The sequence below is a fragment of the Malus sylvestris genome, chromosome 15 (assembly GCF_916048215.2).
Source record: "Malus sylvestris chromosome 15, drMalSylv7.2, whole genome shotgun sequence".
Lineage (NCBI taxonomy): Eukaryota > Viridiplantae > Streptophyta > Magnoliopsida > Rosales > Rosaceae > Malus > Malus sylvestris.
In genome coordinates this window covers 22863184-23007362 of record NC_062274.1, presented here as the reverse complement: position 1 = coordinate 23007362, position 144179 = coordinate 22863184, and the positions used below count along the sequence as shown (strand labels likewise).

The 144179-nt window shown below is 38.9% G+C and overlaps 9 protein-coding genes across 10 annotated transcripts; 2 read left to right on the top strand and 7 right to left on the bottom strand.

Annotated features, from left to right (window-relative positions):
- Positions 1-2691: 2691 nt before the first annotated feature.
- LOC126605845 (bifunctional protein FolD 2-like) lies at positions 2692-3620 on the bottom strand. Its single transcript, XM_050273299.1, has 2 exons — positions 3099-3620; positions 2692-2919 (listed from the first exon to the last, which is right to left on the bottom strand). Exons 1-2 carry the CDS (start codon positions 3162-3164, stop codon positions 2692-2694), a joined length of 294 nt encoding a protein of 97 aa, XP_050129256.1. The 5' UTR covers positions 3165-3620.
- Positions 3621-27114: 23494 nt separating this feature from the next.
- LOC126605844 (probable galacturonosyltransferase-like 1) lies at positions 27115-28860 on the bottom strand. The gene has a single exon (XM_050273298.1). It carries the CDS (start codon positions 28530-28532, stop codon positions 27465-27467), a length of 1068 nt encoding a protein of 355 aa, XP_050129255.1. The 5' UTR covers positions 28533-28860; the 3' UTR covers positions 27115-27464.
- A 21593-nt stretch (positions 28861-50453) lies between these two features.
- On the bottom strand, positions 50454-55721 carry LOC126605325 (uncharacterized). The gene is made up of 3 exons (XM_050272692.1): positions 55611-55721; positions 51922-52070; positions 50454-51356 (listed from the first exon to the last, which is right to left on the bottom strand). The coding sequence occupies exon 3, from the start codon at positions 51320-51322 to the stop codon at positions 50639-50641; it is 684 nt and encodes a 227-aa protein (XP_050128649.1). The 5' UTR covers positions 51323-51356; positions 51922-52070; positions 55611-55721; the 3' UTR covers positions 50454-50638.
- Positions 55722-78925: 23204 nt separating this feature from the next.
- Positions 78926-80304, top strand: LOC126606052 (elongation of fatty acids protein 3-like). The gene has a single exon (XM_050273519.1). It carries the CDS (start codon positions 79197-79199, stop codon positions 80103-80105), a length of 909 nt encoding a protein of 302 aa, XP_050129476.1. The 5' UTR covers positions 78926-79196; the 3' UTR covers positions 80106-80304.
- Positions 80305-97997: 17693 nt separating this feature from the next.
- LOC126605352 (calcium uniporter protein 2, mitochondrial-like) lies at positions 97998-100619 on the bottom strand. Its single transcript, XM_050272726.1, has 2 exons — positions 99882-100619; positions 97998-98719 (listed from the first exon to the last, which is right to left on the bottom strand). Exons 1-2 carry the CDS (start codon positions 100455-100457, stop codon positions 98222-98224), a joined length of 1074 nt encoding a protein of 357 aa, XP_050128683.1. The 5' UTR covers positions 100458-100619; the 3' UTR covers positions 97998-98221.
- Positions 100620-104163: 3544 nt separating this feature from the next.
- Positions 104164-107717, bottom strand: LOC126604175 (pentatricopeptide repeat-containing protein At2g01390). Its single transcript, XM_050271322.1, has 2 exons — positions 106261-107717; positions 104164-105589 (listed from the first exon to the last, which is right to left on the bottom strand). The coding sequence occupies exons 1-2, from the start codon at positions 107015-107017 to the stop codon at positions 104586-104588; spliced, it is 1761 nt and encodes a 586-aa protein (XP_050127279.1). The 5' UTR covers positions 107018-107717; the 3' UTR covers positions 104164-104585.
- Positions 107718-107869: 152 nt separating this feature from the next.
- Positions 107870-110509, bottom strand: LOC126604176 (UPF0496 protein At4g34320-like). 2 transcript variants are annotated; one of them, XM_050271325.1, is made up of 3 exons: positions 110263-110509; positions 108759-110123; positions 107870-108355 (listed from the first exon to the last, which is right to left on the bottom strand). In XM_050271325.1, the coding sequence occupies exon 2, from the start codon at positions 109941-109943 to the stop codon at positions 108771-108773; it is 1173 nt and encodes a 390-aa protein (XP_050127282.1). In that variant the 5' UTR covers positions 109944-110123; positions 110263-110509; the 3' UTR covers positions 107870-108355; positions 108759-108770. The 2 variants fall into 2 exon arrangements, with proteins under 2 accessions (XP_050127282.1, XP_050127281.1); XM_050271324.1 differs by having other exon boundaries at positions 108759-110509.
- Positions 110510-116676: 6167 nt separating this feature from the next.
- LOC126602815 (geranylgeranyl pyrophosphate synthase, chloroplastic-like) lies at positions 116677-117509 on the bottom strand. Its single transcript, XM_050269670.1, has 2 exons — positions 116862-117509; positions 116677-116820 (listed from the first exon to the last, which is right to left on the bottom strand). The coding sequence occupies exons 1-2, from the start codon at positions 117507-117509 to the stop codon at positions 116782-116784; spliced, it is 687 nt and encodes a 228-aa protein (XP_050125627.1). The 3' UTR covers positions 116677-116781.
- A 19707-nt stretch (positions 117510-137216) lies between these two features.
- LOC126602814 (uncharacterized) lies at positions 137217-143827 on the top strand. The gene is made up of 2 exons (XM_050269669.1): positions 137217-138879; positions 143433-143827. The coding sequence occupies exons 1-2, from the start codon at positions 137217-137219 to the stop codon at positions 143825-143827; spliced, it is 2058 nt and encodes a 685-aa protein (XP_050125626.1).
- Positions 143828-144179: the final 352 nt, after the last annotated feature.

Genomic DNA, 144179 nt, shown 5'->3' with positions numbered 1-144179 from the left:
ATCTGGTCAAGGTCAAGCTCAATAGGCTTGAGAATAAAGTCAGAGATGCGAATACAACTCGATCCGCTGCTTTTCTCCAGATATGCGGTCGATTTTCTCGAGATTTGCCGTTAAATCTAGTAGGTGGGGCACGCTCCTTCAAGTTCACAGGGCCATAAAAAAGGATAAGGGTTGAGTGGGTGGAGTCGAAGAGGGAGGGGGAAGGATGGATGTGCATAGATTGGGTAGGTGTAGAGGAGAGAAAAGAGGGGGCTTGATGAAGAAGACACCCTTTTTATTTTGTTTTTTATTTTTTATTTTTTTATTTTTTTAATGTTTCATTTTTATTTTTTTTTATTTTTAATATCCACATGGGACCTATATTGACATGTGGCGCCCAATCATTATCCATGTGGGTGCCACGTCACCAGTTAATGACCGATTTAACAACCTTGACGAATGTATGAAAGTGTCCCAAAATTATGACTTTAAGTACCACTTTGGGATAAAAAAAAAAAACTTCATGTATTAAATTTTGAAAACTAAGAAACTTCAGGGTAGTAAACTGAGATTAACCCATATATGTATGTGTGTGTGTGTGTGATATGAATAATCTTGGTATATACGTCACTGTAACCACAAGATATACACAACTAGAATAAATGAAACCTACTGCAATTCATATATTCACCTCAAATGAAATCGATTCAATCATTAGTATAAATTCATTGACAACTTTTATATTTGGTATGCAAGAAAAATACATTTAAACAACATGTGAAATTTTTCGGTCTACAATAAGGATTTAGTTAAAGGCAGTTGATGAAACACAATTCTCAAATCACCAACATTAGAAGTAGCCAACCAAGCATCCCAAGATTAAGAATTGAAGATGTCCTTTAAGATGACATTGGTGATATCGCTTCACAAGTAGAACCTGTTGGTGGGGATGGATACGAAGACGGGCTTGGACTTGCAAGTGAATCATCTAGCGAGGAAGACAAACATCAGAAGGAGACATGTTTGGACTTGCAGCTAAATCATCTAATGAGGCTTGGCTTGTACGCGACCGAATTTTTTGGTACAAGGTCATTAATCCTTTAGGGTGCGTTTGTTGCACTGGACTGTCTCAGACTGGACTAGCTGTAGGGACTAAGCTGGACTGGCTTAGACTAGACTAACTTAGTGAAGCGTTTGGTGCAGTGTCGGACTAAAAAGAAGAATAATGAAAAAAAAAGAAAAAAAATAACCGATGATATATAACAAAATATTAATGTTATTTGCTTCAATCCAACAAAAAGTAGTAGATCTACAATAAAAAAAATCGAGGAACAAAGTCTTTCCAAATAAATAAATAAATAAATGGAGGAACAAAGCTAAACATAAGCAATTCTTGGAAACGAAATTGAGTAAACAAAGAAACAATTCCAGAAAATATAACAGTTGACTCTGAGCCACTTATCCTTTACATTCCCAATTCTTGTAATTAGATTTCAACTTCTCACTACAGACTAAAACTAAGATGAGAGCTTTATATTGGAACAACAAAACCAAACCAGTTCTACTTATCCAAACTTGTTCTTTCTTGTTCTAGTTCTTCTCCAAGGTTGTTCTTTACCTAAAGTCCTTCTCCCAACGACCAACAACCGCTGCCAACGGCTGTTAATGTCAGTGGAGCAACAACTGCGGTAAGAAAAAAAGAAATTAGCAAGAAATCCCCAAGAGACATTCCATGTTAAATAGGAAAATCCCTATGAATTATATGATCACACATAATAGCATTACTTGGTTAGAGGTGAGGTGGAGCTTCCAGATTTTCTGTGTGGGTTTCAAACATGGGACTCTGATAATCAAGAGACAATTCTATGAAAGCTAGCAACCTCTTTTGCATATAGTATATCTCATTATGAAGGTTCAAACTCATTACTAGATACCTCAACAGCCTGAATAAACATGACCGCATTGCTTAAACACCTAAAACTCATCTTAATTGCAAAGGCTATGAAGAAAACATAGCAGAATAACACATACAAAATATAAAATGTTACCTGGCTAATAAAGTACTCTGCAAAGGACAAGGGTGGCTTTATTGAGCAATATCATGCTTTGCACTATCCAAAGTGTTCTTGAGCAACATTGCCACCGTCATTGGTCCAACGCCACCAGGAACAGGAGTTACCCATCCGGTTACTTTACATGCTTCCTAGAAATCTACATCTCCAACCAATCTATCGCCCGACTTTCTACTCAGGTCATCTATAGCATTTGTGCCGACAACAATGACAGCAGCACCTGGTTTTACACAACTACCCTTGATCTGAAATTTAGCAAGGAAATATAATAACAAAAATGATAGTAAACATATTTCATTGAGTTAAAACATAAACAATAATTGCCACGAGACGAAGACAAGGAAAGTACAGAACCGACGCAATGCTATCTGCACTAGCAGATGTCGGTTATTCCATTTAAGCAACGATAGAGCCTAGTGAAAGCTTATAAATTTCTAATGCATTGTCTTACAACTCCAAAGTGAACGATGGAATGTCCTTTTTCCTTCACTTGGGATGAATGGAACCAAACAACTAGTCCTATTCTTCTAACTAGAACGAAACTAAGTACTAGATTTTTTCATGGAAAGCCAAAAAATATGAGATAAGATAACACCTGCATGTCATAAGACGATGTTACGACATACCAAGGAACTATAATCTATGAATTGCCTACCATCATTGCTTGTCCTGTGTCAGCAATAATAATGTCCGCTTCGCGAATGAAACTCTCTAGATCAGGTGTGCGGGAATGGACTACGGTAAGAGTAGCATCTACTTTCAAAAGCAGCAATGAAACTGGTAATCCAACAATGTTACTTCTGCCAACAATCATTGCCTTATTTCCCTTTATGCTTATCCCACTCCGCAACATAAGTTCAAGATAGCCCTGCAAAAAAAAACCATTAAAACAAAACTATAACCTGTACATGAATGGCTTTCGCGATTTTATGTAAATATTGCTTGGACAATAAGTTCTTTCCACCATTTAATTTCCATAACTTTCTGTGCAACTAAACACAAAATAAACATGATAGAAAAAACATACAGATTAAGCAGCAAACTTACTCGAATTGATAGGCATAATCGACGAGATCGATGTTGGGAATAACAACAGGGCCTCTCGAAGGACATGCATGGAACAATTTTCTCAGAAGAAGACGATTGTCCTCTGCAGGATCAAATATTCTCCTAAAACAATATGACTGATTTGTGGATCAAATTAATACCCAGAAATCAATCAAAACCTAGAAATCCCATAAATAAATCAGAATGCAGAAATCCCACAAGTAAATCAAAACCCATAATCGATTAAACCCAGATATCGTTCAAAACCCACTAACAATTTCACAAATCTTCATAACAAAATCGAAGAAAACGAAGAAGAGGAAATGGAAGAGGAAGCCCTGAGAGACTTATGAAGACGCGGTGTTGGTCGTGGAATGGTCCGGCAAGGTTATGGAGCAGAGCGGGACGACGACAGAGATGACGGTCTTACTAGTCCACTGGTATTCGGGGGGTCTCGCTAAGACGATCTAGCGAGCCCCTTAGTTGAGGCGAGTGAAGGGTAATCCTACTAAAGCTAGTCCGGTTGTGGAATAAACAAGGGACTACAGTCTAGTCCAGTCCCACCTAATCCTGTCAAACAAACGGGCCTTAGTTTCCTCCAATATTTACACAGTAAAAGTATGTCATTCAAAGAGAAAGTGTGGAATTAGCAATAAGTGGTATGAGTACAAGCTACAAATGCAATAAGATTTATAGTGTGATCAAACTTATATAAAATAGTTAGTTTACTAAAGGTAGGACATGAAATAGATTTTAGCATATGGTTAATTAGACATGAAGTAGTTTTCTTGTATCTTACCTTTACTTTATAGAGAATTCAATTTCTCAAGAAAAGCTAACATATATGGCCTGAAATATTCAATTCTAATGTTGCAATAGAAATGGGATTGTGAGGTAAACTATCTTTCACAAAAATTTCGCAACCATCTTTCAGAAAGGATCTTATGAGATCTTTGTTTGATTGGGACAAAGATTGACCTACTTCACACAGATCAAAAGCTCTGATCTCTCTTCCACACAAATAAGGACCCAAATTTTTTAGTTCTTAAGCTCCAGACAACAAGATTTGGAGAGGAGCCAAATTTGTTTGATTGCATATCAAGTCTAGGAATAAATTTTGCAAAGTTTAGTTTCTAGGCCCAACATTCAGAGCCTTGTTGAAACAAGCCTAAAGGGGCAACCTTCCATAAACGCATCAAGCCCATGTATATAATATACTAATATTTCAGGGTTTGGGTTTGGATAATGGATGACATTAGACAGTGAATGAGAGCCTAGATTACTAATCAAGAAAGAAAAAAAAAATAGATCATCCGATTAATATAGTTCAGACCTTTGGTGGAATTTTTCATCTATCTTTAAAAGCGAAGCCTCGAGCCCAGCTTCTCACCATTTAGCTGCTTGTTCTCCTCAAGCAAACCAACATGGACGCGCTGCAGCTCATCCACTTCATTCTTCAGACTTTTGTTTATCTTCAGTGCACCTTGGAGTTCCAACACTTGGGGTTCAAGCCTATCGATGATCTTCTTGAAGTAGATCATTAGATTACTAGCATCAATAAACTCTTCATCCTTTGTGTAAGTAGCATAACGAAGCTCAGAAATGGCTCGCTCAAGATCTTGAATCTGAGGTATGTAACATCCAATTTCTTTCTCTGCACTTTCATACTTAACTTGCATCGTGTCAAGCCTAGTCTTAAAGTACGATATCTTGGAGAGCAGTCACAAGCTGTAGAGAAGTGGGGGCAAAGATATTAGATCCATTTTACAACAACGAGCTCAGACTCCAACCTCTTGGATTTCTCAGTACAGAAACAAGCTTCAGCTACCATACTTTTTGCAACTTTCTTGGTATCCTCTTGATTAAGGAGCATAGACTCGGCTGCCATAATCACTGCTTTCTGCATCATAGCAAGCAGAGCAGTCATTCTATATTCAATCATATGCTTTGCAAATGAACTTGGGCAAACAACCCATTTAACGCCATCGACAAGCTTGACACATGTGTCCATGTCTTCAAGAAGATTTAGTTTCAAGAGTGCACATATCTCAACAGCTTCCCAAGAAACAGGTTTGATGGATTTCTCACAACTACCTACTCAAGCAATCTTCTATTTCTCAGCAGGTGAATCAGTCTTAACAGCAAGTGAAGTGGGCATTGGCGTCATTTTAGCAGCAGAGTCCACCTTATCGCTCTTCATAGTAGTAAGCCTCTCCAAAGGTGAACCAGACTTAGCTCCCAACGGACGTCTTGGCATTGGGGGCACAACGGAATCTCTATGCTAGGCAATCGTATTAGTAATCGTACTAGCCACCTTTGGCATGGTAGGCGTCACTGGCTCGAATCTAGCAGCCTCATCTTTCTTCCTCTTGGAAGAAGTCAAGTCAATCACAAGCCTATCGGCAACAGGTGGACACTTACGAGCAATGAAGGAAGTCTTCGACTTCTTTTCAACCGGCATCTCTTGAGCAGGCGGGGAAGATTTCTTTTTTTCCACCTTCATTCATAGTAGATTCCACGACAGCAATTGGATGAGCTAATGCCTCCGCCTTGATCCTCTTTATCTCCTCTCTCGGGGGCATCCCATATTTCTCCTAGTGAAGAGGACTAAGCAATTAACACCATTCACAGTACTCAGCAAAGATACGCAAAGCAACATGCACCTTCTTCATATCTGGAGAAGTCTTAAGATTTAAGCCGAATTCCGAATCTACATAAGCAGATGAAGACAATCAACAAAACAGAGAACAGCTCAACAAAAGCATAAAGTAGCCTAAACACTAAGTAATCTACTTACCGGTGATGAAAATCGTTGGAACGCGTAGTTCAAGGGAATAGTTAGACTCTCACTCTCCACTTTTCTCTAAAGTCTCTTTGGCCCAGTCATGATCTCCCTTGCTCAAATGGTCGAAGAGCTTATGATGGGATCACAGCTACCTAACTCCATCAATGTGGCCTATGTTAAAGAAGTGCCGAAATTCATTGACGGTCAGATCCAAGTCAAATACTTGGCTTAGATTGAGAATCCCACCATCACACAGACAACATTTGGAGAATATTGAGCGGAGGAACACTTCATGGAGCAAAGCACTTCTTGGAAGAAACGTGGCATGAGAAAAGTAAATCCCAACATGAAGTAGTAGGGGTGAAACGTGATGGTTCTCCGAGCCCTACTACATGGCTCACGGTTGCTACCTTCCTTGACACGCTTCACACGCACCCTCGACGGAATGGCATGCCTATACGCTTCGAGGAAATCTCTGAATGAGTCATCAGAATTAATTTTGAAGTGAGCAGCCTCAAAGTAGCCCACTTTACTCAAAGACCCACCTTGGTGATACAACGATGGCACACCATCGTCACTCTTATGGCTTGAAAAAGACATGCTCAAAGAAATTCTACAAAAACGCAAGGAAGAATAATTAGATGGCTAAAAAAAACATCGGGCCCCACATCTTAAGGACAGCAGGAAAGGGAGCCCAGCTCACGTTGGCTCCCATTTTTCCTTTTTTGCCCAACACGCCAAGCGGCCCAGTGCACAAGAAGACCCAGATTTGCGTCCTAATCCAAAAGAAGGAGGCTAGCCCTCGCGCACCTCCCTCTCTCATATCTTCCACACGGGCCCAAGCCCAACGATCTAATGCTCAATGCCTTAGTGCCTCACAGTCTCAGCCCAAGTCGACAAGTCCTGACTCGAGCCGAGCCCCAGCTTGCCCTTGCTGCCCATGCCGTTGTACCTAGACTTCAGCCTACGTCGAGCCACCGCTTCACCAAGCCACTCATGGCAACAATGTTGTGGCCCCTCCAAACCACTTCTTGAAACATCCTCGACCCCTGTCGAGCCAAATTTCAAGCCCCGAGGCTTCCAAAAATTATGAAGACAAGGAAAAATTAATTGTTTTACCTTGGTGCGGTGTGAAGACGAAGAAAGCCACGAAAGGCGATCCTTTGCACGGGCAAGTGTAGAAGATTACTAGGAGATGAAGAACAAATATCCTCTAACTTTCTCTCTCTTGTAGGGTAGAATAAATTGCTCTTGAAGTTGATTTAATCATCTACCTAGAAGGATCTAATTTCCAATTAATGTGGGCGTCTACATCGAAATAAGAAACTATCTTATGTTTCCTAAAGCAAGGGAAGATTTCTACATCTACTGCCTTTTCCTGAGAGCAGCCCATCAGGTGTGGGGGCATTTGTAGAGCAAAAAATAATCAAGAAAATTATGGAGGCGACACGTGAACTTCGGTATTCCCACGCGCATGCAACAGATAATAACTGCTCAATCAAGGAAAAGTCAAAGATGATCAAAATGGTATTTATTCAAATCTCTGCCATCACTCCTTATCAAATCCTTATTCAAAAGGTAATTCCCAATTTCCTATTCAATTTAGGTTTAATTGCCAAGTTAATTGCAATATATAATTTCACATAATATCTTGCAATTATACGCACAATTTGACCATATATGGCTGGGCCCTATTCTCCAAATAGGGCCGGCCACACCCCTATAAATAGTCATGTTCTCCCATTAAAAAATTAAGTCATTTGCTATCCACAAACTTCTTAACAGATTCTTCTCATAATTCTAACTTTGGCATCGAAGATTCTTCAGCCAAAGCCAGCCCCCATTCATTGTGGGTGTGTGAGGCTTTCGGCATTAATCTTAAGTATTATTATTTTGCAGGTGCATTTTCGTCAAAGGAGAAGACGGCGGAAATTTGCATCCATACATAGTAACTCAGCTACTGGGGTCTGGTAGCTATGTGGTCAGTGTTTTCATGTTCCAAATACATATAAAAAGCTCGATTTCTACATTTTCTATTTAGATCCACAATTCGATTAAGATTTACTCAATATAAGGATTTGACTAACTACATCTGACAATTGACTTTGTAACTCATAATATACAAATATAACCCTCGGAGTTCACATTAACCTCCCATGTTAGATCGTGGGTTTTAGATGAAGAAAAACACTTTGATAAGCAGACTAAGCTTGACAATCTACAATATATTAATAAATGCACAATTATTTTACATATAAAAGTGATCCAAATTCACTAATTAAACATTTAATCCCAATAAAAGGGACGCAATTAATAATAGTCCCGTGCATGGCTGCAACTCCAAGATCCCGCAGCCGGAGAAACTGGTTCTTGGTTCTCGATCGGAGATCATTTAATTTCTCGTTCACGAGGGCCTTAGATTGCTTCAAAAATCTAGAAAATGGCGCACTCCCACCATTTTGTTTATTAATAATTATCGTGTATATGATTTTTTTTTTGGTCAAATGAGAGTTTTATTAACACAAAACACAACTTATAACATGGGCTCAACACAAACCTTAATTACAATAAAAAAAAAACCCAAAACAAAGAAAAACCAGAAAAAAGGCCCATGAAGGCTCAGAAACCAACGAGCCACCTCCAGAAACTTCCACAACCATCACTCCCCTCGGAAACAGGTCTTGCATCCGCTTCCTAACCTCCGTCCAGTAGCGCCTCCCTTGATGCCACCTCCAACCCCGCAATTGCTCAACAACCAAAGCACATCCACAAACTAGGGATAATCGGCAACCAAGTGAGCGGAGCCGATTATCGAAAGGAAGTTCGTGGATACCCACAAACAACACTGTCAGAACTGATAGACAAATCATAACTAATAGACAACCCAGAGAAAGTAGTGGTGATTGTAACACCCAAGCTAGTGAAGACACCGGAGGTCTACACACAATCTCCCGAAGAAACATGGTTGACGAACGGATCAAGGGTGAACAGAGAAGAGGTTTACATTCAGGAGAAAATGAACTGGGAAGGCCAAAGTGAAAATTGGGGAGATAGCAATAGAGGCAAGGAGAGAAGAAAGAGAAGAAAGAAGGAACACACGGCAACTAACCTCGGCCGAAGCTAGGGTCGATGCAACCGGAAAAATCCAAGATCAAAAGACTCACAATCAATGAGAAACACACTCATGACAGAGAGAAAGAACTCTCACCAAGGAGAGAAAGTGCTGTTTTTAAAGCGTTGTGCAATATGATTATACATATCTTAAAACGAACACACTACATTTGTCAAATTATGTTCAAAAATATTGCGACGATGTATTATTTATTATTTATTTTTTATTTATGCCTACTTCAAAATGTTGTGAGTTGGTGGTCACGCCAAAGTTTTGAGAGCTAGTAGCATTATTGTTCCTGTGATTTTGCTTTAGAATTTTGGAGCTTCAACTCTCTTCTATGATATCAAGACAACTTTTACAAGATCGAAGATTATGTTAAATAAATCACAACTACAGTAAACATTCATGCCATGAGTTGAATGAACAATTGAACAAGAAGCAAACATTTAGAAACCAATGAAGATGAAATCATGATCGGTCAAAGTAGTCCTTTTCTTCTCTATCAGCTGAAACCTCTATGCTCAACTAATAATAGGCTCTAGTTCAACAGTACCTTTGTATGAGAGCAAATGTCACTTTTTCTAGCCATATGATTCTCTTATTAAAATTCATATGGAAAACCAACATAATCTCATTGTTAAGTTCCAAGTGGCAAGATTATCAGTTTCAACCAATTAGGATAAGTAATCATCTTTTAATAAGACTTTTCTATACCAATGTGGATCACAAGTGCCAGTCTAAAGTACTTAGATTTATGCTAGTATTCTACCATCTTGTTTTCAATTTTTTAGGTTTCAACAAGTTAATCAATGAGCGCATGCTGATACATAATTAGTGAATTTAGCATTATTGCTATGAAAACTATTCTCTTTTTCGCATACGAGCTAGATTGTTATGCAACCCTATAAAATAAATTAATAAATCATTAGTTATTTTTATTAATTGAATAGTTTTTTAAATCACACATGAAGGCATGAACAACATATGCACTGGATCCAGTTAATCGTTAAAAAAATGTGGAAATCATTTATTGGACTGTCAACCTGTGTATATATCTAAGAGCAGCTCCAGCGTATGCTGGAGCCCGAGGGACAAGCCCGCGAACAGTGGTAGAGAGCCCGAGCAAGCAAGTCCAGCGTGTCCTAGCGAGGGAGCCCGAGTAGGCCCGAGGGAGAGGCCCGACATGAGTTACCAGCCCGAGAACCTGAAGGCAACGTGACGCAAGGCTGACGTTGCCTAGACGTTAGCCACTTTTTTATTACCGAAAAATGGCTTGCAAGGGCTAGGTTTCTTCACCGGATTTTGGAAATGGGGAAAAATAGTATGCAAGCATGTCAAACCTTAGTAATTTCCAACTAATTTTCACATGCAAAGAGGCATTTAAGTACCTAGAATTGATTCAAATTGAGCAATAGCTCCAGAACCCACAAACTTGCCAGAGTTTGCTCCGAGGAGGTGACCAAAACTAGGCAAGGTTTTAGAGAAATTGCAAGGGATTAAACCTCTGGTTTCGAACTGGAAAAACACCACAAATCTTGTCCCAAGGAACATTAAGACATAATGAAACAAGATTTGCATAGAGAACCTCACCTAGGTTCGAGTTTCAGATCTTGAAACTCTCAGCTTCAATGGTGGTTTACACCGTGATGGTCCGATGACGTATGTAATGGTATAGCTAGGATCCTTTAGTCCTAGAGATTAAGGTTTCATGGTTTTGGAGTTTGATTTGTTTAATTTTCAAAGAGGAAAGTGGGTGAGAGCTCTCGGAGCTCTAGAGAGAGTGAGAATGTCGAGAGCTTAGAGAGAGAGGAACTTCAGAAAAATGAAGATAAGTGAGAATGATGAGTGGCAAGAGAGGGAGTGACATGAGGGAGTGGAGAGTGCACAAGAAATTCCAAGCAAGTTGCAAAAAATACTATTATTTTATTTACCTATTGTCAAGGCTATTCAAGTGTAAGGGTGGAGATGCAAAAGACAATTATTGTTCATTAAGGGCAATTACTATTCACTAGGTGGATTAAATAGTGGATAGCCCAGTGGGGCCTTCCCACAGTGGAACTGCTCTAAGGTGGTCTCATTTTTAGCACTTTAAGAGCAATTCCACCGTGGGAAGGCCCCCCCCCACGCAAATACACTATACTATCCACCCAGTGAACAATAACCGCTTTTTGCATCTCCACCATTGCACTTCAATAGCTCTAGCAATAGGCAATAAAATATTAGTATTTTTTTTATTTATAAAATAATACAAAATAATTTTATTTGTAATTTTGGATAAGATTTTTAATCCTTCTCGTTGCGTCATGTGTCATTATCCGAAAAGTTATAAAATAATACAAAATAATTTTATTTGTAATTTCAAATAAGATTTTTAATCGTTCTCGTTTCACCATGTGTCATAATTTGAAAAGATAATTATTGGTGATGGATTTCGATAAGATTTTTAATCGTTCTTGTTACGCCATGTGTTATTATCGGAAAAGACAATTATTGGTGATGGATTTCCGATAAGATTTTTAATCGTTTTTGTTACGCCATGTGTCATTATCCTAAAATACAATCACTGGTGATGGATTTCCGATAAGATTATTAACCAATCACGTTGCGCCACGTGTCATAATCAGTTTACAATCTTTGAGGATAGATTTCCATCAGAATTTTAACGAATGACGGCATGCCATGTGGACGATCTACAGGCCTAACAGTTCCGGAAACCTTGATAGAAACAGGCAAGGAAGAGGTACGGAGCTCTTGGACGATTATTTTGTCCGTACCAGTGCATTTCCTTATACATACTTTAGACATCGTTTTAGAATGGAACGACATTTGTTCAACAAAATCATGATTGCTATTTGCAACCATGATTCTTACTTTGTGCAAAAGAATGATGCTTTTGGTGCTATAAGTCTCCTTCCTGAGCAAAAAATTATTGCTGCCTTGCAGATGCTTGCATATAGAGCATCAGCAGACCAAGTGGACGAGATAACGAGGATGGGGAAATCAACCATTCTTGAATCCCTGATGAGGTTTTGCGGAGCAATCAAATCTATCTACACCGTAGAGTATCTCCAGACACCTATTGAGATGGACTTGCAAATGCTTCTGAAGAAGGGCGAGATGCGAGGTTTTCCTGGGATGATTGGAAGCATCAACTGTATGCACTAGACGTGGAAAAAATGTCCAAGTGCATGGCAAAACGTTTATGGGGACAAAAAAGGATAAAAAAGTATCATTTTGGAGGCGGTGACATCTTTTGATACATGGATTTGGCACGCCTTACCCAATCCCCAGTGTTCAACGATGTCTTGCAAGGAAAGGCACCAAAAGTCACGTATTGGGTGAACAGACGTATGTATGATGGGCAATACTACCTAGCAGATGACATTTACCCAAGGTGGTCATCATTTGTCAAAACAGTGCCACGTCCGCGAAGTGCAAAGGAAAAACACTATGAAGCTGTCAAGAGGGGTGCAAGAAGGATGTGGAGCGTTGTTTTGGTATCCTCCAAGCTCGATGGACGATTGTTAAGGGTGTTGCCATAATGTTTGATGTAGAGTTGCTTCAATCCATCATGATAACGTGCATCATTCATCATAACATGATTGTGGAAGATGAGTACGATTATGATGCCGTTGATGAATATGAGCTAGACACGATCAACAATTCCATAACACAAATATATTGTGCTCATGACGCCACCGAAGAACCCGTGCAACACAAGCCATTAGAAAGGGATGGACGTTACAATGAAAGAGTCATTCAACGATATACTGCACTTCAAAGGCCATATATGCACAATGCCCAACAAATTGACTTGATAGAGCATCAGTGGGAATTGAAACAAGCTCAAGAGTTCATTTAGTGTGTTTGTTTTTATTTGGTGTGTTTATTTAATTTTATTTGGTGTGTTTTTTTAGTTCATTTAGTGAGTTTTTTATTATTTGGTATGTTTATGTAATTTTATTTGGTGTGTTGATGTCATTTGAATAAAGATTCTCTTAGTATAAATAAATTACCAAATTAAATAAATTTACTCTCACTTTAAATAAAGTACTAAATTCAATAAATTGGAAACAACATAAAGTATTCTATTCAATAAATAATAAATTACAACCCAAAGTGATTAGAAAATTATGGGCTCCGATTACAAAAAGTACTCTATTAATCATCACTTAATCAATTTGTGGTGCTAGGATGATCTTCTTTTGTCATGCTAGGACCATCTCCTCTTGCTCTCGCTTCTCTTGCACGCCTCCTTCGCACCACGTCCGCTTTCTCCGACTTCCAAAAATATTTAGAATTTGGAGACTTCCCTTCTAAAGGTGTATTCATAATGTCACAATCTCGTTGAGCCATTCTTTTTTTTCTCTAACTTGTTCCCTTTCTTGCATAAGTAACTCTCTTTCTCTCTCATTAGCTTGAAATTCTCTCTTAATAGCTGCAGCTTTTGCCTCATCTTTAGCTTTATCAGCCTCAAATTTCACCATTTCCCGCGCCAAACTCAGTTCACCTTGGCAAGCAAGTTCTTCCATATACTTTGCATAATCATTCTTGGAAGCATTCCCTTTTTTCTTTAAAGCCTTCTTACCTTGAGGCCTAATTGGATAACAGGTCGACCCTGACGCTTGTTCAGGGGGGCGTTTCGGGCACTTCTTCTGTTTCATCTTCATGAACATGCGAGTAATGATTGGGCGTAGAGTGTAGAGGGGTGTTGTTCATGAAAACTTCGGGGACCAACATGCACAGTTTTGAATTTAGGACAATCTTTGACAATATTCCAACATTCCCACTGGGTGAATGATTTGTTTTTGCTTTTGGTTTTGACATTATACCAAGCTTGTGCTTGAAGTTCCTCCACAATGCGGGAGAAGAAACAAATAAATAATATATTGTTATCTGATCTACTAAATTTTCCCCACTTTGAAGATTACCACTAGCTTGTGCTAATGCGTCTCTCCAAGTACTAAACGATTAATTTCCAACAACTGGACATCGATTCTTTGGTTCTTTTCCCACCCATTTTCTCAAGATAATTGGTATGAATAAGACTCCACATTTTTCGCAACTGCATCTCATTACCCGTAAGCGATTCATGAGTAACTTCAACCCAGCTAGTACACAACGCAACATCTTCAACAAGCGTCCAATTCGTACATGCTTCATTAGTCATTTTGTTGGAAAAAATATTGGATTAAAACTTTGAGAGAAAGATAGGAATGTGGTTGAAAGTAGTTGAGGAAATATGAAATTGTGGTGTAAGGTAGAAGATGTTGCGTTGTGTACTTTCACCTAATTAATCTATACCGTTGGATTTAAACAAATTTAAATTCCATTGTGCCACATGGCACAACGATAACATTTCTGATTTTTTAACTGTTTTTCCTTTTTTTTTTAAAGTCGAATAACGTGAACCATTGATCTCAGATCCAACGACTGAAATTAAATGAGGTTTTTAAATTTTTCTAACCGTTGGAAATCCAACGGTCCTAATAATATAGCCGTTGAAATCCAACGAACATGGGGAAGCCACGTGGCATCCCCAACGGTAACATCATAGAAAAAGCGCCACGAGCCCCAACCCTGATTTTGTGTCGGAAGACGCGCGCCCACGCGAGCTTGAAGCACACGTGCCTAATGCTTACGTTAGGTCACCTTCAGGCTCTCGGGCTGGCAATCCTTGACAAGCCTATCGCTCGGGCTTGGCTGGCATATGCTGGACCTTATCCCTCGGCCTATTTGGCCCTGTTCTATCCCCAGTCCATCGGGCCAAAGCAAAGGGTGGACTTGCTCTAAATTCTCTAGTAATTTTCAAACTAGTAAAAAACTGCTATGTAGGTATCAATTCTTCCCCAATTGTTGTTGTTGTTGTTGTTGTTTTGTTTTGTTTTTTTTTTTTTTTTTTGAAATTGCTTCAAAATTAATTTCGATGCTTTGACTCATAAATTCCACATAGCATAATTGCATATTGCATGAACAAGTATATATATTGACAAAATATATGAACACATATACAATATATATATATATATATATATATATAATATGTAATTGAAAGGAAAATATAAATATAGGGGGTTCATGTATCATGATGAATGTTTTCATGCTTCAAGGTTTTTTCAAATATCTTAATTTATTTTAAAAGAACCTGATTGGTAGAAAATAATTGAAAGCCTTTGATTTTGTAGAAGAAAGCCTCCTCCACGATCCTTCAGTTCCTTAACTTCTGGCAAGAGCGCGCTGATAACGTATTGTAGGCCTATTTGACTAAACTGTATTTGGGACAGAGAGTGATAGGGGTCGACGGCAACAGAGAGAGAAGAGAGAGATGTAATTTTGAGTTGTGTGTTGTATCACCCCATTGTGCTCTTATTTATAGTAGTAGGGAAGATTAAATTTTTACCCTATTAGGATTACAACTCTAATAGGAATTAAACTACTAAAGGGAATATACAAAGATACTCCTAGATACACTAGGATTTACACAATTACATTCCTAATTAAGTAGGACTGCAACACATATTGCATATTTAGTGACTAATATATAATAAAAGAAAATCATCATATTGCATAAGATAGGTGTCTTCTGTTGATACAATAAGGACTGGAATCGTTCATGAGAATACATAGAGAGAGGTTTACCCTATGAATAACTCGTTCAAAATGCACAGTTTTCCATTGTATCAGTTTCATATTTTGTTTTTGTAGTGTGAGAGAGAGTCTGTGCTTTCGTACATGATTTAACGATGGCTAATCTAGGATTTCTAATACTTTTATGGTTTTATAAGGACTAAGGGCCAATTTGGGAGCTGCGCTTAAAAAAAAAATTATATATATATGTTTATGATGTGGTTTAATAATAATCAACTGTGACATAAAATAGTTGAGTGTTGAATAAACTGTATTTTTAAAAGTGTTATGAATTTGAAAAGCAGTAGAAAAGGATTTGGTAAATTATATTGTAGAACTGATATAAATGTATATACTAACAAAAATGGACATGGTAGTGGGGATGGTTGCGAGGGCAGTGGTGATGATGTTGGTGGTGGCGATAGTGATGGTTATGATGATGGTGGTGGTAGTGGTGATGGCAATGACAAAAATGGAGGTATGCTGGTAGTGCCAATAGTGCAGTGTGGTGATTGGTGTGTAAAGGTAACAATGGTGGTAGAGGCATGTGACATCGGCAATATTGTTGATTGTGGTTGTGGTGGTTGATATGGTTATGGTGGTAATGGGGACGATGGCTGTGGCAACAATAGTGGTGGCAATGGTGGTCATAGCAGTTGTGATGGCTGTTGTGGAGGAGGTGGTGGTGGTGGTAGCAACAATGGCTATAGTAATGAAAGTGGTGGTGTAAGGTGAGTGTTTGTAATGGTAAATGGTGGTCACTTTGTTCTCTAAGAGGTAAAATGAGCGTGAAACGTTAAACTAATTAGGATATCGCATGGATTGAAAATTAGTGAGGGTATTACAGGAATTGAAAATATTAATTAAAGACTCAACTCCTCTTTTTATTAAAGCAACTTTTAAAAGCTCCCACATGCTGCTTTTAAAAGCTACTGTTTAGAGGGCATTGTTTTTAAAATAAGCATGATATTTCATTTTTGTCAAAAACTTTTTAATTACTCAACTTTAAAGTGAAGCAGTTGTTGGTAAAAAAAAGTAATACCAAATGGGCTATAAGAAAACTTGCTCTACATGGTGCATTCTTACCCTGGTTTGTCCTTTCCCTCCTCATTGTTCCTGTATGAGCTTGGAGAGGAAATGTTATTTCTCTACTTATTAAATAGGACTCTAGGTTAAAACGTGATCACGTTCGATTCAGTCAACTCAACTTTGAGTTTTGGTTGTTTTCTAAGTGTCCTATTTGGTTTGTAAGGGAAAAGGGAAAGATGAGTCTGTTCTCTCTCAAGCTTTTCTATTTGGTGTTAGAATCATGCGCTTCAAGTTTTGGTGCTCCAAAGCAGTTGAAAATCTTAAACAACCTTAATTTTACCTAAGCCTAAGGAACTTTTGTAACCATCCACACCACGATTCAATTGGCAAGCCCCATTACATGGCTTGGCCCACTCAAGCACGTTGCGTGATTGGTGAGATTTATTATAACAGTAATATTATAATATGGCTTGGCTTGATAAGTATAGATGATTTGCATGAGCTTGTCGCAATTTACAAATGTCTAATTTATAAACTATTATTTTATTAGCGTGCCATGATTGTAAATTTACATACCCCTCATTTCGCACTTTATGCATGAATTTAAACCCAGCTTGTGATGTATACCCAATGATTGGCTTTGGGCTTAGGGTGAAAATTTTCGGCCCTAACAATCATAAAACCCAATACATAAGACAAGATCTTGAACTCCACAATTTTCACAATACACTAAAACAAATCATAAACGATAATATGTCAATTAATCCTATGATAACATAATTAAATCGACAGTAACCCAAATTAAAATTCCTCATACTTTAATTCAATGTCAACACTATCATGCATGTTTCCATCAAGGTTAGATCCCAACAATCTATTAAAATTCCTCATACTTTAATTCAATGTCAACACTATCATGCATGTTTCCATCAAGGTTAGATCCCAACAATCTATATCACAAGGTTTACGCGCACACAAGTCTATTCATACATTTCTTGTATACACGCATCAATATAAATTAAAGTACGGCCTAAAAAATAGACAAGTATATGTACGGATAGTGTTATATAGATTTCTGTTCTCCACAAATTGTGTCAATGGTAGAAGCCACAATAAGGTCGAATGATAGTTGATCACATCAAATGCAATTTGAAAACTCACATACCAGTACACCATCCAATATATAATCCATCTCAACTTTTTTTTTTTCTTTGAACAAGCAATATTACTTACACTAAGGGAGAACGGGTGGCTTAGCCTCACAACGGGTAACAATAATGTAGTTCAAATTCGTTTTTGGTGAGAATCAAACATAATCCATCTCAATTATTTTATGTAGTTGGTTAAAACCTTAACCCCATAAGTCCTTCTAATTATATGCCATCGTTATTAATTAGTAACAATGACTAAATATTCACATATGAAAAATGATTATCCACGGGCTACACGAAATATTAATTCAAAATGTCAATTTATGAAACCTATCCGATGGAAAAGAGCTGTCAATGTATGTTATTCAAAGTTGGTGCCATTGCTATACAATAATTCCAATATCAAAGATGATTATATCAACATGAATCAACCATTCCAAACCCAATTACTCATATAACGGCAAACCTCAAAATCTTATTACATATATGCACCCAAATTGAATTTTTAATATGAGCCAAAATATATTTACATGCTCTTGATGATTAGTTTTAGTACATATTAATTGAATTCAGAAATTGATAAAAACACATATGTCGAATTGAATAGCCGCACAATAGGCAAAACCCAAAACTTGATTACTACACAAATTTGACATGCATATTACAGCAAAGCCAAGCGAGGTCATATCAAATCATCATTGACAAATGAGGCCACATCAAAATCATCACTCATAAGCGGGGTCATATCGAAACCATATATCACTCATAAGCGAGAATTCGACCCACCAACAACCAATTAATACATCAACCCAAACTCGCAGATCTTGCCCCAAATCATGGGAATAGGCCATGTGAGGCAATAGTTCTCGAGTTTTGGATGGTGAAGAAGTGTTGTGCAACACCAAGGACTGGAGAGAAAAGGGAAAAACAAAGGGAGGGTCGCGGATGAGTGGTCGAGGGAAGGGGAGATGGAAGCTGGGGAGTGGAGAGGCTTGGAAGGTGAAAGGTTAGGAAGAGGGGGGCCTTAGAAGAAGGGGGAGAGGCTGCCACCACCCCCAAGCTAAAGTAAGGGACCAGTTGCTAAGAATTGCGGAGTTAGGGTTTCTGTTTGCAGAGGGAGAGAAAGGAGACTACTTGTTATCACATTCCTGTAACTTATCTATAAACGCGATTCTACGGTACCTTTTACATAAAAGAGGGTACCAATACTCTTTGTTTTGATAAAATTACATAGTAATAGTCAAAATTTATTATTCCACGTGACATAATAATCGTGATGTTATAGAATGGTATGTTTATTACAGTATTACCAATGTTGATTGTTAAACCATGAGTGTCCTACACTATATAGCCGTAAATTATTACTTTCACTTTTGAGTCTCTACCATCGCTTCTAATGATATTAGGCCATCTCCAACCAAAGGCTAGCCAGATGGCTCATTTTAGTATTCTGGCCCTCCAAGATATTAATATTTTGATGAACAGTACAAGGCCATATTGGCCTCCATCTCCAACCGAGGGCCAAATGGTCATAGGGCTCGTTTTAGCCCTATCACACAAAATCGTCTTCAACCAAGGGCCAAAGGGACATAGGGCCAAACATAATTTATTATTTAAATCTAAAAACTACTACAACTTAAATTTAAAAAGTACAACTTATATTAATAAACTACAACTTAAAACTACAAATTAAATTTAAAAACTACAACAACTTAAATTTAATATCCATAATCAACATCATCTTCATCATCCGCCATTGTAGGAGTATAGTCAGAAGTAAACAATTGTCGTCAGATCATAATATCTTTTTTTTTTCCTATCAAAATAGGCCTTACTCATTGGAGTGTAATTCGAAGTGTTCTTTTCCATATTCTTATCATCCATCTCTTCTTGTTTTTGTTTGGCCTGTTCTTCATGCCTACGATTCCTTTCTTCCGCTATAATGGCATTTTGCTCTGCCATTAATCTCAATAAGGCCACCACTTCTTGTTGAGCAGCGTAATCATCATTTGCCTTACCCTTTTCCTTCAACCTTTGGGCCTTGTTTTGTCCCATAGCCCTAGGTATGAAACCTTCACCCGAAGACGGATTTTCTACCCTTGTTTGTTGAATGGTTGGAGATCCATCTTCATCCATATCTACAGCTGAGGATGCAGTTCCGAACACCGGCGTAAGAGATACTCTATGATAAGGTGGATCTTCAAATAACACCCACCCTTTACAAATTTCCCAACAACCTTGATGCTGAAAGGGTTTCGAGTTGCCTTCATATACAATTCCTCCGCTTGGCGTACCTAGAAAATATAATTACAAAAATTAAATGTAATATAATGAAATATTTAAAATAAATTGTGAAAATACTTACTTCATCGTAGTAATTGGCGCCGCTTTCATATCTACTTACGGCTACTAACAGTGCTTGATGCCATTTATTCAAACTTGAATGATGATGTTTCTTCCATCTTGAAGAACGACTCTCGTGGTTTCAAGTATTCGGTGGAGAGATGCCTTCATAGAACTCATAGTATTTTTTGGACACACAAGTCCAAACACCTTCACTTGTTTGAGAAATCCCCCCGCACACTATCTTCCAAAACCCATCTATAAGCCCTGCAAAGAGCTTCATCTTTTTTTCGAGTCCAAGCCCTACATTTCATTGCAGATGAGGCCATTTGAAAATTATTGAACAAATTGAAGGAAAGATTATTGGAAGATGTAAGAAAATATAATGTGAATAATTGAAATAGAATGAAGTGAGATAGTATGGAATTGTGAAAATTATGTGAGAAATGGTGTAAGAATGGCTTAGGTATTTATAGGGAAAAAAAGGGAATTTTTTAAATTCATCAAAAAAAAAAATTGTCCCAAAAGAAAAAAAAAATATTGAATCCAACGGTAAATGACGTCAGCTAGCCGTTGTATTTGAAATTTTGGCCTACCATTCATGTCGGATATAACCGACAGGAATAATGAAAATTCTGGCCCAGTTTAGGGCTGGCTGGTTGGCTAAGTTGGGCCAGCCGGTTGGCCCTTTTTTGTCCTGTAGGGCCCACAAGCCCTTTGGCATAGCTCTTCGTTGAAGACGGTTTTCGGGCTATTTTTGGCCCTCTAAACCTTTCGGTTGGTGATGGCCTTATAACACGACGTTAAAAATCACAGCTCATACTAGTTAATTTGTAGCTAATAGCACATAATATTATTATTGGTAATAACAATGTTAATTTTTATGTGGTGGACGCCATAACAGGGTGCGTGGGCATAAAAACATAGGAATAACATCCTCTCTTAAGCTAAAGATGGGGATCCTCCTGACCACGAAATCTGGGCCGTTCAAATTTAATCCAACGGCTTCAAACAGGGGGGGGCTCTCTAAAAGTTATAATAATTGCAACCGTTGGATTAAATTTGAACAGCCCGAATTTCGTGATCAGGAGGATCCCTATCCTGAGCTCAGGAGAGGGTCCTCTTCAAAAAACATATGAAAACATTGTTCGATTGAAGTGTACAATAATATTTTTAACAGGTATCGTAGACTATGTATACAAATATATTTCAATATCTAAATGAGAAGTGAGGGGTTGAAACTTGAAAGCAATCATCATGTAAGTGATTTTCACCAGAAAGAGAAAGTGTAAGCATGACCTCACCAATCTCATCTTGACCTAACAACAAATAATTAAGCAACATTTGGTTTATAGTTTAGTTCTAATTCTCCTTCAACAAATAGCATACTGAGGACTTTTTCATTCACCAAAACTTGCCACTAGTACTCTCAAATGGAACTTAATCATAGTATTAACAAGTTTGAAAGAACAATACATAACTGTACTAATTAAAATATGTTATTAATTAACTAATAATTAACATGCTGATTGCAATGAATAAAATGTTGAGCTTAATTCGTTTAGTACTTAAAATAGTGGTCAAACCCTAGAAGCAATAGCCAAGTACAAGATGTGTTCAAATAAGTCATGAAGGGTAAAGTGTTAGCGATTAAGAAAGAAAAATGTAGATTTCTCAGACAAGAAGAAGAAAAGAAACAAGGAATTTCGATCAAGGAAAATTCAGAGAATGTTACTCTACAACTTCTTCCATTTTTCAGAGAGTGTGCTCACTAAGCATGTGAGCTCACATACCAACAAAATAACCGTTGGAGGAGAGAGAGAGAGAGACGGATCCTCAAATCAATCTCAACCATCCAATTATACACTACTTAGATTAAGACACTTGTCCACTATCAAGTCCTATGAGACTTAACTAGCACATTACAATTTGATCACTCAATTTAAGCTGATGAGCTAAGACACAACACTAATCAACCTTGTAATCCTCTTTTATCAATTCATCAATTTACACATTAACACTCCCCCTAAATTGTGAACTGATCTTACTTCCAATTGTTCTCTAAGATGACAAAACTGTTCCTTGGCCAATGCCTTTGTGAATATATCCGCTACCTGATCTTTGGTTGGACAGTACACTAAGTTAATGATTCCATTTTGCAAAGCCTCCTTGATAAAATGATACCTTTGATTGATGTGCTTCGTTTTCTGGTGAAAAATGGGATTCTTGGTGATTGCAATAGCAAAGGTGCTGTCACAATTCAAAGGTGTTACCATAGTTTGTGTTTCACCAAAATCTTCCAACACAAACCTTAGCCAAGTTGCTTGTGCAGTAGCTTCTGCTGCACTGATGTACTCTGCGTCAGCTGTGGATAATGTAACACAATGTTGCTTGAGTGAGGACCAAGAAAATACTCCACTTCCAAAGGTGAATGCATATCCTGAAGTGCTTCTCATATCATCTTCGGATCCACTCTAGTCACTATCACAGAATCCAAACAACATTGCACCTTGACCTTTCTTGTACTCCAAACCATAGTCTAAGGTTCCTTGAATGTACCTCAACACCCTTTTAGCAGTTCCATAGTGCTTATTAGTTGAGCAGTGCATAAACCTTGCTAATAAGCAAGAAGCGTACATGATATCTGGCCTAGTTGCAATAAGATACAACAAACTACCAACAATTTTTCTGAACTGTGCTACATCGACAGCTCCACTATCATCATCCTTTCTCAGTTTATCACCTGGAACAAGTGGAGTACTGACAGGTTTACAATCCTGTAATCCAAATTTCTTAAGTAAAGAAGTGGCATACTTCTTTTGATGAATGAAATTGCTGCTTTCAGTTTGCATAACCCCCATTCCAAGAAAATGGTGCAACAAACCCAAATCTGTCATTTCATACTTATGCATCATATTAACCTTGAATTCTTCTATCATTTCAATGCTACTGCCAGTATAAATGATATCATTAACATAAACTGACACAATGAGTATTCCTTTACCCTTCTTCTCTTTTGTATACAAAGTTGCTTCACTATCACTCTTCTTGAAACCACACTCTTCAAAATGAGCATCAATTTCATTGTACCAAGCCCTTGGTGCTTGTTTTAATCCATAAAGAGCTTTGTGCAACTTGTACACCTTGTCTTCTTCTCATTTTACAATAAACCCATCTAGTTGATCCACATACACCTCTTCTTAGAGTACACCATTCAAGAAAATGGACTTAACATCTAGTTGAAATAACTGCCAATTGTTCTTTGCAGCTAGAGCAACCAATGTTCTTATAGTATCCAACCTTGCAACGGGTGCAAATGTCTCGTTGTAATTCAGACCAGGCTTTTGTGTATATCCCTTGGCTACCAACCTTGCTTTGTGTTTCTGCATATATCCATCTAGGTTTAGCTTTGTCTTGTATATCCACTTTACTCCAATCACTGGCTTGTCAAATGGTCTATTCATCAGGTTCCAGGTTTGATTTTTCTCTATCATATTAATTTCATCTTGCATTGCAGCCTTCCAAGCTTCATCTTGTGCAGCCTCATCAAAGCTTTCAGGTTCAACAATGCACAGATTGCAGTGTTCATATGCCTCACTTAGATTTCTCCATTTCAAAGGTGTTGAATCAAATGCTTCAGTATCCACCGGATGTATTTGTACACTTGCACCCTGATCTTTTGATCTTTCACAAGAAATAAGAGATAATATCCTGGTAGACTCTTCAACTTCACTAACATCTGTTTCTTTAAACTCAGGTGGAATTAGAGGAACACAAATTTCCCTCACTTTGTTTTCTTCCCAATCCCACTTCCTATTCTTATCAAACACTACATCTCTAGACACAATCACCTTCATTGTGGTTGGATTTAGAATTCTATATCATTTCTCACAAGCTCCATATCCAATAAAGACTCCTTTTACACTTGATGCGTCCAATTTATGTCTCAAATCTCCAGGTATTAGAGAATAGCATACAACTCCAAATACCTTGAGATGTTTAATCCCTGGTTTTCTTCCACTATAGGCTTCAAATGGTGTGACACAGTTTAATGCACTTGTAGAACATCTGTTTAATAAGTAGACTGCAGTGTTGACTGCCTCTCCCCATAGTTTGTAAGGTAGTTTTTTCTCATACAACATGCTTTTAGCCATTTCCACTATTGTTCTGTTCTTCCTTTCTGACACTCCATTTTTCTGTGGAGTATAGGACACAGTGAGTTGTCTTTCCATCCCAATTGATTCACAAAATGCATTAAATTCAGTGGAGGTGAATTCTCCACCTCTGTCACTTCTCAATTTCTTCAAAGGGTAACCACATTGCAGTTCAACCATTGCTCTAAACTTTTTGAATATCCCAAATACTTTTGATTTATTCCTCATAAAATAGATCTAACACATTCGTGAATAATCATCAATGAATGTGAGGAAGTATCTGTTCCCACTTGTGGTTGGAACCTTCATAGGTCCACAAACATCATAATGTATCAGTTCCAATGGTTCATGTGCTCTCCATGTGATCTCCTTTGAAAATAGCTCCCTATGATGTCTCCTAAGTACACAACCTTGACATACATCATTACTATCTTGGATTTCAGGCAGCTCCAATACCATTTCTTGACTCTATAATAGCTTGAGGCTCCTGAAATTTAGATGCCCAAATCTTTTGTGCCACATCTTTGCATATCCCTGCACATTTGTTCTCAATGCTAGTTCTTTGTTGGTATTGAGAATCAAAGGAAAACATTTATTTCCCTTCTGTTTCACACTAACCACCAGATTTTTAAGAGACCTGTCATTAAACACATCCACTTTATAATCTCCAAACAAGAGAAAATAACCATGTTCTGTCATCTATCCTACACTGAGCAAGTTCTGTGCAATACCAAGTACAAACATTACTTCTCTTATGTATCTTCTGCCCTTCATTGTTTCAATGATCAGTATCCCCTTTCCAGCCACTTCAACCAAGTTTCCAGTGCCTACTTGAACTTTGGCTTTCACATTTATGTCAATGTCAACAAGTAAATCTTCCCCGAATGTCATATGATTACTACATCCACTATCTATGTACCATTCATCACTTATCTTCTTCATTTCCCCTGAATGATTAGCATAAAATAGATTTCCAGTTTCATCTACCTGATTAGGAAAATTCACTTGTTGCACAGCCTTGTTTGTATTGTAGTATCTTGCAATATGACCAATTTTGCTACACTTGTGACACTTGACTTTGTTCTTAACCCAACATTCTTCATAATGTAATCTATCACAAAATTTACACTTATCTCCAGCGTTATTAGCATCATTCTTCACATGAAAACTAGCCTTATTACCCTAATCAGCCTTGTTACCCCACTGTTTCCCTTTTGGCTTAAAATTCTTCTAGTGTTTGCTATTGTTTGGTTGACTGTTAAACCTATTTGATTTCGGTGCAATATTCAAACTAGCAAATGCCTTCTCCATACTACTTTCCCTATTTTTATCAACCCTTTGTTCATAACCCTTTAAGATAGCAACAACATCATGTGCATCTATGGTGTCTAAATCCTTAGTATTCTCTATCACAGCTGCAATACTATCATAGGACTTAGGTAGACTAATTAATAACTTCTGAACAATTCTTTGATTACTCAGATCTTCACCATAGCTTTTCATTTGATTAATCAGATCAAACAGTGTAACAATATACATACAGAGAGAATCATTATCATTCATGCAAGTATATTTAAAATCTCACCTAAGACCTTGAAGTTTCACAGATCTTACTTGCTTATCACCAACAAAATCTTGTTTCAGAATGTCCCACACAACCTTTGCACTTTCCTAGGTTGCAATCCTTGGGAAAATTTGATCTGAAACGACACCTTGGATGATTCCAAGTGCTCTAGCATCCTTGACCACATTCTCACGCATCAGCTTCTTCTCCGTCTCCGTGAGCTCCTCCTCATTCTTCATTGGAGTTTCGTACCCATTTTCAACCAGATCCCATAATTCGTGTGAACGGAAAATGGTCTTCATTTTGATTAGCCAGAAATCAAAATTCTCGCCATTGAAGATTGGCGCTCTGAGTTCTCCTCCTCCAGATCCAACCATGTTAGACTCGATCACAGATATGAGCTTGAATCACTGCAATAAGCTTGTTGCTGTGAATCCGAGCTTAACCCTAACAGACACGACGCCCAAAAATTTAGACCCAACCTGGCTCTGAGGCCATGTTAGCGATTAAGAAAGAAAAATGTAGATTTCTCAGACAAGAAGAAGAAAAGAAACAAGGAATTTCGATCAAGGAAAATTCAGAGAATGTTACTCTGCAACTTCTTCCATTTTTCAGAGAGTGCTCACTAAGCATGTGAGCTCACATACCAACAAAATAATCGTTGGAGGAGAAAGAGAGATAGATCCTCAAATCAATCTCAACCATCCAATTATACACTGCTTAGGTTAAGACACTTGTCCACTATCAAGTCATATGAGACTTAACTAGCACATTACAATTTGATCACTCAATCTCAGCCTATGAGCTAAGACACAATACTAATCAACCTTGTAATCCTCTTTTATCAATTCATCAATTTACACATTAACATAAAGAACACAAGAAGGAAAAAGAAAAAGAAAACTAATGAAAAGAGTTTGGAAACTTTGAGTTTTAATCAGAAGAACAAAAAGGTGTTGTAAGTGAATAGTACCAAGAGTGACTTTTTAAAGTGAAAATGTCTTTAATGTTAAAAGTGAACAGTACTATGAATGTTTCGTTAAGACTCCCAAAAAGAAAAGAAAACAAGCAAACAAGAAGAAGATTATTTGGGAAATTGACTACCACGTGGAAGTTGGATTTAGTAACTGGGTGCTGAAGCGGACCATTGGTACTAATAATAGTTTTTAAACAGTGATTAATAGATAAGTATAATGTAAACACTAAGTACACATATACATAAAACCAATAAAGGAAAAACAAAAACAGTATCAAATTTTCTCTGATATGATTCAATTGTTTCCAATTTAACCAAAAGAAAAACACAACTGTAGGATTTAAGTCTATTAACGCCCTTGTATGATGTACAACAAAAACCTCGATCGAGCGACCAAGTCTTCAATTTACTCACCAATTATCATGAGCCACGGCACATCCAGAAAGTCCAGAAGCCTCAGTTCCGAACAGTATAGTTTTCTCACCCAATGACTACAAATTTCCATGGACTTAAAAGAAAAGAAGAAAAATGTATTTGCTTTTATTATAAAGATATTAGACTCCTGTAGTAATGATTAATGAATTTGATAATGTGACGATTATTAGTCTAATTTAATTAAGAATCAAGACTCCAGCGCGAAGGGCGTCTGTAACAGATCATATGGGGCCCACAGAGCATCCAATGGGCACGGCCGGTTGGCGTCTAGTCTCACCCACGGCTTCCCCTTCCCGCTCCAATGCAGCAAGCTCACCGGACCCGGATGCAAATCCCGACACAACCCACGAAAGTTATCTCCGCCCAGTCCGTGCTGGTTCCATCGGTGGTCCACGGCAGCGATGTTTCCGGCGAAAACCAATAGGAACGGCGGCAGGGACCCGAGCTCGTAGATCCGCATCCGCTTCTGGAGCTCCATCCACTCCACGATCCGATCCGTGTACCCGCCGGATCTCCACTTGTCCAAGTCGATGACCATGACGCCGGTGTTGAAGTAGCAAGCCTTGCGGTTCTCGAAGGTAAGGGAGAGTGTCGGGTTCGACCAAAACGACGGCGTAAAGTAGGATGTGAAGTTGGCGTTGCAGTACTCCGGGGCGGCAAGGACTTGGGTGGGTCCCAGCGGGGTCGACGCCAGCTTGGAAATGTCGTCGACGAGGATGATGTCGGAGTCCAGGTAGACGACACGGCGGACACATGTCGGTAGGATGTTGGCGAGGTAGTTGCGGGCATAGTTGAGCGGGCAGTCGAGGGCGGAGCGGATCGACGTCGAGATGAGCCCCTCAACGGCCGAGTCATCGAAGGGGTAGACTCGGAATTTCAAGTAGGGAAATGACTTGGCGATGGTTTGCTGGAGGAGTTGGGAGTTGGAGGTGGAGGAGGAGGACACGAAGTGGAAGATAACATTTTCCGGGCAGGAGGAGTGTTGGAGGACGGAGAGAATGGCAGCCATTGAGCCGCGGAGGTAGGCGGCGTCGAGGGTCATTGCCACGTGGACGGCCTCATCCGAGCACACGGCCACCTTGTGCTCGTGGTTGTTGAGGTCGTGGCAGCTGGGGGAGTTGTAGAATTTCGGTGCTTCCTTGAATCTTTGAGTGGTGGATGTGGCGAGCGCTTCCCTAAGTTGTTCAGAAGTAGTGACGGCGGCATTGGTGGTGGTCGTAAAGAGAAGGATGAAGCTGATGAAGAAAGAGAGCATGTTAAGAAAATTTGGACAATTAGGAAAGGCGGTGATAGGAAAGGGAGGAGGTGTGTGGTGGTTAGGTTTTAATTTGAGGGAGGAGAGGGTGTTTAATTTTTGACAAGGAGAGAGAGAGAGAGAGAGAGAGAGAGAGAGAGAGAGAGAGAGAGAGAGAGAGAGGGAGTTTGTGTAGAGTGTTTGGGGAGAGGACACTTCTGCGATTTCTGCGTGGCTTTGAAACCACGTTGGTTTCAAAACTGAGCTGCTGAGGAAGCAAAGTCAAGGGAAGGGGGTCGTTGTTCAAACACAAACGAAATGGAGCCAGTTTATTTCTCTTACCAGGAAAAGAATGGGATTATTCTGCTTCCTTATATGTGGTTTTTTACCAAAATTTTTGGAAACCAATATACTTGGTAATATGCCATCAAGACCCAGACCGCTACTCTACTAGCTAGGTAAGTGTACATTAATTTCGTCCAGTCACACTCAATTTCTTTCTTTTTAAAAAAAAATTCTTGAATTAAAAAAAATACTTGAACACAAAACTTCGGGTGCATAAATCAACGCTCTTAACTACTTGAGTTACAATTTACAAATCACTATCAATTTGCATAGCTTGCTAAGGAAAACTTGATATACACGTGGAAAGTAACATTTTATTAGGTTCTACTAATTCAAATATATATTTTCTCAAAAGATAATCCAACCATCAATCGTTATATCATATGATTTACAAAATATGGTCTAAAAAGATGGTCTTCCTATCATTCTTCTATTTCTATTAATTTCTTATTACTCTATCTAATTAAGTTGAATATTAAAGCACTGGAGGGAAGGAATTGAAGCAATCCCCTTTCCCTAATTGTCTAGGTTGTAAAATAAAAAGTGATTAGGACACCATAACCCTTGAGCTGGACTACTTTTTAAACAAAAAATGAGCATGAAATATTAAGATTGTTGTATTAATTGCACAAATTTCCACAAATTAAAAGTTTATTACTAGCATCATATATCGTGTAGGTGAGCTGGTGAGGTATCCCCTTCAGGGAAATCAAATCCCAACCTCATATCATCTTTATGTGTCTGCTTCTGTTCAAAGCTATACTCTGTTTTCATGTACAACTCCCAGCAAGAAGTGATTCCAAGAAGGGTGAAATGGGAACTAGAAAGTTCTGACACCAAATGCATCTAATTTGGTATAGAAGGAAATGTCCTTATAGCTTCATTCTTAATTTGGAATCTATTGTCAAATTGTAACATCTTACATCGTCCAGGGGAATGATCCTTAAATGTATATTCTCATCCCTACCTAGCACGAGGCCTTTTGGGAGCTCCCTGGCTTCGGGTTCCGTCGGAACTCCGAATTTAAGCGAGAAGGTGGCCAGAGCACTCCCATGATGGGTGACCCACTGGGAAGTTACTCGTGAGTTTCTCAAAACAAAACCGTGAGGGAATGGTAAGCCCAATGCGGACAATACCGTGCTACGGTGGTGGAACGGGCCTGAGATGTGGTGCGGGCCCGGGGCGGGATGTGACAATTTGGTATCAAAGCCAATCCTTAGGCGGAAGTGTGCCGACAAGGACGTCGGGCCCCTAAGGGGGGGTGGATTGTAACATCTCACATCGCCTATGGGAGTGATCCTTAAATGTATATTCTCATCCCTACCTAGCACGAAGCCTTTTGGGAGCTCATTGGCTTCGGATTCCGTCCGAACTCCGAAGTTAAGCGAGAAGGTGGCCAGGTCACTCCCATGATGGGTGACTCACTGGGAAGTTGCTCATTAGTTCCCAGAAACAAAATCGTGAGGGCGTGGTCGGGACCCAAAGTGGACAATATCATGTTACGGTGGTAGAGCGGGCTCGGGAAGTGATCCGTCTCGAGCCGGAATGTGACACAAATGGTACTGTTTAAATATTGGTATTGGTCATAAAACACAAAAATCACATTTTTTTTATATACATTTATGGTAGTTACTAGACGACCAGCACACACATAACATTTTTGTCCGATAACATTTCTATCATTAAAAAGTTTTCATTAAAAATTTAAATATTTCTTGTATGGACATCATTTACCAGTATTGTTTTTTGGGGCTAATTATAGAAATAGTTCTAGCAATTCATGGGGAAGTATTTTATTATTTTCAGACGAACCCGAAACTAAAGAGAAACGGATTTCACTTAAGATATCTTCCACTAATGAGAAGAAAATGAGTTAACTAAGATATAGCCATAGGACATTTTCAATACCTAAGGGACATTTGATGTTATAAAGAATACGTACTTTTAAACGAACCCTAAACTAAAGGAAATGTAAGTCGTGAACCCTTGTAACATGGGACAAGGATTGTCTGCCCTCACACTTCTTGTGCCCTCCTGTTTTGTGTGGTCACGGTTAAGCCACGTCAACATTTTATATTGTTTTTTTATAGAGATAATAAGACAAAAATTTATAGTAATATAAAATGTTGACGTGACTTAATCGTGACCACACAAACAGGAGGGCACGGCAGGGCACGGGAAGTGGGAGGGCAGACAATCCTTGTCCTGTAACATGTATGTTGACATGGATGTTGATTAGTGTCCTACCCTGCTTTTGCAGTAGCCCCGAATCCCTATTGGCTATTTCCCTAATCATATAGTACCATCTTTTTTTTTTTTTTTAACAAACGATATTATCTACACTAAGGGGAAGAAGGTGGGTTAAGCCTCACAATAGGCTAGCAATAATGTGGTTCAACTTCGCATGTGGTGAGAATCGAGCCTATAATCTCTTACTTACAAATAAAGATGAATATTATTATACGGTAGTACTAAGTGGTCATATAGTACCATCTTAAACCCTAATTATAATACAATTAAACTAAACTTGGACATGAAGTTGTTCAAGCAAGAGGGGAGCACTAACTTGAATTATGTTATGCCTTTTGTGCGGGGTACTGGAGGGAAAATACTTAGTGCGAAACCCTACATAGACAGTTCATGTGTCATATGATGGGGGCACTAGAAATTTGGGATCCGAAATTTGTGTTGATCTTTTGAGCCACCTCGTTAAATTGTACAACCTGATATTTTTGTAGCCTTACCTGACGTAAGAGAGTTGCCGAATCCTCTTTGTGAAATTTCGGGAATTCATTAATCATATACGTTCATCGTATATCGTAAGGTCAAAAATTATTTTAAATATCTTTATGTAAAATTAAATACAAACAGTATCTGATAAAAATTGACTGAACGATGTATAATAAACGGATACGATTTACAAATTTTCAATATCCTCACCAAAAGGATCCAAAGATGATTCTGTTCGTTTGAATGCGACCCAAAGGTAAAAAGGTTGGTTGTTTCTCAAAACGGATTAAAACGCATTAGAAAATGATTTGTTTCTTGTGATCCTTCTAACCCTTTTTAAATTTGTCTGGATATCTTGCATTTTAATGATCACAAATATATGTCAAGGTAATTATATATATATATATATATATATATATATATATATGATTAAGTTGTTCCCTCCTTTTTTAACATTTAAATATATTTGTCTGGAAATTTTCGACGGAAGAGGATCCTCTCCTGAGCTCAGGATGGGAATCCTTTTGACCACGAAATCCGGACCGTTCAAATTTAATCTGACGGTTGCAATTATTATAACTTTTAGATAATCCTCCTATTTGGAGCCGTTGGATTAAATTTGAACGGTCCAGATTTAGTGGTCAAGAGGATCCCCATCCTGAGCTCAGGAGAGGATCCTCTTCCATTTCCGACCTAGACCCGACCACAATCACATTTGAAACTACTAAAATGCAAGAATCAAGCTTACTGAGGTCCGAATGATTTTTTTTTTTTTGAAGTCTTGATTGGTTGATGCAATGCTTTGTCTAAAGCTTCGACTTCGTATGCCATGTTTTATTGTAGAGCAATCTATTTTTACTTGTATTTTATAAAAGTGATTTACGTAAAGACAAAAGAGAAATCAAACTTGGATCAGAATATTCTGTTTTATCTAACTTGGCTCAATCCAAATCTATCTTGCAAATAATTTTTAAAGGAATTGGATTCTCTTTTCTCCAGTCTCGTCTGCTCACACTTTTCTCTTTTTCTTTATATCTCTACAGGAAAAAGTCAACACAAGATGTCGACGTAGGTTAATCGCGACAATTCAAATAGGAGGGGACTAGAGGGGAGATAATTTGGAGGGAAATGATCCTATTCTATTTTTAAAATAAGATAATGCTTGTTTCATTCCATGGGAGACTTAACAGTGGTGGAGCCACATAGAGGCTAGACCTAAGCCTGTCCTGAACTTTTAGGAGTATATATTTAGGGGGTATGTTATCCAAACACCACTTTTTACTTCATACACACTTTCTTAATTTGTTGTCGTCTGATCGACTGAATTAAAGAAATTAAATGATAGAAATCAATAAAGAATGTGTGAGAATTGAGAAGTAAAAAATGGTGTGTGGATAATACACCCCTATATTTATTGTTTGCTAGTTCTTACAATAAAGAGTTTGTTGTGCATTTGCAAGTGGAGTTTGACAATTCCATCATTCCATGGGTTCAAAATATGTTGATGCCAGTTTAGAGCAATATCCAATTATGTTGAAAGTAAAACCTCATGGTAATAATATTCAACCATGACCTTAAATTTTTGTTCGAAATAATTAGCCGTTTGTTTTACCATATAAAAACTAGTTTCTTGATTTTGGTCAATTCATATAAAACAAGATTTATACAGTTACTTTAGAGAAATATCTAATTATGTTGAAAGTAAAACCTCATGTTAATAGTTTTAATCATGACCTTAGGTTTTTGTTCAAATCTTTTATTTATTTATTTTTTTTTATTAAAGCTTGTAAACAAGTTCTATTTTTGTGATATAATCATCTCAATACTAAATTTTTCATAAAAAAAATTAAAAGTCCCATCACTCTTCTTTGATAAATTTTTCATGCCAATGATGAAAAAGAAGCCTCTAATTTTTCTCCACTTAATTATGTTGGTGTATTTGGTTAACGAACCTTTATAATCCGAACTGTTTTTTTTTTTAATTATTATCATCCAAAGATCATATCTGCAAAAAGTCATTCAATTTAAATATCGTTTAGTCATCCATACATCTAAACCAATAAACGGTTTATCTTAAGGATAAATCAATCAACAGTTCATCATAATGATACTACTTGTTATTAAAATCGTTTTTTTTTTTTTTTCCTAGCCATTGAGGAGGGGTTTTCACAGTTGGGAGCTCTTCTGAAGTAAGAGCTAGTTAGTAAGATATATGCCAATTGTGCTGGAACCCGTCATGTGCATGTCATGTGTACTTAAGCCAAAAGAGACTAAAAAAGCAGCCTCATGCTGTATCATTAAATGGCATGTGCAACTCACATGCCCTTCAATTATAAGTGATTTGGCTTTTTTAACAGAAAAGATGGAGAAACTCCTTCCATTAATTTGAGCTTCATTGCTCAAACCACCATGAGACCAAGCATGTGCGAAAGCCACATGACAAACTCACACATGCACTTTCCAATTATTCGGGTGCATCAATCCACTCCTACGTGTACTTTTGTTGGCCATATAAAACCCTACGCTAGATTTTAAGAAACAATATATATATATATATGTGTGTGTTGGGGGGGGGGGGGATGACTAGAATTTTGCCTTAACGGGAGAAGTTTCAACACACAAACTCTCAATGCATTTCATCAAACATGTAATCCGTTTCTTTAAAGAAAAACTGACATTGAGATCAAAATATATCATGAACCCAAGATTATTGAAAGATTACAAAAGTTAATTCTCCATAACATGATATTTTACAAGTTCCACAATAGTAATCTAGACGATCAAATCAAAATTCAACCTAGTGTAGAGGTTTGAGTCGTTGGAAGGGTTTCATGCAAACGACACAACTGCTCTTGGCAGTTTTATATCTGCTCAAAAAGGGTGTCTTCAAGTCTATATTCGCTGCCTCCCCAAAGTAAAAAACACAACAAAGAAACACCCAATCTTTTCTCTATCACTCTACTATATTTTTCTTGAGAGAAGTACTTGTACGTTCGCCAGATTAAACTTCCTGGTACTGGAACTTGGATTGATAGAGTAATTCGGTGGTCAACGCCTAGAAGGACTACAAGCACCTAAGTAGAGGCGAAATTTTGTCTATAAAGGACATTGCAACAATTTGCAAGCCTCTATCACTTCATAATGTCAGTTTTCAAAACCGTTTCTTTTTCGTATTATTGGTTTCGTTCTTACTATTTGTTGACCTTAAAAACTACCAAACCTATGTGGCGCGCAGGCCAAGTAATTAGTAAGCTAACTACGTCATTCGGTTGTATGCGGGGCGTGCCAACTCGTCGGCCGAGATGTAAAATTTGTTGATGTTGCGTTGGGTGCGTGGCTGACTTCTCAATCTTGCAACTGCGACCGAGGGAGGAACACTCTCGGCCTTCGGGTTCTAGAGCCTAAAGACAAGGCTACTAGTTCTGCGAAGTTCACAAATCGTCGGTGCCGGATTCAGTCACAGTGATTATATTCGTAAGAGTATAAGCACGCTAAATCAACACCAGAGTATAGGGACACAAGTACTCAAAACAAATATACGTCTTGATCGTGAAAGTGGTTCGGCCGTCAAAATGCCGAACTCTAAAACCTACTTGCGAATAGCCAATCATAAACAACTCGGCGTTCGATATGCCGAGCCCAGTAACTCGTAACACCTCACTTCACTGAAGAGGCTAATGAGATAACCTCTGTCAATAAGGATTTGAAAACCCTTCTTGACCAAGACTTAGATAGATAACCAGTCGGTCCTGTCGCAATGCTGTTTATCCAAACTGAATGTGCTTCACGGTCGGCTGGTTCTACGACAATAGTGTTGTTTATCCAAACTGAAGATGTTCGTCGGTTGCCTTCACAGTGCTGTTTATCAAAACTGAAGATGTGTTGGCGAAAAAGGAAAACAAAAATCTCAAGGTTGCTAAGAGGTTTCGCGTAGAGCGAGGATTTGCGTAGGGCAGTTTATGTGTTGAATTGGAGGGGCTTGTTTCGATGTCTTCCCTCCCTATTTATAGCAGCCAACCGGTATTGAATCTCAATCACTCCCGGATTAGAACTCATTTCCCTGATTCAACTTTATCTCAACCAATCCTACTCCTACTAGGACTTTGAACATAACTCATTATCAAGCCGTATTCAATTCCAACATCCTGATCCTATCGAAACTCCTTCTCATGATATGACTCATCCATATCCCCAATTCCCCGATGGGATATGACCAATCTCAACTGCGAGGCCCATAAGCTAGATAACCCCCAATGACACCTATACACGGCCTCTGGGCAGAGAAGAATTCTAAACTTGGCCAACCAACACTGGGCCAAGAACAATTCTAAACTCGACCTAAAACAATATTTTTGGGCCCAAACATTGCCCTCTCGCTTCTGAGGTCGCCAACCTATACTCCTTAGTTCGAGCCTCGACCTTGAAGAAGTGAAACCGACTCTTGTGAACTACCACCATGCGCACTTATGAGACGTAACCCTACAATCTCGATTTCCAAATCGTCCTGCCACATGTCAACCCCCTGGTTACCCTAGCAGCCTTTAATCATGATCCTTGAAAACATGCGACCGTCGAAACGTCTCTCTAGCATTAAACCCGTTGTAACATGCCATTGTGCGTCCTCAAATTGCGAAAACTTCGATCCTCTCATTTCGATTTTCTGAGCATGTACAATGATTAGTACCTCTCTCGCTTTATTTTACCCTTGATTTTGAAAATCAAACGTTCATCGATCAGCACGCCATAAAGATTCTGCGCTTCGAAGATGAGTTAAACACTACTCACCAAATTATAGGCCCATTCTTCAAAGATACGGCGCCGTCGTCCATCACCAACTTGTTCAAAAAACACTACTTGGCAGGTTTGCTGCAGGGATTCGATTGGTCAAAGTGGTGCCAGTTAAAACCCCAAGGCTCCTGGCCCTCGACCAATGCTAACTGAGTAGCATGGGTCATACGAATGGAAAAAATCTGGTAAAGAATGGAAAGGTCTTGGCATCTACGACACTATGAATAAAGAGCTCCTCATGGCAGCTCTAAGCCTCTGGTGTTCGGCCACCAACACCATCGTCCTTTCATTCGGCCCTATGACTCCTACTATCTTAGACATCTCGGCTATCATCGGGACTCCTCCTTCTGGCATCTCAGTCGACGCCACCCTTATTGGATGCCCATCCAATCTTGACCTTAAGGCGTTGTTCGACGACCGAGCCGTCGAGACCTTGAGCCAGGAAGGTCAAGAGCCTTCAAAAGACGAAGTTCAGAAATTGCACAAGAATTTTCTAAACTACAACACCCTTATCATCCATTTCGCTGGTCGGGGAGAGGCGAGTCTATAGAAGGGGGAACACGAGGCCTTCTTATTTTACTGGTATAACAAGTTCATCTGTTGTACCAAGTCGAATAAATGCTTGGTCGAGAATATGCCGGTGGCGGAAGCCCTGGCTAATAGTCACTCTTTGGCCCTCAGTCTCGCCATCCTCGCCAACCTTCTACGTTGTCTAGCAGAAACGACCATCAACAAGATCGATCAGCACTAGAATAGACCTCTCTGGGTGTTCCAACTCTGGCCGTAGGTTTATTTATCCACATTTTGACCAGAAGTCTCCGGCCTCCAATCTACTGTAGTGCTCGGCCTTCAATTGGCCTCTCGATCAATGCCCCATCACCAAGCCTAAGAAGTCTTTAAATACCTCTTCAGCCTGGATGTCATTTCTGATGACGAAGTTTTGATATTTCGTCGTCAAAAATACCCCCGCTCTATCAGACTTCCCACATCGATTTAGAGTGAAAGTGAATATGCCATTTTTCGTCAAAACTGGGGGTCGTTCGTGTTAACTCGCAACCTTCCCTTTGGTTGTGATGCTCGTCGAGCAAGTTGGGAAGTCTATCACCCCCATTTTTTCGCCCGACAGCTCGGCTACCTCCAAGGTTGCCCGGTGCCTTTACTTTCTTCTCGCTCCCTTCTAAACCGAGGACGCGTCTCTGGTTCCTTAGAAAGTGAGTGTAGAGACACCGAGAAAGAATTTCAGGAACGGTGTAAGAAATTTCACCTTCGACCAGCTGTTCTTGAATCTCTCAGCATCGATACCTTCGACGACTGGTAGGAAGAATATACTCATAACTTCTTTGGCTCTTCGGTCGAGGAAGTAGTCAACAAAATTTTTGGTGACCCGCCCAAGAAAACTTCTTCCCCTCAATATAAAGAGGCGCTCCAAGGTATACCCTTGTTTCTACCTTTATTCTTCAAACATTTGAACGGTTTTACTAACGATATTTCACTTTCTTAGGCGTTCGGGTACTGAAATAGGCGAACTTGGTCGTCCCGGCAGTGGTCAAGAAAAAATTGGCCTCTTACTCTAAGACAACCAAAGCCGCCGCACAAAACACACCGAGTAAATGACCTCACCCAGACGCCGAGACGGCAGGTGAAGCTCCCTGTCCCCCAAAACGTGTCAAAAAATTGGCGAAGAATTGAGCATGGGAGATTCATGTTATCTCTAGCCACACCACCAGGACATTTGCTCTGAATGTCTCTCCTCCTACTCCCGTTGTTCAGGTTTCCGCGAAGAATTGGCTTTCTTTGGCCAACCCGACAACCCAAGCTTGACCAATACCTGAAGTTCTCGAGGTCGTGGTTGAGCTAGTTGTTGTACCATCGGTCGACTCGTCTGCAGCTCCAGGGTCGACATGAGTACCTGTACTGGGGGGGAACAACCCCTTCGACTGGGAAGAATCTCCCCAGGAATTTAAAACATTCGGCGGTCATCTTAGATGAGGTATGATTATGCTGTCAAATCCCTTTACTTGTTAGGTCAAAAAGGTATTAACATTTTTTGTTTTAGGATGATGAAAATGATGAGATTCTGCCGACAAGTCGCTCTCGACCAACCCAAACTCCTTCCGTTGATCCTCCCCCTGTGGTTGAGGCAGCCGATCAGGTTAATCCTCATGTAGCCTATCGCGGAATGAGGCTTATCGTCGAACTTGAAGCGATGTCAGAAACTCCAATTCACCCGCAGGACGAAGACCTCGGCATCCTCTCAAGAAGTGACCTCGACTTTTGTAAAGCTCAATTATTTCCTCTTGTCAATTTGTTATAACAAGTTTGAACCGAGAAAATATTAAATGTCAAGTAACCAGTTATTCATTTCACCAAAAATTTTATACGCCGAAAGGTGTTATCTATATTTCCTGGCCACCTCAGTGGCCATCAAACGTAGATAACCTTCATCGGCCGCATGAATTAAGAAGCAGTCTGAAACATTGGGCTCGACCATTAAGTTCTTTAGGTTCGAGTAATGAACCCTAAGACATGGCCGAAGTTTCCTTTTGGCAGGTTTAAAACAAATCCTCCCTGCTACAATCTTTTATGATTTTTCTTGTGCCTAAACCGTTTTCGTATGCAGCCTTCAAGGGAAGTCGAGTTTGATGCTCTTCTATCAAGCACTTCAGGAGCGGCTGGTCATTCGACAGCTATGATTGAACCTGCCGAATCAACTATTCTTGTTCGGTTGCAAGAGCTTTTGTTTCTTTCAGCTTCTCAAGTCTTCGAGCGCAAAGGCCTTGATTCGGTGGGTGTATGTTTGAACAACCTCGGAGCTAATGGTCAATTGAGCGTCGAAGCTGATGGTCAATTGAGCGTCGAAGCTATCACTCAAGCGTCGTCCGTCTTGGAATGGACCCGAGAATATTTCAATATTTTCAAGAAAGCTCTTCGGGCTGACGATGACTTGAAAGTTACAACAGCTGTTCGAGACACTCTTCGTCCGAAGGTCAAAGTTTTAAAGGTGAAAAAAGAAACCCTGGCTGACCTTGATTGTCAAATTGTCGAACTTCAAAATCGAAGGTCAGCAATTGCTTCTGAGCTTGCGAATGATTTTGAGTCGGGCGGCAAATCTTGCCTGACCAAATATGCAGCGAGCGTGAAGCGAGTCGAACAACTGAAGATGGACAAGAGGAATTGGCAAGCTGAGGTCACGATGGGCGAGATGAAGTGGTTGGAGCTGAAGGCTGTTCTTGATACTCTTCTTCCTTCATCACCCTAGGATTATTATAAACTGATCAACCAACGTAGTGATCTTAATGAAATGAAATGAATTTTTATTCTCACATCTCCCATGTGACTGGATAGTATTTCTTTAAAACCCTTCCATTGATTGGCAACTTGTGAACAATGACGGTTCGATCTTTAAGATGGTATGCCCCTTTGCCGAGGACTTTATGAATAACGAATGGCCCTTCCCAATTCGACGACCATTTGCTGAACATGGGGTCTTTAATTCCGATGGGTAGTACGATTTGCCATACCAGTACTCCTTCGCCGAATGTTTTTTGTCTAACTCGTTGATTATATGCACGTTCGGCGATCTTCTTTTGAGCCACTAATAAATTATAAGCATCAAGCGGAGCTTCTTCTAAATATTCAAGCTCTTGTCTCATGACTTAACTGTACTTGACGCTGAACAAACTACTTTGTTCAATTAGTCGCAACGAGTTTATACTTAGCTCGATGGGTAAAATTACGTCGTGTCCATAAGTCAACGCATACAGAGTGGTTCCGATAGTTGTCCGTAGAGAGGTTCGATAAGCCCATAACGCTTTGTTTACCCTTAAGTGCCACATGCCTGGCCTTTCTTTTATCATCTTTTCAAGAATACCAATAAGAACCTTGTTACTTGCCTCGACCTGTCCATTCACCTGCGGGTAGTATGGCGTAGATTGCTCGAGTTGAATCTTTAGATTTGCCGTATAGTCCTTAAATCTGTCGGATGTAAAAATCATACCGTTATGTGTTATGATTGTTTTTGGCAAGCCGAATCTAGTCACAATGTTTTCTTCAAACTACAAACTTTCTTAGATGTTAGCTTGGCATATGACTTGCTTCAACCCATTTGGTGAAGTAGTCTGTTGCAACAAGTATCCACGTATTTTTGGTTGCACCAGAAGATGGTGTAATTTTACCAATAACATCCATGGCCCATCCTCGAAACGGCTATGGTTTGGTGACCGAATGTAATGATTCGGCCGATACTCTCTGTATAGGCCAATGGATTTGACACTGTATACAACATTTTGCGTACTCAATACAATCCTTCAGAATACTCGGCCAGAAATAGCCGTGTTGTCGAAGTAGCCAACGCATTTTTCGTCTAGATTGGTGGGTTCCGTAAATTGCTTGAGCAGCTTCTTGCGGGCCGAGGCACAGCAACAGTAACCCGTCCTCACCTTTTCAATACAGCTCATTCTGGTATAATACGTAGTTTGTAGCGTGCACCCTTGTCCGTTGGTCGTGTTTTTCATTTAGGTTATCAATATATCGCATAATCATCTTTCTCCATTCGTTTGGTAATGCTTCGACGGCACAAACCTCAATAATGTCCTTCCGTTCTAACAACGAAGGTAAAGACATGACCCATGTACGGATCACACAATCACGTTGGAGAATTTGCTGATTAATCAAGGCCTAATGTGCTTGTCATGACACATGTATTTCGTGGCCTAATTTGCCCTCTATGAGTTAGGCTCCAGAGGCTATTTAAGCCAATTCGTCGGCGTCAGTGTTATAAACTCGTGAAATGTGTTTGAAAGTTACGCCGTCGAAGGATTCGACCAAATAGCTGGCAACCATGTGATAAGGAGCCATAATACAACTTATGCAACGAAAAGTCCTATTGAGTTGATTAATGACAAGTTCAGAGTCACCAAGAACAAGGACACGAGTTTCCTGCAAATCGTGCAGCACGCTAGGCCGATAACAAGGGCTTCGTATTCGGCTTAATTATTCGTAAAGTCAAAATTGAGCTTGAGAGAAAAATACCAACGATTATGAGTGGGGGATTGAATAATGATCCCAACGCCAGCCGAGACGGAAGTACTGGAAACATCAAAGTACATCGTCCAGTAATTATCATGTGTTTGTATTAAGCCGATGTCGACGTCATTGCCCCCAAACTCATATGAGGAAGGGTGTTGGGCTAAAAAATCGGCTAGAGCTTGACCTTTGACAGCTTTCTGGGGTACATATTGCAAGCTGAATTCAGAAAGGGCCATCGTCCACTTGCCGATTCGGCCCTTTACGATCGGCCGAGTGAGCATGTAACGAATGACATCAGTCTGGGCGATAACCTAAGTGACTGACGAGAACATGTACTGTCTGAGTTTTCTCGCAGTGAAAAATAAGGCAAGACAGAGCTTCTCAACCGCAGAGTAATTAATCTTTGGTGGGTTGAGGTGTCGACTAAGGTAAAAAATGGCATGTTCGCGTCCGGCGTCATTATCTTGTGCCAAAAGGTAGCCGATGGATTCTTCGGCCGCCAAGATATACAGTTTAAGAGGGCGACGCCGTCGTGGTGGAACAAGGACAGGTAGAGTCGTTAGAGAGTCCTTGATCTGCGTGAATGCTGCTTGGTGCTCGGCACGTCATTTGAAGGTGTCGAAGTCCTTGAGTTTCAAAAACGTGGAAAAAACTTTTCATTTTCCTGACCAAGTTGGCAATAAATCGTTAGAGAAAGTTGATCTTGCCGAGCAACGACTGTAATTGTTTCTTAGTCGTCAGTGGTAGAGCATTAATGATTGCCCAAACCTTGTTATCGTCTACCTCAATACCATGGTAATGTACGAGGAAGTCGAAACAATTTTTGGGTATACGCCGAAAGCACATTTGGCGGGATTCTTCTTCAAATTATGCCGGCGCATGCGCATGCATGCCTAACGGATGTCATCCAAATGCGTATGCCGTCGTGCTGATTTAATGACCACATCGTCGATGTAGACTTCGACAATGGTACCAAATAAATCATGAAAAATAGTGTTCATAGGTCGTTGGTATGTTGCACCTGCATTCTTGAGGTCGAAGGGCATGATGACCCATTCATATGTGCCAAGTGCCCCGGGACACCAAAAGGCATTCTTATGGACATCAGCTTCGGCGATGAAAATCTGGTTATAACCGGCATGCCCATCCATGAAGGATATGATCTCGTGATGTGTTGCGACGTCAATTAGCAAGTTGGGAATCGACATCGGGTACTCGTATTTGGGCGTTGCCAGGTTCAGATTACGAAAATCGATACAGATGCGTAGGGCACCATTTTTTTTAACATCGGAACGATATTGGCCAGCCACTCGACGTATCGAGCAGTCCGAATAAACCCAGCTTTTAAAAGTCAAACTAGTTCGTCTTTTATGCCGAACTGTACTTCGGTCGAGAATCGACAAGGGGGCAGGCAGAAAGGCTTACAACTAGCCTTAATGCATAATTCATATTCAACAAGGGTCCGATCGAGGCCCAGCATCTCATGATAACTCCAAGCAAAACAATCTTTAAACTCGTTGAGTAATTGACAGAGTTTGATTTTCATGGTAGGGGGTAACAGTGCACTAATAAATAACGGCCGAGGGTCGTCGACCGTTCTAAGATTTATTTCCTCTAAATGGTTCTTAACTTGAGGTTGACTATCTTTGAGTTCGGCTGGTACGGCCTGAACTTTATCCAACGACAGTACCGGGCCGTTATCTTCTTTGACCAAAAATTCAATTAAGTTGATGCCCGAATATGGGTGCTTGGAAATAACATACCAATGGCCCAATAGGCATTCCATAGTGGATGAAACCGCGGCCCGACACCTCTCGCATTTGACGTCAATCATCAGTGGTCAGGATCAAGTTGGCCAAGCCGAGTCTTGCCGAATCCTGGTAGACAGTCTCGGCGCCTACCTCGATGGCTTTCTGGACTGAGATCCGAGTCAGCCGTCTATCTTCATTAAAACCCTGTAGGGTAATGTAGTCGACATGATCATCATAATAGCGGGACTGAATCATGTTAGTTTCAAATGGCTAAGTATCGACTGGGCCGAATGAGGAGTTTAATACGCGTCTCGAGTCCTTCGATGGTAGTTTCGAAGTCGCGATTGGTTTCCTTCTGCCCTTGTAACTCAGCCATGATTGTTGGGGTTGGTAGGTCATCTTCGTTCCCTACCGCCTCTTTCAGCTGCCATTTAGTGGTCGAAACAATCTGGGCCGCCTACCGTCGAGCCATGCAATATATACGTTAACATCGATGTTTATGAGATTTGGAAAGTGCGGTATACATGCCAGTAGGAGAATTGTAGCTGTACCAACATTGGATTCGCTGATGAGCTTGAGCTACTGGAATTACGTGAATAATAATCCTCGTTATAAAACAGTGCGTCGAAATCAAGGCGTCGTCAGACCGAGGTAGGGCCGTCCATCTGTTTCTTGGGGCCGAGCCTATCAAACAGTTTCTGGCGCTGGCCTTCACTAAGTTCCTTTAAAGGTGCCACCGTGGTCGTCGATTGTTGTCGTGACGTCGTCGTCTGAGTCTGAGGTAGTTTCTCTTTGGGTTCGGTTAATACAATGCGTGCCTTACAACTGCTGCACAAAACTATTAGCCCGTCATTTTCTTTTTCGTTAAAATCTGACGTGGATTCAACTATGGCCGGTCCTGAAAACTCGGTAGGTGGCGCATTGGAAAATAGGTCGATCTGGAGTTGTGGCTGGGAATGTTTCTTCAGGATGTGTTGTACTGGGGCAAACCTGGCCTTCTCTTTCCTTTTGCTCTTGGGCAAATGGGCGTCTACCATGCCAATTGTTGCCGAAGGGAATGGATCCGTGTCAACCGTCATTCGTTTTTCAGGAAACTTTAGCTTGCCTTTGTCAATCCAGCTCTGGATATCATCACAAAATACGGCACAATTATTTGTGGCATGAATTGTTTGTGGCATGCTTGGTTGAGTTATGATACTTGTAATACGTCTTTCCTTTAAGTTCTTCGGCCTTGGGAATGTTTGCCCTGGCCGAAGTTTGATGATCTTTGCTAATAACAATTGATCAAAAATTGCTTCAACCTTTGTGATATCAAAAGTGTAAACTTTCGATGTTTTCGCCATCTCTTCAGTGGCCGAGCGGGTTTTAGCATCCTTGGAATTAATTTGAGTGAATGCCTTGCAAACGTATGGTATATATATTATTATCTTAGCCGCGTCCACACTGACATATTGAGAATCCTCGCCTTCGATCGATATGTAGCTGACTGTGGGATTTTTGTAAATCGTCCCTCGGGATGGGGATTTCGAGATCTTGTCTTCTCGGAGCAAATAATCATATTGCTCGACATGCTGGGCTAATTCATACATATCCTGAAAGTTTGCCGCCAGGAATTTCTTTTTGTACTCCACGTCGAGTCCGTTCAGAGCAAGCCTAACAAATTCGACTTCAGGGAAAGGTACTCGGCACCAATTCCTAGCCGATTTAAATCTGGTAAGATAATCCATAGGTGACTCATCAGAGGCTTGAGTCATCCTAGCCAATGAAAAAACTGACATTTTCATCCTTGGCCGGTAAAACTATTCGTGAAATTTCTCGACCAACTCCTCTCAACTTTGGACAGAATTAGGTGGGAGGTTGATTAACATCTCCGCATTGCGCAGTGAAACGAGCCACATGTTCTAACAAGGATAAGGACGATTCTCCAGCAAAAGGCTGAAATTTGGAATCTTGAAACCTATAAGATATTCAAACTTTTCCACATAAGCTGGATACGGGTGGATGAATTTAGGGAACTTCGGCCCCTTTTTCATGGCCGAATCGATCATCCGCTGGACCTCAAGAATATCGATGGGTGTTGCTTCCATTCTCTGGTCGAATCCATCTAACCTACTACTTGATCCTCCCCTTTTTTCTAAGTCAATTGTTTTAGGCCAAGTAGATACTACTTCGGCCTGTAGGGAATTACCTTTAAGTGGAAGTTGTCGAACCTGATCAACAGGTTTCTCTTCGAAGACTTTACTAACTAATAGTTCAAGCAATCTGGTTTGGGTCTCACCATTGCTTTGTATCACTTCAAGTAAACGGTTTATTTTGTGACCCACTGTCTGTTCAACTTACCAAGCCTACGTGGCATGCAGGCCGAGTAATTAGTAAGCTAACTATGTCATTTGGTTGTATGCGGGGTGTGCCAACTTGTCGGCCGGCTCGGTCGAGGAGTAAAATTTGTTGATGTTACGTTGGGTGCACGGCTGACTTCTTAATATTGCGACTGCGACCGAGGAAGGAACACTTTCGGCCTTCAGGTTCTAGAGCCTGAAGACAAGGCTACTAGTTCTACAAAGTTCACAAATCGTCGGTGCCGGATTCGGATACAGTGATTATATTCGTAAGAGTATAAGCACGCCGAATCGACACCAAAGTATAGGGACACAAGTACTCAAAACAAATATACGTCTTGATCGTGAAAGTGGTTCGACCGTTAGAATGCCGAACTCTAAAACCTACGAATAGCCAATCTTAAACAACTCGGCGTTCGATGTGCCAACCCCAGTAACTCGTAACACTTCACTTTGCCGAAGAGGCTAATGAGATGACCTTTGCCGATAAGGATTCGAAAACCCTTCTCAACCGAGACTTGGATAGATAACCAATCGACCATGTTGCAGTGCTGTTTATCCAAACTGAAGGTGTTTCACGGTCGGCTGGTTCTATGGCAACAATGTTGTTTATCCAAACTGAAGATGTTCGCCCGTTGCCTTCACAGTGCTGTTTATCCAAACTGAAGATGTGTTGGCGAAAAAGGAAAACAAAAATCTCAGGGTTGTTGAGAGGTTTCGCGTAGAGCGAGGATTTGTGCAGGGCAGTTTGTGTGTTGAATTGGAAGGGCTTGTTTCGATGTCTTCCCTCCCTATTTATAGCAGCTAGCCTGTATTGAATCCCAATCACTCCCAGATTAGAACTATTTTCCCTGATTCAACTTTATCTCGGCCAATCCTACTCCTACTAGGACTTTGAACATAACTCGTTATCAGGCCGTATTCAATTCCAGCATCCTGATCCTGTCGAAACTCCTTCTCATGATAGGACTCATCCGCATCCCCAATTCCCCGATGAGATAGCCAATCTCAACTGCGCGGCCCATAAGCTAGATAACCCCCAACGACACCTATACATGGCCTCTGGGCCGAGAAGAATTCTAAACTCGGCCCACCAACATTGGGCCGAGAAGAATTCTAGACTATTATATATTGTTATAAGATTTGTATTTACTAAACATATTAGTCTGTTTTTATTGTTCTATCAGACTTAGTTATATCATTAATAAAGTTGTTACAGTTTTTGTTCTGACTACTATATTGGGTTTGTTGTCATTATAACATTTATTACCGTTATATTGATTCGTATACATTCTAATTGTGCTCCAACATTTAGTATTTAACTGAGGTAGATAAAGATGAAATTGTTATCAAACAATTTGAATTTATCTAGCTTTTAGTTCAACCGAGAGGAGTACACCTTAGATGTTGAACAAAATGGAATATAATTTATATGGTTCACATTTTGCTCATTGATTGAAGAACAAAATGCTATATGGTTCACATTTTGCTCACTGACTTGTACTCAAATTATACTTTGATTGAAAATTTGAAAGATATTGTTTTTGGAGGGGTTGCATTTGCATGTGCGAGTATTACTGTGGAGGCAGTGTCACCGACACAAATGGTGGGGCAGCCGGAGGTGGGGCGAAGGCAAAAAGGGCGGCCGAAAAAGTCAGATGAAATGGCCAATGCATCAGCCGTCCCTTGTCGCTTGAACCCCGGCTTTGTCTCTTTGTGTTTTTATTTTTTTTGGCATGGCAAATATAACAGTAGTAACTGGAAGTATCAAATTTTATAGCTTTAGGTTGTCCATGATTTACTTTTACCGTAAAAGACGGAAGCCCCAATGACTCAGTGAGATCCCAGCCGTTTATATCAGCCCAATCATCTCCTCATGGGCCCCGCTAACTCCATTTTCTAAAGGCCTGCAAAACTGGATGGTTGAGTTTTACTCTGCCCTTTGGTGAGATTACATCGCTTTAAAACAAAGGAAAACTAATGAAAAGGGCTTGAAAACTTTGAGTTTTAATGATAAGGACAAAATAAAGGGTAAAGTGAATAGTACCAGGATTGACTTTTTAGTGTAAAAATGTGGTTTTTCGTTAAAGTGAACAGTACCGGGTGCTTTTCGTTAAAGTTCCCTTAAAACAATGGTAGGAAGCGCAAGTGGTCATCTACCAAGGTAGTGAAGATGAGTGCTGTTTTTGCCCTATCGCATGGATTCGAACTTCATCGACTCTTTAATCTCACATATAATCTATTAAATTTATTGTTTGACAAAAAAATAAAAGCAATGGTAAGAACCTCATAAGGTAGTAGGTTTGGATACTAGCAGCTCGTTTGATGATAGAAAATATATACAAAAAAAAAACTAATGATAGAAAATATGTACAAAAAAAAACTAACACACTTGAAATTTTCTTATAATTTTAATTTGTAATTTTACAAAATTAAAATCTAAATTTTAAAAACTGAAAACAGATAATTATAAAACTACCCCTTGCTAACAAAGTTCTTAATAAATGGACTCTACTATTGAGTGTATCACTTGCATTATAGAGATCAATTTGTGTGTTCAAATAACATTACTAGTAGAAATGAAGTTTAAATAATAGATAGTATTATTCACACACCTATTTTTAGGTCCTACAAACTCTTTTTAATTTTTTACCATTGATCTTTTTCAATGGACACAGAACCGAGGGCAATGACGTTTTAGGATTCATATAGCCGACCCCACTTAGTGGGAAAAGACTTTGTTATTGTTGATCTTTTTCAATTGATTCAATCCGACAGTCGAAAATTGAAAGGAGTGTACGAGAAGTATAATGGTGTATGGATAGCACTACCTTAGAACTCATTTGGAAGTGCTTTTAAAATGATTGAAACCGCTTTTAGTTAAATTGATTTTGGGTTCAAAAGAAGTGCTTTTTGGAAGATGCATATATACTTCGTGCAGGAAACCCTTAATGTGCTTTTTTCAAGATTCACTTGGATTTTACCAATGATTGGTTTCAAAAATATTTTTACGAATAACGTTTTTAGTTATTTGAAAAACACATTCAAATTAACTATTAAATAATAGAACAAAACGAGCTCTTGATTATATAATCCACTTTGGAATTCTACCCATTTTATTTGCCGATTATAAGATTAGGAAGAAAAGGTTTGGAAAGTTATGACTCATGAACGAATCATGATAATGCTTACAAACATGTCTTTTAAAATTCCTACGATCATGGTTAGTGAGATTTGGACTTTTTCTTTAACTAAACTACTACTTGAGCTCAAATGATTTGGAGGAACAAGTATCTTTGACATTGGTCAACTTGTGAACAACAACGAGATTCTACCACACCAACAACACATGATTGGTCAACTTGTGAACAACAACGAGATTCTACCACACCAACAACACATGACATAAACAAAATATTGCATGAATCGTTAAAAAATCAACATAATTCAACAAATTTACGGTTCAAACATTGTTCGTATAGTAGACAATTTTCTAGAAACACACTTAAATCCAAAGGTTCATTTTGGTGCACCATCTTGGATTGAAGCATGAAAACAAACCAGACAAAGACTAACAAGTTTGAGCCTAGCAGAACAAAATTGAGTTGGGTGGGAGTCAAAGGAAAGGAAGATATATGATCAAGACAATGGGAAGTACAACACGCAATATTTAATTAGATTAGATTAGTCCTTTAGGTAGTTACACAATCACAGTACACCAATTCACCAACGTGGTTTTTTTGGGTAGATTGATGACAAGTGCTTTCACAGTTGTGCTTTGCTTTTGGCAAGGATTGCTTCACCAGAAAGTCTATGCTTTTAAAAGCATTTTGGGATTTTATTATAATCATGTTAAAACTTGCATTAAAAATTCAAGTGCCTTCTCCATAAAGCACTTCTACGAGTTAAAATACTCTTCCATTTTTTATGTTAAACGCAATTATAATTGCTTTTGGCTGTCAAAGAGCGTTTTGTAGTAATTCTAGAAATAATTTCAAATAGGCCCACAACTACTTGAGTTACAAGACATTTGCAAATACCATGTTTCTACTAAGATCATCTTTAATTCATGGGATAATGCTTAAAATATAAGCTTTAAAACCTCTCAAACCATCTCCAACCATGTGCTAAAATAAGCCCTAGGGAGAGAATATATCTCTAGGCTAGATTCCCACACGTTTAAGTCTGACTTAAATTATTCTTGACACACCAAACTGTCATATTTCAAAACTTTTTTGTTTTTTACTTATAATTTAACGGTTATGATCAAATGAGATTAAATCTAATTGTAAAAATAAAATTGACAGCTCAAAATTAAATCTAACGTATAAAATAATTGTAAAAAATTATTTAAATCAAGTTTAACTTAAACTTTATAAATACCTATCAGAATTTAAATATTTTTTAGACTAAAATGCTCATAAAAATAAATTAAGACAATCGATATAAATTTTATTTTTAAAAATAGCTACCGAAAAAAAAAAGTTAGGTAAAATCATTATTTTATCATCACATGCTAAAATTTTAAGTCATAAATATTAAAGAAGAAAAGTAATTTCTGATTTATGGTTTAAATTCTTTAACTTTATTCCCAATAATCGATGATAATCTAAAGGAAGAGCCAGAGTTTGAACAGTAAAGTCCTATTTTCCGTACAGAAAAAAGATGAGAACCAACTGAAAGTTGAATCAAGGCCTTATAATTATAAAAAATTCAGTAAAATCAACTTTTTAACTCTTTAATGATTATCAAACAGTCCCTCGTAACCATGTCCCCTGTCGTTATTTTCATATTCCGTTCATCATTGCACAAAAAACCAGACAGGAAGAAGATGATTTTTGCAAATTACGGCAGAACCAGATCACATGGTAGTTTTCATTTCAATAATTCATGCTTCTCCTCCTTCCCCATCAAAACTTCAAAATACAATAAAAAGAAAAAACTAAAATAATTTCAGAGAGTGAGTGCAAACCGTTTATTACGAAACCCTTGTGTCCGTTGCAGATGTTTATAACATTTAACACAATTGACCCCAGAAGTAGTAAACTAGGGGGAAAACTCTCAAAAAACAGAAATGCAGCTAACGTATTTACACATGTAAGAAGAGCAGCAACACTAAACAACCATGTTGGTTTCAATGTTTAACTTAAGAACCGAAAATAACCGCAACGATCACAAACACACCGAGCAACAAAAAAAGATACTTCAAAACATCACCCGGCTGCGCTTGATGAGTTTCCGGCTGAGGGAATCCGTGAGCATGGCCCCCGTGAAATGAACTAAATGACGCATAAGGGAAACCTGAAGTTGTTCCATATACAGTAGCATCAGGGAACCCGTGGTACTGAATGTTAAGCAACGACGGTATCAGACCACCAAATGCAGTCGCCAACGTGAAGTTACCAATCCTTGCAGTTGCCATTGGTACAAATCCGCCCATGAATCCAAATCCATAATTGGCAAAAGGATTGGTATCAGGAGGAGGGGCAGTTTGAGGCCTCTGCGCAGAGGGGCGATTGGGAATGTTGATCCCTGGATATGACTTTGATCTTGGGTCAGTTTGCGTCTTGCCCCTACCATAAAGAGGAACTAACTTCTCGTCGTGTACGAGGGCTTTGCAAACCGGGCACTCTTGGGAATTCGAGTGATGGTGGAGCCATCTGTAGAGGCAAGGCCAGCAAAAGAGGTGGCCGCAAAGGGTTATGATCGGGTCTTGGGCTAATTCGAAGCAAATATTGCACTCGAAGTCTCCTGCATCGTTGGCATTGTTACCCGAGCAAGACGTGCTTTGGGGCGGCACGCTTGTTGACTCCCCAAAACCACTTGCCATCTCAGTAGCCACAACAGTTCCAATACGCAAACACCTGTAATTCATGCATACTCATCACTAATTTTTTACGAATCACCGAAATCCATTAATACTGGAGACATGAATTAGATTCAGATACAGCTGAAACACACAGCTGAATTCAAATACAGAGAAAATATTCAGATTGTTGGTACAATTGGTCTAACTATCAAAACAACAATAACTAAATTAAAGAGTTACATTAGTCCATCTGCAACACACAAAAAACAGAAATCTATGCAAGGGATAAAAATTCTAAACTAAATGCTCAAAGCAGATAACAACTCCCAGAAACATTCACATATTAAATCACAACTCCCAGAAACATTCACATATTAAATCTAGAACAAAATAAGAACAGGGAAACAATTCGAAGCCAAACCGACCTCATAAACCACGCAGACCAAGACAATTAAGCACAAGGAACACAGAGATCAAAACAATTAAGCAAGTCTATCAACATATTGCACAAATTATTCAATATATTACAAAATCCCAAATCCAAATCCCTAATCAATCAACCCTAGAAAATATTCAGAAAACCAAAAAGGAATAAAAAATTAAATTAGAATTAAAACTACCTTTAGGGCGAGTGAAATTTGATTGGGAACCGTAGCCAGAGAGAGAGAGAAGAGAGAGAGAGAGGAAAAATATGCAGCGCTTCGTGGGTATAAAAAGTCTTTGTCTATTAATAGAAGCAGGCAACCGAGGAACTCTATCGTCCCTCTCCCTCCTCCTAGGCCTGGCAAACGGGTCGTGTCAGTCGTGTTCGTGTCGTTTTCGTGTAACACCTGTTATCTTAACGGGTCGTGTCGTGTCACACCCGTTATCTTAACGGGTCCTTAACAGGTCGTGTCACTTTACCCAACGGGTAAAGTGACCCGACCCGTTATGACCCGTTATGACCCGTTAAGAAAAATATATTTTTTTTCTTAAATTTGCACATACCACACATTGCCACATAAATATTACTTCAAAACATTAAAACACATTTGTCGTTTAAGTACTACATCTACACTCGAAAATAAGAGCCTAATAAAAAAATAATACATACACTACTAATTTATTACAAATTTTAAATGTGCAAGGATATGCAAAATGAAACAGTTTTTGTTTTCAAGGTTGTGAAATCTTTCTCAAAAGTTTAAACCTCAATTTACAAAATCCTCGATTTACATCGATCATCATGAAATTGCATTGGAACTTTTGCTTGATCTATTGCCTTCAAGAGTTATGTTGATGATGTTTTCAGTAAGATTTTCCACGTCATAACTATCTTCTACATAAACTAAGCATAGAAAAAACCAAACATTAAAAATCATTCAAATTATGAGAAGTTTACCAAAATAATTATGAAAAAAAATAAAACAATAGTACTATACCATACTTTTATTAAGTATAAACATAAGATTTTGTGGTATCCACTAGTGTAAATATTTTAAATTGAAGATCGAATTCAATCATTGTATTCATATAAGGTCAAGGAGTGTAGTTGTAAAAAATCATCAAAATCGGAGTTAAATTAACCGTTAAATCGTGATTTTTCGTTTATAACCATCAAAAAGTTTTGTCCCGTTACGTGCTCTCTGAATGTTTGTTTTTTGCAATTTTTGGCGTATGCGATCTCGAAATATATACAAACATGTTTGACGGTTGGATCATTGAAACTAGTTTCGTAGAATGAGTATCCCATCAAAACAATAGATTCACTAATACTTAAGAGTTTATTCATACTTTTATTAAGTATAACATAAGATTTTGTGGTTTCCACTAGTGTAAATATTTTAAATTGAAGATCGAATTCAATCATTGTATTCATATAGGGTCAAGGAGTGTAGTTGTAAATAATCATCAAAATCGGAGTTAAAATGACCGTTAAATCGTGATTTTTCGTTTATAACCGTTGAAATGTTTTGTTCCGTTACTTGATCTCTGAATGTTTGTTTTTTGCAATTTTTGGCGTATGCGATCTCGAAGTATATATAAACATGTTTGACGGTTGGATCATTGAAACTAGTTTCGTAGAATGAGTATCCCATCAAAACAATAGATTCACTAATACTTAAGAGTTTATTCATACTTTTATTAAGTATAACATAAGATTTTGTGGTATCCACTAGTGTAAATATTTTAAATTGAAGATCGAATTCAATCATTGTATTCATATAGGGTCAAGGAGTGTAGTTGTAAACAATCATCAAAATCGGAGTTAAAATGACCGTTAAATCGTGATTTTTCGTTTATAACCGTTGAAATGTTTTGTCCCGTTACTTGATCTCTGAATGTTTTTTTTTTGCAATTTTTGGCGTATGCGATCTCGAAGTATATATAAACATGTTTGACGGTTGGATCATTGAAACTAGTTTCGTAGAATGAGTATCCCATCAAAACAATAGATTCACTAATACTTAATAGTTTATTCATACTTTTATTAAGTATAATATAAGATTTTGTGGTATCCACTAGTGTAAATATTTTAAATTGAAGATCGAATTCAATCATTGTATTCATATAAGGTCAAGGAGTGTAGCTGCAAAAAATCATCAAAATCAGAGTTAAAATGACCGTTAAATCGTGATTTTTCTTTTTATAACCGTCGAAAAGTTTTGTCCCGTTAATTGATCTCTGAATTTTTGTTTTTTGTAATTTTTGACGTATGCGATCTCGAAGTATATACAAACATGTTTGACGGTTGGATCTTTGAAACTAGTTTCGTAGAATGAGTATCCCATCAAAACAATAGATTCACTAATACTTAATAGTTTATTCATACTTTTATTAAGTATAACATAAGATTTTGTGGTATCCACTAGTGTAAATATTTTAAATTGAAGATTGAATTCAATCATTGTATTCATATAGGGTCAAGGAGTGTAGTTGTAAACAATCATCAAAATCGGAGTTAAAATGACCGTTAAATCGTGATTTTTCGTTTATAACCGTTGAAATGTTTTGTCCCGTTACTTGATCTCTGAATGTTTTTGTTTTGCAATTTTTGGCGTATGCGATCTCGAAGTATATATAAACATGTTTGACGGTTGGATCATTGAAACTAGTTTCGTAGAATGAGTATCCCATCAAAACAATAGATTCACTAATACTTAATAGTTTATTCATACTTTTATTAAGTATAACATAAGATTTTGTGGTATCCACTAGTGTAAATATTTTAAATTGAAGATCGAATTCATTACTTGTATTCATATAGGATCAAGGAGTGTAGTTGTAAAAAATCATCAAAATCGGAGTTAAAATAACCGTTAAATCATGATTTTTCGTTTATAACCGTCGAAAACTTTTGTCCCATTACTTGATTTTTGAATGTTTGTTTTTTGCAATGTTTGGCGTATGCGATCTCGAAGTATATACAAACATGTTTGACGGTTGGATCATTGAAACTAGTTTTGTAGAATGAGTATCCCATCAAAACAATAGATTCACTAATACTTAAGAGTTTATTCATACTTTTATTAAGTATAACATAAGATTTTGTGGTATCCACTAGTGTAAATATTTTAAATTGAAGATCGAATTCAATCATTGTATTCATATAGGGTCAAGGAGTGTGGTTGTAAAAAATCATCAAAATCGGAGTTAAAATGACCGTTAAATCGTGATTTTTCGTTTATAACCGTCAAAAAGTTTTGTCCCGTTACTTGCTTTCTGAATGTTTGTTTTTTGCAATATTTGGCGTATGCGATCTCGAAGTATATACAAACATGTTTGACGGTTGGATCGTTGAAATTAGTTTCGTATAATTCGTATCCCATGAAGTTCAATGGTGTGTGTGTGTATATATATATATATTTATTTATTAAGTAGATTTAAATCTATTTATTTTGTATGTATAATTATTATAGTTTTTAGGGGTATAAAATTTAATATATATATATATATAATTATTAAAGTTAATATTTTGGGTATAATTATTATAGTATATATAATTATTATAATTATTATAGTTAATTTAATATATATATATATATAATTATTATAGTTCTTAGGGGTATAAAATTGTTAAATTAATATATATATATATATATATAATTATTATAGTATTTTTTTAGGGTTATAAATTATTAAATTAATATTCTGCTTATCGTGTATCGTGTTACCCACGTGTATACCCGAACAAACCCGTTATCTTAACAGGTGCTTATCGGGTTACCCGATAACGACCCGTTTCGTTATCGTGTCGACCCGAACACCTGTTAATTTCGTGTCGTGTCGTGTCGGGTTATCGGGTCGTGTCAGGAATTGCCAGGCCTACCTCCTCCCCTCTGCGTCCCTGTTTGTGTTTCCGTGTGCGCGCGGATTGTGGAAGATTCCAGCCTTTTCCCAAATTTTCCTTTTTATCTTATTCCACGCTGGCGTGCTGTTTATTTATTTATTTATTTTTTTTTAAGTATGCGTTCGTTGTATTTCCCACCAAACTGTCCGGATCTCGAACCGACGGTGATATTGCGTTCAGATCCTAATCCGACGGTTTTGCTTCGTCCTTGAGCTTTACTGATGTGATGGCGATGGGTCTTCATGAAGTTCTGGGTGTTTTGCGGGCGTACTGTTATTTACAAAGCATTCATAAAAGTCCGGCCCATACGCATTGGACCTTTTTATGTGTACAACTGATAGCACGTTTACGCTAGGGTATTCAGAATAAAAGCTTATTTGTTTTTGTTACAAAATATTTCGGTGTTTATTAAATATTGGCGAATTAAAAATTTGGTGAGACCCACACAATCTTGGAGTCCAACTAGAACATTCAGAAAAATTGGATTCTCTACAATTTGGTAGTAATAGAATTCGGAGTTATTGGGGGAATTGGAATGAATATTTCATTTCCATTATATCCTCACTTATTCCTAAAATTTCAAGATTCCTTTTGCTTTGTGCTAGGAAAAAGAGGAAGAAGCCTTAGCTATAAGGGTAGAAGATAGAGAAGCCTAAATATTATAAGAAAGCCCACAAAGAAGGACCCTTGACCTACAATAACGGAGGTTCAGCCGAATGCAAAAGAGGTGACAGAACGAGAGAGAGAGGAAGGAGAGGAATTCGAGGTTGTATTGCATCAAGCAAGGGAAATCACTTCCTAAGTGCAAGCAAACTTGAATCCTAGAGAAAGCCATATTCTTACAACCTGAAGGTTTCCTCCCAGCTTCCTTTGATCTTCCTTAGTCAATAGAAGCTCACTTAGAACCCTAACAAATCCAGATTAGCCAACCCTAAACATCATGTAACCATGCAAAGTTCTCTATCATGCTAAACCAACAAGCTTCTAGCTTCCATGTCACGCTTTGCTTAAGCAAGTCATTATTTGTCTAATCACGTTATCTTTGAGCCATTAATCTAACCAAGATACTTCCTAAGAAATGCTAATTCTTTCGAGGTATCCTAGGACTTGATATTCAAACGGACCAGTGGAGGTAAAGGGTACCCGTCAAAACCTAAGTTCAACTCGACCTAATAGTCCCCTAACATATACTGAACAAAGTTTGACTACCTTTGGATAGATCGAGAAGTTACTTAAAATTGGAGACTTAAAATTGGAGACTCCCTCGCTAGCCATGAAACTTTGAGTAAAGTGTTCTTAAGGCAGTTCCAAAGATCCTTGACAGTGTCATACCCAATCTTAAGGGTGAGAAAAGGCTTAGAAATTTCACTAGTGATGCAACAGTCAAATAGTTAGTCTAACCAAATCTATGTAGCATAGGCAGGATTAGGAACTTCAGGGGCTTTGATACCTTCAGTTGCAAGGGTCAAGAAATAGAGGAGAAGGAAGGGGATAAGAACCATCATCAATTTTTCAGAGATTATGACCAACAAGGTGGGATTTCATTTGATGAAGCCATAGAAGATAATTTTGTTCGTTATGTTTGACAAAGCAGGAAGTTTTAGGATTGGGTAACTAAGAAGATGAAGACGGCCACATGGAAGAGGACAAAGAAGAACTAATAGGGACGGTTGAGATTTTTTTTGTTTGTTTGTTTCAGCAGCGGCGCCAATTTCTTGATGAGATTCTACCACACACACAATAAGGGTTAAAAACTGACACGCCCCAATCCCGATGTCCGTGGGACATCAGGATGGTCACGTGTTGGCTGACACCTGAAGGTGACGCAAGCCATTTATGAATGCAAATGCTGAGAACATGTAACAATATGCATATAAATTTCACAGAAATAATAAGATAACAAAATAATATTCAATTGCCAACAATGAATTCATAAGGATGATGCATGACATGTTTAGAGCATATTCTAATTAGAATACAAACGGAAGGTGGAATTACAATGAATTCAAAGCCGAAAGGATAACACGATGTCAACAGTAAGGGAATGCCTCGTAGCTAGGTCTTGAGGGGGCACAAAACAAACATGAGTGGACCAAGTTGATATACATATATATATATGTTGATGCACAAAATCCGGAGGATCTTGGACCAACGTAAATCCGGCCTTGAATCATACAAACGCACAAGAACACAAAGATGTATCATGGTTCACTCTAATGTTTGGGCTACGTCCACACTGATGTTGATTCCATTTCACTGTATGTATGTATGGATTACAATATATCGGCAAAAGAGCTTTCTATGGATGCAGCCCTTACCATTTTGGTCTCTATTTGGCTGAGAGGGTATTGCCCTTTATTGTTGTGAGGCTTTTTGGATGTAAGGCTCTGTTTTCTTAATGAGGATGAGGGAGAGTCCCTTTTATAGAATAAGGGTTTTTTCCTCTCTTACATGGGTTATGGGCTCAGTAATGAGGCCCAAAGACAAGGCCTAATTTATGGTACCAACAATATATATATATATATAAGAAAACAATTATCAACATACTAACCCCCAAAGCTTTATGAAAACTAATAGCATAATAAGTGATAGGTTTATCTGAAAACCCTAGCATGCCATAAAACATCTCATAAAGCATATCTTGTATAAAATGTGCTAAATAGTGGTATCAAATAATAATATCTCCCGGCCTAATGCCTGCTTCTAAGTCTTTACGCCCGTAGTCAGAGATTATTTCTCCGCGCCTAATGCCTACTCTATGTCCCTCAGCCCGAAGCCAGAGATTATTTCTCCCGGCCCACAGCCAACACCATGTCCTCGCCCCTGGCGAAATAGTAACCACTAGATACACACAAAACATTGAACATAAACTTTCCAAACATAGGTACATAGATCTCAAAATCATCTTCATAATATAAAGTCATCCATCATCTATACTATAAAGAAGTGTCAAAACATGTTCTAAATAGTATATCGTCATCCATCAGATACCCTACAAGAACATGGGTTTTATAGAAAATATGGTATTCCAAAATAAACTCAGTATAGCATGATAATCAATTTCTCATAAAACGTTCACAAAATGTATTAAGTAAATCATGTTTTTCATGTATGCATTTCTACTATAAAATATGCATTTTAGAAGGGGTCCACTCATATATACTCCGTCTTAGTAGAGCCATATGAAATAGGAATAACGGGATCGCCGTTAGTAATTTCACCTAAGCACATAAAGCATATAATTAATAAACTATACTCAAACGATTTAATTTGGGAAAACGGACGTCAAAAACAGGTCCATGACATCGAAATTAGCCTAAGATGGGTTTTAGACGAAACCCAAAAAGTCAACGGTCAACATTGACTGGTCAATGTCAACTGTCAGTGTTGACTGTGTCAAAGTCAATGGGTCCGAATCAAAGGGTCAAACCAAGTTGAACCAATTTACAGTTGGATCTGGGTTGGGTCCAAAAGGGTTGGGCCGATTAGGGCCCTATGGGTTTAGGCCTAGGGTTTTAAGTGGGCTGGGTTTAGGGTTTAATGTTAATGGGCCGAAGGCCCAATTTAAGTAGCCTAAAGGCCTGCCCCTCACAAGGTTCTAAAAGGTTTGGAAGCCCTAGATTGCATGGACACGGGCCTAGGCTTGAAAGCCCAGCCCAAGGTTTTTGGGTTTCAAAAGAAAAGAAAATAAAAGTAAAAACTGAAAGGCTTGGGTTTTTGGGTCTAATGGCTAACAGGCCTAAGGCCCGAGTCACAATAGCCCAAAGGCCTGGTTTCATTCTCTCACCAAAAAAAGGAGGCCGGAGTCTCCCATGCTTTGGTCGACGCCAAAACTAAACCCTAGACTCCAATCTAGGTGTCAAATTGAAGAAGGAGGTGAGATGAGTAATTTGGTACCTTTTGTTCGTCATGAAAGGGACCGGAGGTGGCCGGATTCTGGGTTTTGAAAGTCGAGGGTGCGCGGGGTTCTTTGGGTGTCTCTGAGCTTGCAGAGACAAGAGGAATAAAGGAGAAAGTCCACGAGGTGATGGTGGTGGTGTTGTCGACATCGGGGTGGCAATGGTGCCTCGGCGTGGGTTCAATCGGGAGAGAGTGAGAGAGACGAGAGTGAGAGAAAGAAAGGTGAGTGAGATCTTTGAGAAAAAGAATAGTGAGCTGAGAGGGAGAGACTCGGGAAAGGAGAAGAGAGAGATATGGGATGAGTTAGGGTGGTGCCACGTGGCAACGTGGGGGAGAAGGGAAATCTAGATGGAGGGCCTGGATTAAATTGGGATAGGGGACCAAATTGCACATCTTTATAAACTTTCAAGGACAAAATGAAATTATAAATTAATAATGGGGGTGGGGTTTCACAAAAACACCTAAAATACTTGCAAAGAATCAAGATAATCGTAATATAGTCGGCTCTAACAAGTTTGTCCTTCAAATCTCAATTAATTATTTAAAAACAAAGTTTTGGAAAGATTAATTTATTACCTAAATAAGCAAAAACGAATTTAATTTAAAAAATTAGAAAAATCTGCAATATTAAAGAGAAGGAAAAGAAAACAATTTTTAGAAATTAAGTTGTAAAAGCACTAGGGTTCCGTCACTACATTAACAATCCTACGTAGTTTTCCTAATTACTTATGACTTATACATGCATATTTTGAAGGTTAGGTTTTCTTAAAACTATGATCTAATTGGACCCCTAATCTAGAACGTATATCAAACATGTAACCTGCCTGTGATATTCAGATCAAATCTAAACATGCAAGACTCATTAAGTTTTGTGAAAACCCTTGAAAAACTATGCAATCCTTAAGATGTGGTATTCTTCCTAAGTGAAAATACGCTTATTCACCATAAGAAGTCTTAGTCAATTTTAGGGACTAGCCTCCAACCAAAATTGCATCAAATTACTTGTCTAAAAATCCTAATGGTTACGAATCACCAAGACACTTAGATACTTTAAACTGGTGATTGATAATTCAAAACCTGCATGCATAATATCATTAGCAAATGAAAAGAAACTACATATTTTTGCTAAGCCTCGTGGCCTCACCCTAGCAAAAGAGATTAGTTATGCATATTCGTAATTAAATCAAAGGGAATTTCATTGAAATAGAAAAGGCTAAATAGCCAAAATGGTCCATGAGATTTGCATAACTCATCACTTTGGTCCCTAACATTTCAAATCGATAAAAGTGGTCCCTGAGATTGTCCACCATCCATCATTTTGGTCCATCCGTTAAAAACTCCGTTAAGTATCTTGGAGCTCTTGGCCAGAAGTTTGGGCAATTTTCAAAGCTTCGTAACTCAATCGTTTCTTAACCAAATTCGACCTATAATATATCAAAATGAAGATAGGAAAGTGTAAAATACGATTATACGTATTTGGAAACCCAATGGCTGCCATAGATGGCTTAAAAATAGCCTCAAAGTTGATTGGTCCGAGGGAAAACTGGAAAACTCGCCGGAAACTAGGTAAACTTTAAACGTTCATAACTTCTTCAATACTCAACGAAATCAAGTGGTTCAAAAACGAAAATCATACTTCTCAACGAAATGAAGAGAATGATATCTTTTTAGATGGCTAAATCGCAGTGGTTTGGCCAAAAAACGGCTCAAAAGTTGCTAACTAGAGATCAAGACAACCACTTTCGAGCCGTTTTCTGGAAAAAAACACAACGAGTTAGCCGTCGAAAAAGGTACCATTCTCTTTGTCTTGTCAAGAAGTATGATTTTAGTTTGAATCACTTAATTTCGTTGAGTATTGAAGAAGTTATGAACGTTTAAAGTTTACCCAGTTTCCGGCGAGTTTTCAAGTTTTCCCTCAGACCAGTCAATTTTGAGGCTATTTTTTGACCATCTCCGGCAACCATTGGGCTTCCAAATAGGTATAATCTTATTCTACAATTTACTATCTTCATTTTGATATATTATGGGTCGAATTTTATTAAGAAATGATTGAGTTACGAAGCTTTGAAATTTGCCCAAACTTTCGGCCAAGAGTTCCGGGACACTTAACAGAGTTTTTTAACGGAAGGACCAAAATGATGGATGGTGGACAATCTCAAGGACCACTTTTATCAATTTGAAATGTTATGGACCAAAGTGATGAGTTATGCAAATCTCATGGACCATTTTGGCTATTTAGCCAATAGAAAAAAATTGAAAACACCTTGAATGTAAAAGTCTAAAATCTCTAAAATTTGACCAAATTCTTCTCTAAAAAATGCATAGAGAAAACAACTAGGGCCGCCCACAATGCCTTATTTATACTACATAGAATATCAAACCCTTCCTAGAAATGGTCTTAAAATAAAAGGAAAACTAGAAAACAAAATAAATTGAAATAAACTAGGAAACATAATATTATTGTTAGCTCATTTTAAGGCTTAGCCCACTCCCCCACCCCTGAGGTAGATAATATCGTTTGTTTAAAAAAAAAAAAAAAAACACTAAGAAACATAATCTTTGTTGACAAGGAAAATCTGCCAATAGAGAAAGCAGCCACGTTTTGGAGCCTGGACAGCTCCAAATAGGCCCAAGATAACTTTTCGTGAAGCTCAAGTTGTCCCAAACACATTCACAGAAGGGCCCGTCATCAAAAGACACCTTCTTGGACACCAAAAATCCCAATTAAGCCCAAAAAACGTTACTTTAGCTGCACTGCGCATTGAACCTTTATTTCATCGCCATAAATTGACTGTGCGGTAGAAAAACCTGAAACTTTGACACGAAAAAGTTGAGAGACTCACAAACATCTTACAATTGGAATCACTCCAAAATTCGACCGTTGGATACTCTAGAGAAAATCGCATGTTATACATTGAGAATATATACCAAAGTATTAAAATTTCACCAAAATACTAACTAAAACATGCTAAGATTAAGATAAAATATATAATATAAAATTGAGTCATCAGGTGGGATGCTTGAAGTAAAAGAGGACGAAAGAACAAAGGCCAAGTACCCTAAACCTTATATGAAGGGGTGATTAAAAAGTGAATTTCTTTGACCAATGCATTTATATGGTTTGGTGATAATTTAAGGTTTTACAATTTTTTTTTGTTTTTTTTGTTTTGTTTGTTTTAACAAAGGTATTACAGAGTTTAGGTTGGTCCAAACTTCCACATCCATCTATTCTCCGATAAGTACATGGAAGATGATCCGGTCCGGATCTCTCCCATCAAAGGCCCGAGATCAAGTGATTCAGACCATTGAAATTTGATCCAACGGCTACAAATAGGGAGCCTCTCTGAAAGTTATAATAATTGTAGCCGTTATATCAAATTTCAACAGCCCAGATCACTTGATCCTAGGCCTTTGATGGGAGAGATCTGGACCAGATCTTCTTCCTAAGTACATATATTTGTTTAAACATGTTGAAACTTGGTCCAGTCCTGAGTTGCATTCCCAGAATACCATGTACATGAAAGGGATCCTCTCCAAATCCCTTCCTCCTAATCCAAGCCGTTGAAATTTGATCCAACAACTACAAACGGGGGCCCACTTTAAAAGTTATAATAATTTTAGCCGTTTGATCAAATTTCAACGGTCTGGATCCTTGGACTTGGTAGATTAGGAGAAAGGGATCCGGAGAGGATCCCTTTCCCCATGCACAAGCAGTTCAAGTTCAGTTAATACGTTATGGGTGTTTGTAAGAAGCTGTTCAATCACAAGACGCATTTAGAATGTTTGATAGCATTTGATCGACGGTACTGAAATGTAAAAACTACTACGTACCATATGTATAGGGTAACATATTTGGACATGCATGCATGATATGTATATCGAATACATAACCACACCTATATACATATGCATGCGAAAATATCATTTTTATTATACGATTCCCTCGCTCTATTTTAATAATAAAACGGAGAGCTATTATTCTAACAAAACTTGAGTCTCATAGGACAATATATAGTAAAACCATGGCACCACGCAAATGACCTAAATAATGTCTTTGAAGAACCTTCGGTTTTTGTACGTATATATAATTCGGCCTACGTAAGTACAATTGCCAAAAGTCTCATGCATTTTCTTAGTTCGTGAAAAGCAAGCATATATATGATATGGCAATATTACAGTCATGATCTGATTATGACCATCACTTATGACTAGACCCCATATATATTCAAACTTTTTGAGCGACAATTTGATCCAAACTTAGGAAAGTTGTCACTCAAGAAGTTGGTTTGTACATTAGCCAAATGCCATTATTCCCTTAATTTAAGTCTCCTTCAGGATATCTTCAGCAACTAAATTTATAGAGACACCCACGGTCCCACCTGCCAAATTTTCAAGAAACTGAAAAAACAAATGGCTGGCACACCAATATTTGTAGTCAGAAAATTCAAGGAAAAATAATGAAAATGGCTTGAAAACTTTGAGTTTTAGAGAAAAAATATGGTTTTTCCACTACAAGAAAACAGGGCTTATGTGACGACAAATATTCGTCACAAAAAATAAAAATGTGTCACATTTGATAATATGTGACGCTTTTACAGCATCACTGCGAGGGTCACCTATGACGCGTCAAGAAAAGTATAAGTGACGAATTTTAAAAGTGCCACAATTAGTATATGTGACACTGCTTTCGTCACTTAATACTGGTTTAAATTTAAGAAATTAGGAGATTGTGACAGATAAGGCGTCACAAAAGAATAAATTATGTGACCTATATAATTCGTCACGTATGAAATAGATAAGTGACACTGAAAGCGTCACATTTTTCTTCCATTTATGGTATAGCCTGGGTCACTTATGTCAAAATAAAATATCTATTTTGGAAATATATGTGACAAACCAATACATATTCCCTGTTTATAATCTGATATGACAATTCCTTGTTTATAAAAAAGAATAAATTATGTGACCTATATAATTCGTCATGTATGAAATAGATAAGTGACGCTGAAAGCGTCACATTTTTCTTCCATTTGTCGCATAGCCTGGGTCACTTATGTCAAAATAAAATATCTATTTTGGAAATATATGTGACACACCAATACATATTCCCTGTTTATAATTTGATATTACAATTCTTTGTTTATAAAAAAGAACAAATTATGTGACCTATATAATTCGTCACTTATGAAATAGATAAGTGACGCTAAAAGTGTCACATTTTTCTTCCATTTGTGGTGTAGCCTGGGTCACTTATGTCAAAATAAAATACCTTTTTTGGAAATACATATGATAGACCAATACATATTCCCTGTTTATAATCTGAAATTACAATTCCCTGTTTATAAAATAGAATTACAATTCATGTCAAATATAAGGTAATGCTTCAATTAATTGCATTCTCATTAATAAACTACTTAGGCACATATATCAAGTACATTTCATATACTCACATAAAAATCCCCAAAAAAATCTAAAACTTAGTGTTCTATCTCAGCTCAATGGCAATTCATCATGAAGGGCACCAACTCCTCTATACATGTTGGGATGCTAGCAAAAGAGAAATCTAAGACACTGAGGAGCTAACCAAAAAGTTCTACCATGTGCATGACTAAAACTACATTCATACACAAAAGTGACGTACATATTTCTCTTGAGCAATATCCTTTATCCATTGGCCGTTCTTGTCTTTGTGGAGAGCCCCCCAATTGTTAATCACAGAAAATGGTTCTCCTTTTTACTCCTCATGTTCAAAACAAAATATAACAAACATGAGCATATCAAAATTACACACTAACTTTGATATGTAATTTAATTTCATTACCTTGTGAGCATTCCTAGCATGTTGGATGAATGGCCTTGCCCCTCCCTTGTGATGATACTTTTGTTTCTTTCGATTATCAGCATTTTTCTTGGAAACATCCTACATTAGAATGCCATTATGAGGACTACTTGTAGCAACATTATAAATAAGAATAAAATGAAACACCTTGAATCCATGAGTGGTTCTAAAGTATTTATCATCACATCACACTTTTGGTCAGGTTCACGAATATATGGCATGATTTGCAATGTGTAAAAATTTGATCTCAAACTGACATGGAGTTGAAAAGTCATTGAAATTACTGAAAAGGCTCATAATATTCATGGGTCACTTTCTAAGTACGTTAAAAGAATTTAATTACCACAATGTGAATTTGAGGTAGTGGATTTCTTTTGTTTTTATTATTTTCTTTACATTTCTAAGAAGCTCATGTGTTGATCTTTTTTAATATGGTAAGAAATCATATTGTAGACTATGATTTGTAGGGAAAAAAATTAACAAAAAATAAAGAAAATGTTCTACAGAAACATACCAAAAAGCATAAATAAGAAACATGGCAAAGTGCTACAACAATATAGCATAAATAAGAAAATGTTCTACAGAAACATACCAAAAAGACTCCACTAGTGTAAATATTATCACACAGCTAGTGCCAATGACTCACTAGTCTCTCATTCCATAGTGACTTCTCAAGCAGCTTAGCTCGTCCTCTCGCAGGTGTTTCACATGATAAGTAGTGCTCATGCAACTGAAACCTAAACTGGGAGTACAACTTCTCCATCTTCTTATTCACATAAGCAAAAATCTTCGAATTGCACAGGTCTACATCAAACAATATCTAAAATCATAATAAAATATATATAGATGAGTGGTTGAAATTATTATGACTAAGTTGAAGTAAAGTCAAACTCACTAGCAATGACTCTCATAATTTTTCCTTAGCCATAGCTTAAACCTTCATCCATCTTTTGTAACACACCGGTGCATCACTTCGAACAAGAATCCCTATTTCAGAAGTGAAAAAAACTGACACACTTGCATCAATTGGTACTTGCTGCTTCAAATCAAAGATGACTGACATCTTCTTCCCATTATTAGCCTCTAAAATATCGTGGAGGCGATTCCCAGATGACTTTCCACGTGTCATTTTTTTTTCTTGCAAAAAAATCAAACTCTGTTTCTAGAAACGAAAAAGAAATATTTATAAAGTGTTGTCATGAAAAGTGTAGATTTTCTAGTTTAAAGTTTCAATGTATATTTCATGTATGTATCGTACAAGAGTGAGACCGGGTATATATGAGAAGAGAAAGGGAAAATAGATGGGAAAGGGCTGCGGCGAGCAGTTGACAAGAAAGAAGAAGGCATGTTGCCTACCTAATCTAAACCTTACACAAAGACATTACCCTAATTAGTCTCCTCCCTTAAATCAAGGGAAAGGTGATTTACATACCCTTACCCTAAAGATTACAATGAGCCTTACCCTAGAGATTTACCCTAGGGGTCACCTTGGTAGTAGACTTGAAAGTCACGAGTGGGTATTCCATATGCAGCATCACAACACAAAGACATAAGAATCATTGTACAGTTGTATATATCATGTACAACTGTACAATCAAATATAACTCATCATGACTGTTTTTGGCATATATAACTCATCTTGAGAAATAAAAGTGGCCTTAATGCATTATGTATGCCTTACAACATCTGGCCTATTCCTTTCTTTGAGACAGGTAAGAATCTATAGGGAGAAGGCAACTGGTCACGTATATGCAATGAAGAAGCTTAAGAAATCAGAGATGCTTCGGAGAGGTCAAGTATACCTTTTTTCATACCATTTTTTTAAATCTAATTTAAATTTTCTTCCCTAGGTTTCGTACAATTGGTGTTTTTTCTGTTTAGGTGGAACATGTGAAAGCTAAGAGGAATCTACTTGATCAAGTTGACAATAATTGTATCGACAAGCTCTATTGTTTGTTCCAGGATGAAGAGTACTTGTATCTAATTACGAAATATCTTCCTGGTGGGGATATGATGACTTTAGTGATGCGCAATGATACATTGACAGAAGATGAAGCTAGATTTTATATTGGGGAAACCATCCTAGCTATTGAGTCCATTCATAAACATAATTATATACATAGGTACATTGATGTTAGTTTGATTATCTAATTGTATACTTGTACATGATATATACATATGTAAATGCCATGTTATCTAATTCTTATGCCTTATCATGATGAATGATTGTACTGTTGTACACGATATATACATATGTAGATACCTTGTTTTCTAATTCAAAGGAACATTACTTTGACCAGATTTACAACATTATTACTATAATAAATATTTATAAAGTGTTGTCATTTAGAATTTTAATGCATGGGTTATTGTTTGCTAGTTCTTCAAGTGATTGTGATGGTGATGAGGTTCGTGGTGGTGGTAGTGGAGCTGGTGGTACAAATGCATCATTTGGAGGAGGAGGTGTGCGATCCCTTACCATTTTCACCCTCTTTCCTTGTTGCATTGGAGCTGATAATGCAGATAGTCGAACAACAAATACATTACCTTGGCAAGATTTGTGACAACTTTACTAAGATAAATATTTATAAAGAGTTGTCATTTAGTATTTTTATACCTGGGTTATTGTTTGCTAGTTCTTCAGGTGATGTGATGGTGATAGGGGTCTTGGTGGTGGTGGAGCTGATGGTACAGATGCATCATTTGGATGAGGTAGTGTGCAATCCCTCACTATTTTCACCCTATTTCCTCGCTGCATTAAAGGTGATAATGCAGATAGTCAAACAAAAAATACATTACTTTGGCAAGATTTGTGACAACTTTACTAAGATAAATATTTACAAAGAGTTGTCATTTAGTATTTTTATATCTGGGTTATTGTTTGCTAGTTCTTCAGGTGATTGTGATGATGATAGGGGTCATGGTGGTGGTGGAGCTGATGGTACAGGTGCATCATTTAGAGGAGGTGGTGTGTGATCCATCACCCTCCTCACCCTATTTTCTTTTTGTGTTAGAGCTACCATCTAAATAAAGAAAAGACACAAGTTAGAACACAATAACATCACAAAATAATCTTACATTATAAGCATAACATACAAACCTTTTTATTTTAGAATATTAAAATTAACGTATCATGCATGAATCTCACCAAAATCATTAATCATAATCACTATATGTATCAATTGTTTAACCATCTTCATTGTTTCCAAATAAGAAGTCCTCATCCTCCTCATCCTCCTCATCTTTCTCCCCTTCCTCCTCCTTATCTGTCTCCGCCTCCACCTCATCCATTTGTTGCCCCATTACACCAAGCATTCTTCGAATCTCTTCGTTAACATCAATTGATTTTGGATCAATGTCTTCTCTGCATAATGATATAGTACCTTTATCATTGTCATCTTGAACCGGCCGTATTGAATTATCACTTTCATGCTCATACTCATCATCATCTTCGTCATCATTATCATCATCATCTTTCTCAAGAACATCCTAAACATGCCTATGTTGAATCTTCTACATAACTTTCCAAGGATGACCCAACTTTAAATCATCAATATAAAATACTTGTTGTGCTTGTGTAGCTAACACATATTGGTCACTATCATACCACCAATTATTTACATTCACCGATGTAAGATGAAAATCTTGAATGATTTTTTTTCCTTTGGTATCCGTATTGTACCAATGACATTTGAAAAGAACCACCTTAAAACCTCTTGTAAATTGAACTTTAATGACATTAACTAAGTTGCCATAAAAGTTACACGGGTTCACCATTATGTGTCATTACCCCATTATTCTGTGTTCTGCGGTTTTGATCAACATGTGTGACCAAATATCGAATGTCGTTCACAATACACCCTGTGTATTGGATAGTGTGTCGATCAGAACCTTGGGTTAATGAAAAAATTTCTTCACTTACCAATCTAGGTTCTTGAAAATATAATGACTTGACTTGCTGCCTAAACCATTCTAGGAACAACTGTCTATGCCTCTGTTCTACATTAGCATGATTCTGTGTTTCCAAAAGTTGGATATGCTCACTACATGAATATAAAAAATATTACTTAAAATAATGGAATTACAAATATCATAAGTGAATCTTAAACTATTAAAATCACACTTTCTAAAGTCTTCAATTTTGTCACAATTGTCTAAGATATACCAATAAGCCATTTCTATATCTTTCCTCAAAAGTTCAACCATTACATTTACATGACCTCCAATTGGACGTGCTTTCTGAGCAAAAACTGAAAGGAGTGCATTGGTATCATTACCATCATTGTTTCTTTCTGGTTGGGTGAATTCCGTCTCAACATCACATAGATACATGAAGCAAAATGTTGAAGATTCGTATGCCATGTGCGCTTTCACAATAGAGTCTTCAGGTCGAGCTTTGTTGCGGACAGATTTCTTGTACGTGCCTAACAATCTAAAAGTTTAAAGTATTGTTACTATGTAGAAAAACAAACTAAATTAAACTAAAGCAAACATGATGACACATTACCTTTCTACAAGATACATCCATTGACATCCAACTGGTCCTGCTAATTTAGCTTCTCGTGGCAAATGCATGGTTAAATGAACCATGGGAACGAAGAAAGCAGGCAGGAAGATTTTTTTTCTAGTTTGTACAATATCTTCTTCCAACTTATCAAGATCAGCAACAGAAACTATCTTTGCACATCTTTGTTGAAAGAAATTTGACAACTCAACAATTGGTTCATATATCTGCCTTTTCAATTGTTTTCGAATACCCACGGAAAGTACACGTTGCATCAACACATGACAATCATGGCTCTTCAAACCCAAAACTTTTCCTTCATTTACACGCACATTTCATGAAATACTAGATGCATAACCATCATGAAATTTAATTGATTGCAACCATTGCAAAAAATCTTTACGCTTGGAAGACTTAAATACATACTGAGCTGGTAGCTTATCCAATTTATTATTTTCATTCAATTCCAATTGCAAACTTTCCATGATATTCATGTCTTTTAAATCCATCCTCGCCTTGAGTGTGTCCTTTGATTTCTCCGTATTCAACAATGTCCCAATCAAAATATTAAATATGTTCTTCTCAATGTGCATGACATCAAGATTATGCCTAATCTTCAATTTCGACCAATATTCCAACTAAAAAAAAATACTCTTCCTTGTTCAGTTTAATTCTTTAGCATTCCACTTCCTCTTCTTGTCTTTATTATCACGATGCTTACCAAACGTGCGAGGAACAATATAATCTAATTGATCAAGTATGTCCTCGCCTAAGAAATCTCTCGGACGATTTCTCATCTCTCGACGACCATTAAAGAGTGCAGTATTCTTCCGCCATGAATGATTCATTGGAAAATAGCGATGGTGTCCAATATGACAATACTTACTTCTCAGCTTGGTGTACGACCCATCCTCAACTATTGCAGCTGTTGTAGCTTTGATTCTTGAGCTATGACAATGACAAGAAAATGGTTTGAATAATCAACTAAAATATATATAAAACACTATAATCATTTAAGCATGCGTATGACTTTAACAATTACAACATCACAAACTTGTATTTTTAGCTTTTCTAGCAACTTATTTTAGTCGTCGTCTGAATGATAGGCTTGTTTGGACCAGGCGTTTAGATTATCTTATGCATTGCTTATAGCTTGGTTTTGGCTTGTAGGCTTAATATAATAGGTTTCACATTGGCTTTATATGTTTGACATTGCAAACTTGTAGGCTTTATATTTGCTTGTATGCTTCATTAGTGCTAGCAGACTTTCTTATAAAACAAGTACAATAACTTGGCATATGTGAATGTCATGAATTTCTTATGATAGCGAGTATAATTTAGCCTGTTAGCTCAATACCTCTTCTTTCTTCCTTCCAGAAGGAAAGTGAATGAGAGTGATGAAGAAGATTTAGGCTTCAAGTTTAAATGGATGATCCACCATTGGGGGTAGTGAAAGGAGGGCCCCAATTGGTAGGAAAAAAAAAACCCGCTACCCCTTGGGGTTATCTTGCACTTGGAAGAAGAAGTAGAAAAAAAGGAATAAATAGTGATAATTTGATTCTTATTTGATTTGTGAAGCAGGCACAATGAATTGAGAAAAAGTCAGTTTGTAATGATATATGGTCACTATGGAATTAGAAAATGGTGGTTAATAACAGGATAGTTATGGTAGGTAAGGAGTATTCTTGTACTTGATGATTTGCTTGGATTGCATGGGATAGCACAAGTGCAGGAGTGTAGTTTTGCATATTTGTTTTTTACCATCAGTGTATTTTAATTCTCACTCTCTCATTAGCAACAAAACAAACCCTTGACCTATATGTGGTGGGTTTTGCCGTGTGTTTTCAAGGAATCAGCACTGAGGAGACGATACATTTTACAATACTTCGGAGAATAGAACGATCAAGTACCAATCTATATACTTTTTATTTATTTATTAATGCATACAATATTTGGAGTTTTAGGATACAAATTTTATTAATTCTGTCACTTTAATAATATCATATGGCTTTTATGTATACACACACACATCCTACGAAAGGCATGTATTCTATCTTATTGAAATTAATATATCTTTTCCTCGTTTATGTAAATTCCATATCTAGCTACTCGAAATTATTTTAATCTAAAACATATGATGTTTAAAAAATAAGTCTTAGTAAGTTAATATTGTACAGTTGGACATCATGGACAGACAATGGATTTGTATCGGAATCTCCTTAGTTTGGAATATAGAGAAGGGGTCAAGTCATTCATTGACGTTGCTCGTCACCATGTGAACTAGAATAATAAAATATCATGTCCTTATAAAGTTTGCCATAACAGATTTTTTCATTCTGTTGAAGATGTTCATCTTCATTTGTTGAATTCTGGTATGGATATGAATTATGATACATGGATATATCATGGGGAGCGAATCCATCAAGTGCAAGGACAAACTTCAGGATTTACGAATGGCGAGCAGACTAGTAATCCTAATGGCAACAGGGTCAATATAATTAATGATGCATTTCAAATATTGGATGATAATGATGATGATGAAGATACAATGGGTTATCAAGATACGTTGTGGAGTGGTTAGGTGACTAATGCTCATAGGGTAGATTTTAATAATTATGAGAAGTTACTTCATGAAGCTCAAATGGAACTATACACTAGATCCAATGAATATACAGTTTTGACCTACGTTGTGGAATTAATTCATAACAAAGTTGACAACCATATGACTAACAGGGCAGTTGATAAGATGTTAGTAATGATGAAGAAGATGTGTCCCCAACCCAACCACGTTCCTAAATCATTCTATGAGTGCAAGGAGATATTGAGAAGTCTTGGATTAGGGTATGAAAATATCCATGCTTGTTACTACGATTGTGCATTGTTTTATAAAGAACATGAAAAGAAAGATAGATGTCCAGTGTGTAATGAACCAAGGTATAAGGCTAGTGCTTGTGAGCAAAGAAAGAAAGTTCCGAGAAAATTATTGCAATATTTTCCACTTAAACTAAGGTTGCAAAGGTTGTTCATGTCAAGACATGAGGTGGCACAAGTATAAAAGAGTCAATGATGTGAACACAATGAGGCATCCAGCAGACTCTATTGCTTGGAAAGAGTTTGACAAAATGTACCATGATTTTGCTTAAGACCCACGAAATGTTAGATTGGGCCTTGCAACTGATAAATTTAATCCTTCTTCGAATATGATTAAGCCTTATAGTATGTGGCCAGTTGTTTTGTTTTCGTATAATTTGCCCCCATGGAAATGTATGAAAAAGCCATTCTCTTTTCTCACCTTGTTAATTCCTGGACCTAATGCACCTAGAAATGAGATTGATGTATATTTGCGTCCATTAATAGATGAGCTTCAGGAATTATAGGAAAGTGGCGTTCAAACCTATGATAAGATGGCTACATGTACTTTTAATTTGCGTGCAGCTGTGATATGGACCATCATGATTTTCCTGCTTATGGAAATTTATCAAGTTGGAGCACTCACGGTAAGTTGGCATTCCAGTATGTAATGTGCAACTTTCATGAAAACGTTATGAACAAACACCATTAAGAAAATAAGGAAAATCTTCTACAATCATCCACCGAATAGCAATCACGAGCACTACATGGAACCAACACCATCGTGAAATTTTAAGGCTCGTTACCAGACAAGATAGTGATCAAAACTATAAATACTGAAATTGATAAGGATTCGATCAAATAAGTAAAATAATAAAACTTTAAGACAATAATCAAAGGCTAGCACTATCTTTCAACCAAAAAAGGCCAACAATATCTGATTTATGATTTGGAATTTGGGAGAATAAAATCTTGGATTTTAGGGTTACAAGTTTAGAAATTGCCATAGTTCATTCAAACAAAAGTTTAATTATGCGCATAACCTAAAACAAAATTAAGATGAGGTAAGACCTTACCCAATTGCAGCCACCAAGTTAGATGCAAGTATCTGGGTGTTGAGGAGAGTGACTCAGGGCAGTGAGGCAAATCAGAGTGCAATGGGAAAAAAAAGGGTGCGATTTGTGGGAGATGAAGGGGAGATGGGTGGCCACCGATGATGGCAACCACCGAAGAACAAAAGAGGGAGATGAAGGGGTGGAGTGAAAAGTGACGAGGTGAGAGTGGATACTCTCTCTGTTTACAAAACCAAATGAAGGTGGACTCTGTGGAAGATTAAAATAAAGATTCAATTATTTTATTTTATGTTTTAATATTTGGCTTTTATGAATAATTATATATATATATATGTATGTATGTATGTATAATCAGTGAGGCATCTTTAGCCTCACAATTGCGTATGTCATATTATTTAACATTATGTGACGCATTCTACAATTCATCACAAATAAACTTTCATATGGGCGGTAAAATTTCCCGCCCATTTATATGTGGCGAATCTTAAAGTTATATGTGATGCATACAATCTAAAAAATCAATTGGTCTAGCGAAAGTTTTTAGGTGACGCTTTCTAAAATCTCCTCACTTATTCTCGTAATATATGACAAATATTTGGGCGCCACCATAAATTCCGTCACATATTCCCTGTTTTCTTGTAGTGTTCGTTAAAGTGAACAGTACCGGGAGTGTTTCATTAAAGTTCCCAAAAATTCATTAAACAAGACAATTGTAATCTGAAATGATTCGAGTGCATTGGTACGATGATAGTGTTATGTTAAGTCGCCCACGAATGCATCAATTGTTGTAAATCGCTTAACGTGTGTGACTCACGAGTGTACTGCGTGCAATATTTTAAAGATTAATTAGACGTGTAATGCATTTATGGTGAGGAAAAGTTTAACGCCCCTATGTTCTTATTGAGATATGATTTCTTAAATATAAGTTGGAGTATGATGATCCATCATAATTCATTCGTGATTTATCTACATTACATGATTAATATTGGACCTTTCCGGACGAGATATGATTTTGAATCCCTAAAGCAACCAAGTAATTGAGAACTAGGAAGACTTTTGGTGTAATAAAGTTAGTGGCACCACCATATATCGATATCTTCCGCATGCAGCCGCACCAAACAATACGTTGTAGAAGATGGCTTTTCTCCTGATGGCTTTTATCATTGAAAGATGACGAAAACACATAATTAGAAGGAAGTCCAATGAATTTTCTTACTTCCGCTATTCGAACATTATTATCGTCTTCCAAATCAGTAGATATAGGGTTTTAAAAAGTTTAAAGGAAGATTGATTACTCTAACTATTAGTACCAGAGTAATACTCACAATCTCGAGCCAAATGAATTTACGCGTGGTCCTTAACTGTGAGTTGTCACCGTTATGTATTTATGTAGGATTTACAAATTACGCAACAACGATGACTACTAATAGCGAAACTCGAACTTTGATGAGGAGACACACAAGGCTGTGAACTTACCAACTAAGCCAATCCTTGTTGGCTTCAAATTATTAGATGTTTATTGTAAAGGGAAGTTATTTTCACATTTTTTTTTTACCTTATATTCTTTTGTTTTAGTGGTATTCATCAATTCCCCCCCCCTAAACTTGTGACCATTGGCCAATTTCCCCCCTCAACTTTAATTTTGGCCAATTTCCCCCCTCAACTCTCATAATTAGTCGATTTCCCCCCTCAACTTTAATTTGGCCAATTTCCCTCCTCAACTCTCATAATTAGTCAATTTGCACCCTACTGTTAATTTTTTTTTAATTTTCCATCTATTCTTTTTTTTTTCTTTCAATCTTTCTAATAACTTCCAACAAAGTACTAAAATTAACATAAACTCACCTGCATAATATAGGGTAAAATGTAAAAAACATAATACAATTAGTATGTGATATGGGTTGATTATAAGAAAAAGTTATGAATCGGGTTTAAAGCATGTAGAAGAAGAAATAATAATCCTAAACTCATGGATTAGACCTATTTCAATAAAATGGGTTATTCTTAATAAGGAGTCGAAAATTATGAATTGACTAGCCATTTTTGCACTAAAGCTCGATTCTCCGCAATTTACTTGAACTTAGCTTTCACTTTTATAAAGAAAATTGTATTCACATACAAAAATGTACACATCAATCCTTTTTGTTATCAATTTTGTATAGTAAAAAATCAAATAAAATTACTCCATACTGATTTATTATGACTAATAATACTATCTATGATAAATTGTAAAATTCTAAATTTTAATCTATTTGTAATAGGATAAAGACATAGGAAAATGATTAACATACATCTTATTTAGTTTCTTACACACACTTGTTTAATTATGATCAAATTAAAAAATTAACTGTAGGGTGCAAATTGACAAATTATGAGAGTTGAGGGGGGAAATTGACTAATTCTGAGAGTTGAGGGGGGAAATTGGCCAAAATTAAAGTTGAGGGGGGAAATTGACTAATTCTGAGAGTTGAGGGGGGAAATTGGCCAATAGTCACAAGTTCAGGGGGGAAATTGATGAATACCTCTTTGTTTTATAATGTTTATTGATTCTCTTTTAATTTATTCAATCTAATGACTAAAAATTCACACAAAATATAATAAGAGATTAAAAAAAATGTACATAAATCACTTCAGATTTGAGAGGATTTTAAAAGACTTTAAAATCCTAGTGTAGTCAATTAAAAGATTTTAAAGGATTTTAGAATCCATTCAAATCTAGGTGTAGTCAATTAAAAGATTTTAAAGGATTTTAAAATCCATCCAAATCTAAGTGTATTCAAAAAATTAAGATTTTGGAGGATTTCAATAAGTTGTGGATTTTGAGGGATTTGAGAGCAAAAAGTATATATAACCAAGACTAAAAATAATCCAACCTCACCCCCTAGGATTTCAAATCCTTCCACCACAATCCATTCAAATTCTTTAAAATCCATATGAATTTTGTAGGAGTCTTTAATCCTTTTAAATCCTATAAAATCTATCGCTTTTAAAATCCTTTAAAATCTTAGTTTGACTACACCCCCTAAGTGTAGGCCGGAATCTGAACATATTTGGCCTAATTTAAGTTGAATGCACCAACGCGGAAATTTTGACATCTTTGGCCTCATGTTCCTATACGTGCTTCTCATAACTAGTGTAATTAATTAAAGAGTGTGTGGATCGCACATCCATTTTTACTTCTCATACATCCCTTGTTAATTTATGTCATTTGATCTTCTTCAATTCATCTAATCTGATGGCTGAAAATTAGAAGGGTGTGTGAGAAGTAAAAAAAAAGTGTATAGATATCACACTCCTTAATTAATAATTATTTTGGCACTACATGTGAAATGTGTTGAGAGCATATATACAACCTCAAATGTATACACTATATAGAATCAAAACATCATATATCTTAAAAAAAATTAACAAACAATATTATTATTATCTACAATAAGAAAATAGAAAAGTGGACTAAGTCTCACAATAGACTATTAATAATATGGTTCAAATTTCGTCACATATATCCTCCGTTATATTAGATTTATGTAACAAGAGAAGGGGTCCTTCTAAGATAAAGCATGATCATGACGATCAACAGTCCATTTCCTTTCCTATTTGCATTGTTTTATGTAATTAATTAAGTTGTGGAATTTTAATTTCCAATTATACCAATACGTTCGCGACAAATGTTTGATTCATTGAGCTTAAGAAAACCTAAGGCCTAATTGGATAAATGGTCCACTGGTAATAAGGTATTTAGAACATAACCTTTGTGGTAAAAAAAATTCGGATTTAAACCCCTATAGTGAAATCTGTTAGGATTTATGCCCAAAACTCAAACTTCCATCCTTCCCCATTAGTAGCCAGCACATGAGGGTCACATGTGAGGCAAAGAAGATTATTTCATCATTAGTAGTGTGCCCAAAACTAAAACCCTCATTCCTGGCGTTCCCAATTCTGAAACACGGAGAATAATGCATGGCAAGATAGTAGGAATGAGTCGCAGGGATGGAACCAGATGAGGGGACAGTATCACTCCACCAAAGGGTTGGGGTAATGGTGTCAATTCTTGGGAAGGAGGCTATCAGGATGTTGCCTCACAGGTAGTAGATGGGCTGATCAGAAAAATAATTCGGGTCCTGTGAAAATTGGGAGTATGTTCTTAGTCAAAACAGCAAATCTCTAAAAGATACAGAATGGAAAGATCGTGGGGGAGATGAATGGGATCGAAAACAGTGGTAGAGCCATAACAAATAGAAAAATAATTTGGATCTTCCAGCACTAACATCTTCAAAATTCATTTTGATTTCTGACCATGATTGCGATTACGATTTCACTGTTTCACACTGATTTCTAATGATGATTGCGATTGCGATTTCGATCTCTAAGATGGACACTGCAATTTTATCACTCAGCTGCAGATAGAAGGGATGAAATGACCATTTTAGCCTCACAAGTGACCCTCACGTGTAGACTATTAACAGAGGAAAAACGGAAGTTTGAGTTTTGGGCATAAATCATAACAGAATTTACCATAAAGGCTTAAATTCGATTTTTTTTTACCATATGAGTTATGTTCTGAATACATTATCACCATATAAACCATTTATCTGATTTGGCCAAAACCTAAATAGTTAGGGTGAGGATCACATCAAAGTATCAGTGCACCTTCATCGTCTATATTTTTCTCCTACTTTAGAGTAAATACTGACTTTGTGATCATGAATCAAATTATTCACCTCCTAATTACATTCATAAATGCACAAGAAATCCACAATGGTCCCCATTATCCTTACAATCTCAATAATATTACTTCCTCCTAAAATCCACAAACTATAATAAGCAAAAGATTTGGATCCTCAAGAACTAAGGAGGTACTCCTCCTTAAAATACTTTGTGATCTACTTACAGAATATTGTATATGATCGGAGAAGTTTATATTATAAATCACTATGCAAATGATAATCTCTACCGAGGAAAAAAAGTTATTCATAATAAAATGCACACAAACAAACCTACTTGCTCCTAAAGCTACCAAAACAAACCTTTATTTTGGTCATCCCACACGTGCCGAAGGAAGAATTCACACGTACCGCCAAAACTGCAGTGTTTTTTCCAACACTATTTATTGGCTTCATGGCGACCGGTCATTTGATTCAGTTTCCACCTTGTAGTTGTCCATCCACTTATCCATCCATCCCCCAAAAAGACTCAAATTAAAAGACCCCTCAAATTCCCAAACCATAAAAATAAAAGTTGGAAGCAAAAATTGTGAATGAATGATTCGATGTGAGCCAGAGCCACCAGACCCACCCGCTACCGCGTGAAGGGCCGTCTCCCGTCGTTTTCTCCGCCCCCTAAAACGACGAGACACTTCACTTCTACCGTCTGATCCGTCCCCAGCCCGGCAAAAAATAATGTCGGGTATCCAGGCCCTCACGTTCTGGCTCTCGGAGCACCCCACCATCGTCGGGTTCCGGTGGTCCCACACCCACTCCTGGGGCTCCACGTGGTCCTTCCTCTTCACCGCCATCGCCGTCTACATAACCCTCTCCCTCCTCCTCCACCTCTTCCTCCTCGCTGTAAACCGGTCGGGTCGACCCGTACCTCTCGGACCTATTCCAGCCGTCCACAGCCTCGCGATGGCCCTAATATCGTTCACAATATTCGCCGGAGTCACCCTCTCCTCCGCCGCAGAAATCCGCGAGACACGGTGGTTCTGGCCACGGTCCAAAACCCCATTCCAGTGGCTCCTCTGCTTCCCGCTCGGGACCCGGCCGTCGGGTCGGGTCTTCTTCTGGTCCTACGTGTACTACCTCTCCAGATTTCCCCACATGCTCCGCACATTCTTCACCATTCTCCGCCGCCGCAGGCTCGTCCCCTTCCAGCTCTTCAACCACTCGATCCTCACCGTCATCTCGTTCCTCTGGCTCGAGTTTTCGCAGTCGATTCAGGTCATGGCGATCCTCTGCACGACGCTCGTCTACTCCGTGGTTTACGGGTACCGGTTCTGGACCGCCGTGGGGCTGCCGGGCGCGTGTTTTCCGGTGGTGATGAACTGCCAGATTGCACTGCTGGTCTGCAACGTGGCCTGCCACGTCGGCGTCCTGATGGTGCATTTCATGAAAGGCGGGTGCAACGGGATTGGTGCATGGGTTTTCAATTCCGTCCTCAACGGTGTGATTCTGTTGGCATTTTTGAATTTTTACGTCAGAATTCATTTGGGGTTTTTTAATAAGAAGGGGAAGGCAAGGGTTGCTAGCAGCGGAGCTGGCGGCGCCGATGCGGCGGCCAAGTCTGTTGGACTGAAGGACAAGGAGCTTTGATGGTGTAGGATGTAATTTTAGGGGCGGAAATTTAAGTTTTTGGGGGAGTGTACTTTTTTTGGAATTTGTACAATGTCTACAAATTAGGACAATTACGATCACGAAAATTCTATTATGTTCTAGTGTATAATATGTGTTTTGAAAGGCTAAAATCATCTACAAAAGAAATATCAAATTATAAAGATAAAATTACAAGTGATGACTGTGGTATTCTAAAGTCTTCTGCAAAATATTATTTTATTATTTAAATAGAATCTTAAATGATTGTAATTATTAAAAAAATATTTATTAGTTGAAATATTGATGAAATAAGAGATCCATCATTAAAATAAATTAAAAATAAATTTAACATTGATGTCAAATTTGACTTCAAATTACAAAATCTTTAAATTCAATCAGTAAATAACAATTTGATAAAAAAAATTTTTAATGTCAAATATGCATAATAACATTTCACATAAGATCTTGATATCTCATACTCTGACAATCCAACAATCAAGAATTCATCGATTACAGATGTTGATATCTAGTATCCGTAGTAGCATCAAACCGCATCACATTATGACAGAATACTACTTCACACCATCTCTTTTGACCATTAGATGTGACGGGTTCATCTTATCCCTCTTCAACTTTAGATTGATAATTATCACCAAATATGCAACTTTATGCTTCTTAAAAAATCCAACTAACACAAACATTAACGTTCGGTAATTGTATTGTTTAGTACATTAGCGAAATGATCTTTAATTTACTGCTCTAAGACGGATGATATCTTACAATGCGTATAATTTTGCAAATTGATTTGGCAAATTGGCATCATCGATTGAATATATCATGGTTCATACTTCATAGTAAGATATGTGCTCAACTTAAATAGGCTGGAGACAAATTATGGGGCGCATGAAACCCATCACAAACAAATTTTATCTACGCACGCATACGCGGATTAGATTTGTTGGCCAAATTAGTATTATTGTCTCTTTATTCTAAGCTTGATATTCTTTTCTTGAAAATTAAAATAATTTCGAATATCGTTGTCGCACAAAACAAATATAATTCATAGCCAAGATTAATAGATTAGCAAAAAAAATTAATAACAAAATAGCGCTTATGTAAAGGGACCTGCACCTCTTCCTTGTCAGACAATCTAGTACGTGCATGATTAATCTAAAGCCCCGATCTGGTGATCCTTTTATAAGCCTAGTTAGACAATCACTAAGCTATTTGTGCTTTTCTATACAAGGGTCTACTACTATTTGAGTGGGGGAAATCTGACTTAAACCACACAATGAACAAACAATAACAGTGAAGTATTGAATTCATTATTCGTGTGAGTCAAAGTTGAAATATCTTAACAAAAACAACTAAATCATAATGTCAATTACTACGTTATTAAAGATTTGAGTACAATGCAGTGTGCAGATAACTTAGTTTTATTTTGTACTTGAGCTGGTGCGATGTAAGTCGAGTCATATAACTATATATTTTGATTAGGCCTACCCAAATTCAGGATTGCGAGATCTCCATTAGTTATGTCTTCGTTATTAGCTAGTAGTCATTTAGACCATATTGCGTTGGATAAAGCATGTCCTTATAATGGGACTTATTTTTCAGTTATGGTTAACGATTTTTAATTGATTTGACTTGTATAGTTTCCTATAATTTAGGATTTCCTATTTTATGATGGATCCCGTATAATATGGGAGAAATTTCTTTATAATCTCCTGTAATTATTCATCCCTATTTAGTTAGGCTTAGGATTGTATATTATACCTCTTCCTGAGAAGAATAAACATATCATTCAAAGTATTCTCTTCTTGACACCAGAGCCTAGTGTTGTGCCTTGGCCCGTTCGTCAGTGCAGAAACGAGAATCAGATTACAACCTCACCAAATCACACTCAATTGAACAGAATAAAATACAAGAAATAAAGACACCGAGAAATTTACGAGGTTCAGCAAAAATCCGCCTACGTCCCTGGAGAGATATTGCTCTTCACTATGAGAATAAAAGTACAAGTACACATGAGTTATATTGACATAACCCAATCCCAAATCCCTTGTACACCCACTCATAGAATTTTCCAAGAGCCTCACTCTACCCCAAGAGTTCTTTCACTAAAGACTTTTCACTCTAGCTCTCTTGAATTTCTCTCAACCCATGTTCAACCTTTCCCATGGAAGAGCCGGATGCTCTCCCCTTGGATGCTTCTATGATGCTTACATTCCCACTTTCTAAGCATTACTAAATGCACAAATATTGCATCTAGTTATAGGCATACACTAGCAACTATGCCAACAACCAAGACCAAAAAGTCTTAAGTTCACATGACATAATTATTACCTAGCCTACCTAGCATGCACCAAAGTCTATACCTAGTCTATAAGGTACAACTTTTCTCCATTTATCATTTAATGCATATAAGAGAAAACATGCACAATAAAACATGCACAATTGTGTGCAAACAAACATAAGGTCAAGTCTTGTTTGCTTCCAACTTTGCTTGTGGCAATCACCATGTCTTCAATTGTTGTCAACACATGACTCATAATTACTCACAAATGTATGAGCCAAAAACAACACTCTCCACCTTGGCGAATACACCATGCAAAAATCCTTGCACCCATCACCAAAACCCATTGGCCTTACGTACCAGCATACACACCTTGAATCCACCTCGTTGGTCCTGTTCCGATTCAGTCACTGCCAATGCATGTACAGCTGCTGCAAGCTAAAATTCACCATTTAGCTTCAGACAGGATCTCGACACACCCTCGTCTCCTCCAACAGGTTTTCCTCCTCTTCATTGTCTGCAACCTGGAAACTCGTCAGCGTGCTCGTTTCCAGCAACAACTCATCGAGCCAGACAAAATTCTCACACTTCCTCCTACCTCAGAACCATCTCATCACCTGTGAATCTCATAGCTCTACCTGCTACAAAACCCCTACAACACTTGAGACTAAACATCACCAGGAGAAGTGTTGCTTCGAGTACCTAAAGGGCATACTCGAAGCCTTATGCCACAAACTTGCTACCACCCAGCCTTGCACTGTAGCACTGTGGACCCTTGCCTCCGGAACTGGATCTGAACCTGTTGTCTCTCTCAGATCCTCTTCCAATTTTCTTCCACGATTCCAACCTTGAATAGCTTAAGCAGTCTCATGCCCACCATCATCCATGGTCTCCTTTGTGTATCATTCCACACCAAAGAAGCTTGCACCTGCTCCAAACTTACTGTATCTTTCCATGCAGTAAATTTTCACAAGGTTCTCGTACGAATCTAAAAGTGAGGTAAGAAAAAAGAGGCCTTTGTCTTTTTCCTCAACATCAACTTTCACAGTTGATCTAAGCATCCTTGAACACGACTTCCATTTCTTCAGGCTTCCATTACTCTCCTTTACCAAAAGTAAAACCGCCTCTCCCATTAAACTTCTCAACTGAAAATTCCATGGTGAACAACAAATCTGGACCTCCAACGATGCTCTGATACCAATTGTTGTGCCTTGGCCCGTTCGTCAATGCGGAAACAAGATTCAGATTACAACCTCATCAAATTACACTCAGTTAAACAGAATAAAATACAAGAAATAAATACACCGAGAAATTTACGAGTTTCAGCAAAAATCCGCCTACGTCCCCGGAGAGATATTACTCTTCACTATGAGAATAACAGTACAACTACACATGAGTTAAATCGACATAACCCAATCCCAAATCCCTTGTACACCCACTCATAAAATTTTCCAAGAGCCTCACTCTACCCCAAGAGTTCTTTCACTAGAGACTTTTCACTCTAGCTCTCTTGATTTTCTCTCAACCCATGTTCAACCTTTCCCATGGAAGAGCCGGATGCTCTCCCCTTGGATGCTTCTATGATGCTTACATTCCCACTTTCTAAGCATTACTAAATGCACAAATATTACATCTAGTTATAGGCATACACTAGCAACTATGCCAACAACTAAGACCAAAAAGTCTTAAGTTCATATGACATAATTATTACCTAGTCTACCTAGCATGCACCAAAGTCTATACCTAGTCTATAAAGTACAACTTTTCTCCATTTGTCATTTAATGCATAGAAGAGAAAACATGCACAATAAAACATGCACAATTATGTGCAAGCAAACACAAAGTCAAGTCTTGCTTGCTTCCAACTTTGCTTGTGGCAGTCACCATGTCTTCAATTGTTGTCAACACATGACTCATAATTACTCACAAATATATGAGCCAAACACAACACCTAGGTTAGAGAAAAGAAAAAAATATGCGTTGTGCACAGAACCACAACCATCAGCTGCGCAGTCAGTTGTGCAGCGTCGTCCGACCAACAAGCGACTTCGTCGTTGCTGACCCTGAGTCCACTGCATCGACCAGTGCATCCACCTCGCTACTGCATCACGGGGTTATATTCGACTGCCCTAGATTGAAATTAGCTTGACCCACAACCCACAAACCTATACGTTACCACTGCAACTATTCTCTTATCTAAAACCACCACACTGTCTACACCGTCCTACTGTCTGAGGAGTTACCAAATCTCTACAACCCGCATCATACACTACTAGCCGTGTCACCACCTCTATTTAAAACCCCAACTGTCTTCATCTCCACCCACACAGACCTGCTGCTGCTCCAGATTGCAGTGAGTTTTTTCTTTCTCCTAAATCATCGTTTACACGAAGACGACGTTGGACAAAGGGCAAAGGGACAAAATACAAACATAGAAAAAATTGGGTTTTTTGCTTCAGGCCCACACGGCAAGGAAAATTTTTGGTTTTTAGATTATTATTATTTTTAATTGTTGTTGGGCTATCTTTCTTGTTGGCCAGTGTAAATTGAAGCTTCTTGGGCTCGGTTTTCTTGGAAATTTGGGCTTTACCGATTATTGAGTGACATATTGATTAAAGTTGCTTGGGAATGGTAGTCTGGACTTGTACGTCTCCAAATTGAACCAACCAACTCGGACATGAGAATACGACCACGCGTACCTCGTTTGCCGATGCGAAGGTAGATTCTGAAAATATAGCTGCGAAAGTGTCTGCCTCTACTAATACAAGTAACAATGGTAAAGCTTTAAAGGTTTCTACCTGTTACGAATAATACGTGGATAATTGATTCTGGTGCTACTGAACATATGACTTGTGATTCTAGACAGGTAGAAACCCTAAAACCATCCACCAAAACTGTCATGAGTGTCACCAACGATAATCCTGCCCCTGTTATTGGGGAAAGAACCGTCTTCTTTTCAGATACCCTTAGTCTTGATACCTTACTTGTTGTTACTTCTCTTTACTATAATTTATTATCTGTTGCTCAAATAACTGTCACTCTGCATTGTCTTGTGATTTTTTGGCCTTCTTTTTGTGTTTTTAAGGAAATTCGAACTCGTAAGATGATTGGTTATGGTATTGGGAAGGGGAAGCTCTACTACTTAGAGCTGACATCGAACATTTCCCGAATGTTGACTCAAGCTCTTGCAATGGAAGGAAATCAGGGGGATAGGAATAAAGCTTCAGAGATTTGGTTGTGGCATAGTCGACTTGGACATGCTTTGTTCTACTATCTACGAAGGTTGTTTCCTAGCCTGTTTGTTAAGCATGATATTTCTAACTTTAAATGTGGTGTTTGTGAAATGGCTAAAAGTCATCGTACTTCGTTTCCGCCTAGTTTGAATAAAAGTTCAATCCCGTTTATGATAATTCATTCTGATGTTTGGGGATGATCTAAAACTGCTACACTTGGTGGTGCTCATTGATTTGTTACTTTTATTGATGACTGCACACGTATGACTTAGGTTTGTTTGATGAAGTCCAAAAGTGAAGTTACTTCTTTGTTTCAGCTGTTTTACAAAATCGTACAAGTACAATATAAGTCACAAATACAGGTTCTCAAGAGTGACAACGACAGTGAATATGTAAACTCTGAACTTCGTGCCTTTCTTTATCATCATGATATTGTTCATCAGACTACATGTCCATATACTCCATAAAAAAATGGTGTTGCATAACGCAAGAATTGTCAGTTTTTAGAGGTTATTCGTGCTTCTTTGCTCCAGGCATGTCTTCCGTTATATTTTTTAGGAGAAGCTCTCACCTCAGCTGCGTATCTCATGAATCGTGTTCCATCCTGATCAGTTGACTTTCGGGCACCACTCCAGACTCTCTCTTCATATGTTGACGCTCCTACAGTTCCTAATCTTTCACCTCAAGTGTTTGGTTGTGTGGCCTTCGTCCATCTTCATAAACAACAGAGAAGTAAGCTTGAACCTTGGGCCTTACAATGTGTGTTTGTGGGGTATGCCTCAAATCAAAAGGGGTATCGTTGTTATCACCCTCTGACAAAAAAAATTGTTTGTCACTGTGGATGTTGCATTTCATGAGAATGATATGTATTTTGCCAATCTCGAGTCTTCACTTCAGGGGGAGAATCAGACAGAAGTTCAAACTCTTGATTATACTATTCCAGATATAGATAGTGTGAATGATTTGGATTTAAGTGGTGATGACCTGGAAATAAGTGGTGATCATTCACACGAAAACAATTATGTGAATGAATTGGAACTAAATGGTAATGTCTTTAAGTCAAGTGGTGATTATTCACATGGAAACAATGTTGAAAACCTTAAAAGGGATGAGTCGACATCGCCAGATAACTCACTGTCTGATAGCTCACTGCCAATTTCCTCACCACCGAATAGTCTTATGTCACCAGCTATTTAACAGTCGATCTTGAGTCCCAATAACCATAATTAATCGTCTTCGATCCCAGATGCACCACCACCACGTCGTCTCCCTGATCGCGTCAGTCGAGGTATTCCTAAACTTACTTATAAAGCCAACCCTAAATGCAAAACTAGGTATCCGATGAGTAAGCCCAACCCTGAGTCTAATGTGTTATACCCGTTAAGTAATTATGTGTTTACCAGTCACCTGTCAGAATCAAATAAGTCATTTGTGCATCAATTATCTATTGTATCTATTCCTAACGGTGTGCATGAGGCTCTAACTGATCCACGTTGGCAATGAGTAATGAATGAAGAGTTGAAGTCTTTGAAGAATAATGCTACTTGGGAGATCACAGACTTACCAACCGGCAAGAAACCTATGGGATGCAAATGGGTCTATACTAGGGATGGGTTCGGTTCCGTTTGGTTCGGTTTTTTACCGAAACGGGAAACCAAACCGAAGTTACTGTTCGGTTCAGTTTTTTTTTTGGGTTTTTTTCTGTTTTGGTTTTTTTCGATTCTGTTTCGGCCCAGTTCAGTTTTTTTTTTTTTTTTTTTTAATCTGAAGCTTGAAGAACTTGCTTCCCTACCTTGAGTATTCTCAGTGAGAAATCAACCTACAACATCAATTATTAAAATTAACAAACTTGTAGTCAGATCCATGAAGCATTCCTATAATGAACACATGAATTAACAAACCTGCAACATCAGTTATTATAAAAAATAAAAAAAGAACCCACAATTTATTCTTTTTTCCAGTTCACCCAGAAAACCAAGAATTAAACCTTTACCTCCATCTTGCAGATTGAATAAAACAAAATCAAGTACATACCATGCAAATCATGTGGCTCACATTTGTAGAGGCCGACCTCTGGGATAATTTCTAGCTCAATGGTGCAACCATTGACTTTTCGATCTAGATATTAAGCAACAAGCTCTTCATCCATTGGGTAGAATCTGAATCCAGGAGCAAGACTCATGGGTGCCATTACAGTACTCTCTTAAAGTGTGAGAGAGTTGAAGTTAAATAGAGAGATAGAGAGAGGAAGACTCATGGGTGCCATTGCAGTACTCTCTGAGAGTGTGAGAGAGTTGAAGTTAAATAGAGAGAGAGAGAGATGGGAAATGGGAAATATGGTTTTTTCGGCTAGGGTTAAGGAAAGATGAAAGATGTGAATTGGGAAATATAAAGGATGGGGATTGGATGAAAGATGGGAATTGACAACGTATTAAACAATTACAATCCAGCTTGTTTTAAATATGCTACTCATAATGGTATTGGCAAGAAAAAACTTGTTGTCAATATGGTTCAAGTGAAAGATACTCAACCAAGTGGGAATGGGTTCAAACCTATTTGGGTGTAATATTTTTTTTTATATAATTAAAATATATTCAGTTCTGTTCGGTTTTCAAACCTTAAAAACCGAAACCAAACCAACCCAATTCAGTTCGGTTCGGTTTCACAGTTTCAGTTTGATTTTTTTTTCGGTTCGATTTTTTTCGATTTTCGATTTTTTGAACCCACCCCTAGTCTATACGGTGAAGTACAAAGCTGATGGAACAGTGGATCGCTGCAAGGCAAGACCAGTAGCAAAAGGATACACTCAAAATGTGGAATTGACTATATAGATACATTTGCCCTTATGGCTAAGATCAATACAGTCCGTGTTTTGTTGTCTTTCTCTGCAAATCTTAATTGGCCATTATAGCAGTTCGATGTGAAAAATGTCTTCTTGCATGGGGATTTAACAGAAGAGAATTACATGGAACTTACACCAGGGAGTAACGTTCCAGATATGCATACACAAAAGGTGTGCAGGCTTCAAAAATCATTGTATGGATTGAAGCAGTCTCCAAGAGTGTGGTTTGGTAGATTTACCAAGTCTATGAGAGCATTTGGATATAAGCAAAGCAACTGTGATCACACGTTGATCCTGAAACGTTGGAATGGAAAGCTTACAACACTCATTGTATATGTGGATGACATGGTAGTTACCGGTAATGATCCGGATGAGCGTGCAGCCTTGCAGAAATATTTAAGTACATAATTCGAGATGAAGGATCTTAGGTCTCTGAAATATTTTCTCGGGATTGAGGTATCAAGGAGTAAGTCAGGAATCTTTCTATCATAGAGAAAGTATATTCTTGACCTGTTAAAAGAAACTGGCATGTCAGCATGCAAAGCGTGACTACTCCGTTGGCAAAAGGAATGAAGTTGAGCATTGATTTAAACCAAGTACCGGTAGATAAAGGGAGGTATCAACAGTTAGTGGGAAGATTAATGTATTTGGCACATACTAGACCAGACTTTCCTCATGCCTTGAGTGTTGTTAGTCAATACATGCATGATCCAGGGAACAACACATGAATGCAATTATGAGGATATTGAGTTATTTGAAAGGAAGTCCAAGGAAATGGATTTTGTTTAAGAAGAATGGTCATTTTAGTATTGAAGGTTATACAGATGCTGACTGGGCTGGTTCAAGTGATGATAGGTGATCAACATCAGGTTATTTCACCTTTATTGGTGGAAATCTGGTTACTTGGAGAAGCAAGAAGTATGGAGTAGTAGCAAGGTCGAGTGCATAAGCAAAATACAGAAGTATGACCCTTGATATTTGTGAGATTTTATGGCTTAAACTACTACTACAAGATTTGGGTGTCAAACATAGTCAACCAATGAAGTTGTTTTGCGATAATAAGGCTGCTCACGATATTGCTCATAATCTGGTGCAACATGATAGAACTAAACATGTAAAGGTTGACAGGTTCTTTATTAAAGAAAAGCTAGAAGGTAAAATAATTGCAGTGCCTCCAATCAGAACGGAAAATCAAATAGCTGACATTCTCACCAAAGCAGTTTCTAGTGAAAAGTTTTCTAAGCTTCTAGACAAGTTGGGCATGTGTAACATATATGCACCAACTTGAGGGGGAGTGTTCACCTATATAGTTTCCTATAATATAGGATTTCCTAGTTTAGGATGGATCCCTTGTAATCTGGGAGAAATCTCTTTATAATCTCCTGTAATTATTCATCCCTATTTGGTTAGGCTTAGGATTGTATATTTTTCCTCTTCCTGAGAAGAATAAACATATCATTCGAAGCATTCTCTTCTCTATATTATAATCGGAACCATTTATTCTCTTTATCATCATCTAAAGATTATGTACACAAAAAATTATTTAATTTTGAAAATCGTTTAATCATCCATACGTGTTAAACCAATCAACAATTTTGCTGGCAAGTAGTATTTTCATGATGAACCGTCTATTTTTTTTATACATATAGAAGAGATCTTCAAGTTGAACAATTTTTCGCATATTTGATCTAGATCTCCAAATTGAATGATTTTTTTGCATATTTGATCTTTAGATGATGATGATGAAAAGAATGAATAATTCCATTATTGTATTCGGACTGTAAATATTTGTTATTCATTAGTGGAAGGACAAGTAAGTCTCTTCATGGAGGAATACGCAAGTATTATCCTAATAGTCAATCTTGAAGGCGGGAGTTTGGATATAGAATAAGGAAATTTACGTGTCCCTCCACTCACAATAATGTATGAATAACTAAACAATCTCCATTTACAATTAAATCTCTCTTTTTTTTTTCTGTGCCATCTCCCATCTGAAGCAATGATTGATACATGTTTGTCAACAAGGGAATATTCACAACGTAATTGCTCGCTTTCATGAAGGACTCACAAAGTACTGCATATAATATCCTTCACATCCTGATCAAGTGCAAACTCTAATTTAAAGAGACTTTGTACCACATTGATATAAAATTTAATACATGGAGAATGCATCTATTCTTTCCATGGTAACCTACATGTCCATCAACTTATGATTAACGTACTTTTATCCTACAAACATTATAATCGAAACCGTTCATTTTCTTTAACATCGTCTAAAGATCATGACTGCAAAATATTATTCAATTTTGGTACAACTTAGCCATCCATATGTGTCAAATTAATCAACAGTTGTAAGAAGTATCATTTTTATGATGAATTGTCCATTTGTTGGAGGATATGAATGACTAAATGATCTCCAAATTGAACGATTTTTTTGCATATTTGATATTTAGATGATGATAAAGAGAGTGCACATTCCAATTATGATGTTTGCATGATAAAGATGCATTATCCACGGAGAAAATTATAGCCATGGTCCCTCAACTTAACCTAATTGGAGCATTGGTCCCTCAACTAAAAATTTGTGTGATCATTGATCTTTTAACTCATTAAAACGTGCAGCTATAGTCATTTTCATCAACTCCGTTAGAACTTCCATCAAAAGAGTCATGGTGGAAAGACGAATGCTACAATTGTGTTAAAGCTGAGGGATCATTGCTTCAATTGAGTTGAAGTTGAGAGACCATTACTCTAGTTAGGTTAAAGTTAAGGGAGCATTGCTACAATTTTTTTTTTTTTTTTTCATTTTCCATTTGATTCAACCTCATGTGCATGACATGTAACTCATTTTGACATACATTCTAATGGAGTTGACAAAAATGACCATAGTTACACGTTTTAATGAGTTAAGGGACCAATTGTCATAAATTTTTAGTTGAAAAACCTTTGCTCAAATTCAGTTAAAATTAAGCGATTATTGCTACAATTTCATTTTATCCATGTGTTAAATTCCAAATCAATTTGGTGCAAGGTCACTTTAAATTGGAGATTGGACTATGATGAGGAAGTGAAGGATATCATATGCAGTACTTCATACTTGGACCACAAATTTTTTAGTCCTTCATGATAGCAAGCAATTTCGCTGTGAATGTTCCCATGTTAATAAACATGTATCGATCAGAGCTTCAGATGAGAGATGGCACAGAAACTGAGAGAAAAAGTTACATTTTCATTTTGATTTGTTTGAGATGCTGAGGTTACCAAGCCCATGGAATTTCATAAAAATATGAATGCATGCTTTTGCATAGCTGAGGTTACCAAGCCCATGGAATTTCATAAAAATATGAATGCTCCCATGGAATTTCATAAAAATATGAATGCATGCTTTTGCATAACTGAGGAGAATATGGCATAAAATAAGAAGGCGGAGAGAAAGCTGTTTGAATGGGGCAAGTTCTATCTGAATGAACAGAATGAACAAATAGGGCTTAACCTTAGGATTGATTTTGGGCGTAAAATGAATGGGTTGGACATCGTATTTGTGTTTTGAATATATTGGGCTCAAATAAAGTCTCTCCAATTTGGATTTCTTGCCAACCCTTATCAAATCCAATCAACCATAGATATAATTCCACATTATTTTGTATCAAATTTCGCAATTGTATTGTAAGTAAGAGGTTTTAAGTATTATTACTGCGACTTTGATACTAAATTATTGCTGACTCATTATGTAGCTTAGCCCAACCCTTATCTTTATATCCTTGTATAAAAATAAAAAATAAATAAAAAAAATAAAAAAACCTTCACTATTTAGAGATTCAGTTCCAACTTTTTAGGGCCCCTTTATTTCAATTATTTTTAAAATGGCTGAAAATTCCTCTTGATAATAAATTAAAAAAATAACGTTTCTAACAACATTCAACAAATTATTTTGAAAGCACTTCTTAAGTCGTAGAAGCACTTTCTGGTGAAGTACCCCATAATCAAGAAGCAAATTCAAGTGTTTTTCCTAGTAAGTCCTTGCATCTTCAACAAAAATTTCAACATGCATATATGAAAAGCAATTTAAAAAAAAAAAAAAAACGCTTCAAAATAGAAGTGTTTTCTGTAGAAATAGTCTCATATGGTATGAGCCCTTAGCCTCCCTCAAGCTTATATAACAATAATTTCATACCATCTCCCTAAAACTTGAAGAAAACAGAAATCTTTTGTCTAACGGAAGAATTGGAGCCATAACTTTCTGTTTACTATTTTTATCAATGTGACTTGCGGGAGTCGAGTTTGAGATCTCGTACAACGGAGAAACGACGGTCAAGACTACATGCTTCATCACTTTTGTTATGAACAATTTCCAATCATTTATCTTACTTTAAATAGGTAAGTCAGTTAAACCCTACTTCTTGCATGGTAAGGGGAGAAAGCAGAGACAGCCGAATAACAAGGAAATTAAACAAAGGTTTCGTGTCTGTTTAATGGCAGATATCTCGGCCGGCACAATCCCTCTGATCCCTCTGAACTGCCAAACATGAACATGGTAAAGAAAGACATCAATTGCAAGTGCAGGCAACATTGTCAAATATATGAGGCCATCAGCCCAAACACATGTTACCTGAAATCATGCTGACATCAAGTTACTGTTGGATTTGACTTTTTTTTTTATACGAAATTTGAAAAAAAAAATCAAAATTTTTTCCCTATAAATACCTAAGCCATTTATACCCTATTTCTCACATTTTTCACCATTTCATACTATCATACCTCATTTTATTCCAATTCTTCACCAATTTGTCACATCCTTTTCATTATATAAAGATAGGAAATCTAGAGGCTTATTAATTTAACTACAAGTGGTAGTTAAAATATGTTCGAAAACCTTATTTTAATATGATAGTTTAATTCAATTAAAATAATAAATTATTGAGGGGCTAAAAAAGAGCCTCCTTCGGTTGGAGATGGGTTTTTTGTCGAAGGGTTATGTTTAGGCCTATGGCCTTTTGACCCCTTCGGTTGGAGATATAAAATATGATATGGCACTATTCATTAAAAATAATTTCTTGCATAACTATAGGGCTAAACATGGCCCTTTGACCCTCTTTCAATTGAAAATGGCCTGAAGGCACATAAAATTGACTAAAATATAAATGACACTTCAACATTAGCTGCATTGCCACAAAACCTTGTTGGCATATATGGCCTAAATACTATTGCATGTCATAGCACCATCACATAAACAATTTCACACTTCGTTGAACATAGATTTAACGTGTAGAATGTGAAGAAAAAGGAGGAGGAAACAAAGGGCTACAAATCATGCATAGATTACCTACTAGTTCACCAATTTGTAAGTAACTTAGTTTGATGTACAAATATCATAATCGAAACCTTTCGTTCTCTACCGTCATCTAAAAAATTCATCTATGAAACGAAAAAAAAACATTCAATTTGAATCTCGTTTAACCATCTATATTGTCAGATAAATCGAGTTTGATAACAAGATCCTTTTTCATGATGGGTTCCATTTATTTTGTATGCATAACGAATGACTGAATGAGTTCAAAATTAAAAGTTACTTTATTTTCTAAAAATTATCTTTAAAACAAGATAAAGAGAATGAACAATTTTGATTATGATGTTTGTACATAAGAAATATGTTAATCATAAGTTGGGTGGATAGGTAGGGGCATCCATGCGGTGAACACAAGTATTTTTCTTGATGAAAACCAGTTAAGAAGAAAAACACTTGGAAACAGTCATAACTTGTAATACACAATCTGAAAAGTGTGTTAAAACTTTTAATTTGTGTTTTCAGAAATTATGTATGTTTGGATCCGATATAAAGAGGAAAACCATGTTTGTAGAGAACAACACAAATCATAAAGTAGGGGTTAAAATTGAATTGAAAAAGAAGACCTAACTTACACCCACATGCCTATGTCATGACACCTGTGGATTGGACTATATTTCTCGAAAGCATCTTGGGAGGGAGTGTCTCATTTGTGAGGATAACCATGGATTCCATTATGCAAATCCAAACAGAAGAATTGTATATTATTTTGAAGGAATAATTTCATATGGCAAGCAAAAATATTAAGTCGGTGGCAGGCACCATATTTAAATGGCTAAAATGCCAAGAACTGGATAGGCATACTGGCAGTAAGCATAATAATACGAGTGCCCCAGCTTCTTGGATGTTTCTTGGTGCTCTACCACACTTACTGCATCGGACGCTGCCTAATCTTTTTAGGAAAGGGAAATCAGATTTGGATTCTTCTTGTGCGAAATGTAAATGAGTAATTTGGCTACTATGTTGTAATTATTTTAATTTTTAATGGGAGGGTTTTGGAGTCTCTGGACCGCCAAGTTTGATGTTTCGTTTCAAATTATGGACTAGTTACAGATAAAAAATAAAAAACCGCAAGTCTGAGAGTAAAATTAATTTGAGAGCTCCAAGAAAAATATTTTTGGGGTGTAAGTTTTGATTCACGTTGGATTCGTGGGGTGTATTCAGAAATCAAAGTCTTAAATTTTAGGCCTAAATAGTCATTTTAGTATAATATTTTAATATTCAATATTAAAATTTTAAATGGGGTGTCGACAAAACAACTTTTTATTATTCTTATGTCAAAAGGGAATGTTACTTGTATTCCAAGTCTATAACTTGCATATATTATACTCTACACATATCAATGAAATTATTCAGTTGAAATTTTTTACATGGTATCAATCATTTAGATTCTTTTCAAGGCTTAATTTTTCTCTCGGCCCCTTTCCCTTCTCTTGACTCCAGGTTATACAAGTTTACATATCTCTGGTTTAAGAAAGCAAGATAAACTTGTGATTGTACACAAACTTGTAGTTTTCTTAACATATACATAAGGGTTTTTTTTTTTTAACAATTATCTACACAGTGGGGATGTAGGCTAAACCTCATAACGAACTAGTGATAATGTAGAACAGGTACATAAGTTTGCATACAAAAATGTTCAAAGTTTTTTTTTATGTGATTAAGACATGGATTTAATGATGGTATACATTTGGTTTTTTTTCTGGTCAAGTTTACAGCCACTAAAATTCTTCCTCGACTTTCTCCATTACTGGTGGTTGCTTGAAAATAATTTCACTTGAATGTCATCATATGTGCATATTTATTAAAAAAAAACAATATTATTTACACTATAGGGTAGAGTGTTGAGCTTAGCCTCACAATGAGCTAGTAATAATGTGGTTCAAATTCGCCTTTGGCAAAAACCGAACCTAAAACCTCTTACTTACAAGTCAAGAGAAATACCAATACCACTAGACCGTAAGTGGCTATGTGCATATTTTTTTTATCTTTATTTCTCTACTCACATAATTCATTATCACATGAGAAGAGAAATAGATAAAAGTACTAGGTAAGATAACTAATAGTGTTTCTCCCCAATAACATAACATGACCCATGAACTTGGGACATTTGTCTTGCCTAGTGTGAATTTGAACTGAGCAATTTACATAAAATGAGTTTATCAACGTTTCTATCTAATAATATAATGTTATGTAAAAACAAATTATTATTATTATTTATTATATTATAAAATTAGATCACGAAAGAACGAGAACAGTAAACGCAAAACATGCACCATGTATGTCATTATCAAATTTGGGACCCGAACGGTTCAACAGTCAATGCATTCATAGACATATAGTCCCAATGTGACATGATCAAATCCCATATCAAAAAAAGCTAAGGACAACGAAGACATGGCCTGTCCAAATAAAACCGCCCCTGGCCAAAGGGCAATTCCCCAGTCACCAGGAAGGCACAAATCAAATTGGTCAGAGGGTGATGCATGGCAATCGGTCATTTCAAAACTAATTCACCTTTATTTAACGGCTTGTAGGACGAAGAGTAACGTTTTAGTATAAAATGATTGATTTTGTTAGGGTTGCTGATGCGTGTGATTGATTTTTAATCGAGACGAAAACGTGAATTTCATTTAAATCATTCGCTGGAAGTTGTTCGACTCTGTAAACCTTACAAATTTGGGATTGAAGTTGTCCTTATAGGTTGGTCTAGAAACCGTCCCGTAGAATTTCTCTTTGAATTGGGTGTTTTTTCTGGAAAAATCTTAATTGGCGAGCAGCCTGCAACTGTTGCTAAGTGAGACTTTTTTGTTTGTTTAAAAGCACATGCGGCCGATACATTTGAATGACCTCTCTCCTTTTGTAAATATTGTAGAGTGGAGTGGATGTCTCTTCTTTTATTCATATGTTATTCACTACAAGTATTTAGCCATAATTATACGAAACGAAATCGAACTTAAAATCTCGAACACAAAGATAACCATTCAAATTATGAATTAGCTTCTTTAATCAAAATTGTTATTTTTAATAATTATAGGGAATTTAGCCAGTAAGATTGTCAAGGAGGAAATTTGAGATAACTTTAGTGTGGTTTTTTTTTTTTCTCGTACAAAAGTGATTTTTTTTTCCACACATAAAAAAGAGCTTAAATGATCGTAGTAAACATTAAGCCTCATATATTATCGTAAAAGTTGGAAACAATTAATTTCCAACTTCATAGTGACTGAAACAATTAAGCATTTTGATAATAAAAAAAATGAAGTGTTATTGGCATTCAAAAAAATTCATTTCACGCTCCTTATAAGTGTATTTTTCTTTTTAAATATAGAAAGTTTAAAGTGTAGAATGTAAATTTTGAAGAGTCAATAACAATTTTCTAAAAAAATATTTAAAAAAAAAAACCTCTTTCTAGCAGGCTTAACTATAATAGCATTTAGGCAGGCTTACGTAAGCTCACGTATAAAGTGCATTTAGTTTCCAACTTCTGAAACTTTTGCTGATTATGATAGAAATACAAACATTATCAAAAAATTTATTTTCCACTAATAGTTACTTTTATAATGAAGGGGTTTAATTTCGGTCAAATATTATCAAATCTTAATTAACTCTTATTTTTAAAATTACTTTGATTGGCTATTGTTAAAAGCAATTCAAAATCATGAGTATCTTTATTTGTAAATAAGAAGTTTTAATTTTGATTTTCGACAAAGGTTAATCTGAACGACGTTATTATTAACCCATTATGAAGCTAAATCTCTCATTTGCTGTAGTTACTATTGATTCTTCAAAATAAACATTAAAATTAGAAATTAAAACGCTTCTTTAACACATGGGCTTCTTTGGATGTACTTTTAAAATGACTGAAAGCGCTTTTAGAGAAAATGTTTTTTTGTTCCAAAAGCATTTATAGTATTTTCTGCAAGAAGCATCAGTTATGTGCTTCTTCTAGGAAGCACTTTAAATGTTTTTCCAAAATTTACTTGCATTACTTGCATTTTTAATAAGAATTGGTTCAAAAAACATTTTCACCAAAAGCACTTTCAGTAATTTTAAAAGCACATCCAAAAGAGTTATTTATCTATGTGTAGAAGTGCTTTTGGTGATTAAGTTTCAAAGTTTAGATACTTTACTTTTACTTTCCCATTTTAAATCTACCCAAGAATAAAAAAAAAGCAAATTAAATAAAAGAATTACAACTTCAATTCATAGTTGTAACTTGTAAATCATGATTTCGGGTAAACTGATCAAGAACTAGAGACCTAAACACTCTCCACATCATTGTTTACATAAAGCCGGTCACTAAATTGCTAAAGTTAAATTCTGTGGGTGTTAAAACAAAATTGGGGTTTTCCAATGATTCATATTGTTATTTTTTTGTTCTGTTGCTTATGTATTTTTCATTTAACTATGTAGTGAACCAAATTGCATCCTCTTTGCCCCATCAAAAGCAGTTGACAGGGTCATTTCTGATGAAGCCGATGAGTAGGGACAACATGCTTTACGAAGCTCGTCATACCTTCCGACATCGAAGTTCTCAAGCTTCATGAGGCGCTTCTGCTTAGCCTCAAATCGAATCTGGCGAAACCCTTCGAAAGAGGGCTCTTTCCGGGTCCTGAGAAAGAAGGCGTATCCAGCTATGAAGTACATTGAAGTAACGAAGAAGCAAATGGGTTCCATGACGTCCCATGAGAGTTCCCAGAATGTGAGCCTCATGAATCCGGCTGTGGAGACAACCAAATAGCCAAGACCGCACAAAAGCTCCTTTCGAACAAGGGACTCCGCCTTTCGGTCTATCTCAAACTTGTGCCTCTCCATGTCTTCCAATTCCCTAATCCTGGGATCATTGGAGTTGGTTCTTGTTCCTGGAATAGGAATTAGTTCCTGGATTGCTTTGGCTATCTGCAGTAACCAAACAGTTTGAAACAATTGGGTAAAGCATGCTCAGCCTATTACTAACTAATCCTAAACGTCTACACGAAAAAAAATACTTTGACAAAAAACTGCTCAAAATATAATCAAAATAACACAAAAACTTCTATGTTTTATACTACTTTCTTCAAAAAAAAAAAAAAATAAATAAATAAATAAATCTTTTTTTCTGGTTGAGGGAAATTTTTTTAAAACAATATTTCAAAATATGTTATGTTAGAATTTTTCTCCAATACACCGGAATTAGATCTAACGGCTCTAAATGATGGAATATTGCCATACATACTCCGGTGTATTGTAGCCTGATCCATTAAGTTGATGAGATATGCAAGCAAAAAGATAGAGAAAGATATGGGAACAAAATGGATAACCCCATACCTAATTAGGTATGCATACCAAATACCAAATTCAAACATTCCAATAATACTTGTTGAGCTTAGCAGACACTTTACCACCACCCCCAGAAAAGAGGAAAAACTGCAACCCAACCCATCAAAATTTATGCCAACCAAGACACTAAACACCCACAAAATTTCTCATTTGAGGAAAGTATTTCCCCCTTTTTTTATATAATTTCCTCCTAATTTTCATGTATACCCCGACCTATAAGATACCGCAGAGCATAATAGAATTTTCGCTAATCTCCCAAAGTAATGACACCCAATGAAATTTCCTAAATTTCTAGGTCCATCAAAAAAAAAACCACCCAACAAAAATGTAATTTTCCTTGTTCTTTTTTTTTGTTAATTTAAATTTGTTTTAATTCAGTGCAGTCTCCCGAAACAGTGTAGGTATGAAATGGGATTCTAACAGCCCCCAAAGGTGAAAAACAAAATCTGCCACGGTGAAAGACTGACACCCTTTTCACGTTTTAGGTCTCTGCCTGTTGAAGAAAACAAAATAATCATAAAAAACCATATCAGTTTTCGGCATTTCCCATATCACAGTAAAATAATTTCACTTATCGTAAATTTAATTCTACCCTCTCGGCCAACCGACCAAGACCCATCACAACAATTATCTGAAAACACCACAAAATTTTAAACATAACAACAACAATAATTCATTTCAATTCGAATAAAATCATTAACGATGTTTAATTTGGATTAATGAATTAAGATATTAATTTTACCTGTTCAGGCCTCAAGCAAACGGAATTTCCCAATACGATCACGGAACCGTTTGCGTCCAACGATTTCGCAAACCCGATACCCATATCCGGATCCGCGCAACCTTCCCGGCAGATCCCAACAAACTCCGGATACGATACCCAGCTTTTCTGGACTTCTCGAAGCTTCGATTTCACGGCTTCCAGCTGGGCCACCCTCAGCAGTTTCTTCGTTTCCTCCGTCGTCAATCCCGATTTCTCCATCGGCGAGCTCTTCCACTCGGGTTCCGGCGGGGCCAAACCGTCCAATCGGATCCGGTCCCCGCCAATGGCCACGACTTTGAGCTTCTCCATCAGGTTTGCCCCCATCGGCAAAGACCAGATCTCCTGCTTCTGGAAATTCCCCGCCGACGATCTCTTGTGGAGGAACCTCCGGAAAATGGCATTGTCTCCAGGGTCGGGGGCGATTCTGGTCTCGCGGGGCTTGGGAGCGGGTCGGGTGTGGACCGCCGACGACGAAATCCGGCAGTTTCTGAGGGTTTGGGTCGACGCCTTGGAGATGTTGAACAGGCGCTCGGCTAGGGTTTTCTTGAACGCCATTGTAATAATCTAGAGAGAGAAAATAGCGAGAATTATAGAGAGAGAGCTGTTGAAGCTTTGTAATGGTTATTGAGCGCATCAACAATGGAGGCCTCTGGTTCTTTATATAGGTGTCCCAATTAACGGGACGACCACGATCTTTTGAATCCCTCACGAGTTTTTCACGAGTCACGAGATTACAAATCGGGAGAAATTCCGATTTGCACGGTCCCGATGAACTTATGCCTTACGTTCTGGGCATATTCTTTTTATGCGTACTCCCGAGTTTATCTCGCTCGTTCAAGTTTCTCGTATGCGGCGAAATGCAGCCGCATTCACGGGTGATCAGATCAGGGGTTGGTGGATCAGTCACCGTACACGTGGATGGTTCGCTTCCAGCGACGCGACCTTCTCGACTGCCGACGGTCGGATTGGATGACTTTAGTTAGCTGATGGATGTTGACTGGTGTTTGTGTGGACTCGCGAGGTGGAGTGGCGTAATGAACACGTGGAAGCTAGAGAGGCGTCGTTATCTTCGGAGCCCATGGATCAATACTATGGTTGGCTGCACTGGATAATAGTTACTATTTTTTTGGGTGCCCCCAAAAGTTGGATGGCACAGCTAGGAATATAGAAACGTTCACGCAAAACGTGGCGCCACATAGGCTTACGACCGAGGTTTTGTTCATATCAAAAGGGCGCAAAAAAAAAACAAAAAAAAGGGAGAGGAGAGAGCTGGCAAAATGGTAGTTTTATGGTCGAAAATATAAGTTGGGATTTTCCTTTTGACCAAAAAGGATGGTGTGATTAGTTGTGATTAATGTGAAGTTTTTATCTTTTTCCCTGTTATTATCTACTAATCAATTTTGGTTGGTTTGTTACTTTGTTTAGTTTAAAAGTGCACAAACAATTTAGATCGTCGGTGATTAGTTGAGATCGTAAGTTGAATTCATTACATATTTATGTTTTTTAGAAGAAGTAGCTATGAAATCTTAGTAACATAAACAAAGGCTTGTATATTAGTTGATAAGTCTATTTCATCCAAAATCAACTTGTGTGCAGTTTGCCATATACGTGGGAAGATTGCGATCTCAACTAATCACCAACCTCAACTTATTGGCACTTACGAGTGAGTCAATAAGTCTATTACATCGGAAGTAAACTCCAGCGTTGCTTGGATATAGTACCAAGCAGTAAAGTAGTGAGATCCAAACATGAGAAATATCCGTATGCCAATAGTTAGCTGATAAGATTATTTCATCCGAAATCGACTCTTGTGGTTCTCGGGGACATTACCAGGTAATTGTTGAATCATTCTAAAAAAAAAAAAATGTTTAAAGTTTGAGGTAAATTGATGGGAGGAATTGGGGGTGGACATTTTCTCCATACAAGATATGTCAAATTCTATGTTTTTACCCCTGTCCTTCGGATCATTTGTTGTAAACTAGGTTTTGGTCAATTTTTTTTTATGTCTCCCACACATGTCCTAATCTCCATCGTAATTAGTTTTTCGTAAATTTATTAACTAGTTCACGTAATAATTAATATGTGCTTATCCAAACACTTATAATACTAAAAAATCACTCGTATTGAAATACTTATAATTTATGTCAACATTGGTGAGCGATATGTCAAGTTCATTACTCGAACACCTCGTTGTTTGATTATGATTATCTGAATTATACTACAAATACATGTGCCTAAAACTCCATGTATTATGCAATTTTCTAGTCATTGCATTGCATATTATTAACCACGAGTTGCAAAATGGCGTTTAATTAACTCAAAACATTCATTTACGTGTGCGACCAAATAAATCGTCACGTATCAAAACCCTTTATTGTTGCTACTAAAATAATGATTAGCTTAATCAAACTACGTAATCATGTTTGTCCACAAGCCTAACAGCTGTCTAAGAGTCATGAACCACACTATTCAATTTGCTTTTTATATTTTGGAACCTTTGATTTCGACCAAATAACGTATATGAGTTCCAGAAGATACACACTCATATAAATATAGTTGTACATTTGCAGCTTTTTTTATTCAATAATTTTAGAGTATTTGATTCTCTATGGTTTAGTTTGTTATCCTTTCTCCACTTGGTACACTAGCATCCCTCATTGGCCAAATTTTTTGCCCCGTGCTAAATCTACTTGCATTTGTAGGCTTTATTAGTTCTTCCCTTGATGGAATTGGAGTCAAAATATTGGTAGCACCCAATGTTATGGTTTTGTAACAAGTTTAGTCTACGTTTGGTTGGAAAGGTTAAAAGCACTTTCTTACAATCAGAAGCTTTTTGATACTCCATTCGAACATGAAAAATCACATGCATTATTAATAAAAATTTAGCATTTCTCTTATGCAAGCATTTATAATATAATAATTTATGAGTAGAAGTACTTACTATAAAAGCAATCTCAGATGTGCCCTTACTCTTTAATCTTGTTTGGTGTCTAAGACTAAACAGAATATGACCAATTCAAAAGGATTAACTATCTTTTCCTACTAGTGATGAGTTTAACGAGGGTGGAACTAGATTGATCAAATTGGACATTGTTCAACATATTGGGTACAAAGTTCCCCTCTCAAAGATGAGCGGACTCAATCTCAATCTTGTTCAATCGCAACCACCAAACGAGACGTGATTAAGCTCATTTTGGTAATGCTACATGCTATCCATGTATTCGTGTCTTCAACTCCGAAGGGCAATAACGAAACTTCCTTAATACCAAAAACTCAATTGTTACAACAAAATCTAATTCCTTGTCAAATCCTAATCTTATTGAATATGCTTTGATCTGATAGCAAAATCAAGTGTTAACTCACCAAAAATAATGAAATAAATCATGGGAATATATAGACCGGTATGGTTGACATTATTGCTTAATGAACATGAGAGGCAAGAAAAAATATAACCCCATTATTTGTATAGAATAATATCCAAATTTTGATTGAGTACATGATGCTTTATTCCTTCTCTTATTTGCACTTAAACCATGTAACTTGTACATAAAATAAAAGTGACAGGAACAATACCATATGGAAGGAACCTCAGCCTCCTAACAATATTAGTACAAATAATTGTGTCTTATTGATTGAGAAACCAATTGGATTTTCTTATATCGGACAACATATATTCCTGGAAATCTACATTTAGGAGAAGATGAGAGGGTTTAAATTTGGAACACAGTTAGTTGTCTTATTCACCATGGCAATCATCCGCTTTTCCGGACAAAAATATGTTTATTCTCACAGTTTTATTCCCGAAGTTTAAGCAATGATGTCGGCGAAACCAATGTTGCTGCAATATTGGTTGGATGCACTACCGATCATGTTCGGTACACGAAGAGGAGAGGAGAGGAGTGAATGACAATAATGACCTTTGAAACATGACATTTTACAAAATGAATATGTTAAAGTTGAACGTATTGAATTGTCTAATTTTCTTTTTCCCCAAGTATTGAATTGTCTAATCATTTTGGTTTTTTTTGTTTTTTTTTTTTTTTGTTTTGTTTTGTTTTTTTAACACAAACGATATTACATACCTAATTTTTTATATTTAGTTCTATAAATTTCTTAATGGTGGTACTCAAACGTTATTGAACTTTGCCCTGCATATTTTTTTTTTATTAAAAGTGAACAGTTGAGATTTAGTTATATTTCTATTAGTACGGTTGAGATTTAACTAATCTCACTTGCAAAACAAAAATATGTGTGAGAGAAATAAGAAAATACACGAAATCCAAATAATCCCTCTCGTTAATGTACATGGATAAAGCAAAATAACAGATAAAAGGCCTTAAACCTTAACCTACATACAAGTCTAAGTGCCCATCAAGACAACTCAAAAGTGCGTGAACTACATCACGTCCAAAAGACGATAAACCCCTGTTGCTTGGCAATCTGAGCTAACCAGCAGAACTTCTGCCTCGATGTAGCAACTGAACACCGAGTCTTGCCCTCGAGAAATTTTGATTGCTTCGATCGTATAGCTTTCTTTCCATTGACAACTCTTGTCGCTATCATATACACAACCATCATGTTTACAGGAGAACTGCTTCCTTATCTACGACATATTCTCTTAAGCAGCAAGGCAATTTTTTGCATCGCTTGATCAGTATGGGAGTCCCAGGGTGCCAAATAGGATCAAGAGACAACATCCCCAGCAAACAGAAAGTCACAAATCTTTTGCTCAACGGGTACAGCATCCTGAAACTCGCCATCAGCCTGCAGACTCTTCTTTTCCTTCCTATACATTTCAGCTTCACGAACTCTACCACATTTTTGGAGACCTGCTAACAACACATTGTATGTGCCCAAGAAAGGACGGAATCCCTCTCCTCGCATTGCTTCAAAAATTTGAAGTCCTTTATCAGCACTCCCAGCAGAGAAGTAAGCCCCAATCAAGGCAGTGTAAGTTGCAGTGCACCTGTGATCATCAGGTAGTAAATTAAAGATTTTTGCAGCACAAGGTGTCCTTCTAGCACGCCCAAGCCTATGTATCAGAAGTGCACTAAAGTATATTCCGAGAGAATATCCAGCCCTAATCATCTCCACAACAATCTCCACGACTTTTGGAAATGACTTTGATCTGATCAAAGCTCCTACCAAAGCAAGATATGCATTCCTCTCAAGGATTATACCCATTTTCATACTATATTCGAAAGCCAATAAAGCACCATCAAGTCTGCAATGTCCACAATTTACCTCAATGATGGTTGAGGTGATAGCAGAATCCAATCGTATTTTCTTTTCTCCATTTCCAGCAAGTAAGCGGTCTATGGCAACAAGATTTTCCTTATTCAAAAGAATCAGTACAAGCCCTTCATCAATTGTCACAAGAGCATCAGCGGCAGGTGTTCTAAACTCACTTGCCTCCTGATTGCCAGAGTCAACGAAAAAGTGAGGATGAACTTGCCTGAGCAGGGAATCACTCTCGCCAACAATTTTGAAAGTTCCAACTGCCTCTAGAAATACAGGGTAACGAAGGGCAAGGCGATTCTCTTTCATAAACAAAAGTATATGGTTCAGTGTCCATGTGTCTCCCGCTTTGCACAATTTCTGAACTAAAATATTGCAAGCCGCTTTATCAGGTTGTACTCCAGCGTCTTGCATTTTGCCGAAAATGTCAAGTGCCTCTTTGCATTTGCCTGAAACCCATCACAGATTCAGTACTTTATCTCTATTTTGGGAGGCGGGAGAGGAACATCACAAAGATGAGTCCGCATGCATCACCAAAAGTGCATATACGCATAGAAATCATAGCATGATGAGTCCATTTCTGAAACTGTTAATATGAAAGTCACATAAACATAATATTTTTTCTTAGGGTAATGCTAAGGAGACTAAATTTGTAGACTAAATTTAGTAAACTAAATGACATGAAAGTTGATGATTGAATTATTACTTAAGTGTTGATTAGCGTGCTTATTTCTTATTGGTGACACATCATTTAGTCTACAATTTTAGTCTACCTAGCATTACCCTTATTCCTAATACACCTAATCAAAGAATTGTATTTACACATCATCTTTAAGAGGGGGAATGGCAAGCAATCACAGGGTAGCAGCAACTTCATATCATAGCATAAATTATCGAAGAACAAAACCAATAACGGAAAACCTCATCTTCCTTTAGCAAACAACACACCGTGCGTAAACAAATAGAATAACCATATACACAAAATGGTAACTTTCAGTGTACATCCGCCCTTCCTAGCAAACAAAACATGCCCGACAGCAAAACGTCGAACAATCACCCATTCAGACATTATAACAAACACATAGAGCGCACTACCTGTGCGACAGAAAAAGCTACTCACCAGACCCAATCAGGTAGTCCATCAAAACAGTGTAAGTATGACAAGTTGGAGAACATCCACACTGAATCATTTCCCTGTATACGTCAGTAGCCTCCTTCACTCTGTTATCACCAAACAAAATCTTCATATAAGCAGTGTAAGAAACAACAGTGGGAGCACATCCCTGAGCTCTCATCTCCTCCCAAGTCTGCACAGCTCCATCGACATCTCCGGCATTCGAGAGCCAATGCATCAGAGAAGTGTAAGTAACGGCATCAATCTTGATCCCCTTTTCCTGCATTTGCTTGAAAACATGGGTCATTGACGAAACCCTCCTGGCTTCTCCGAAAATGTCCAGCATTGTCGTGTAGGTGAACTGGTCGTGCTTAAACCCTTTAAACCCAGCAACCCAGTTGAAAAAAAGCCACGATTTTTCCATCGGAGGGTGGGTTTTGAGCACCTGGCTCACAGTGTAAGAGTCCCATCTTATGGAAAGGTTCTGCAGTTGTTCTTTAGCGGAATCCCATGTCGAATATTTGAGGATTTTGTATATGTTTGTGATTGTTTCTCGCATGTAAGTCTTCGGGTCCAAAGGTTGTTGCTTTGAAGTGGATTTGGGATGGTTTTTTGTGTTCTTTCTGGGAATTCGATTGTTGGGTTTGTGGGGTTTGAGGAAATGGATGGATTTGGTGGAAAATTTTGGACATTGGTGATCGTGGACGGCAGTGCAAGCTGCAAGGCGCTTGAGAAATCCATGGAGGTTGTAGAAACTGCGCATGGGAGGAGCGATTCATTAACAATTATCACTGCGATCAGTCTTCGCGCTTTTTTGTGTCGCTAGTAGCAGATGAGATAGTGCCGTTTTGATACTGGTTTTATATTTGGGCCCAATTTGAATTACGGTGTTTTTTCCATTTTCTTTTATCTAGGATGTTCTTTTATCTACTTGAAGAGTTAGAAGTCAGACGAAGCAAGAGTGCACTGCTCTAACCAACTTAGACGAAACTCAATTTTGTCAGTTTGATTTAGGATTTAAACTTGCTTGATTAACGTATAATATTGCAAATGTGAGTTATGCCAGGGCAAATTGCGCCCATTCTTTGGGCTCGAGTTCAAATCCTTATTCTATTAGAGCAGCCAGCTTAGAATAATGCAATCATCAACAAACAAATAGAAGTTTAATTTCACGTATTGCAAATGGTTTCCTTGTACATCTTTTTCCCTTCTGCACACTGTTGTTTGTTCATGCATCAACATAGAAAACGATCATGGTTATCAGTAAATTTTTGAGTTTCAAGTTGCCTATATATTCATAACGTGTTAACAATACCAGTACCATTCTACCACTATTGATCTAATCAGAATATCATACAAACTAAAAGTATTGTTTAATCATCTACACACTTTGATGAATCGAGTAAACTAAGACATCCAACGTTCTGACTCGTCCGATGCTCATATTTTACCTTCGGCTGGTTAACTCGAATCTTGATCACAGTATCACTAACTATTTCAAAGAGAATCTAGTGCAATGAACAGAAATGTCGAAGGCGGTTGGTGTAATAAGGATTGGTCCTCACAAACACATATCATCTCAACACGTTTCAAAGATGGCAACCGAAGAAATCCGTTCACTTATAAGTTCTTAAATCCATTAACCATGTAACTGTTGAGAACCATAGAATAATCTGTCCCCAGAATTTCACAGATGAACTGATGTAATCAAATAAAGCAAAATCATGAAACAATTATCTTCGTTTCAACAGTGCACGATTTCTCAGCTTATTGACTAATAAAATCAAGTGTAACTTCAACCTTTTCATTATGCATCTACCATTTGGCCGTTGGACCCATTAGGCCGTCCAATATATATCAGACAGAAGATGGACGATCTTTATCTCTACCTATGTGATAGAGAATCAAGAAAAATATCTATTCTTAAGCTCATCTCATTTTGAGTATCAAATTAAGCAGGTACTGATTTGAATATGGATAGAGTGACGAAAGAGAGCTCCAAATTCCAGATAGTTATAATGCTTGCAGAGATTCCAGCCATGAAAGAATTTCTTTCATGTGCAAGGCACATGGCATCTTCCTTTCACTGTGGTGGGATCAACTGCACAACAGCGAAGAAAACCACTCTTGTGAGAGGGTGGCGCAGTGTTTGCACGCACAAACTATATGAATGTCTTAAAAGTGATCCCCTAGTAACCATCACATCCAAGTGTTCAGCTTTTAGCAGCTAAGTAAAGTCTATCAAGTTCTAGTGCATATTGCAATAACAAAACAGATGAGGTAGTAAGTAATCCTTTTGATTTGAGCTTTCTTTGAAATTTTAAACATAAAGTATAACCCTGCTTAACAATGTGACTCCTTCTATCCAAAAGATACAAGCAAAAATAAAACTGTGAACTCTACCTTTTGCCTTTAAGAAATGCTATATAGAATTCATTTGACCCAAGGTGCATCTGTTTCACTAATAGACCACCAGGAAGAAAACAGTGATCAGAAACACATACCGAAAGGGAACTTCATTGGTTGGGATGCCTAATTATTCTCTGTAAAATCACTGTCCTTGCCTTCCTTATATTCCGGCTACACTTATCAGCATGTTGGCTTAGATTATCAATGGTTTCCACGAACACATCAAGCTTTTTCTTGATCTCATCTATCACTAGCTTCACAGCTACGCCCTCTTCTCTAATAGCAAAATCAGCATTTTGCAGCAGCGATTCAATCCCAATTTCAAATTTGTCAACAAGCACTCGGATGCTGTCCAGGTCCTTCAATGTAACGAACGTTCCAATCTGCATTGAGCTGATTATCTCCCTCTGCCCTTTCAGTCCCCTCTCGTAGTTATTCCAAAGCATATTACACCATTTTCCAACTGAACCTATTGGAACAGCCAACGCTCCTGCCAAGGCCGTTACAAGTGGTGGTGCAGCAATGGCAGCTGCCACTACAGAGAAAACCAATACAGAGACGAATGTGGCAACAAAAATAACATTTGACACCCTCCTCCAAGCTTTCACTGATTTCAACTTCTTATCAAGTTTTCTCTTACGAAGTTGCAGTTTCTCAAACATTGATGCCTGATTCTTATAAACTGTCTGAAACAGTCTAAAGAACTCGTCCGTGAAAGGATCCCCAGCCGCCTTAAATGCCCTCAATTCTTTTAAGGTTCTCGCACACCCATTCCCATCTGCCCCAGCCCCTACTTCTTCCTCAAACTGCCTAACTGCAGCTTGAATTATCAGCTGGTTATTGAGCGCACGCTTAAGACACTGCTCGAGGGAAGTACAAAAGTCCAATGTTTGAAGACTGTTCTCAAAGTATTCCTCTACAAGAGAGAACATTTCTTTACTCTTCCATATATCCTTCTTGCATTCTAGAATCAACTTGACCACTTCCTGGTTCATGTCGAGCAAACAATCCGTAACCTCCTTGAGCGAGTCAAGGGATAGGGACCGAACTTCCAGCCCATCTGAAAACGAGTGAATGACACGGCTTGTCCGCTGCTGGAGATTGACATCAAACGATTGCAAGGCTGGATCAAGCTTACAGGCTGCCTCGTAGGAGCTCAAATCGGCAGTGTCCTGGGAATTGGTATTGCTTTCAAGGGTTTCATGTGGTTGTGGGGGTGATGGTGAGGGTGTTCCTGAGGCATCAACACCCTTGTTTTTACTGAATTTTCCTCCCATCATACGGGTGAAATTCCCAAAACCTAACTATGTTTGACTAGTAAAAAAGGTGATTAATTTTCCTCTTAACTCAAAGATCTAAAATCTAGCAAACGCTTTGAAAACGCAGCAAACCAAGTGCTCTCCAAGCTAACAAAGTGCTCTAAAATGGAATCGAATCCAATCGATGCGTAGGTTGAAGAACTGCAAAATTGACTCAAAAATTTGAGCTTTGGCTAGATACTAAGCAACCCCAGAGCTAAAATTTCCACTTGGTAAAGTAAAAGTAAAAACCCAGATGAAATTTCTGAACAAAGTATGAAACTTGATGGATTTTGCTTACCAGAAAATCAGCTTAAAACGCAAAGAAAAATAGGAACTTGGCAGATTTTATCTCTCACTTCAATCCTCCACACCCTCCAGAAAGTTGAAGATTTCCAAAACCCAAGCAAAATCCAACAGAAGGAGCCAAGCCACAGATAGAGGCTTTGCAAACCCCACAAGTCAATGGTGCAGAATAATGCAGGAGAAGTAGATGAAATGGGAAAAGGAAAGTGAGATGAAATTGGGAAAGTGGCTTCGTCATTCACGAAGGAGTGACATTTTTTTTTTTTTTTTGTTTGGTAAACGATATATTACTAATTTTAACTAGAATTTAAATGCTGAATGAGGTGACGGATTTTGACAGAAACTCTTTACTCTCTTTTTAATGTGTGAATTGTGTTTTTGTTTTGTGCATTAAAAATAGACAAAAGAACATTATTATTTGATGTCTATCAACCAAGTCGCTCTCCCTCACATATGGTCACATATGATGCAATGGTATTTAGCCTTTGTTTGAAAATTGGAACATTTGAGGTGGTCAAATTACCTGCTAACATTCTAATAACGCCATTTCACATAACAACCACTTTCCTTCCAATCTGAATTTAATTCATCGACTCCATTCCTAACGATGCAAAAAGAATTTTTGTGGAACAAATTTACTATTACTATAACATTTTGTTTAATTTATGTACAATATTTTGAATCGCGAAGCTACTATAATGGTGAACTTATTTTATGTATGTACCTACCATATGAAAATTTTGGATGTAAATAAAGAAAGTCTTTGGTGCAAACGGGACGTAAGGACCAAGACACAAAATGTAGGATCGAAAGGAAGGTGCGTGAGGTCGTAATGCAAATGGAGGAGTTTGGGTGAGCAAGGCCAACCAACTGACATGTTTCTTAATTTGGCGTCGAGACTCAAGTTGGATTTAAGATTATATGAACAAAACCAACGTCATGTTATTTCTGTCATCACGATTATGAAGTGGTTTTTGAAAAAATTTTAGAAAATTCATCTCGTGTCAAGAAACGCAAGAAACTCTTAACATTAACAAAATCAGCATCATTAACATTACCTGTGAATTGATTCCTTAAGAATTAGCTCCAAATTCGAATGGTTTTGCTGAACATGATTTCAAATAAATTGGAAGCATTTTGGAACGGTTGTGTGTATTATTGAGCAGTTGTGACTAAAAATGTATATATACATCACACAATGGGCAGGTAAAATTCCTCATAGCCTCTCCAAGCCGAGAAATAGTAGATAATCGTGGCTTGCTATCAGTTGTCCCCTTTATGGAAAAAAAAAATAGTAATCACCCAATGGGAGGTTGCAATTAAATTATTAACTGGTGATCGAACCCTTGCCAGCCCTTCTCCATCCAGAAACTCTCGTATGCAAATCACCCTAGTCGTCGGCCCCTTGCCATGGCTTGGGGCGGGTGGCAGCCCATCCCTATCTCCTCCACCTAGCTTCCCTTTCCATCCTTTCTTCCCTTAGTTTTTCCTTCTCCTCCCTTTTGTTCCACCGCCCTTTTCTTTCTCTTTGCGTTTCTTCACCTTTTTCCTTCCCCTATCCACGTTTTTTTTCCTTTTCTTCAACCATGTGGGCACTGCTCTCTCTTCCCTCCCTTAACGTTTTGTGCACTGCTTTCGGGCCACCATCCTAGATCCATTTTGTGCCCTTATCAATGCCTTCTCTTTGATTTGGGTCTGATTCGGGGTTTGTGTTGGTTTGGGGTTGTTGAAGGGTTGGAGCCACTTCCGTCATTCTTTCCTGGTGCTGAGATTTTCAATCGAATTTTTCCATTAACTTTTCTGGGGAACAGCTGCCTTCTGCGCCCAGATCTGGTGTTGCGCCACCTGGGTCGTACAAACTTTGAGGTTGCTCAACCTTGGGCTTAATAATCTGGCGTTGCACCGTTTGGGTCGACCTGTTTTGGAGACCGCACCACTTGAGATTTCCAGATCTGGACCCTCTGGTGTCTCTTCATCTGTTGTGGGACTTGTTGATGGTGCTGGTCATATTGGTGCCTGTCATTGCAGGTTGCCTTGTCTCCGAATCATCTTCTCCCTTCATCAGAATATGTCGGCTTGTGGTTCCCTTCTTGGATTTTTTTTCTTTTTTTTTTAGTTTCAAATTAGTTTAGTTTAATTTAGTTTATCTTAGTTTAATCATGTTGTCTTTTCTGGTAAACAACGTTGGCTCGATATAGTTTTCACATTGAGCGATGTGTATGTGGTCTCATCTACCTACGATGATTTTATGTGGTCTCGCTTCCGCAATGACTTTATGCGGCATCACTCTTCGGTGATGACCTTTTGCAGTTGCTGATACAAATCTGTTATATCTATCATTCTGTGACAGTTTTGTGTGGTGGCTTGTGAAGTTTTCGCACATGTGGCAGTCATTTAGAGGTTTTATTATTGTTGTCTTGCTTGAGTAAATTCACCTCCAGATCATTGTTCGGTGTGAAGTTTTCGCACATGTGGCAGTTGTTTAGAGGTTTTATACCCTATCAGTTATATGAGTATCAAACATTAAGTTGTCCAATACTACAACATACATACAATATAGAAAAAAAAGTTGTCTTTATATTGGATGACTTAACGTTTTCTGTTGTTTATTTTTTATAATTTCCATTCCAAAATGTTTATACTTTTGTAAGTCATTACATTCTTTATAAATCCACCAAATTCACATTGCATTTCAATAAAGGCATAATCGGATAAATGGTCCTCGTGGTGATAAGGTAATCGGAAGATAGCCCTCCTGGTAAAAAAATTAGGATTTAAACCCTCGTGGTGCAGTCCGTAAGAAAATTTAGTCCACAAGTGATTTTTCCGTTCGTTGTCCGTTAAATGCGGGGTAAAAATGTACTTTTGAAGTGTTCTTCTTCCTTGTCTCTCTGCGTTTTCTCGTCTAGCTGGGTTGTGATTTTGTTGGGGGAGTAAGCAATGGTAAAGGAGGAAGATCCAGCGCTTTTCTGCAATGGCTACTTTGCCCCTAGATCATTGCGAATTTGGGTTTTTTAGGATTTTTTTTTTTTCTTTTTTTTTTTTGTCAATAGGAATTCCATTAACAAACAGTAGGGAGGCAATGTGGAAAATACAACCTTCGCAAATGCACTAGATACATTGTGTGGTAACAATAAGTTGGTATGGAATAGAAGTCGCGAAGCTTATAAGAAATAGGGTTGGTTTGAGGACGATGTTCTCTCTGCTTTTAAGCGGTGGCCAACTTGTATGCTTATGTCGGGGCAGAAGCTAATGCAAATGATGGATTTTTTAGTGAATAAGATGGGATAGTCATCAGGAATGATTGCCAAGTACCCTGTGGTCATGAACTTGAGTTTGGAGATGAGACTTATCCCGAGGTGTTCGATTGTTAAAGTTTTGTTGTTGAAAGGTTTGATAAATGAGGACTTCAATTTGGGTTCGATGAAGAAGCATTTCTTGGAGACGTTTGTGAACAGATTCGCAATGATCCAGCGGCAAAGTAGCCACTGCAGAAAAGCGCAGCTGGATTTTCCTCCTTTACCATCGCTTACTCCCCCAGCAAAATCAAAACCCAGCTAGACGAGGAAATGCAGAGAGACAAGGAAGAAGAACACGTCAAAAGGACATTTTTACCCCGCATTTAACGGACAACTAACGGAAAAATCACTTGTGGACTAAATTTGCTAACGGACCATACCACGAGAGTTTAAATCCTAATTTTGTTACCACGAGAGCTATCTTCCGATAACCTTATTAGTTATTACTACGAGAATCATCTATCCGATTAGGCCTTCAATAAATTTTTAATGCTTTGTCTGCACTCTAAACTTTTTTACTACAATGTGTTAGATATTCTAATTACTAAATCAAATTATCACCATTCCATTTAACAAGAAAAAAAAATTCCAACATTATTCTTATCATTCACAGATGTGTGCTTCTCAAGCTTTGTTCTATACAAATTTTAATGCACCTGACACTCACTTCAGGATCATTGGCATTGATCAAATAAGGTGACCAAATTCTTATCATTGATCATTCAATACCTTCTCTCTTTGCTTAGTTTTTATTCACCCCTCTTAAGACTTATTAACTTTGATATGCTTCAAGTTATTCGTTGGTATAGAACCCACCTCAACTGCTTTCAAAATAATAAGATGCTCCTTTACATAATTATGTGAATTATTTAATTTTCAGAAGAACTTGATTTAAACTTTTTAATATTTACGCAGGCAAGGGAAAGGGAATTGATAAAGCAGAAAGCTTTAGAGAAAGCTAGAAAGCTTCAGGTAATAATCGTGAATGTATTTTGGGTTATTCTTCTTTTCATAGACTTGAAATGTAGTCCTTATTTTGTGGTTGAAGTTTTCCTAAAAGGTATGAAGATAGCTTTTTTTTTTTTTTTTGTCAATTTTCCTTCCTTTTTGGTTGATGGTGGCAATAATACATGTATAAAAAATTTAAAATAAAAAAAAGACTGCATGTTTCAGAGGAAAAAACACACTAGGGCACACTTGGAAATAGCTGGAGGTATTGGCAAACCTCACTTTGTATATACATGCTTTACAATTCGTGGAAAACCACATGAATCCTAAAAATGATAGTAGCAAATATGATGTATTGGAACTAATATTTTATTAACATCTTTCTTGCGGTGTTGGAGTTATGACAAGATGGGTGGTTTACCCTGGACAATGATTGTCTGCCCTCTTTTTTTCCATGTCATTCCATGCTTTCATGTTTGTGTGATTACGGTTAAGCCACGTCAATATTTTATATTACTATTTATTTTTGTCTTATTATATTTATAAAAAAAATTAATATAAAATGTCGACGTGGCTTAACCATGATCACACAAAACAGGAGGACATGGAAGGGCATGGAAAAAAGGAGGGCAGACAATCCTTGTCCGTTTACCCTTGGTGTGGGTTGGTGGTTGTTTTGTGTTACGATACTTAAAACTAATGGATTTGTTTCTACTCTTCTTCTTGAGTGATAGTTTAGTTAATTTCTTATTACTTTCTTACAGGTTACATACATATGGTTTATACGAAATAAAAGTTTCTGGTGATGGGAATTATCAGGTATCTGCAATAAAGAGAATGCAAAGTAATAGGTTCGTCATCTTTTGATTTATATTAATTTCTTTGGTATGTGCAATAATGAGAATGCAAAATAACAGTTCCCATTTCTTATTGTTTCGCAAATTAATAATTATGCTATTGATTATATTTTATTGTGTTAATGTGTAGCATAATACAGTGAGAGTGAAGAATGAATAATGGTAAGATTTTCAAGCTATCCAAGGGCTTTAGTGCTTTAGTATAACAAAATGTTTCGACATTTTAAACTTTTTTTTCCTATTTATTTTTAAATTTTTTTGGCCTCTCGAATATATTTTGTGCATTAGTTTTACATTTTGGCTTTAATCTCATTAGTTTGATTCTAATTCAATAAATTTGTTTAACAACCAGTTTTCTTTTAGAAAAAGAATTGGCATTTGAATAAAAGTTGTAGTCTTGCTTGATGATATTACTAGGATGTCTGTTTGCATTTCTTTAAAAAAAAAAAATTGAGTAAGATGTTATTAGTGAAAAAGGTGTGGTTTAGAGTGGACACCCTTTTCTTTCTACCAATGGAGTTATCATTTCATGTCTACTTTACATCCTTTACAGTTTTTTTTTTTTTTTTTTTTTTTTTTTGAGGGAAACATCCTTTACAGATATCTATTAGAAAAAAAAACTTAGAGTACTTGAATCTAATGAAAAACGTGATACATAACTGAGCGCAATAGCATTATAGGTTTCATATAACCACCTTATTTAGGAGTGCATTTTTGCTCACCATCATTTAGTGTGGTGTATGCTCACCACCTTATTTATCATCATTAGATGAATTTGAATTTTGAGATTTGTGCTTATATACTATACGAATCTTGAAATTCAAACTCATCTAACAATGATAAATAGTGTGGTGAGCATACACCACACTAAATGGTGGTGAGCAAACATACTCCCCCCTATTTAGTGTTAAAAAGTTTTGTTGTTGTTATTGTTGTTTTGTCAAACGATAAATTTTATTAGATTAGATGTTATAAATTTCTTCATATCTAAATTCATTGCATCTTTTATTTATTTCTTCTTTTGCCTAGGCTGCTTTCTTGGCAATCAAGAATACTACAGGGAAACTTTGACATTCCAGTGAACAACTTTTATCATCTGTTATCAATGTAAATCAAACAATACTTTTTGATACCTTTTTGCATGTATTTCACAATCTTTGATATACAAGTACTACTATTGAATCAAAAGCCACATAAACTACTTAAATAAACACACATCTAATCTTTTTGCCATCCACATAAAAACTAATCTATGATCTTTTGTATGTGATCTGTATCAATCAAATTTTTTTATATGTGAAAATCTTCTTAATGCTGTCAATATAAACAATATTAATCTTTTATATTTTGTATACACAATCTTTCATACAATTTTTTAGCCCGCAACAACGCGCGAGTATTAATTGCTAGTTAAATTCTAAAGTACAACAAAGGTGTCTTTAGTTTTGCCTGTAAGCAATGTAGTTCGCCAGAGCAATCAACCGTGCAGCCTTTTCGGGATCGAAACCAGCGAGCTGTTCCTTGGCATCCTTGTTCAGTTTCTCAGCAAACTCACTGGATTTTTCATTCCCCAATAGCTTCGGATAAGTCACCTTATCCGCCACCAAATCCTTCCCCGCCATTTTTCCCAATTCCTGGGACGATTTGGTGACATCGAGGATGTCGTCGACAACCTGAAACAACAATCCAATGTACCTTGCGAAAGTCCGCTGCTTTTCGATTTCGGAATCCGACCCACCTCCCAGAATCGACCCCAGAACCACCGAGCACTCCAACAACGGCGCCGTCTTGTGGAGGTGGATATATTCGAGCTGTTCGATTCCCAAATCGGACAACCCCTCTGAGTTTTTATCCACCACTTGCCCTGCCACGAGCCCTTCGAACCCAATTGACTTGGCCAATTCCCCGACCGCCCTGATGATTCGGGTCGGCGAGACGCCTACGGTGGACCCGGCGATGTGCTCGAAAGCGAAGGCCAAGAGCGCGTCGTCGGCTAAGACGGCAACGTCCTCGCCGAACACCTTGTGGTTGGTGGGTTTTCCACGGCGGAGGTCGTCATTGTCAATACACGGCAAGTCGTCGTGGATCAACGTCATGGTGTGGATCATCTCCACGGCGCAGGCCGCTGGCATGGCCATGGATTCCGACCCACCAAGAAGCTCGCACGCAGTGAGGCAGAGGACAGGTCAGACCCGCTTGCCGCCGGCGAGAAGGGAATACTGCATGGCCTTAGGGGTGGGCACTTGAACCCGAAAACCAAAATCGAAACACAAACCAAATCGAACCACACCTGTTTGGGATAAAATCTGAACTTTGGGCCAGAGAGAAAGTCGGCCCAAACCCAAGGCCCAGAGGAAAACTTAGGAGGCAGGAAAGAGGCTTTCGGCTGGGCACAAGTTACAAAGGCCACCTGCTTACCTGCTCAAAGACCACAGGGGGTAGGCTATTCAGTCACTACACAGCCCAATAAAGTACTTTATTGGTGGCATTCATGTAAAAAAGCTAGTGAGTCATCACCAAACCGCATTCGGGCACCGCTATTGCTACAGGAACCCAAGCTGAAGTCGTCTATAAAAGGAGGAAGAGAAGACAGAATTAAGGACACTCAAACAAACAAACAAAAGACAAAACTCTGCTCAAGCCAGATTTGCCTTCAACGAAGCTGTAGTCAGCACAAGCCTTCATCCCATTCGGGATAAACCTTCCCAAACCCCTGTAATAGCTCTGCTACCTTGTTCATGGTGGTATCGATTCATTTTGTATCCTCTTCTCCCCCGTCAACCCCTCTAAAAGCTTTCAGACCTCTGACAGAGCCACAAAGATAGATTTTGTAAGAAGTTCAGCCTTGGCCGATAAGGTTCAAACTTACCCGACTATCTTTGCTCTGTCTTTGTCTTTTCTTTCTTTTAAAAGCACAATAACATGTGTTGATGCACAAAATCAGCGAAGACTTTGGTACAACAGAAAGTGTCAGGTTTTGTGACCTTCGCTTGGTTGCTTCGGTCACTAGTGAGGATAAGTACGTAAATGAATAGAGACAGAGAAGCAAACACAGGATGTACGTGGTTCACCCAGATTGGCTACGTCCACGGAGTAGAGGAGTTCTTATTAGTAGTGAAGGGCTTACACAAGTACAAAGGATCAAGCTCTCAATTTAGTGAGTTCTTGTGAATGATTTAACACAAATGGCATTAGGCAATATTGTGGGGGAATGACCCCTATTTATAGAAAAACTTGTAGCTTTGTCACATTGACATGTGTCATGTTATGATTGGTTCTTGATGTCAACACGTGCTGCGCTCTGATTGGCTTCTAATCTTGACACGTGTCGAGTAGTGATTGGCCTCCTGGTCGGAGGGGAACTCTTCTGGGTCCTTGACAGTATAGCGTTGGCCGGTGCTCGGTAGTTTCGGGATTGGTCAAGTATGGTACAAACAGTGCTCCCCTAAGTTCCCGAGTGAGGGAAACTCCTCGGTTGGGGACTTGCAAGATCCAATCCCTTGAGTAATCACGAAACTTCTAAGTACCGAAGTGTGGTCTGATCTTCATCTGCCCTTCTCTGGAAGTACCTTTCCTCCATCCGAGAATGGTGTACTTAGCTGATGTTGACGCACAAGGTAATGTATCAATTTCACTTGAAGCTTAGTTGTAGTTTCGGGCTTAGTCAAGTGTGATACAAACCCTATAGTAGGAGTCCCCCAAGTCGCCGAGCTAGGAGATCTGCCGAAAGAGGTGACAGACAAGGTAAGCAGTCAAATTCCAAGTAAGCAACCCAGGATCAGAGGTTTGACTTCGGCTTCCGGTTGATTGTTCTCATTCTCCTTGTCTCTCATTCAACTGCCAGGATAAGGAGAAGCAAATGGATAAGAGATGATATGAGATACTTTTGCTTTTGAAGAAGTAACTTTCCACAGGCTTATTCTTGAACTGTGCTGGAGGGTTTTCTGGTGCCCTTCAGAGTATAAGGCCGACTCAAAAATTTGAGGGTCAAAACAAGTCCATCAAATCTAGAGTACGTTCGACCTTGATGATATGGGATACTTTTGCTGTTGACGGAATAATGAATGTGGTATGGAAAGGTGTCGTGCTGTAGTGATCTGTTTCAGCTCACCGTTGAACCTTCTGCTTCAATCTTTTGCATGGCAGAAGTGGTGTGCAACCTTTGCATTTAAATGGTCCTTCAGAACATTCCTTCATAGTGACTCATCCACGCTTGGCAGCTTCAGTGTAAAGAGCCAATATCTGATCAACTGTCATGAGGTATTTTCCGGTGGAATTCGTGACCTTGACAGCAGTTGAGGATGAGTACTCGAGAGCAATGCTAAGTAAGCAACCAGGCAAAGGCTCCAGGCAGTCAGTTCCAAATTGTAGGTTTGATTTCAGGTTCCGACTGACTGCTCTCTTTCTCCTTGTCCTGCAGGTGTGGACAAGGACAAAGACAAAGATAGGGAGAAAGCATGATATGGGATACTCTTGCTTTCGACCCTGATGATATGAGATACTCTTGTTCTTGGTGTGGCTTATTTGCTGAGGTATTATCGGGGGGAAATAAAGCTGAGTATTTCGAGAGGTTATGTTGAGGGTGCCTTTTCGAATGCGAGAAAGGGTTGAGCATTTTTGCAGGTTTGCCTGTCCGTTGAGGAGGGAGGTCAATGTATATAGGGATTTCCCAATAACAAGTAGTAATGCTATTCCTTTACCCTTCTTGGTCACAGCAATGTAGTGTGAGCTGCCAGCTTCACGTGTTTTAATTTTGTCAGAGCACTTTGAAAAAGTGGTATGTGGTATCTGGAAAGCTGATGTTACGTGTGAAGATTACAGACAAGCTTTATCTAAGGAAATCTGGCTCTCGAAGTTCTGAGAGTTGTGCCTCTTCGGTTTTCGAACAAGCAATCCCGTCGAGGATCTGACTCTCGAGATTCGGAAAGCGGTGCTACTCCGGTTTTTTAGAAAGTAATTATGTTGGGAGTCTTTTCTCGAATGTGAGTAAAGGTTGGACGTTCTTGCCAATCTGTCTTGCCGCAAAACATGGAGGTCGACACACATAGGGACTTTCCAGTTGTCAAGCAGTGGTGCTGTTCCTTTACCCTTATGGGTAATAGTAGGGTAGCTGGAACTTCGAAATTCTCGTGCCTAAACTTTGTCAGAGATCTTTGACAAAGTTATATGTGGTACCCGAGGAGTTGATGGTGCATATGGAGAGCGGTGATTGAACAGTAAGATTCACGTGCTTTCTACTTCTCCAGAAATCTTCGACAGAGTGCCCGTAATTTCCGCAAAGCTGATTGTGCATGTGACAGGTGCTGACGAGGCTGAAAAAGCAGGTGCTTCTTCGATTTCTGAGATCGGCCCTCGTGGTCTCTGAGCAGCCCAGCTTTTGAGAAAGCAAACGCCTCTTCGATTTCTGAGATCGGCCCTCGTGGTCTCTGAGCAGCCCAGCTTTTGAGAAAGCAAACGCCTCTTCGATTTCTGAAGCTCCGTCGAGTGCAGATTTTTATAGAGGCTGACATTAAGTTCCACAGCACACTTGAATCTCTACCAGTAGAAGCTCATTTCTTGCACTTCTAAGATCTTGATTTGTCTGACCTCTTCCTTCTTCAACACATTTGAAAATGTCTGGACCCTCCGACCGTCGTTTTGACTTGAACCTTGGAGAAGAGACAGCCACGCCTTCTCCAGACAACATATGGCGCCCATCCTTCATATCCCCTACTGGTCCTCTTACCGTTGGGGATTCTGTGATGAAGAATGATATGACCGCTGCAGTGGTGGCCAGGAACCTTCTCACTCCCAAAGATAACAGACTACTTTCCAAACGGTCTGATGAGTTGGCTGTTAAGGACTCTCTGGCTCTTAGTGTTCAGTGTGCAGGTTCTGTGTCTAATATGGCCCAACGCCTATTTGCTAGAACCCGCCAAGTTGAATCATTAGCTGCTGAAGTGATGAGTCTCAAACAGGAGATTAGAGGGCTCAAGCATGAGAATAAGCAGTTGCACCGGCTCGCCCATGACTATGCTACAAACATGAAGAGGAAACTTGACCAGATGAAGGAATCTGATGGTAAGGTTTTACTTGATCATCAGCGGTTTGTGGGTTTGTTCCAAAGGCATTTATTGCCTTCGTCCTCTAGGGTTGTACCTGGTAATGAAGCTTCAAATGATGAACCTCCAATGCCTCCTCCTTCTGGGGTTTTGTCAAGTACTGAGGCTCCGGATAACCACCCTCCGGTGCTTTCTCTTTCTGGGGCTCTACCGACTGCTGAGACTTCCCCTAAGCAACCTTTGTGAAGGCTCCCTTTTGTTTGTTTATTTTGACTCATGTATATGTACATATTTGTGGCTTATCGAAAATATTAATAAATAAGCTTTGCTTCATTTCAACATATTGTGTTAAATACACCAAAGCCTTCTTCATAAAGTTCTTTGAATTTTTGCTTTTGTTGAAACCTGTATTGTTGAAGCTTTGTGAGTGAAGCATGTAGTTTGAGGTAGTGTTCCCTTAATTTCCCGAGTGAGGAAAACTTCTCGGTTGGAGACTTGAAAAATCCAAGTCACTGAGTAGTCACGAACTTTTGAGTACCAAGGCGTAGTAGCATATGGTGGGAGTCCCCCAAGTCTCTAGTCGAGGGAGTTGACGAATGAGGTGTCTTGCTAATAGTCCATGTCGTAAGTACCAAAACTTCATTCTTTTGTTTTCTAAGTGGTAGCCCCGGACTTTTTCTTCATATATTTTGTTTATGAAGGTTGCTAGGCCCGAATAAGTGGAATTGCAGAAGGTGTAACAGTTGGTAGCTGTTTTATGGAAAGCCATCTGACTACGATAGTCTTGCACAGGATGACTATAGGGAGATACACACACATACTGCTATGATAGAGGGTGTAACCGTTGGTGCATTACAATCATAATGGAAGCATCACAATGATGGAAGCATCACAATGATGAAAGCATCATAATGATGAAAACACCATAATGATGAAACATCATAATGATGTTTCTTTGGTGGAATTGTTTTTCATTTCCCCTAACACCCTGAATTGGTTTTCAATATAAGACCATCATCTGTAGCTCGAATCACAAAGTTGGCTTCATGAAAGTTGTTCTTTAATTCCTTAACTACAACATATCCAAATTTGAGAGCCATCAGATCAGTACAACTCTAGAAATTCAGGTACGACGAGTGATTGTTCATCATTTGTCTGTCAACACGTCAGACCTGTTGTGATCTTCAAAAACTCCATTTTCTCTTGCTTAGATCAACAAACTTTCTTCAGCGAAGTTGTTCCTTAACTTGTGAACTACAACATATCCAAAATTGAGATCCCTCGGAGCTGTATAACTCAAGAAATTCAGGTATGATGAATGACTGGTTATTATTTTTCTGTCAACCCGTCAGATTTGTTGTGAGCTTCGAAACTCCATTTTCTATTGTTCAGATCAGCATGATTTCTTCATTGAAGTTGTTCCTCATCGTCTCTTTCATAACATATCAAAAATTCAGAATGAACTAATGGTTAAATATTTCCAGATCTTCGAAACATCACAGCAGCTTCGAAATCTGCAAGAATCCGACTGTCATGCTTGGATTCAACACTTTAATTTCCGTGGCTCAAACAGAAATGGTTCCTTCTTGAAAGTTGTTCATCTGCTCAAGAACTAGAGGGTGTCCAAAATTCAGCTCCATTGGAGAGAAGCAGCAGCTGCAAAAATTTGATAGAGAAAAGGAGGCGAAGCTTTGTTGGATTTCTAGGCTGGGGAAGATTCCAGTTTTTGTAGCAACTTCAGTACTGGTGAATTGCTTGTATTTTTGTCCATAACTAAATTTTGGACTTTGAATTATTATTTGATCTATCATAATATGTTTGGGAACATATATAAGTGAATAAATAAGAAGGAAGATTTTGGGCCCTTGTGGGTGTAAAACAAAAAATGTTTAGGTTTTGTGAACAAAATTTGTTTATTTGGAGCAAGGTTTTGTGTTGAAGCTTTGTAGGTGAAGCTTTGGTGTTGAAGCTTTCTAGGTGAAGCTTTGATGGTGAAGCTTTGTAGATGAAGCTTTGTAGATGAAGCTTTCTAGGTGAAGCTTTGATGGTGAAGCTTTGATGGTGAAAGTATGTAGATGAAGCTTTCTAGGTGAAGCTTTTTTAGGTGAAGCTTTGTAGGTGAAGCTTTTTTAAGTGAAGCTTTGGGCCCTTGTGAAGCTTTGGAGGTGAAGCTTTTCGGGTGAAGCTTTTTTGGGTGAAGCTTTGTGGGTGAAGCTTTTGAGGTGAAGCTTTGTGGGTGAAGCTTTGGAGGTGAAGCTTTTCGGGTGAAGCTTTTTTGGGTGAAGCTTTGTGGGTGAAGCTTTTTAGGTGAAGCTTTGTGGGTGAAGCTTTGGAGGTGAAGCTTTTCGGGTGAAGCTTTTTGGATGAAGCTGTTTTTTTTTTTTTTTTTTTTTTTTGGTGCTTGACACGGTCTTCATTTGCTTGTTTTGTAGTGACTGTGGAAGACGGATTGCTTTCTGATTGAGAAGGGTTCCGGCATCGCTTTGCACCATCTTCATGTGGGTAATATAGGAACTTCCTTATGTTTTGATCATGCATGTAGTGATAGAATTTGTTTCTTCTTATTGTAGATGTCAGAGCCTGGAAGTTCTAGTGATGAGGGCTCTTCTAGCTTTAGCTCTAAGTCTGAGTCTGCAATGTCGGAGTCTTCAGGGTCTTTGTTAGAGTCCGGTACTAGAGAAACATTGGATGATCTTCCCAACCGTCAAACTTTAGCTATTGCTAGTTCTTCCTCCATGGCGTTGGGTGAGGGGGTTGTTTTTGATGCCATACCCATAGTTCGCTCTGAGTTCACAGCAGACCATCTAAAGAATAACTTGTTAGATAATGAGAAGCAGGTTGAGGCGCTAAGGCAGTCATGTAATATCCCTCGTAGTGTAGGGATACGTTTGGTACATGATGAAGAATGGCCTTCTGAGCCTCCCTAGGGTCATGTTATGTTCTACACCCAGATATTACTGACTTTAGGGGTGAGACTACCTTTACATCCGTGGTTGCAAAAGATGTTATCTTTGATCGGATATGCACCTGGGCAACTCAATCCTGGTTTCTGGGATACTTTGATTGGATTTTATATCATTTGGATGGAGTGTGGGTTGTGTGAGCCTTCCTTCCATCAGTGGCGTTACTGTTACAAGATGCGCCCAGCAAAATCATGCACTGGTTATGCCGAGTGTGCATGTCGGAGTGAGAGAGAGCGTATTGTGTATGGTAAGAAAAAGGCATACTACACATGGAAAAACCGTTGGTGCTTTCTGTATAATGATTGGGAGTATGATAAGGGTGTCACGCCTGAGCGACGTGTGCTTACTCACTTCCAGACTGTAGGTTGTAACGTATCAACCGTTCGTACTATTTGCTATTTGTTGTGGTCTTTTCTTGATTCTAACACTTTGCTTCATGTAGTGACGCGGGGCACCATCCAACTGTTTGGGCAGGAGCTATCTGACATAGAGAAGGTGTTGAGGGTGCCCAAAGAGGATATACACTTAAGCAAGCTACGACCCTTATTTCGTCGGTACGGTTTCCAACCCTTAGTTTCCGAGAGCCAGGGACGATCGAGTAAGTTGTATCCTTCATGTAAACTTAGCTCAATTCCTTACTTTATTTGGAAAGTTGTATTTCTTATTTTGATTTTCCTTATGCAGTGGAGAAGGTAAGCAAGAAAACAGGTACTAGCACCCATAAAAGGAAAGCACCAGTGTTAGTTCCTTCGGAAGACATCCTACCACATAAGAAAATTCATAAGTTCCGAGGGGAACCATCCGTTAGACCTAAGTCCCAAGATGGGGTCCTTAAGGGGCCTGCCTTTAGGAAGACTGGAGTCGAGGCCGTTGATAATGCTGCTGCCGTAGTTGCAGGAGAAGGGAGCCGACTGTTGCCTCATCCTCTTACTATGGAGCACACTGTCCAGGAAAGTGATCCTGGTTCCCGCCATGAGGGGAAAGGCAAGGAAAGAGCTGGCAGTGTCCCGTGGAAGGACTTGAGGGTTGCCACGCGGCCAAAGGATTTTGGGGATATCAACAATTGCTTGGCAGGGCGTCGATTCGCCTTCGATGAGCTCGGAGAGCCCTTAGCTAAGGATGAATCGGATTGCGACCGGATGTTGAAGCTGTCTTCATATGTGAGTGTTACTTTGTCATTTCCTTACTTTTTCCTCTTTATTATCATTATTTAGGTAGTGATGATCGTCTTGCCATGCTAGTCATGGCCGAGTATCACGACAGACTGCAAGAGGTTGAGCGGTACAAGGTAAAACTGAAGGAGAATAAGCAGCTTGTGGACGAGGCCCGAAGGAATAAGGGACTTTTGACTCAGGCTCTCCAACTGAAGGACGAAACCATGGAGAGCTTGAAAAGGCGAAATGGTGAGAACCTAAGGCTTAAGAAATTGTTTGAGGCAACTAAAAAACAGTTGGAGGTGGCTACCTTGGAAGTATCCAAGGTTAGGGGAGAATTGGATGGTGCCTTAGTTGAGATTTCTGAACTGGAGAAGAGCATTCCAACTGAAAGGGAGGCTGCTGTGCAAGAATACTTAAGTTCTTCGACCTTTCATCTTGCTATTAAACCCTACTGTGCTCAAGAAGCTCGCTTTGAAAAAAGGAAATGGATGGCCGTCCTTGATCGTTATGATGATGGGAGCATTCTTCGAAAATACCACGAAGATATAGATGAGCATCATCGAAAGGGCGAGACATTTGTCCTTGCTGTTGATCCTAGCAGCGAAGATGAGTCTGATAATGAAGGTAGTGCTGATGCACAGACTCAGCATGGTGAAGAGGATCTTGGGGATGCAGAGGATGATGGTAGGACGCGGAGTGATACTGCCAGGGGTTCGGCTTCAGATGAGAATGAATAGCAGTGTCTTTACTATCTGCATGTATTCTGGATGTAGTAGTCTGATGTGTGTATAACATGTGCCCATGTTATAAGCTTGAGAGTTTTGGATTTTAGGTGTTTATGAGTGTTTGCACTATTATTAATGCATGTTTGGCTATGTATGAATAGATCTATTGTTTGGATATAAGCCATTGTTTGGTTGTTCCTTTCTTTGTATAGTCTTGTCGACACATACTTAGATTTTGTTTCGTGTTGGATATATCTGCTTTGAGGTTTCAACACTTGAGTGTTCCCTTGCTAGGAATGTAAAAGAGTGAGGGCTGAGTTGGCTAAATTACCTCTTTATTGAATTCATTGCCAAATGGCCTTCATTACATAGGATGCCGAACGGCTATAGCTCAACACTTGTACATCGTGAGTCTATTTGTAGTAGTACTTCAAGTGATCAGCGTTCCATGGATGGCCAAGGGTCTTGCCATCGGAGCTTCTAAGTGTGTAAGAGCCAGGGCGACTGATGCCAATGACTTCATACGGTCCATCCCAGTTTGGACTAAGTGTGCCTTCACTCGGGACTCTGTCGCAGAGTAATCTTTTCTTTAAGACCCAGTCTCCTATTTTGAAAGAACGAAGCTTGACCCTAGAGTCATAATAGTTGGAGATGCGCTGCTTGTAGGCGACATTCCTCAAGTGAGCTTGGTTTCTGTGTTCCTCGACTAAATCCAAGTTGAGGGTGAGTTGTTTGTCATTTTCACTTTGAATGTAGTTCTGGACTCGGAATGTTGCTTGCTCGAGCTCAACAGGGACAACCGCCTCTGTGCCAAAGGCAAGTGAGAATGGAGTTTCTCCTGTTGAAGTCCGATATGAAGTGCGATATGACCAAAGAACTTGGGGTACAAATTCTGGCCAACAGCCTTTAGCTTTGTCCAAGCTGGTTTTCAAAGTGCGCTTGATTATTTTGTTGATGGCCTCAACTTGTCCATTAGACTGGGGATGAGCTGGAGAGGCAAAGCATAAGCTGATGTTGAACTTAGAGCAGAACAACCTGAACTTCTTGTTGTCAAACTGTCGCCCATTGTCAGTGACTATCGCATTGGGAATGCCGAATCTACAAAGGATGTTCTTCCACACGAAGTCTTCTATCTTTGCCTCAGTAATGGTTGCCAAGGGTTCTACTTCGGCCCACTTTGTGAAGTAGTCCACTGCAACGACTGCGTAACAGACTTTGCCCTTCCCTGCCGGCATTGGGCCGATCAAATCAAGTCCCCACTGGGCGAAGGGCCAAGGGCTGATCATAGGAGTAAGAGGCTCTGGAGGGGAATGAGGAATAGTTGCATATCGTTGACATTTGTCACATGAGCGGGATACTTTGATGGCATCCTGGTGGAGTGTTGGCCAGTAATATCCTTGGCGAAAAGTCTTGTGTGCTAGGGACCGAGATCCAGCATGATCTCCACAGACTCCCTCATGTATTTCCCGAAGGACGATTTCCGCCTCGGCAGGCGTAAGACACCTTAAGTATGGCAGGCTAAAACCTCGCTTATAGAGTTGATCATTGATGATCAGGTAGCGGGTAGACTTGTATCGAATTTGCTTAGCCTGGACTTTATCATTTGGGAGGGTGCCATGAGCAAGGAAATTATAGATCGGGGTGATCCAACTATCCCCCTGTTGTAAGTTGCATACTTCTGCGGCCATGGTGCTTGGTGTTGCCAACAGTTCGACATGAATTTTTCTTCCAATCTTGTCTTCCACAGCTGAGGCGAGGCGAGCCAGGGCGTCTGCATGACTGTTTGCCGCTCGAGGAACTTGGGTGATCTGGTAGTGGAAGTGCTTGAGCAAAAGTTGTGTTTGCGCAAGATATGTTGCCATGGAGCTGTCCTTAGCATCAAAGTTGTTGGTAACCTGGTTGACCACTAATTGGGAGTCACTGAAAATATCAATTTGTTTAACCCCGAGGTGTTTGGCCAAACGTAATCCTGCCAGAAGGGCTTCATACTCGGCCTCATTGTTTGATGCCTTGAATTTGAAACGAAGAGCATACTCCATTGCTACTTTGTCGGGCGTAGTCAAGACTAGTCCCGCTCCACAGCCCTGTTGGTTGGATGAGCCATCAACATACAGACTCCATGCTGAGGTCGTTGATTCTACCTTCTGAGCTTCCGGGGGTAATGAAGCCACTGCTTCAGGTGTAGAAGCAATGTCAACCGGATATGTGAAGTCGGCAATGAAATCTGCTACTGCTTGACCTTTTTCGGCTGGTTTTGGTTGGTAGGAGATGTCAAACTCACCTAATGCTATCGCCCATTTGATCATTCGCCCAGACGTGTCAGGACTCTGGAGTATCTGTCGAAGAGGGTGATTGGTAAGCACGATGATGGCGTGTGCTTGGAAATAAGGGCGAAGTTTCCGAGCAGACATGACCAATGCTAGAGCTAATTTCTCAATGTTGGAGTATCGTGTCTCCGCATCTTGTAGGGCTTTGCTAGCGTAGTAGACAGGTCGCTCAATATTCCCATCCTTTCGAATGAGAACGGAACTTACGGCTGAAGCTGATACCGATAGGTAGATAATGAGAATGTCTCCTACCTCGGGCTTGGAGAGTAGAGGGGCTTTACTCATGTACTCCTTGAGGTTTTTGAATGCCTCGGCACATTCATCAGTCCATGTAATGTACTTCCTACTTCCCTTAAGTGCTTTAAAAAAGGGAGCACATTTGTCTGTGGCCTTAGAAATGAACCTGGTTAAGGCTGCCACCTTGCCAGTAAGGCTCTGGATGTCCTTTGAAGTTACCGGTTCCTTCATGTCGAGGATTGCTTTGATCTTCTCGGGATTAGCTTCAATGCCTCGTTGGCTAATCATGAAACCTAAGAATTTGCCAGAGCCTACGCCGAAGGCACATTTGTTGGGGTTTAACCTCATTCGATACCTCTTCAAAATAGTGAAAGTTTCAGATAGGTTGGTGATGTGTTGGTCAGCATGTTTGCTCTTGACTAACATATCATCAACGTAAACTTCCATGCTCTTCCCAATCTGCTCGGCGAACATTGAGTTGACTAGTCTCTGATAAGTCGCTCCTGCATTCTTTAGGCCGAAAGGCATGACTTTATAGCAGTATAGTCCTCTGTCGGTAGTGAAGGCTGTGTGTTCTTGATCCGAAGGGTTCATGAGGATTTGGTTGTATCCTGAGTAAGCATCCATGAAGCTCAGGAGTTCACACCCGGCCGTAGAGTCTATAAGTCTGTCAATAAGAGGAAGAGGGAAGCTATCTTTCGGACACCCTTTGTTTAGGTCGGTGTAGTCAACACACATTCTCCACAAGACCTTTTGAAGCAAAAGACTTTCTTTGGTCGGATTTTTCTTAACAAGGACCACATTTGCTACCCATGTCGGGTAATTGACTTCGCGGACAAAGCCTATGCCTTTGAGTTTTTCAACTTCTGCTTTCATTGCCTCGTATCGTTCAGCGTCATAAGATCTTCGCTTCTGTCTCACCGGCTTGATCTTGGGGTCAATACTCAAACGATGACAGATGACATCGGGAGAGATGCCTGGCATGTCCTCGTATGACCAGGCGAAGACTTCAGTGTTCTCTTTCAAAAAAGATATCAATGCTAACCGAAGGGGTGGTGACAATGTGGTGCCAATCTTCACCATGCGATCTGGATAATCTCTTGAGATAGGTACCTTCTCCAACTCTTCAGCAGGTTGGGCTTGCTGGGTGAAAGAGTCATCTCGAGGATCATCGGGTTGATTGTTGCTATCAGGAAGATCCAAGTTCGCTTCATCTAGGCTGGTCTTTGTGACTTGGTCATGTACAGACAGGGTTTCTTTGGGTCCGGGCAAGTGTTGTTGCTTAACTGAAGTGTTGTAACATGATCGTGCACTAAGCTGATCTCCTCTGATGTAGCCGTTGCCATGGGGGGTTGGAAATTTCATCAACAGCATATGCGTGGATACCATAGCCTTGAGATCATTGATGCCTGTGCGCCCAAAGATGACATTGTATGCCGTTGGGCAGTCAACCACTAGGAAGTTAGTGGTAATGGTAGCCGTGTAAGGGCCTGTACCAATAGTAAAGGGTAAATGTATGCTCCCTAAGGGTTGCACGATATCACCGGAGAAGCTTATCAGAGGAGAAATCGAGCGATCGAGCAAGTGTTCAGCTACACTGAGCGCCCTGAAAGCTTCGGCAAACATGATATTGACCGAAGCCCCTGTGTCTACGAGGATTCGTCGAACATCAAAGTTGGCTATGTGAGCCTCCACGATCAATGGGTCGTTATGAGGGTAGATGATGCCTCTTTCTTCCTCAGGGTAGAAACATATCGGATCCCAGTTAGGTTTTTGATACTTCCCTCCCCTGATGTCTTCCACGTGAAACACTTGGTGACCAGGCCTCAGACTTCGTTCACTGTTTTTCATGGCCCTATTGGAAGATTCAGATATGGGTGTGCCGCCGCTTATGGAATATATGACATTCACCTGGCGTTGGTTACGGTTATCCCTTTGAGGGTGAAGAAGGAATTGATTAATTTTTCCTTCTCGTGCCAAAGCTTCAATACGATCACGGAGGATGATACATTTCTCGCTATCATGGCTGTTATGCTCATGGTAGCAACAAAACGTGCCCGCGTTATTCGGGGGCGTGTAATCTGGGTGCCTTGGCTTTGGTTTTGGTATCAGGTGAGCTATGCTGGGGTAAATGGCCGCGCATGTGGCATTCAAGGGCGTGTATGTCTCATACCTTGGGGTAGGGGGTATCTTGACGCGGGTTTGACCCACTGCATTGACTGCCTGGGGGCGAGCGTTATTGTGGCGATACCCTTGGTTATCGGGATAGTGTCCCTTACTCTTTTTACTGAAAGGAGAGTGGTGAGGATGGAAATCCTTCCTCTTGCCTTGAAATTGATATGTCTGTTGATTCGGTGAAGCATTATGCAAGGCATGGGGAGGTGCCACTGCTGTTTGGGAAGTCGAGGTCTTCTCATTTAGGTGAGTCTGGCTTCCACCTCCCACTTGTTGATAAAGGATGGTTGTAGGGGGTTTCTCCTGATATGTCTTTGCCTCGGCGGAGGCATGGTTATAAGCCTGCGCCATCACCTCAGAGTAAGTCTTCCAAGTATTGGCATTGATCATGTATTTAAAGAAACAATCACGTAGGCCTGCCGTGAAGGCTTTGAGGGCAGTCTTGTCATCTGCCTCGGCACACCGGGAGTATTCATGGCTGAAGCGGCCAGCATACATACGTAATGACTCGTCTGGCTTCTGGCGGATAGTGTACAAGTCATCTGCAGAGTGCAAGCGATCGGTTTGGAAAATGTGTTGGGAAACAAATAGTTTCCTCAATTCCTCAAATGAGTCTACCGTCTCAGGTGTAAGACGACAATACCAATTTAGAGCTCCACCAGAGAGGGTGGAGGGGAAGAGAAGACATCGCTCTTCGTCGGTGTGCATCCGGTATGCCATGGTGGACTCAAAGAGGTTAAGGTGCTCAATCGGGTCCTCTTTTCCAGTATAAAGTTGCAAGCCAAGCTTTTGCTTTGTCTTTGCTTGAAGGGGGTGTTGAGGATCCTCCTTGTAAGAGGGCCAGGCCTGGGTTGGTTCCAGTCAGGTATTTCAGCCTGACGTTCAGCCTTCAACTTGTTTACTTCCTCAAGAAGTTGTAGGACAAGGGGGTCCTGAGCGGAGTTATGTGTCACTGGAGCTTTCTTTCGTAAATCTCCATCTCCTCTTGGAATTAGGAAGGTTTGATCAAGGGCATGTGATTTTTCCCTGGACTCGCTGTACTGGCTTCCAGTGTATGTCTGTCGGAACACCTCTGAGTCCCCTGTACCCTCATGTCTCTCTGGGACTTGTTGCCCCTTCCCCAAATTGGTGGCCGGCTTGGGCCGTGGCAGGGGACCGAGTCTCTCAGAAATCCTTGGGTCATTAATCTTTGAGCTTATATGGATGGAATTCTCTCGACGTTGCTTCAGGAAATCCCGACAATTGCGAAAGACGGCTTTCGATCCTTCTGCCCCTTCAGTAAAGAGGTGTCTCCCTCCACTTCTCATGGTTCGGGTCGAAGCAACTGGGTTAAGAGAAGCCTCATGTTGATTATCAAGTCGAGGGGTAATCTGTTCCCTATCAGGGATATCTATGTCGAATGCATGTGACCCTCCATGTTGGAGGGCACCCAGTTGATGGTTGACTTCCACGGGGGCAACAAGCTCGCGTGTCTGAGCTTGCCTAGCTTCGTGGAGTGTCTCGAAGAGCTTCTCATATTGCTCCTGGAGGACCTCATTCCTCATTGCTATCTTGTTGTTCTGAGCTTCCAACTCATCGATTTTAGCTTGAAGAAGAACTCGTTTTCCTTCCTTCTTTCGTTGTTTCGCACTATGTGCAAGGGGGGTGTCATTCTGTGTGCTGTGGCTTCCTTCGCTTCCCATGTTGGAGAGGGATGCCTGGTCAAAAGAAAGTGTACGAATGATAGAAACCAGCTTGACACAGCTGAAGAGAGTAGGAATAAGTGTCGTTTCCCACAGACGGCGCCAAATGTTGATGCACAAAATCAGCGAAGACTTTGGTACAACAGAAAGTGTCAGGTTTTGTGACCTTCGCTTGGTTGCTTCGGTCACTAGTGAGGATAAGTACGTAAATGAATAGAGACAGAGAAGCAAACACAGGATGTACGTGGTTCACCCAGATTGGCTACGTCCACGGAGTAGAGGAGTTCTTATTAGTAGTGAAGGGCTTACACAAGTACAAAGGATCAAGCTCTCAATTTAGTGAGTTCTTGTGAATGATTTAACACAAATGGCATTAGGCAATATTGTGGGGGAATGACCCCTATTTATAGAAAAACTTGTAGCTTTGTCACATTGACATGTGTCATGTTATGATTGGTTCTTGATGTCGACACGTGCTGCGCTCTGATTGGCTTCTAATCTTGACACGTGTCGAGTAGTGATTGGCCTCCTGGTCGGAGGGGAACTCTTCTGGGTCCTTGACAGTATAGCGTTGGCCGGTGCTCGGTAGTTTCGGGATTGGTCAAGTATGGTACAAACAACATGTTATATATATTCCCAGTTATATACAAGTTATTTCTAGCAAAGTCATAATGAAAATGAGTCTTCAGCACTTGAATCCGATCTGAATCGCGTCAGAGTTCAAATCAGATCTAAATCTTAAGCCCGGCGGGCATGTAATTTAAAGATCAGTTTAAAAGTCCTTGGCCTCAAGGCATAAAAAAGAACTCTATGTGGACTCAACCCATCCACGACAATCCTTGATAAGCGAGAAGTCCGAAGTTACTTGGGGCGCAAGTAATCAATCTATTTCTCCGTTTTATTGCTATTATATCTTGATTCGTAGAAAAGGCTTAAGCATGGAGTGAATTCTGATAGAAAGCCTCAAGGCCTACACCTAAGGCCCCACGAAGGCATCTATTTAGCTTCATTTCATGTTGCGGTCTAGTTGGTCCGAGTATAAGGATTAACTCTGATAGGAAGCCTCAAGGCCTATACCTAAGGCCCTACAAAGGCACTCATTTGGGTTCGTCCTACCTCTTGGATTCAGATAATCAAAGGTATAATAGTGATAAGACTCTGGCAACCATAAAAGACCAAATATGATACATCCAAGCGCTGGTTTAGTTTGACAGGAAGCCTCAAGGCCTATACCTAAGGCCCCACAAAGGCACCTGTTATATCTAACTTGGTTTCTCGGGCGTATACATATTCAATCAAAGCTTAACACCCATTCAACATCTGCCATACTGAAGATGGCAGTGGCACGCCTGAGCACGACAAAGTTAATCTTGATTGTGAGCCTTAAGGCCTACACCTAAGGCCCCACAAAGGCACCCTTTCAAATTAACTCTGTCCTTCTCTTTCAGAACTGCCCGACGAGCCTTGCCCGAAGTGTGTCTTGCCCGACCAAGATCTGCCCGACAAAGGCTTGCCCGAGCGAGCCCGAGAAGAAAGCAGAAGTACGACAGATACCCTCAACCGACGCCATTCTCCCAGGAGAGCTGTGTGCTCGCCCGCCAGGAGATTCCTGCGACGAACATAGTTTTGGCACGCCTGGTGGGATCCTCTGATCTGAAGATAAAGATAAACATGCCAGAAGATTTACAGAATACATTGTTTCAAATGCTACAGAGACTGAATGAAGCCTCCCTAGGCTCTAAAAATGAGACAGGTTTGGCTCCTCCCAAAGGAGAAAGACACAGGACTACCCAACCAGATGAGGTAGTCATAGTCAACCCTGTGTTGCCCTTTTCTGAAGCCCCGGTAAACATGCTCAACATGACCTGGGCAGAGAAAGGAAAAGGGAAAATTATAAGGGAAGAAGAAGAAGGGAAACTAGCCAAACGACCTACGGAAGGGATAGGCAAACCATCCGAGTACCCAAAGGCTGCCATAATCAAAGGGCTGGTTATGTGTAGTAAATGCCAGTGTGAATGTGAACTCGAGATTCCCCCAGCTGGAGTCCTTATTGATCACGAGTTAATTAAAAGAGAAGCCCGCGAAAGGCTTAAGCAGGCAACAAGAAAAAATGCTTCCCGAAGCGTTTTTCAACGTTTAGGAGGTGATTCCCAACCCAAGGCGTTGTCAGAAGTATTTCGAAACTATGAAGTTTCTGACGAGGCAGAGGACATGGAAGCCAAACTCCAAAGAAGTACAGAGCAGCTTCAAAATGGCCAAAAGGGGAAGGAAGTCAGAAGAACTGATGGGATAGCTAATCCTGTTAAGAAAGCAACTCCTGCATATCGTGGGCGGAAATGGTATGTAGTTGGAAAAGATGGGCAGCCCACCAGACCAATGGGAGCATCCATGGTCAGAAGGGTTCAAAGGCAGCACAAAGCCTACATGAATTCCCTGATGACCCCCATCACCTCTGAAGCCTAAAAAAATCAAAAGCCAGAGAGGGCAACATCTGGAAGTAGTAGTCAGCTTCGTTGGCGAAGTAAGAAGGAAGTAGAAAGGGCCAACGGCAAGACGGAGGGTATGGGGAATCATGTGCCACAAAGCCGACATCCTGGCAAGTATAGGATCTTAAGAAGGGCTCAGGAAGATCTGACTATGATGCCAACACCTGGTTAGAGGCCAGGGCCCACCCATGAGGAAACTGTTGCATATGAGAGGAGACCAACCTTTTTGCCTTTGGATCCGTTTGGTGAAGTTCCAAAGCAAGCGCTGTACGGAGACATGAATCAACCACAACAGGAAGGGATACCAGAGCCCTTACTACCAGCCGATGCAATGGCCTGGTTAGACGAGTTCATGGATCACATTGGGAGCAAGAAGGAGGACTTGCTCGAACCCAGCAACTTCCACATCAACATGACGTATGTATTATCCGCCATGTTTGACGCCAGGCCTGACCAGCCCGCTACCATGGAAGGTGATTATTTAACAACTAAGCCGATGATGGCTCACGTCAATGTGGAGGTAGTTACAGAGGAAGACTCAGGCAAGGTTGAATCCTCAAAAGTACCTAAAGGTGGTCCCCTACGGATTTACACAGATAAAATGGTGTTCAGCCGCCCAAGTATTTCGTTGGCCAACCACCTGAAGCCTATATACGTTTCAGCTCATCTGGAAGGTGTACCATTCAAAAGAATTTTGATTGATGGAGGAGCGGCTGTTAACATATTGCCAGCCAAGCAGATGAAGAGGATGGGGAGAAGCACTGAAGATCTTATTCCCACAAACCTTACAGTCTCGAGCTTTTCAGGTGCCATCACCAGGACTCATGGGATATTACCTTTGGAGGTAGATCTGGGGTCCAAGAAAATAATGTTGGCGTTCTTTGTAGTAGACTGCACTTCCACTTACGGGGCCCTACTGGGAAGAGATTGGATTCATCAAAGTTTAGCCATACCTTCTACTCTTCATCAACAAGTGGCTGTATACCACGAGGCAAGTACTGAAGGATCAAGCTTTTGGGAGTTGGTAGAGGCCGAATCACGGCCATTCCTCCCCTCAGCTAATGTTGCAGAAGAAAATTTCTACAATCCCAACGTGGGAATTTTGAAATGTTTGGGAGCTGATGAGAACGGCCGCCCTACCAAGGTGACGGCCCGAAAGCTTCTAGAACAAGGGATGCTCCTTACCAAGGAGGAGTGGGAGAGACCCTGTCTTATACCAAACTCTCTATACCATCAATGATCGAACAAAAGAAGAAAGATCAGGTCATGGCAGTCAGATCCCTGATTAAAAGACTGTTGGTGTATGGAAAGGGAAGAAGACAGGAAGAAAAACTCTTGGATAAAGAAGAGCAGGAGTGGCAGGGGAAAGTTTCTACCAGCCAGCAGGAAAATGAGGAAGAATCTTGCACAGAGGAGTTAGATAAGGCCATTCAAATGGCCGAATGCGTCTACGATATAGACGAGCCAGACGGTCTGCCCGAGAACCCGGAGTTAGTTGAATTTTTGTGTGCAGAACCTGATAAGCCATCTCCAGAAGTCCAGGATCCATTGGAAGTTATTGATCTAGGCACAGAAGAGGATCCGAGACCAATTCAAATCAGCGGTTTATTAAGGATTGAGGATCGGGCCAAGATTATCTCTCTTTTGCAAGAATTCAAAGATTGTTTTGCTTGGCATTACACCGAGATGCCAGGATTAGACCCAGCCTTGGTGGAACATAGAATGCCCATCAAGGAAGGATATAAACCTGTCAAGCAGGCACCACGAAGGATGTCAAAGGAGATAGAAGAAAAAGTCAAAGAAGAAATTGAAAGGCTGGTGAAAGCTGGCTTTATTAGACCAGCCAAATATGTAGAGTGGCTAGCCAACATTGTACCCGTTTTAAAAGCTATAACAAAAGCAGTACGGTGTTGTGTTGATTATAGGAATATTAATAGCGCCACACCAAAGGATGAATATCCCATGCCCATGGCTGACTTATCCATAGATGCTGTAGCAAAGCATAAAGTTTTATCGTTTATGGATGGAAATGCCGGTTATAATCAAATAAAGATGGCGCCAGAGGATATTCATAAGACAGCTTTTAGATGTCCTGGTCATGTGGGGGCATATGAATATCTGGTCATGCCATTCGAGCTCAAAAATGCAGGCGCCACGTATCAAAGGGCAATGAATGCCATTTTTCATGATTTAATTGGCCAAAGCATAGAGGTGTATATCGATGACATTGTGGTGAAATCTAAGACAGAAGAGCAGCATCTCGTGGACCTCAAGCAAGCATTGATGAGGATGCGGATCCACAAGTTGAAGATGAATCCAAAGAAATGCGCTTTTGGAGTAAGAGCGGGCAATTTTTTGGGATTCTTGGTGCATCAGAGAGGTGTGGAGGTGGACAAAAATAAGTCTCGAGCAATATTAGAGTCACTTCCACCTACCAACAAAGTACAGCTTCAGAGATTGCTAGGTAAAATCAACTTCTTGAGGAGATTCATTGCCAATTTGGCGGGCAAAATCCAGCCACTAACTCCGCTACTGAGATTGAAGGATAGGGAGAATTTTGAGTGGGGGCCAACCCACCAGCAGGCATTTGATAGCATCAAGGCTTACTTGACTTCCCCACCAGTGCTAGTGCCACCTCAAAGGGGAAAGCCATTGAAACTATATATTTCTGCATCGGAAAGATCAATTGGGAGTCTACTAGCCCAGAATAATGAAGGAGGAAAAGAGCAGGCTGTGTATTACCTCAGCAGAATTCTGACCGAGGTAGAAACAAGATATTCTCCGGTGGAAAAACTGTGTTTGGCTCTATATTTTACTGCCAGCAAGCTAAGGCATTACATGCTACCTTGTCATGTGCACATTATCGCCAAAACAGATGTGATAAAGTATATGTTGTCAAGACCTATGCTAGCAGGGAGGATTGGGAAGTGGATTCTAGCATTATCAGAATTCAGTTTTCAGTACATACCCCAGAGGGCAGTCAAAGGCCAGGCAATTGCTGACTTCCTGACCGAACATCAGGAGTCTCAAAGCGAGGAAATCAATATCCCGGGAAGTTTAGAAGTTGCTAATGTATGGATCCCACCAAGAAGTGGTGTTTCGGGCAAAGAAGATTGGATCCAGCAAGAGATAATGAGAGTAGCAGGTCTTTGGATTACACCTTGGAAGCTATATTTCGATGGATCCTACACTCAGAATGCAGCAGGAGCTGGAATTGTGATTATAAACCCTCAAGGGGTTTATCATTACTATTCCTTCCTACTTGATTATCAAGAAAATACCAATAATCGGGCGGAGTATGAGGCATTGATTATCGGCCTGGAAATCCTGATGGACTTGGGGGCAACTGAAGTAGAGATCTTTGGTGATTCAGAGTTAGTGATAAATCAACTGAATGGCGAGTTCAAATGCAGACATATCACTATGGCAGGGTATTATATGGCAGCAACACAACTGCTGAGTTTGTGGGAGTCTGAGATATCAGTCAATCACATTCCTAGGGGATCTAACTTGGCAACCAATGAAATGGCGCAACTAGCTTCAGGAGTGCCAATGCAAGAAAGGAAGTATGGTGTTGATGTTGAGATCCAAACAAGAAACCTTCCCTCTATCTTAGATCGGAGGTTCAGTCTGGATGTAATGGTTCTAGTGACCGAGGTGGAAGACTGGAGGACACCTATTACTCAGTATCTGAAAGATCCTTCTTCACCCACAAGTAAGAAGAACAGGCAGCAAGCAACCAAGTATGTCTTATGGACAAAAAATCTGTTGAGAAAGACCCTAGATGGGTTGCTATTAAAATGCTTAGGCCTAGAGGAATCCATGAGAGTAATGGCCGAAGTACATGAGGGAATATGTGGAGCACATCAAGCGGGAACAAAGATGAGATGGCTACTCAGAAGGTATGGTTATTTCTGGCCCGACATGGAAAAAGATTGTAAGTCCTATGCCCGCGGATGTGAAGAATGTCAGAGACATGGACCTCTCCAGCACGTACCATCAGTACCTCTCAATCCAGTGGTCAAGCCTTGGCCGTTCCGAGGATGGGCAATGGACTTCATCGGGCAGATTTATCCGGCCTCTAGTAAGGGACATACTTTCATAATTGTGGCAACGGATTACTTCACCAAATGGGTAGAAGCATCGGCAGTAAAATCCATAACTTCAGCCGTGGTCAAGAATTTTATTGAGACCAAGATCCTGCACAGGTATGGGGTGCCTGAAACTATAGTAACGGATCGTGGGCCATCTTTTATTTCAAAGGAGGTTGAAGAGTTTGCAAGCAAGTACAAAATAAAGATGATCCAATCCAGTCCATACTACCCTCAGTCAAATAGGCAAGCAGAGGCTAGCAACAAGATCTTGGTCAACATTATTAAAAGGATGGTGATTGATAGTCCAGAAAGGTGGCATGAGATGCTAGGGAACACGTTGTGGGCATACCGGACTTCTAAAAGAGCGGGGACAGGCACGACTCCTTATGCCTTGACTTTCGGGCAAGATGCAGTGCTTCCTATGGAAATCAACGTCAGTTCCGTAAGAATTCAAAACCAATTTGGGTTGCATAGTGCAGAATATATCGAAGCCATGTGTCAAGGTATTGAAGATCTGGATGCAGCCCGAATTGAAGCCTTGAACCAGATTCAAGAAGGAAAGATTGTTGTTGCCCGAGCCTATAACAAAAGGGTGAAGTTAAAGTCTTTCAAGGAAGGAGATTTAGCGTGGAAAGCGGTCCTCCCGCTAGGCGCTCAGCTGCGTGGCTTCGGGAAATGGAGCCCGACATGGGAAGGTCCTTTTATTATTAGTCGGGTTTTGAACAAAGGAGGATATTATCTAGCAGACCTCGAAGGCAATGAGCAGAAACACCCTATTAATGCAAAATTCTTGAAGAAATATTGTCCTACATTATGGGATGTTAGGGATTGCTATATCGAAGAGGGAGCAGAGTGAGACGGACCTTAGAAATTCACATACGGTATTTTGTTCATCCAAACATTTAAAGAAGGCAGAGATGCAGAAATAGATAAAAATACTTATTTCATGTCGACAAATTGATGAGATTACAAGATACCAAATCTTATGTATTACATTTGATCCCCTCTGAAAGTGTTGGTGTCTTCAACTGGTTTCCCGCTATCTTCTTGGTTGAAACCCAATCAGGTGATCGGGTTGTGCGGCCAACATGAGCTTGGTAGAGGACCCTCCCACAAGATCTTCACCATGTATGATGATGAAGCCCGACTTATCACCACAAGTTGTGGGAAGATCAGTCATCAAGAGGAGACCGCCTGACCAAGGGTGTTGGAGGTAGAGGGGTGATCGACCAAAGGTGTTGGAGGTAGCAATCATCAGGTGAAAACTTTCTTTTTTCTCACGAAAGGGGAGTTTCAGGAAACTCCACTCAAAACCTGAGGAACCCATTTCTCAGTGGGGAGACGGAAGGATTCAAGGTGGATGAAGGGTGAAGACCAAAATGAAGAAGAAGTGATGATTTGAAAAGGGTTTCCAAAGCCAGAATTTATAGAGAACCAGAAGGCAGTTTAAAGGTCGCAAGAAGCTCAAAGGGCACGCATGCTGTTATTCATTTAATGTTGGCGCTTGGGATCTCAACCTTAACATCAATTGAAGGGGGCACTGTTTGGGATAAAATCTGAACTTTGGGCCAGAGAGAAAGTCGACCCAAACCCAAGGCCCAAAGGAAAACTTAGGAGGCAGGAAAGAGGCTTTCGGCTGGGCACAAGTTACAAAGGCCACCTGCTTACCTGCTCAAAGGCCACAGGGGGTAGGCTATTCAGTCACTACACAGCCCAATAAAGTACTTTATTGGTGGCATTCATGTAAAAAAGCTAGTGAGTCATCACCAAACCGCATTCGGGCACCGCTATTGCTACAGGAACCCAAGCTGAAGTCGTCTATAAAAGGAGGAAGAGAAGACAGAATTAAGGACACTCAAACAAACAAACAAAAGCCAAAACTCTGCTCAAGCCAGATTTGCCTTCAACGAAGCTGTAGTCAGCACAAGCCTTCATCCCATTCGGGATAAACCTTCCCAAACCCCTGTAATAGCTCTGCTACCTTGTTCATGGTGGTATCGATTCATTTTGTATCCTCTTCTCCCCCGTCAACCCCTCTAAAAGCTTTCAGACCTCTGACAGAGCCACAAAGATAGATTTTGTAAGAAGTTCAGCCTTGGCCGATAAGGTTCAAACTTACCCGACTATCTTTGCTCTGTCTTTGTCTTTTCTTTCTTTTAAAAGCACAATAACATGTTATATATATTCCCAGTTATATACAAGTTATTTCTAGCAAAGTCATAATGAAAATGAGTCTTCAGCACTTGAATCCGATCTGAATCGCGTCAGAGTTCAAATCAGATCTAAGTCTTAAGCCCGGCGGGCATGTAATTTAAAGATCAGTTTAAAAGTCCTTGGCCTCAAGGCATAAAAAAGAACTCTATGTGGACTCAACCCATCCACGACAATCCTTGATAAGCGAGAAGTCCGAAGTTACTTGGGGCGCAAGTAATCAATCTATTTCTCCGTTTTATTGCTATTATATCTTGATTCGTAGAAAAGGCTTAAGCATGGAGTGAATTCTGATAGAAAGCCTCAAGGCCTACACCTAAGGCCCCACGAAGGCATCTATTTAGCTTCATTTCATGTTGCGGTCTAGTTGGTCCGAGTATAAGGATTAACTCTGATGGGAAGCCTCAAGGCCTATACCTAAGGCCCTACAAAGGCACTCATTTGGGTTCGTCCTACCTCTTGGATTCAGATAATCAAAGGTATAATAGTGATAAGACTCTGGCAACCATAAAAGACCAAATATGATACATCCAAGCGCTGGTTTAGTTTGACAGGAAGCCTCAAGGCCTATACCTAAGGCCCCACAAAGGCACCTGTTATATCTAACTTGGTTTCTCGGGCGTATACATATTCAATCAAAGCTTAACACCCATTCAACATCTGCCATACTGAAGATGGCAGTGGCACGCCTGAGCACGACAAAGTTAATCTTGATTGTGAGCCTTAAGGCCTACACCTAAGGCCCCACAAAGGCACCCTTTCAAATTAACTCTGTCCTTCTCTTTCAGAACTGCCCGACGAGCCTTGCCTGAAGTGTGTCTTGCCCGACCAAGATCTGCCCGACAAAGGCTTGCCCGAGCGAGCCCGAGAAGAAAGCAGAAGTACGACAGATACCCTCAACCGACGCCATTCTCCCAGGGGAGCTGTGTGCTCGTCCGCCAGGAGATTCCTGCGACGAACAACACCAAACGGTTTGGTTTTGTAATTTCAAAATGATTTCGGTTTGAAACCGAAACCGAATGAAGGAAAAACGATTTGTTTTCAATTCCGGAACCTTGAAACCAAACCGAAACCGCATAACTTTATTAAATGTTAAATTCTAATTGGTTATTTCCTTGTCTGCATATGTGTGTGTGCGTGTCAAATATCTGTGATGTCCACATTTTAGTATATGTGTATTTGTGTCAAGTGTATTGCAGTGTTTTCTCTGGTGTGTGGTATGTGCTCTGTGTGTGTCCCTTCCTTTTGTGCTGTTTTATTTTTCGCTCTACTGCATGCGGATTCAGCACATCAACGACGACATATCTCACTGCCAAAGGTATTATCTGACTGCCTATTTCCATTGATATGTATATGTTACTATACTAACTCCAGTTACACAGAAAACTCGTAATTATTATGCCATTAGTTTGCCTTATGCTCAATTTACTTCAAATTAATGTGGATTTAATCGTATTTATAGTCCAACTATCCAATCTGGGCTTAATATTATAGATTGATATAATCCAATATATCCGGGTACATGAGTTTTCGTAGACATGCATTATAATGTTTTTTGTCAATTATAATGTTTTTTGTCAACTCGCTAAATTATGTTATTCAAACTACTTCACTTGATTCCAAGGTAAAGGGAGTTTATGTAACCCTAATTGTATATAGGAAAATGCTAGGAAAACCAACTATTTAGACTCAAGTTCATAAACCATATGATGTGGTTGTAATTGAAGCCATGCTTGATTGAATTATGTTATTGCATGCATGCTTGAACAATGTAGTAATAGAAGACATGAAAATGAAAAACAAACAGTAAATGTTGCTTATAGAAGAGAATTGAAGTGTATATCAAAGGAAAATGAAATAAGATACAATTAGGTAATCATAATAACTTTTTCAAACAATGAAACCAAACAAAAAACGTTTAAAATCAAACCGAACCAAACCAAATGGTTTGGTTTCATTTCAGTTTTAGCCTCAAAACCGTACCAAACCAAACCGCAAACACTTGCGGTTTTGGTTTTGGTTTCATTCAAAACCGCACTAAACCGAACTGCGCCCACCCCTCATGGCCTCGTGGATCGTAATCGGTTCGCGGAGGGAGACGGCGGCGTCCAAGGCCTGGTTGACTGCCTCGGCCTTCTGGAGCATGTAGGATTTGAAATTGAAGGTGGGCTTCGGGGATTCTTCTTCAAATTCCTCTGTGAGTATCTCTTGCTTGGTGAGAACGGCAGAGACGGCGAAAGGGGAGGCGGGTCGACGGCGGTGTGGGGCGGCTTAGGAAATGGGTATGTTGGTCTTGAGCGGGTGGAAGAGGTTGAAGGATTGGGAGGATCTGGATCTTCCTGCTTGATTCAACATTGAGCAGGTCTGGAATTGGACCCATGAGCTCAGATTCATGCAGCTCATCTTTTTTTATTTGTAACTCTCAAAATTCTATCTAATTTGCTCAAAGACTGTTGGTTTTTCTCTGAAATTGCAGCAATTGGGGGATGGATTTTCAGTGTTATATAGGGAGTGTGGTGCGTCATGGCGGTCCAAATAAGGTCATTGACACATTGCAAGCTCACATCCCCATTTTGGAATTCTAGAGAGAGAGTGAGAGTGAGAGTCTAGAGAGTTTGTGAATGAGAATGAGAAGGGAGGTAGGGGAAGTGGTGAGAGCAGTACTGAGAACCAGCCAACCAAGGGAGGAGAAGAGGACGAGGCCTCAAGG

What these genes read in the sequence shown, in the direction of transcription:
- LOC126605845 (XM_050273299.1), bottom strand. Translation starts at nt 3,164, where the DNA reads ATGTCCTTCGAGAGGCCCTGTTGTTATTCCCAACATCGATCTCGTCGA. An exon ending in GATTATGCCTATCAATTCGA is followed by an intron (nt 2,920 to 3,098) that starts GTAAGTTTGCTG and finishes TTTTTTTTGCAG; the next exon opens with GGCTATCTTGAACTTATGTT.
- LOC126605844 (XM_050273298.1), bottom strand. Translation starts at nt 28,532, where the DNA reads ATGCTCTCTTTCTTCATCAGCTTCATCCTTCTCTTTACGACCACCACC.
- LOC126605325 (XM_050272692.1), bottom strand. Translation starts at nt 51,322, where the DNA reads ATGGCAAGTGGTTTTGGGGAGTCAACAAGCGTGCCGCCCCAAAGCACG.
- LOC126606052 (XM_050273519.1), top strand. Translation starts at nt 79,197, where the DNA reads ATGTCGGGTATCCAGGCCCTCACGTTCTGGCTCTCGGAGCACCCCACC.
- LOC126605352 (XM_050272726.1), bottom strand. Translation starts at nt 100,457, where the DNA reads ATGGCGTTCAAGAAAACCCTAGCCGAGCGCCTGTTCAACATCTCCAAG. An exon ending in TTTGCTTGAGGCCTGAACAG is followed by an intron (nt 98,720 to 99,881) that starts GTAAAATTAATA and finishes TGGTTACTGCAG; the next exon opens with ATAGCCAAAGCAATCCAGGA.
- LOC126604175 (XM_050271322.1), bottom strand. Translation starts at nt 107,017, where the DNA reads ATGCGCAGTTTCTACAACCTCCATGGATTTCTCAAGCGCCTTGCAGCT. An exon ending in GGACTACCTGATTGGGTCTG is followed by an intron (nt 105,590 to 106,260) that starts GTGAGTAGCTTT and finishes GATGGGTTTCAG; the next exon opens with GCAAATGCAAAGAGGCACTT.
- LOC126604176 (XM_050271324.1), bottom strand. Translation starts at nt 109,943, where the DNA reads ATGATGGGAGGAAAATTCAGTAAAAACAAGGGTGTTGATGCCTCAGGA.
- LOC126602815 (XM_050269670.1), bottom strand. Translation starts at nt 117,509, where the DNA reads ATGGCCATGCCAGCGGCCTGCGCCGTGGAGATGATCCACACCATGACG. An exon ending in CTGGTTTCGATCCCGAAAAG is followed by an intron (nt 116,821 to 116,861) that starts GCTGCACGGTTG and finishes CATTGCTTACAG; the next exon opens with GCAAAACTAAAGACACCTTT.
- LOC126602814 (XM_050269669.1), top strand. Translation starts at nt 137,217, where the DNA reads ATGGCGCCAGAGGATATTCATAAGACAGCTTTTAGATGTCCTGGTCAT. An exon ending in AGATCCTTCTTCACCCACAA is followed by an intron (nt 138,880 to 143,432) that starts GTAAGAAGAACA and finishes GTTTCATTTCAG; the next exon opens with TTTTAGCCTCAAAACCGTAC.